The 142869-nt window shown below is 59.3% G+C and overlaps 3 protein-coding genes across 3 annotated transcripts in view; all 3 read left to right on the top strand.

The window, feature by feature from the left end:
* Positions 1-21386: 21386 nt before the first annotated feature.
* Positions 21387-82289, top strand: LOC101881896 (plectin). The gene is made up of 34 exons (XM_034061746.1): positions 21387-21483; positions 25148-25209; positions 25851-25940; positions 27772-27849; positions 28769-28861; positions 29116-29282; positions 29810-29925; positions 30490-30605; positions 35020-35139; positions 37015-37110; positions 37879-38006; positions 40063-40156; positions 41509-41663; positions 43285-43567; positions 45920-45997; positions 47029-47190; positions 48243-48347; positions 48860-48955; positions 49569-49694; positions 50545-50640; positions 50701-50757; positions 52231-52382; positions 54350-54476; positions 56143-56317; positions 58681-58838; positions 60546-60724; positions 62739-62877; positions 63541-63885; positions 64402-64485; positions 65005-65109; positions 66874-66972; positions 68681-72034; positions 74189-81676; positions 82084-82289. Exons 1-33 carry the CDS (start codon positions 21390-21392, stop codon positions 80486-80488), a joined length of 13629 nt encoding a protein of 4542 aa, XP_033917637.1. The 5' UTR covers positions 21387-21389; the 3' UTR covers positions 80489-81676; positions 82084-82289.
* A 6404-nt stretch (positions 82290-88693) lies between these two features.
* Positions 88694-119554, top strand: LOC115946035 (microtubule-actin cross-linking factor 1, isoforms 1/2/3/5-like). Its single transcript, XM_034068648.1, has 38 exons — positions 88694-89116; positions 89308-89475; positions 89878-90029; positions 90119-90275; positions 90372-90456; positions 91654-91865; positions 92304-92423; positions 92501-92608; positions 92982-93200; positions 93388-93396; positions 93706-93909; positions 93989-94220; positions 94776-95020; positions 95429-95551; positions 95639-95740; positions 97180-97281; positions 98536-98718; positions 99131-99286; positions 100013-100210; positions 102441-102569; positions 103216-103386; positions 104785-104940; positions 105681-105887; positions 107596-107715; positions 108751-108920; positions 109557-109716; positions 110580-110771; positions 111954-112079; positions 112803-112946; positions 114388-114576; positions 114749-114863; positions 115857-116014; positions 116687-116849; positions 117436-117590; positions 117665-117739; positions 117995-118112; positions 118219-118385; positions 118575-119554. Exons 1-38 carry the CDS (start codon positions 88694-88696, stop codon positions 119409-119411), a joined length of 6750 nt encoding a protein of 2249 aa, XP_033924539.1. The 3' UTR covers positions 119412-119554.
* A 12270-nt stretch (positions 119555-131824) lies between these two features.
* Positions 131825-142869, top strand: part of LOC117436041 (epiplakin) — a 12554-nt gene continuing 1509 nt past the window's right edge. Inside the window, exon 1 of the mRNA XM_034061721.1 lies at positions 131825-142869. This exon is cut by the window's right edge and continues 1509 nt beyond it. Within this exon, the coding sequence (XP_033917612.1) occupies positions 131854-142869 (11016 nt within the window). The 5' untranslated portion in view covers positions 131825-131853.

Raw genomic sequence — 142869 nt, 5'->3', positions numbered from 1 at the left:
TGGCTGAGCTGAGCTGAGCTGAGCTTGGCTGAACCGGAGCAGACGGAGCCGCATCCCATTGTACGGAGCGGTGTTGGAGCCGTCCGAGCCGTGAGTCCTGCGGGTGAACTGGGCTGGACTGGAGTGTACTGGGCTGTACTGGAGTGCACTGGGCTGTACTGGAGTGCACTGGGCTGCTCTGGGCTGGACTGGGCTGCATTGATTTGTGCCAAGCCGTGCCGAGCTGTGAGTCCTGTGGGTGCACTGGACTGTACTGGGCTGGACTGGACTGCACTGGGCTGTGCCGAACTGTGCCATCCATTGAGCCGTGAGACAGGTACCGTGAGCCATACGGGTGTACTGGGCTGGACCGGACTGCACTGGGCTGTGCCAAACCGTGCCACGCATTGAGCTGTGTGCCATACAGGTGCACTGGGCTGGACTGGACTGCACTGGTCTGGATTGGACTGCACTGGGCTGTACTGGGCTGTGTTGAACCGTGCCACGCATTGAGCTGTGTGGGTGCACTGGTCTGAACTGGACTGCACTGGTCTGAACTGGACTGTACTGGTCTGTACCAAACCGTGCCACACATTGACCCTTGTGCCGCATACCACGTACCACGTACCAGTACTGTGCCATACGGGTGCACTGGGCTGAACTGGACTGCAGTGGTCTGGACTGGACTGTACTGGGCTGTGCCAAACCGTACCACTCATTGACCCACGTACCAGGCACTGCGTGCCATACAGGTGTACTGGTCTGAACTGGACTGTACTGGTCTGAACTGGACTACACTGGTCTGAACTGGACTGCACTGGTCTGTACCAAACCGCACCACACATTGACCCTTGTACCACGTACCACATACCAGTACCGGTACCACCGCACAGTCGCAGTGATGCTGATACCCCAGGATCACCTCCGCTCCATCCTGGAGCTGTTGTTCCGTGACGGGGTCCTGGTGGCCAAGAAGGACCCTCGGCCGCGTCGGTGTCACCCGGAGCTACCGGCTGTACCCAACGTGGTTGTGGTGTCTGCCATGAGCTCCCTGCGCGTCCGCGGCCTCGTGCGTGAGACCTTCGCGTGGAGACACTTCTATTGGTACCTGACGGATGCTGGTGTCGAGTATCTGCGGCGGGTGTTGCGGCTGCCGAGCGCGGCTGTACCGCGGTCCATGCGGCGAGGGTACCGTGGTACTGACACCGGTGACACCAGAACCAGTACCAACACCAAAACCGGTGACACCAACACCAGCACCATCCCATGCTCCATGCGGCGAGGGTACCGCGGCACTGACACCGGTGACACCAGAACCGGTACCAACACCGGTGACACCAATACCAACACCAGCACCGTCTCATGCTCCATGCGGCAAGGGTACCGCGGCACTGACATCGGTGACACCAGAACCGGTACCAACACCAACACTGGCACCAGCAACAGGGTTCATACCACCAGCACCACTCGCCATGTGCCTGACACTGGTGACACCAACACCAGCACCGTCCCACGCTCGATGCAGCGCGGATACAGCAACACCAACACCAGCACCAACACCGGTACCAGCACCGGCACCAGCAGGGTTCGTACCACCGGCAACACCCGCTATGTGCCTGACAATGGTGACACCAACACCAGCACCAGCACTGGGAGGCTTCGTACTGCCGACAACACCCGCCACGTGCATGACACCAGTGACACCAGCAGAGACAAGGCCCGCGCCACCAGTGCCACCAGCCACGAGCTTGACACCAGTGACACCAGTGCCAACACCAGCACCAGTAAGGTCCATGCCACCAACCACAAGCTTGACGCCAGCGACACCAGTGCCAGTACTGGGACCAGTAAGGAACGTGCCGCCAGCACCGCAAGCCACGTGCTCGACACCAGTAACACCAGTGCCACCATTGCCACCATTGCCAGTACTGGTACCAGTAAGGCCCGTGCCACCAGCACCACAACCAGTAACACCAGTGCCACCAGTGCCACCAGTGCCGGTGCTGGTACCAGTAAGGCCCACGCCGCCATAGCTGCCAGCCACAAGCCTGATGCCAGCGACACCAGTGCCAGTACTGGGACCAGTAAGTCCCATGCTGCCAGCACCACAAGCCATGTGCCTGACACCGGTAACACCAGTGCCACCAGTGCCAGTATTGGTACCAGTAAGGCCCGTGCCACCAGCACCACAAGCCAAGTGCCCAACACCAGTAACACCAGTGCCACCAGTGCGGATACCAGCACAGCCCATGCTGCTACCACCACCCACCATGTGCCTGACACCAGTGCCACCAGTGCCAGTACTGGTACCACTAAGGAACGTGCCGCCAGCACCATGACCAGTAACACCAGTACCACCAGTGCCACCAGTGCCACCAGTACCACCAGTAACACCAGTACCACCAGTACCACCAGTGCCGGTCCCACCAGTGAGGAAGAGCCCGACCACTGCATGGAGTCCATCACCGTCCCCTCAGGCTCCCCCCAACCCACCCCAGCTCCAGGTACCACTGTACCCTATGGGGGGTAACCCCCCCCCGGGGTCCTGCCCCACAACTTGGGGGTCTCTTGGACCCCCCCATCCATGGGGGTGACTTATGGGGGGTTCAGGGACCCCCACATCAATGGGGTCCCCATGGCCATGTGGGGCGGGGGGGGTCGGTGCTGACTGTGCCTATTGGGGGGGGCTGTGCCTTGTGATGGTGTAGTGTTGGGGGGCTACAATGTGGGGGTCTGTGCTATGGGGGGGGTTGTGTCATTGGGGTCTGTGCTATTGGGGTGCTACAATGTGGGGGGGGGCTGTGTCATTGGTGACTGTTATTGGGGGTCTGTGCTGTTGGGGGGCTACAATGTGGGGGGGCTGTGCTATGGGGGGGGGTTGTGTCATCAATGACTGTACTATTGGGGGGCTACAGTGTGGGGGGGGCTGTGTCATTGGTGACTGTACTATTGGGGTGCTACAATGTGGGGGGACTGTGTCATCAATGACTGTACTATTGGGGAGCTACAATGTGGGGGTCAGTGCCATGGGGGGGTTGTGACATTGGGGTCTGTACTATGGGGGGCTACAATGTGGGGGGGCTGTACCATGGGGGGGCTGTGACATCAATGACTGTACTATTGGGGGGCTACAATATGGGGGGGCTGTACCCCCCCCATTCATCCCCTCCCCCATCTGCCCCATTCATTCCTCCCCCCCCATCCCCCCCCCTCCCCCCCCCCCGTCCATGACTCATCCCCTGCTCTAAGTTTCCATCGGCCGCTCCCAGCGCCGTGAGTCACACCCGGGGGGGGTGTGGGGCAGACCCACATCCCCCCACACCTCCCCCCCCCCCGTGGGGCAGACCCACATCCCCCCCCTTCCCCCCCCCCCCCCATCCGTGGGGCTGCCCCACACCCAACCCCCCTCCTGCAGGTGTGGGGCAGACCCACATCCCCTCCCCCCCCCTCCGTGGGGCTGCCCCATATCCCCTCCCCCTCCTCCGTGGGGCAGACCCACATCCCCCCCCCCCATCCTGCAGCTGTGGGGCAGACCCACATCCCCCCCCCCCATCCGTGGGGCTGCCCCACCCCCCCCCCCCCTTCCTGCTCCCCACACCCCACACGTCGGAGGGGTCCCCCCGAGCTCAGCCTCTGGGGGTGCTATGGGGCAGGGAGGTGCCCATGTGGCGTCGCCGTGGGGCTGGAGCGGGGGGGGGGAGGTGCCTATGGGCTGTGGGGGCCGGATGCTATGGGGCTGGGAGGTGCTTGTGGGGCGTCTCAATGGGGCTGGAGCTGTGGGGCTGGGAGGTGCCCGTATGTCGTCTCAATGGGGCTGGAGTCCCCCAGCCCCACGGGCACCTCCCAGCCCCATAGCACCCGGCCCCCCCCACTCCAGCCCCACAGCACGCGGACTCCCCCCCCCCGCTCCAGCCCCATTGAGACGCCCCACAAGCACCTCCCAGCCCCATAGCATCCCCCCCCCCTCCAGCCCCACATTGGTTCCGCTCCGGGTTTTCCTTCGCTCGGTTCTGTGTTAAATCCCGGTCTGGATCCGGACCCGACGGGGATGGGGTCGCCCCATAGACGGGACCGGAGGGGGGGGGGGGTCCCGTCGGGTCCGCAATAGGGTTAAAGGATCCGGTGTCCCATAGGGGGGTGCGAAGGTCCCGGATGCAGCTTTAAGTCCTCATTAACCCCCCCCCTTTAACCCCTCCGGTACCGTCGAACCCCCCCCCCCCCCCCCTCCCGTTTCACACCCCCCCCCGTTAACCCCTTTGGTACCGTCGAACGGGGGTCACCCCCCCCCCCTTTCCCCCCCCTTTTAACCCCTCCGGTACCGTCGACCCCCCCCTCCCCCCCCCCCCGTTTCACCCCCCCTCCTCCCTCCCCCCCCGTTAACCCCTCCGGTACCGTCTAACCCCCCCCCCCCCCCTCCCGTTTCACCCCCCCCCCCCGTTAACCCCTTTGGTACCGTCGAACGGGGGTGTTCCCCCCCCCTTCCCCCCATCTCCCCCCTCCCCCCCCCTTTAACCCCTTTGGTACCGTCGAACATGGGGTGTGTGTCCGTCCCTCCCCCCCCCCTTAACCCCTCCGTTACCATCTAACGGGGGTCCCCCCCCTTCCCCTCCCCCCATTTCACCCCCCCCGTTAACCCCTCCGTTACCGTCTCCCCCCCTCCCCTCCCCCCCCTCCCATATCATATTCTCTCTGACGGGCTCCGTTATTTATATCAGCCCCCGCCCCCCCCTCCCCCCTCCCCTCCCCCCCCGTCGGTTGTGCCTCGCTCCGCTGCCCGCACCCATGAAGGTCGTACCGGGTACGTGGGGGGGGGATGGGAACGGACGGGGGGGGGGGGATGGGATATGGTATGTACCGGTAATGGTATGAACCGGTAATGGGATGGGGGGGGTTGGGATATGGTATGTACCGGTAATGGTATGAACCGGTAATGGGATGGAATGGACGGGGGGGAATAGACGGGGGGGGTTGGGATATGGTATGAACCGGTAATGGGATGGAATGGACGGGGGGGAATGGACGGGGGGGGATGGGATATGGTATGAACCGGTAATGGTATGAACTGGTAATGGGATGGGGGGGGGGGTTGGATTATGGTGTGTACCGGTAATGGGATGGGGGTTTGGGATATGGTATGTACTGGTAATGGAATGGGGGGGGGGGGGTTGGGGTATGGTATGTACCGGTAATGGAATGGGGGGGGGGGGGTTGGGGTATGGTATGTACCGGTAATGGAATGGGGGGGGGGGGGGTTGGGGTATGGTATGTACCGGTAATGGTATGAACCGGTAATGGGATGAACCGGTAATGGGATGGGGGGGGGGTTGGTAACGGTGTTGCCGGTACCGGACGCAGGAGGTGTCCCAACCCCCCCCACGGAACGGGAGGGGTTAAGGGGCGGGGGGAGGGGCGTTGTGGTGTCCCTGCCCCCCAAGTGGAGCCTGTGCCCCATGGAGGACACGGGGACGTTGTTCCCGTCGCTGGTGGCCGTGGGTCACGCAGCGTCTCTGGCACTGGTTTGGTACTGGAGGCGCCGCAGTGGTACTGGGGACACTGGTGAGTCCGGTCCCATCGGGGCCGATGGCTCCGCCCACAACCGGGGGGGGCGCCCTCTATGGGGCAGGAGGGGGGGGGGGTGCAGGGGGGTTCGCGGTGGGGGGGGTGATGGTGTGATTGATGGTGTTGATGGTGTGGTTGAAGGTGTGGTTGATGGTGTGGGGAATGGTGTGGTTAATGGTGCAATGGTGCGGTTGACGGTGCAGTTGATAGTGAGGTTGATGGTGCAGGTGACAGTGCGGGTGAGGGTGTGGTTGATGGTGCGGTTGACAGTGCTTGTGACAGTGATGGTGATGGTGATGGTATGGGTGATGGTGCAATGGTGCGGTTGATGGTGAGGGTGATGGTGGCGTTGATGGTGCGGGTGACGGTGCGGGTGACAGTGTGGTTGACGGTGCAGTTGATGGTGCGGGTGATGGTGTGGTTGATGGTGCAATGGTGTGGTTGATGGTGCAGGTGATGGTTGATGGTGCGATTGACGGTGCGGTTGACGGTGTGGTTGATGGTGCGGGTGATGGTGCAGTTGATGGTGCAGTTGACAGTGCGGTTGACGGTGCCATGTGTGACTCCATACCCCCCCCAAACCGGCACCACCCCCTACAGCCCTCCATGACACACCCCCCCATGGCCCCCCCATATCCCCCCCATGGTTCCTCCCCCCCCCCCATTGCCCCACAGCAGCTGTTGTGACGGTGACAAATTCCAATGGGAACAGGGATCTGGTGACAGGAGGGGACATGGACACATCCCATAGGAGGCGCAGGGGATGTTGGGATGGGGCCTCAATGGGGCCTCAATGGGGCTCAGGGGGGGTCATAGGGGCAGGAACAGGCAGAGATGCAGTGGGGTCCAATGGGACCCCCACATTGGAGACACTGCAGCTGCGGCCATGGGTATTGATCCATATACATCATCCCTTATCCAGCATCCCTCCATCATCCCTTCATCATCCCCCAATCATCCCTCATCCAGCATCCCCCAATCATCCTCCTTTCATCCCTTCATCATCATCATCCCTTCATCATTCCTGCATCATCCCCCAATCACCTTCATCATCATCATCATCCCTTTCTCCATCCATCCTCATCTCTCTGTCATTCCTCTTCTCCTGCATCCATCCCTGCATCCATCCATCCATCCATCATCCCTGCATCCCTCATGCCTCCATCTCCCATTCATCATCCTTCCTTCATCCCTGCATCCATCCCTTCCTTCCTTCATACTTGTATCCATCCTTTCCTGCATCCCTCTCTTCATCATCCTCCTGCATCCATCCCTGCATCCGTCTGTCCATCCATCCATCCATCATCCCTCCATCCCCTATGCCTCCATCTCCCATTCATCATCCTTCCATCCATCCCTGCATCCATCCCTTCCTTCCTTCATCCCTCCATCATCCTCCAATCATCCCTTCATCATCATTCCTCATCCCTTCCTCCATCCATCATCATCTGTCATTCCTCCTCTCCTGCATCCATCCCTTCATTATCCCACCATCCATCCCTTCCTTCCTGCATCCATCCCTGCATCCCTCCCTCCATCCCCTCTAGTCTGTCCTCCCTCCCCTCCCACGGCCCCATCTGTGTCTGTCTCTCCCCTCAGGCACTTTCCAGGGCGTTGCCTGCGGCTTCCGGCATCGGGCACTGCCAGAAACCTGCCTGTACCCACAGCCAGCACACTGCCTGTACCTACAGCCTGTACCCACTGCCTGTACCCACTGCCTGTAATGTGCTGCCTGTACCCACAGCTTGTGATGTGCTGCCTGTACCCACAGCTTGTGATGTGCTGCCTGTACCCACAGCCTGTGATGTGCTGCCTGTACCCACAGCTTGTGATGTGCTGCCTGTACCCACTGCCTGTGATGTGCTGCCTGTACCCACAGCCTGTGATGTGCTGCCTGTACCCACTGCCTGTACCCAGAGCCTGTGATGTGCTGCCTGTACCCACAGCCTGTACCCGCTGCCTGTACCCTGCCAACACCCTGCCTGCACCCACTGCCAGCAGCCTACCTGTGATGTGCTGCCACCAGCCTGCCTGTCCCCACTGCTTGTACCTGCTGCCTGTCCCCGCTGCCTGTACCCACTGCCTGTACCCACAGCCTGTGATGTGCTGCCTGTACCGGCTGCCCACCACCCTGCCACCAGACCTGTCTGTACCCTGCCTGTCCCCCCGCCTGTACCCGCTGCCTGTACCCTGCCTGTCCCCACTGCCTGTACCTGTTGCCTGTATCCGCTGCCTGTACCCTATCCCTGTACCCACTGCCTGTACCCGCTGCCTGTCCCCGCTGCCTGTACCCACCGCCTGTACCTGCTGCCTGTACCTGCTGCCTCCATCCACTGCCTGTACCCGCTGCCTGTCCCGACTGCCTGTACTCTCTCCCTGCCCACACACACACGGTGTTGGCATCGCCGCCGTCCCTGGCACTGGCCCAGGCCGCGCCCAAGGGCACAACCAAGGTCACAGCTGCCGGAGACTGTCACCCGTGTTCGGCTGTACTGGGCCATGATGGGCTGTACTGGGCTGTACTGGGCTGTGTTGAGCCATGTTGGACCATGTTATGTCATGTTGGGCCATGTTGGGCTGTGTTAGGCTGTACTGGGCCATGTTGGACTGTACTGGGCCATGTTGGGCTGTACTGGGCCATGTTGGACTGTACTGGGCCATGTTGGGCTGTACTGGACCATGTTGGACTGTACTGGGCCATGTTGGGCTGTACTGGGCCATGTTGGGGTGTACTGGGCCATGATGGGCTGTACTGGGCCATGTTGGGCTGTGTTGGACTGTACTGGGCCATGTTGGGCTGTACTGGGCCATATTGGACTGTACTGGGCTATGTTGGGCTGTACTGGGCCATGTTGGGCTGTATTGGGCCATGTTGGACTGTACTGGGCCATGTTGGGCTGTGTTGGGCCATGTTGGGCTGTACTGGGCCATGTTGGGCTGTATTGGGCCATGTTAGGCTGTACTGGGCCATGTTGGGCTGTATTGGGCCATGTTAGGCTGTACTGGGCTATGTTGGACTGTACTGGGCTATGTTGGGCTGTACTGGGCCATGTTGGACTGTATTGGGCCATATTGGGGTTATTCCTGCCTGTACCATACCCCATTGATGGTGTGGGGCTGTGGCACTGGTGCTGCTGTGGTTCAGTGCCATTGTGGGTCTATGGTACTGGTGCTGCTGTGGTTCAGTGCCCAATGTGGGTCTATGGCACCGGTGCTGCTGTGGCTCCGGTCCCAGTGTGGGTCTATGGCACCGGTACCGCTGTGGTTCAGTGCCCATTGCTGGGGCTGTGGTTCCAGTCCCATTGTATGTCCATGGCACTGGTGCCAATGGTATTTGTCCCCCCCCATCCCCCCCCTTCCATCCGCCCCATTCAATGTTTCCACTGTGGTTATGGTTGAGTCACCACCAGAGCCGATGGGGCCACATTAGGGACTATGGCACAGCCGCCCCCCCCCCCCCCCCGGGGCTGCCCCATAGAGCCCTATGGGGGTCCTGGTGAGGGGGTGGGGGTGGGCAATGGGGCATGGACGTGGCATGACCATGGCATGAACCATAATGACCATAGCATGACCATTACATGCATAGCATGAACCATGGCATGAACCATGATGACCATGGCATGACCATAGCATGAACCATGATGACCATAGCATGACCATAGCATGACCATAGCATGACCATGGCATGAACCATGATGACCATGGCATGACCATAGCATGACCATGGCATGAACCATGATGAACATGGCATGACCATAGCATGACCATAGCATGACCATAGCATGACCATAGCATGACCATAGGATCCGTGCCGGTGCTGTGTGTGGTGCCGCGGTACTGGTGCCCCATAGATGCGTGTACTGGTCCCATATCTCTCTGTACTGGTGCTCCCTGCCCCCCCCCAGCTCCTTATCTATGGGGTGCAGCTGTGGGGCAGAGCCGAACAGTGCCACGTTGGGCCCAGCCCCCCACGCCCCAGTGTGTCCCAGTACAGACCAGTGTGTTCCAGTGTGCCCCAGTCTGTCCCAGTGTGTCCCAGTGTGTCCCAGTTGGGCTGCACCAGGGCTGGGTTTTGCCATGGGACCCTCCATGCCCAAGCACCCCCTGCACCCACATTGCTGCTGCCGGTGCCCTGTGCCAGGGGTGACCATGACCATGACCATGCATGTGCCATATCCATACCCATACCCATATCCATATCCATATCCATATCCATACCCATACCCATACCCATATCCATATCCATATCCATATCCATACCCATACCCATACCCATATCCATACCCATACCCATATCCATACCCATACCCATACCCATATCCATGCCCATTCTAATGCCATACCCTAACCATGCCTGTGCTATACCCATGTCCATGCTCATGCCATGACCATACCTGTGTCATACCCATGTCCATCCCATTCCCATCCCATGTCCATCCCGTGTCCATTCCCGTGTCCATCCCATGTCCATCCCATGTCCATCCCGTGTCCATCCCATGTCCATCCCATTCCCATCCCATTCCCATTCCCGTGTCCATTCCCATTCCCATCCCCATTCCCATCCCATGTCCATCCCATCCCCATCCCATGTCCATCCCATCCCATCCCATCCCATTCCCATCCCATCCCATTCCCATCCCATTCCCATGTCCATCCCGTGTCCATCCCATGTCCATCCCATGTCCATCCCATTCCCATCCCATGTCCATTCCCATGTCCATCCCATGTCCATCCCATGTCCATCCCATTCCCATCCCATGTCCATTCCCATGTCCATCCCATGTCCATCCCATGTCCATCCCGTGTCCATCCCATGTCCATCCCGTGTCCATCCCATGTCCATCCCATGTCCATCCCGTGTCCATCCCATGTCCATCCCATGTCCATCCCATTCCCATCCCATGTCCATTCCCATGTCCATCCCATGTCCATCCCATGTCCATCCCGTGTCCATCCCATGTCCATCCCGTGTCCATCCCATGTCCATCCCATGTCCATCCCGTGTCCATCCCATGTCCATCCCGTGTCCATCCCATGTCCATTCCCATGTCCATCCCATTCCCATCCCGTGTCCATCCCATGTCCATCCTGTGTCCATCCCATGTCCATCCCGTGTCCATCCCGTGTCCATCCCATGTCCATCCCATGTCCATCCCGTGCCCATCCCATGTCCATCCCATGTCCATCCCATGTCCATCCCATGTCCATCCCATGTCCATCCCGTGTCCATCCCGTGTCCATCCCGTGTCCATCCCATTCCCATCCCATTCCCATTCCCGTGTCCATTCCCATTCCCATCCCCATTCCCATCCCATGTCCATCCCATGTCCATCCCATGTCCATCCCATGTCCATCCCATGTCCATCCCGTGTCCATCCCATGTCCATCCCGTGTCCATCCCATGTCCATCCCGTGTCCATTCCATGTCCATCCCATGTCCATCCCGTGTCCATCCCATGTCCATCCCATGTCCATCCCGTGTCCATCCCGTGTCCATCCCATGTCCATCCCATTCCCATCCCATGTCCATCCCATGTCCATCCCATGTCCATTCCCGTGTCCATCCCATGTCCATCCCATGTCCATCCCATGTCCATCCCGTGTCCATCCCATGTCCATCCCATTCCCATCCCATGTCCATCCCGTGTCCATCCCGTGTCCATCCCGTGTCCATCCCATGTCCATCCCATGTCCATCCCGTGTCCATCCCGTGTCCATCCCATGTCCATCCCATGTCCATCCCGTGTCCATCCCATGTCCATCCCATGTCCATCCCATGTCCATCCCGTGTCCATCCCATGTCCATCCCATGTCCATCCCATTCCCATCCCATGTCCATCCCATGTCCATCCCATGTCCATTCCCGTGTCCATCCCATGTCCATCCCATGTCCATCCCATGTCCATCCCGTGTCCATCCCATGTCCATCCCATTCCCATCCCATGTCCATCCCGTGTCCATCCCGTGTCCATCCCGTGTCCATCCCATGTCCATCCCATGTCCATCCCGTGTCCATCCCATGTCCATCCCATGTCCATCCCATTCCCATCCCATGTCCATCCCATGTCCATCCCATGTCCATTCCCGTGTCCATCCCATGTCCATCCCATGTCCATCCCATGTCCATCCCGTGTCCATCCCATGTCCATCCCATTCCCATCCCGTGTCCATCCCATGTCCATCCCATTCCCATCCCATGTCCATCCCGTGTCCATCCCGTGTCCATCCCATGTCCATCCCATGTCCATCCCGTGTCCATCCCGTGTCCATCCCGTGTCCATTCCCGTGTCCATCCCATGTCCATCCCGTGTCCATCCCATGTCCATCCCGTGTCCATCCCCATCCCATCCCATTCCCATCCCATGTCCATCCCATGTCCATCCCATGTCCATCCCATTCCCATCCCATGTCCATCCCATGTCCATCCCATGTCCATCCCATGTCCATCCCATGTCCATCCCATCCCATCCCCATCCCATTCCCATCCCATGTCCATCCCATCCCGTCTCCGCTGTTCCGAACCCCCCTCTGTGCCCCCCCACTGGCCGGAGCGTGGGATGGGGCCGGGAATGGGGCCGGGATGGGGCCGGGATGTGGGGTGTGGGTTATGGCTCCGGACGCTCTGAGTCAGCGGCCACAGCCCCAATGCTGCAGTGATGGTTATGGGGCTGTGCTGTGGGGGCTGCTGCGGGGATGGAGGTGGGTGATGGGGATGGGGGGGGATATGGGGGGGATGGGTGATGGGGATGGGAGATGGGGGGGGGGATATGGGGGATGGGGGGGGGTCGGTGCCATGGGGGGGGTCGGGGCAGCCCCCGATGGCTGCTATGGGGGGTGCACGGGGGGTGGGCAGGAGGATGCAGGGGGTGAGGGGGGTCCTACACCAGCCCTATGGGGTGTAGGACATGGATGTACGGCCCTATGGGGTGCACAGTATGGGGTACTGGTGCACAGCATTGGGTACTGGTGCACAGCATCATTGGGTACTGGTGCACAGCATTGGGTACTGGTGCACAGCATCATTGGTACTGGTGCACAGCATCATTGGGTACTGGTGCACAGCATTGGGTACTGGTGCACAGCATCATTGGTACTGGTGCACAGCATTGGGTACTGGTGCACAGCATTGGGTACTGGTGCACAGCATCATTGGTACTGGTGCACAGCATCATTGGGTACTGGTGCACAGCATTGGGTACTGGTGCACAGCATCATTGGTACTGGTGCACAGCATTGGTACTGGTGCACAGCATCATTGGTACTGGTGTACAGCATTGGGTACTGGTGCACAGCATTGGGTACTGGTGCACAGCATTGGGTACTGGTGCACAGCATCATTGGTACTGGTGCACAGCATCATTGGTACTGGTGCACAGCATTGGGTACTGGTGCACAGCATCATTGGGTACTGGGTGCACAGCATCATTGGTACTGGTGCACAGCATCATTGGTACTGGTGCACAGCATCATTGGTACTGGTGCACAGCATTGGTACTGGTGCACAGCATCATTGGTACTGGTGCACAGCATCATTGGTACTGGTGCACAGCATCATTGGTACTGGTGCACAGCATTGGGTACTGGTGCACAGCATCATTGGGTACTGGTGCACAGCATCATTGGTACTGGTGCACAGCATCATTGGTACTGGTGCACAGCATCATTGGTACTGGTGCACAGCATTGGTACTGGTGCACAGCATCATTGGTACTGGTGCACAGCATTGGGTACTGGTGCACAGCATCATTGGTACTGGTGCACAGCATCATTGGGTACTGGTGCACAGCATCATTGGTACTGGTGCACAGCATTGGGTACTGGTGCACAGCATCATTGGTACTGGTGCACAGCATTGGGTACTGGTGCACAGCATCATTGGGTACTGGTGCACAGCATTGGGTACTGGTGCACAGCATCATTGGTACTGGTGCACAGCATCATTGGGTACTGGTGCACAGCATTGGGTACTGGTGCACAGCATCATTGGTACTGGTGCACAGCATTGGGTACTGGTGCACAGCATCATTGGGTACTGGTGCACAGCATCATTGGTACTGGTGCACAGCATCATTGGGTACTGGTGCACAGCATCATTGGTACTGGTGCACAGCATTGGGTACTGGTGCACAGCATCATTGGTACTGGTGCACAGCATCATTGGGTACTGGTGCACAGCATTGGGTACTGGTGTACAGCATCATTGGTACTGGTGCACAGCATCAGGTACTGGTGCACAGCATTGGGTACTGGTGCACAGCATCATTGGTACTGGTGCACAGCATTGGGTACTGGTGCACAGCATCATTGGTACTGGTGCACAGCATCAGGTACTGGTGCACAGCATTGGGTACTGGTGCACAGCATCATTGGTACTGGTGCACAGCATCATTGGTACTGGTGCACAGCATCATTGGTACTGGTGCACAGCATCATTGGTACTGGTGCACAGCATTGGGTACTGGTGCACAGCATCATTGGTACTGGTGCACAGCATCATTGAGTACTGGTGCACAGCATCATTGGGTACTGGTGCACAGCATCATTGGGTACTGGTGCACAGCATCATTGGTACTGGTGCACAGCATTGGGTACTGGTGCACAGCATTGGGTACTGGTGCACAGCATTGGGTACTGGTGCACAGCATCATTGGTACTGGTGCACAGCATCATTGGTACTGGTGCACAGCATTGGGTACTGGTGCACAGCATCATTGGTACTGGTGCACAGCATTGGGTACTGGTGCACAGCATCATTGGGTACTGGTGCACAGCATCATTGGGTACTGGTGCACAGCATCATTGGGTACTGGTGCACAGCATCATTGGTACTGGTGCACAGCATCATTGGTACTGGTGCACAGCATCATTGGTACTGGTGCACAGCATCATTGGTACTGGTGCACAGCATTGGGTACTGGTGCACAGCATCATTGGTACTGGTGCACAGCATCATTGGTACTGGTGCACAGCATCATTGGTACTGGTGCACAGCATTGGGTACTGGTGCACAGCATCATTGGTACTGGTGCACAGCATTGGGTACTGGTGCACAGCATCATTGGTACTGGTGCACAGCATCATTGGTACTGGTGCACAGCATTGGGTACTGGTGCACAGCATTGGGTACTGGTGCACAGCATTGGGTACTGGTGCACAGCATCATTGGGTACTGGTGCACAGCATCATTGGTACTGGTGCACAGCATCATTGGGTACTGGTGCACAGCATCATTGGTACTGGTGCACAGCATTGGGTACTGGTGCACAGCATCATTGGTACTGGTGCACAGCATCATTGGTACTGGTGCACAGCATCATTGGTACTGGTGCACAGCATCATTGGTACTGGTGCACAGCATCATTGGTACTGGTGCACAGCATCATTGGTACTGGTGCACAGCATTGGGTACTGGTGCACAGCATCATTGGTACTGGTGCACAGCATTGGGTACTGGTGCACAGCATCATTGGGTACTGGTGCACAGCATCATTGGGTACTGGTGCACAGCATCATTGGTACTGGTGCACAGCATCATTGGTACTGGTGCACAGCATCATTGGGTACTGGTGCACAGCATCATTGGTACTGGTGCACAGCATCATTGGGTACTGGTGCACAGCATCATTGGGTACTGGTGCACAGCATCATTGGTACTGGTGCACAGCATCATTGGTACTGGTGCACAGCATCATTGGTACTGGTGCACAGCATCATTGGTACTGGTGCACAGCATTGGGTACTGGTGCACAGCATTGGGTACTGGTGCACAGCATCATTGGGTACTGGTGCACAGCCCTATGGGGTGCGCAGCATTGGGGGTTCCGCGCATGCGCACACAGGGTCTATGGGGGGGGGGCTCCCCCCGGTCCCCCCTTCGGTGCCGTCCGTGGGGCGGTGGCAGAGGAGGGGGCGGGGCCAGCGTGGCCCCGCCCATCTCGCCTGGCCCCGCCCACTCCGCTTGGCCCCGCCCATCCCGGCCCCTCCCGTCCCGTCCCGTCGGAGCCGTTCTGCGCTCGGCAGCCCCATAGAGAGCAGCACTAGCCCCATAGAGAGCAGCACTAGCCCCATAGAGGGCAGCGGCAGCCCCATGGACGGCAGCACCTACCCCATAGAGGGCAGCGCCAGCCCCATGGACGGCAGCTCCACCCCTATGGACGGCAGCAGCAGCCCCAGCCCCATAGAGGGCAGGGGCAGCCCCATAGAGGGCAGCACCAACCCCATAGAGGGCAGCGCCAGCCCCATGGAGGGCAGCTCCACCCCTATGGACGGCAGCAGCAGCCCCAGCCCCATAGACGGCAGAACCAGCCCCATAGACGGCAGCGCCAGCACCAGCCCTATGGAGAGCAGCGCCAGCCCTATAGACGGCAGCTCCAGCCCCATGGAGAGCAGCACCAACCCCATAGACGGCAGCACCAACGCCATGGACGGCAGCGGCAGCCCCATAGACGGCGGCCCCATGGACGGCGGCACCAGCCCCATAGAGGGCAGCCCCACCCCCACCCCCATGTGGGGCAGCCCCATAGGGCTCAGCCCCTCCCCCCCCCCGCTATGGGGCAGCCCCGAACGACGGCGGCTCCTGAGCGCGAGGCTCTGCTGCACTGGTGCGAGGGGGGGGGGAGGGGCCTGGGGGGGAGGGGCCTCTGGGGGGGGGAGGGGCATGGGGGGATCCCCCGGGGGGGGAGGGGAGGGGCCTGAGGGGGATCCCCCGGCGGGGAGGGGGGGGGGGGAAGCGGGAGTGGGAGGGGCCACGCCCAACCCCGCGGAGGTCCCGCCCCCCCCCGGAGCTGGGCCGGGCCTGGGCTGGGCTGGGTTGAACTGGCTTAAACTGGGTTGAACTGGGCTGAGCCAAGCTTGAGTTGTGATGAGCTGGGTTAAACTAGAGTGAAGTGTGCTGGGCTGTGCTGAACTGGGCTGAGCTGGGCTGAGCTGGGTTGAACTGGGCTGGACTGAACTGGGTTAAACTGGGCTGAGCTGGGCTGAGCCAAGTTTAGTTGTGATGAACTGGGTTAAACTGGAGTGAAGTGTGCTGGGCTGAGCTGGGCTGAACTGGGATGAACTGGACTGAACTGGGTTGAACTGAGCTGAGCCAAGCTGAGCCAAGCTTGAATTGCAATGAACTGGGCTAAACTGGACTGAAGTGTGCTGAGCTGGGCTGAGCTGGGATTGAGATGAGCTGGGCTGGCCTGAACTGGGCTGAGCCAAGCTTGAGTTGTGATGAACTGGGCTAAACTGGACTGAACTGGGCTGGGCTGGGCTGAACTGGGATTGAGCTGAGCTGAGCTGGGTTGAACTGAACTGGGCTGAGCCAAGCTTGAGCTACAATGAGCTGGGCTAAACTGGAGTGAAGTGAGCTGAGCTGAACTGGGCTAAACTGAACTGGGCTGAGCTGGGCCAAGCTGGGCTGAGCCAAGCTTGAGTTGTGATGAACTAGGTTAAACTGGAGTGAAGTGAGCTGAGCTGAACTGGGATTGAGCTGAGCTGGGCTGAACTGAACTGGGATTGAGCTGAACTGAACTGGTCTGAACTGGGATTGAGCTGTGCTGGGCTGGGCTGAACTGCGCTGAACTGGGCTGAAATAAGCTTGAGTTACAATGAGCTGGGCTAAACTGGACTGAAGTGGGCTGAGCTGAGCTGAACTGGACTGAACTGGGCTGAGCTGAGCTGGGCTGAGCCAAACTTGAGTTGCGCTGAACTGGGCTAAACTGGACTGAACTGGGCTGAGCTGGGCTGAACTGGGTTGAACTGGGCTGAGCCAAGCTTGAGTTGTGATGAACTGGGCTAAACTGGACTGAAGTGAGCTGAGCTGAACTGGGCTGAACTGGGCTGAGCTGGACTGAACAGGGCTGAGCTGGGTTGAACTGGGTTGAACTGGACTGAACTGGGTTACACTGGGCTGAACTAGGTTGAACTGGGCTGAGCCAAGCTTGAGTTGCACTGAACTTGGCTAGACTGGACTGAACGGGGCTGAGCTGGGCTGTACTGAACTGGACTGAACTGGGATTGAACTGAGCTGAGCTGGGCTGGGCTGGGCTGAACTGAACTGAAGTGGGCTGAACTGGAATTGAGATGAACTGAGCTGGGCTGAGCTGGGATTGAGCTGAGCTGGGCTGAATTGAACTGGGATTGAGTTGAGCTGCGCTGAACTGGACTGAACTGGGCTAAACGGGGATTGAGGTGAGCTGGGCCGAACTGAACTGGGTTCAACTGGGATTGATCTGAGCTGAACTGGGCGGTAGCCAGGTGTTTGTCTGGTTCATGTGTCTGTACCTGTACACGTGTGTACCCATGTGTGTACCCATACATGTACTGGTGTGTGTGTGTGCAGTGCACATGTGTGTGTGTGTGTGTGTACCCATGTGTGTACCCATACATGTACTGGTGTGTGTGCAGTGTGTGTGTGTGTGTGTGTACCCATACACGTACTGTATGTGTGTGTGCAGTGTGTGTGTGTGTGTGTGTACCCATGTGTGTACCCATACATGTACTGGTGTGTGTGTGTGTGCAGTGTGTGTGTGTGTGTGTGTACCCCATACATGTACTGGTGTGTGTGTGTGTGCAGTGTGTGTGTGTGTGTGTGTACCCATACATGTACTGGTGTGTGTGTGTGCAGTGTGTGTGTGTACCCATGTGTGTACCCATACATGTACTGGTGTGTGTGTGTGCAGTGTGTGTGTGTACCCATGTGTGTACCCATACATGTACTGGTGTGTGTGTGTGTACCCATGTGTGTACCCATACATGTACTGGTGTGTGTGTGTGTGCAGTGTGTGTGTGTGTGTGTGTGTACCCATGTGTGTACCCATACATGTACTGGTGTGTGTGTGTGCAGTGTGTGTGTGTGTGTGTGTGTGTACCCATGTGTGTACCCATACATGTACTGGTATGTGTGTGTGCAGTGTGTGTGTGTGTGTGTGTGTGTACCCCATACATGTACTGGTGTGTGTGTGTACCCATGTGTGTACCCATACATGTACTGGTGTGTGTGTGTGCAGTGTGTGTGTGTGTGTACCCATGTGTGTACCCATGTGTGTACCCCATACATGTACTGGTGTGTGTGTGTGTGTACCCATGTGTGTACCCATACATGTACTGTATGTGTGTGTGTGTGTGTACCCATGTGTGTATCCATACATGTACTGGTGTGTGTGTGTGTGTGTGTGCAGTGTGTGTGTGTGTGTGTGTGTGTGTGTGTGTGTACCCATACATGTACTGTATGTGTGTGTGTGTGTGTGTACCCATGTGTGTACCCATACATGTACTGTATGTGTGTGTGTGTGTGTGTGTGTGTACCCATGTGTGTACCCATACATGTACTGGTGTGTGTGTGTGTGTGTGTACCCATGTGTGTACCCATGTGTGTACCCCATACATGTACTGGTATGTGTGTGTGTCAGCACACACGTGTACCCCACACACACGTGTGTGAGTGTCCGTGTGCTCCGGCAGCTGCAGAGCCTCCTGCCCATGGGGTTGGCTCCGTGCCGGTGGTGATGCTGGTGGTACCGGTGCTACCGGTGCTGCCAGTGCTGCCTGCACAGCAACCGGTGCCCATGGTGATGGTGGTGCCGCTGGTGCTGTTGGTGTTGCCGGTGCTACCGGTTCTCCCAGTGCCGCCGGTGCAACCGGTGCCGGTAGGTGCCTGTGGGTGCCAGTGATGCCGGTAGGTGCTGGTTGGTGCTGAGAGGATGCCGGTGGTGCTGGTGACTGCTGCTGTTGCCGGTGGGTGTCGGTGGGTGCTGAGGAGATGCCGGTGGTACTGGTGGGTGCTGGTGGGTGCTATGGTGATGCCGGTGGTGCCGGTGGTACCGGTGGTGCTGGTGGTACTGGTGGGTGCCGGTAGGTGCTATGGTGATGCCAGTGTGTGCTGGTGGTGCCGGTGGTGCCGGTGGGTGCTGAGAGGATGCCGGTGGTACCAGTGTGTGCCAGTGGGTGCTGAGGGGATGCTGGTAGGTGCTGGTGGTGCCAGTGGGTGCTGGTAGGTGCTGAGGGGATGCCAGTGGGTGCCGGTAGGTGCCGGTGGTGCTGTGGGTGCTCAGGCAATGCCGGTGGTGCTGGTAGTGCCAGTGGGTGCTATGGGGATACTGGTGGTGCCAGTGGGTGCCTGTGCCTGCCAGTAGGTGCTGAGGGGTTGCCAGTGGTGCCAGTGGTGCCGGTAGGTGCTATGGTGATGCTGGTGGGTGCTATGGGGATGTCGGTGGTACTGGTGGGTGCTGGTGGTGCCAGTGGGTGCTATGGGGATACTCGTGGTGCCGGTGGGTGCCTGTGCCTGCCGATAGGTGCTGAGGGGTTGCCGGTGGTGCCAGTGGTGCTGTGGGTGCTATGGTGATGCCGGTGGGTGCCGGTGTGTGCCGGTCGTGCTGGTGGGTGCTGAGGCGATGGCACTGGTGCCAGTGGATGCCGGTGGGTGCTGACGGGATACTGGTGTGTGCTGGTGGTACCGGTGTGTGCTATGGGGATGCCGGTGGTACCGGTAGGTGCCGGTGGTGCCGGTTGGTGCTATGGTGATACCGGTGTGTACTGGTCGTGCTAGTGGTGCTGCTGGGTGTTGGTGTGTGCTATGGGGATGCCGGTGGTACCGGTAGGTGACAGTGGTGCTGGTACCTGCTGAGGGGGTACCAGTGTGTGCTGGTCGTGCCGGTGGTGCTGGTGTGTGTTGGTTGGTGCCGGTAGGTGCTATGGGGATACTGGTGTGTGCAAGTGGTGCAGGTGGTGCTGGTGGGTTCTGGTGGTACTGGTGTGTGCTGGTGTGTTCTGGTCTTGCTGGTGTTGCTGTTGCCGGTTGCTGCCTTCACCATGAATCACACCCCAACAGTCCCGGTGTCCTCTGGACTCCGGGCAAAGTACAGGCAGCACCAGGTGTGGTACTGGGAGCTGTTGTAATGGGTGTCATGGGTGCTATGGGTGCTATGGATGCTATGGGTGCTATGGGTGCTATGGATGCTATGGGTGCTATGGGTGCTATGGATGCTATGGATGCTATGGGTGCTATGGGTTCTATGGATGCTATGGATGCTATGGGTGCTATGGGTGCTATGGGTTCTATGGATGCTATGGGTGCTATGGGTTCTATGGATGCTATGGATGCTATGGGTGCTATGGGTGCTATGGATGCTATGGGTGCTATGGATGCTATGGGTGCTATGGATGCTATGGGTGCTATGGGTGCTATGGGTGCTATGGATGCTATGGGTGCTATGGGTGCTATGGATGCTATGGGTGCTATGGATGCTATGGGTGCTATGGGTGCTATGGGTGCTATGGATGCTATGGGTGCTATGGGTGCTATGGATGCTATGGGTGCTATGGATGCTATGGGTCCCATGGGTGCTATGGGTCCCATGGGTGCTATGGGTCCCATGGGTGCTATGGATGCTATGGATGCTGTGGGTGCTATGGGTTCTATGGGTGCTGTGGGTGCTATGGGTGCTATGGGTCACCCCCCTATGATACCAGCACCTTTGGGGTCCTGCGGGACCCCCAACCGCTCTATAGGGCTCTGTGCCCCCTAAGTGTGGGTCAGGGGTCTCCTGAGCCCCACATATGTGCGCCCATTGATTCCTATGGAGCTATGGGGCAGGAAGGGGTTAAGGGGCGGATCCTATGGGGCGGAAGGGGGGGGGGGAGGGGGACCCGGCTCCTCCCTGGGGCCGCCCCATAGAGAGCCGCGAGTCGAGTTGGGTGTCAGCGGAGCCGCCGCCATGGCGCGATGGGGCCGCGATGTGGGGCAGGCTATGGGGCAGGCTATGGGGCAGGCTATGGGGCACGATGTGGGGCACGCTGTGGGGCCGGCTATGGGGCACACTAATGGGCACGCTATGGGGCACGATGTGGGGCACGCTAAGGGGCACGCTATGGGGCCGGCTATGGGGCAGGCTATGGGGCAGCGCTCGGGCTCCGAGGACAACCTGTATCTGGCCGTGCTGAGAGCGTCCGAAGGCAAGAAAGGTGCGAGACCCACAGCGATGTGGGGCGGAGGCTGCGGTGTGGGGCGCGGTGGGGCTGGTGTGGGGCGCGGTGGGGTTGGGGTGTGGGGCTGGAGGGGGTTGGGGTGTGGGGCTCTATGGGGTCGTGGTGTGGGGCGCTATGGGGTTGGTGTCTCCATGACCCACTGCAGACCCCCGCTATGGGGCGGTGTCCCCATGCAATGTATGACTCAGACCCCTGTTATGGGGTGGGGCAGTGTCTATAGGGCAGCCTATAGGGCAGACTCCATGTTGGGCGGTGTCTGTGGGACTGGTTATGGTGTGGTGCCTCTAGGGCAGGTTATGGGGCAGGTTATGGTGTGGTGTCTATAGGGCAGACTATGGGGCAGACTCTGTTCTGGGGTGGTGTCTATGGGGCAGACCCTGCACTGAGGCAGTGTCTATGGGGCAGTGTCTATAGGGCAGCCCATGGGGCACACCCTGTTCTGAGGTGGTGTCTATGGGGCAGACATGCCTGAGGCTGCATTTCCCTGTGCTGGCACCAGCCCCATCCCCGCCCCACTGGAGCCGCCGCCGGCTCTGCCCATACACATCCCATACCCATCCCATTGCCTGTACCCATCCCATTGCCTGTACCCATCCCATTGCCTGTGCCTGTCCCATTACCTGTGCCCATCCCATTACCTGTGCCCATCCCATTGCCTGTTCCCATCCCATTGCCTGTCCCTGTCCCATTGCCTGTACCCATCCCATTGCCTGTTCCCATCCCATTGCCTGTGCCTGTCCCATTGCCTGTGCCCATCCCATTACCTGTACCCATCCCATTGCCTGTGCCCATCCCATTGCCTGTGCCCATCCCATTGCCTGTACCCATCCCATTGCCTGTACCCATCCCTGCCCATACCCATCCCATTACCTGTACCCATCCCATTGCCTGTGCCTGCCCCATTACCTGTACCCATCCCATTGCCTGTGCCCATCCCATTACCTGTGCCCATCCCATTACCTGTGCCCATCCCATTGCCTGTGCCTGTCCCATTGCCTGTCCCTGCCCCATTGCCTGTACCCATCCCATTGCCTGTGCCCATCCCATTACCTGTGCCCATCCCATTGCCTGTGCCCATCCCATTGCCTGTACCCATCCCATTGCCTGTGCCCATCCCATTGCCTGTGCCCATCCCATTACCTGTGCCCATCCCATTGCCTGTACCTGTCCCATTGCCTGTACCCATTCCATTGCCTGTGCCCATCCCATTGCCTGTACCTATCCCATTGCCTGTCCCTGCCCCATTGCCTGTGCCCATCCCATTGCCTGTGCCCATCCCATTGCCTGTGCCCATCCCATTGCCTGTGTCCATCCCATTGCCTGTACCCATCCCATTGCCCATCCCATACCCTCAAGTGCCACATTCCTTTGCCGTGGGGCAAATCGTGGCATGTTTGGGCCCTATGGGCACAGCCATTGACTCATGGTTGTGGTTATGGGACCCCTCCTATGGGTACATGGGGCTGTGGTTATGGGACCCCCCTATGGGTACATGGGGCTGTGGTTATGGGACCCTCCCTATGGGTACATGGGGCTGTGGTTATGGGACCCCTCCTATGGGTACATGGGGCTGTGGTTATGGGACCCCCCTATGGGTACATACATGGGGCTGTGGTTATGGGACCCCTCCTATGGGTACATACATGGGGCTGTGGTTATGGGACCCTCCTATGGGTACATGGGGCTGTGGTTATGGGACCCCTCCTATGGGTACATGGGGCTGTGGTTATGGGACCCTCCCTATGGGTACATGGGGCTGTGGTTATGGGACCCCCCCTATGGGTACATGTGGCTGTGGTTATGGGACCCTCCTATGGGTACATACATGGGGCTGTGGTTACCATGTACCCCCCTATGGGTACATGCGGCTGTGCCTGTTCTGTGCCTGGAGCAACAACTTCCTTCCCCATGAGTCAGGCTGTGGGGTTGGCACTGTTGGTTCAGCTCTTCCTGTCGTGCCACTGACGGTGCCGCCCTGAGGGTGTGGTGGGTGTTGGTGAGGTGCCAGATGATGGTGCTGGATCATGGTGCTGTGCCAGTGTTGTGCCACAGTGCTGTGGTGCTGTACCATGGTGCTGGATCATGGTGCTGGGTCAGGATACCATAGTGCCATGCCATGGTGCTGTGCCGTGGTGCTGTGCTGTGGTGCTGGGTCAGGGTGTTGTACCACGGTGCTGTGCCAGGATGCCACAGTGTTGTACTGTGGTGCTGTGCTGTGTTGCTGCTCATGGTGCTGTGCCACAGTGCTGTGCTAGGATACCACAGTGCTGTGGTGCTGGATCACAGTGCCGTGCCATGGTGCTGTGCCAGGATTCCACAGTGCTGGGTCAGGTTGCCATAGTTCCATGCCAGAGTGCTGTGCTGTGGTGCTGGCTCCCAGTGCTGGGCCGTGGTACTCTGCCAGATGCCACAGTGTTGTACTGTGGTGCTGTGCTTGGGATGCTACAGTGCCATGCCGTGGTGCTGGGTCACGGTGCTGTGCCAGGATTCTACAGTGCCATGCCATGGTGCTGGATCAGGGTGTTGTGCTACGGTGCTGTGCCAGATGCCATAGTTCCATGCCATGCTGCTGTGCCACAATGCCACAGTGCTGTGGTGCTGGGTCAGGGTGTTGTGCTGCGGTGCTGTGCTGGATGCCATAGTGCTGTGCCATGGTGCTGGGTCAGGATGGCACAGAGCTGTGCTGTGGTGTTGGATCATGGTGTTGTGTTTGGTGCTTTGCCAGGATGGGCAAAGGGATTGGCACTGTTGGTTCAGTGCTTCCTGTTTGGCTGTGGTGGTGCCACCGATGGTGCTGCCCTGACAGGGTGTTGTGTGGTGGTACTGCTGAGGTGTTGTGATGTGGTGCTGGATGACGGTGCTGTGCTGTGGTGCTGGGTCAGGGTGTTGTGCTGCAGTGCTTTACCAGGATACCACAGTGCCCTGCCATGGTTCTGTGCCGGGATGCCACAGTGCTGTGGTGCTGGGTCAGGATACCACAGTGCCATGCTGTGGTGCTGGATGACGGTGTTGTGCCACAGTGCTGGGTCAGGGTGTTGTGCCATGGTGCTGTGCCGGACGCCATAGTTCCATGCCATGGTGCTGTGCCACAATGCCACAGTGCTGTGGTGCTGGGTCAGGGTGTTGTGCCATGGTGCTGTGCTGCAGTGCTTTGCCATGATGCCACAGTGCCATGCCACGGTGCTGTGCTGTGGTGCTGGATCACAGTGCTGTATCATGGTGCTGTGCTGGATGCCACAGTGCTGTGCTGCAATGCTTTACCAGGATACCACAGTGCTGTGGTGCTGGGTCAGGGTGTTGTGCCACAGTGCTGTGCCAGGATACCATAGTGCTGTACCATGGTGCTGGGTCAGGATACCACAGTGCCATGCTGTGGTGCTGGATCATGGTGCTGTGCCAGGATGCCACAGTGCTATGGTGCTGGGTCAGGATACCACAGTGTTGTGCCACAGTGCTGTGCTGGGATGACACAGTGTTGTGCTGTGGTGCTGGATCAGGGTGCTGTGCCACAGTGCCACAGTGCTGTCTCCCGGTGTTGTACCACAGTGTTACCGGTTGTACCACAATGTTACCGGTTGTACCACAGTGTTACCGGTTGTACCACAGTTTCCCCTCTCACCATCTCTCTCCCCTCTTACAGACGAACGGGATCGTGTCCAGAAGAAAACATTCACCAAATGGGTCAACAAACACCTCATTAAGGTACCGGTACCGCTGTAACGGGAGGGGGGGTCAGAGGTCATCAGTGCCGGAGGGGGGTCAGAGGTCACTGGTGCCGGGGGGGGGGGTACCGGTTTGGTGCCGGTACCGGTGTGGGTTGTGCCATGACTGTGTCTTTGTGCCTCTCCCCGCACAGCACCGGAGAACAGAGGTGGGTCCATGTGTATCACCATGTGTGCCACAGTGTCACCGTGTGTGTCACTGTGTATGTCACCATATGTGTCACTGTGTGTGTGTTACCATGTGTGTCACGTGTGTGTTACCATATGTGTCACCGTGTGTGTCACCGTATGTGCTGCGGTGTCACCGCGCTGCTCCTCACGCACACCCCACTCCCACACCGGCACAGCCGCAGTGCATGTGGCACAGTCACTGGCACTGGGATGGGGGTCAATGGGGGATGTGTGGGGCTGTTGGTGTCACCGGCACTGGCACCAGCACAGGGGGTTCAATGGGGCTGTGTGTGAACCGCGGTCACCGGCACCAGGATGGGCTTGGGGGGTGTTCAATGGGGTTGTTTGGGTCACCGGCACAGGGGGTTCAATGGGATGTGTGGTGCTGTGGTTGTCACCGCACCGGTGCCGTCGGTGCCGCGGTGACACCATCGCGGTTGTTGCCCACAGGCTCAGCGCCATGTCAATGACCTGTACGAGGACCTGCGCGATGGACACAACCTCATCTCCCTGCTCGAGGTGCTCTCGGGGGACAAACTGGTGAGTGCTGAGCCACAACCATCACCAGCATCACCAGCATCACCAGCATCACTGCCATAACTGCCATAGCAGCGCACACCGAGCCCATTGGCACCACCACACACCCATTGGCACCCCCCATATACCCATTGGCACCCCCCAACCATCGGCACCCACCATATACCCATTGGCACCCCCCAACCATTGGCACCACCGCAACCATTGACACCCACCATACACCCATTGGCACCCCCCAACCATCAGCACCACCGCAACCATCAGCACCACCGCAACCATCGGCACCCACCATATAGCCATTGGCACCCCCTAACCATCGGCACCCCCCAACCATCGGCAACCACCATACACCCATTGTCACCCCCCAACCATTGACACCCCCCAACCATTGACACCCGCCAACCATTGACACCCACCATACACCCATTGGCACCAACCATTCACCCATTGCCACCCCCCAACCATTGGCACACCGTATTCAACCATTGGCACCCACCATACACCCATTGGCACCCCCCAACCATTGGCACCCCCCAACCATCGGCACCCACCATACACCCATTGTCACCCCCTATTCAACCATTGTCACCCCCCAACCATTGGCACCCCCCAACCATTGGCACCCACCATACACCCATTGTCACCCCACAACCATTGTCACCCCCCACATCTGCCCCCCACCCCCGCTTGGCACTGCCGGCACCGCGGCTCTAATGTGGGGCCCTCTCTTTGCTTTGGTGCCTCCCTGACCCCCCCCCCCCCCATGGGCTTTGCCACCTGCCCCACGGCTCTATGGGGCAGCCGCGGGAGCGCGACCTCGTCCGGAGCTTGCGGTTGGTGAGTGGTGGCACCAAATGGCACCAAATACACCGCATGGCACCAAATGGGACCAAATGGGACCAAATGGCACCGCGTGTCTGGTGATGTTGCCATAATACCAGTTCCAATGCATGTCCAGTGCTGGTGTCACCAGGAGGTGCCAGCATGGTTGCCATAGGGATGATGTTACCATGGGGTGGTTGCTATGGGGATGGTGTTGTCATGGGTTTCCCTCGTGCCCCATAGCAATGGGTCAGAGCAGACCCTGGTGCATTGGGGGGGTTGGGGGTCCCGGTGTATCCGGTGCTGGTGTCACCAGGAGGTGCCGGATGGTTGCCATGGGGACGGTGTTACCATGGGGACGGTGTTACCATGGGGACGGTGTTACCATGGGGTGGTTGCCATGGGGATGGTGTTACCATGGGGTGGTTGCCATGGGGATGGTGTTACCATGGGGATGGTGTTATCATGGGTTGGTTGCTATGGGGATGGTGTTACCATGGGGTGGTTGCCATGGGGATGGTGTTACCATGGGGTGGTGGCCATGGGGATGGTGTTAGCATGGGGATGGTGTTACCATGGGGTGATTGCTATGGGGATGGTTTTACTGTGGGTTTCCCTGGTGCCCCATAGCCATGGGTCAGAGCAGACCACAGTGGGGTTGGGGGTCTGCAGTGTATGCGGTACTGGTGTTGCTGGGGCTCCATCCCAATGGGCACAGTGTGCGGTGCTACCGCGGTGCTGAGGAAGCACCGGATCCGGTGCCTGTGCCCATTGTCCGGTTGAGCCACACTTCCTGTGGGAGCCATGGGGCTGGGTTGGGGGTTTCCTGTCTCCGGCAGTGCTGTGGTTGTACTGGTGCTGCGATTGTACCGGTACCGCAGTTGTACTGGTGCCACGATGGTGCTGGTGCCGCGGTTGTACTGGTGCTGCGGTTGTACCAGTGCCGCGGTTGTACCGGTACCGCGGTTGTACTGGTGCCGGTACCACCGCACTCATTGCCATATCCCCACAGCCGCGCGAGAAGGGTCGGATGCGTTTCCATAAGCTCCAGAACGTGCAGATTGCCCTGAACTACCTGAAGCACCGTCAGGTGAGGGGGTTTGGTGACACCGGAACCAACCAGTACCATCGCAGTGTCACCGTAACCGTGTGTGTGTTGTAGGTGTCACTGTAACCGTGTGTGTGTTGTAGGTGTCACTGTAACCATGTGTGTTGTAGGTGTCACCGTAACCGTGTGTGTGTTGTAGGTGTCACTGTAACCGTGTGTGTTGTAGGTGTCACCGTAACCGTGTGTGTGTTGTAGGTGTCACCGTAACCGTGTGTGTGTTGTAGGTGTCACCGTAACCGTGTGTGTGTTGTAGGTGTCACCGTAACCGTGTGTGTGTGTGTTGTAGGTGTCACCGTAACCGTGTGTGTTGTAGGTGTCACCGTAACCGTGTGTGTGTGTTGTAGGTGTCACCATAACCCTGTGTGTGTTGTAGGTGTCACCGTAACCGTGTGTGTTGTAGGTGTCACCGTAACCATGTGTATGTTGTAGGTGTCACCGTAACCATGTGTGTGTTGTAGGTGTCACTGTAACCGTGTGTGTGTTGTAGGTGTCACCGTAACCGTGTGTGTGTGTTGTAGGTGTCACTGTAACCATGTGTGTGTTGTAGGTGTCACCGTAACCGTGTGTGTGTGTTGTAGGTGTCACCGTAACCGTGTGTGTGTGTTGTAGGTGTCACTGTAACCATGTGTGTGTTGTAGGTGTCACCGTAACCGTGTGTGTGTGTTGTAGGTGTCACCGTAACCGTGTGTGTGTTGTAGGTGTCACCGTAACCGTGTGTGTGTTGTAGGTGTCACCGTAACCGTGTGTGTGGTGTAGGTGTCACCGTAACCATGTGTGTGTTGTAGGTGTCACCGTAACCGTGTGTGTGTTGTAGGTGTCACCGTAACCGTGTGTGTGTTGTAGGTGTCACCGTAACCGTGTGTGTGTTGTAGGTGTCACCGTAACCGTGTGTGTGTTGTAGGTGAAGCTGGTGAACATCCGCAACGATGACATTGCCGACGGGAACCCCAAACTCACACTGGGGCTCATATGGACCATCATCCTCCACTTCCAGGTGGGGCTATGGGGCTATGGGGCAGGGATGGGGTTGCCATGGGGTGGTTGCCATGGGGATGGTGTTACCATGGGGTGGTTGCCATGGGGATGGTGTTACCATGGGACGGTTACCATGGGGATGGTGTTACCATGGGGTGGTTACCATGGGGATGTTGTTACCATGGGATGGTTACCATGGGATGGTTGCCACGGGGACGGTGTTACCATGGGATGGTTACCATGGCACCGGCTGTAACCGCGGCACCGCCGCAGATCTCGGACATCCAGGTCCTGGGTCAGTCGGAGGACATGACCGCGAAGGAGAAGCTGTTGCTGTGGTCCCAGCACATGGTCCAGGGGTACCCGGGGCTGCGGTGCGAGAACTTCACCGCCAGTTGGCGCGATGGACGCCTGTTCAACGCCATCATCCACCGGCACAAGTACGTGGTACTGGTGCCGGCACCGGCATGGCCATGGCATCCATACCCTCTTCTGGTCCCCATCCCCATCCCATCCCATCCCCATCCCCAACCCATCACCATCATCCACTGGCACAAGTGGGTGTTGCTGGCACCGAGTGTGGCACAACCGCGGCATCCACATCCTCCCCTATATCCTCTTGTCCCTATTACCATTCTATGTCTATCCCCATCCCCTTTCCATCCCCAACCCATCGCCATCATCCACCGGCAAAAGTGGGTGTTGCCGGTACCGGCACCAGCATGGGCATGGCTATGGCATATACATCCTCCTCTGGTCCCTATTCCCATTCCATGTCTATCCCCATCCCCATCCCATCCCCATCACCATCCCAGTGTCCTTGTGCCATTGTCCTGTACCATTGTCCCTGTACCATTGTCTCTGTGTCATTGTCCCTGTGCCATTGTCCTGGTGTTGGTTCCGGTGTTGTTCCCGGTACCAGTATTGGTTCCGGTGTTGGTTCCGGTGTTGACCCCATCTCCCATAGGCCGATGCTGATTGACATGAGCCGCGTCTACAACCAGAGCAACCTGGAGAACCTGGAACAGGCGTTTTCCATTGCCGAGCGCGACCTGGGGGTGACGCGGTTGTTGGACCCCGAAGGTGCCGTGGGGCAGACCCATAACCTGAGCCCCATATCCCCCCTGCCCCACACCCTATAACCTGTGCCCCACACCCCATAACCTGCCCCACACCCCATAACCTGCCCCACACCCCATAACCTGCCCCACACCCCATAACCTGCCCCACATCCCCCCCTGCCCCACACCCCATAACCTGCACCCCACATATCCCCCTGCCCCACACCCCATAACCTGTGCCCCACATCCCATAACCTGTGCCCCACATCCCCCCTGCCCCACATCCCATAACCTGCCCCACATCCCCCCCCTGTGCCCCACATCCCCCCCCTGCCCCACATCCCTCCCGTGCCCCACATCCCCCCCTGCCCCACATCCCCCCCTGCCCCACATCCCCCCCTGCCCCACATCCCCCCCCTGCCCCACATCTCCCCCTGCCCCACATCCCATAACCTGCCCCACATCCCCCCTCCTGCCCCACATCCCCCCATTGCCCCACATCTCCCCCTGCCCCATATCCCCCCCCTGCCCCACATCCCCCCCTGCCCCACATCCTGCCCCACATCTCCCCTGTTGCTGTCCCCAGATGTGGATGTGCCGCAGCCGGATGAAAAGTCCATTATCACGTATGTGTCATCTCTCTATGATGCGATGCCACAAGTGCCACAAGTGCCGCAGGTGCCGGATGGGGCCATGGCCGAGGTCAGTGTGTGACCCACATCCCACATCCCATATCCCATATCCCATATCCCACATCCCACATCCCACATCCCATATCCCATATCCCATATCCCACATCCCACATCCCACATCCCATATCCCATATCCCATATCCCATATCCCACATCCCATATCCCATATCCCATATCCCACATCCCACATCCCACATCCCACATCCCATATCCCACATCCCACATCCCACATCCCATATCCCACATCCCACATCCCATATCCCATATCCCATATCCCATATCCCATATCCCACATCCCATATCCCATATCCCACATCCCACATCCCACATCCCATATCCCACATCCCACATCCCATATCCCATATCCCACATCCCACATCCCACATCCCATATCCCACATCCCACATCCCACATCCCATATCCCACATCCCACATCCCATATCCCACATCCCATATCCCATATCCCATATCCCATATCCCACATCCCACATCCCATATCCCACATCCCACATCCCACATCCCACATCCCATATCCCATATCCCATATCCCATATCCCATATCCCATATCCCATATCCCACATCCCATATCCCATATCCCACATCCCACATCCCACATCCCATATCCCATATCCCATATCCCATATCCCACATCCCATATCCCATATCCCACATCCCACATCCCACATCCCATATCCCACATCCCACATCCCATATCCCATATCCCACATCCCACATCCCACATCCCATATCCCACATCCCACATCCCACATCCCATATCCCACATCCCACATCCCACATCCCACATCCCATATCCCATATCCCATATCCCATATCCCATATCCCATATCCCACATCCCATATCCCATATCCCACATCCCACATCCCACATCCCACATCCCATATCCCATATCCCATATCCCACATCCCATATCCCATATCCCACATCCCACATCCCATATCCCATATCCCATATCCCACATCCCACATCCCACATCCCATATCCCATATCCCATATCCCACATCCCATATCCCATATCCCACATCCCACATCCCACATCCCATATCCCATATCCCATATCCCATATCCCACATCCCATATCCCACATCCCACATCCCATATCCCATATCCCATATCCCATATCCCATATCCCATATCCCACATCCCATATCCCATATCCCACATCCCACATCCCACATCCCATATCCCACATCCCATATCCCATATCCCACATCCCACATCCCACATCCCATATCCCACATCCCATATCCCATATCCCATATCCCACATCCCACATCCCACATCCCACATCCCACATCCCACATCCCACATCCCATATCCCATATCCCACATCCCACATCCCATATCCCACATCCCATATCCCACATCCCACATCCCACATCCCACATCCCACATCCCATATCCCATATCCCATATCCCACATCCCACATCCCACATCCCATATCCCACATCCCACATCCCACATCCCACATCCCACATCCCATATCCCATATCCCATATCCCACATCCCACATCCCACATCCCACATCCCACATCCCATATCCCATATCCCATATCCCATATCCCATATCCCACATCCCATATCCCACATCCCACATCCCATATCCCATATCCCATATCCCACATCCCACATCCCACATCCCATATCCCACATCCCATATCCCCATATCCCATATCCCATATCCCATATCCCATATCCCACATCCCATATCCCACATCCCACATCCCATATCCCATATCCCACATCCAATATCCCATATCCCATATCCCATATCCCATATCCCACATCCCACATCCCATATCCCATATCCCATATCCCACATCCCACATCCCATATCCCACATCCCATATCCCACATCCCACATCCCACATCCCACATCCCACATCCCACATCCCACATCCCATATCCCATATCCCATATCCCACATCCCACATCCCATATCCCATATCCCACATCCCACATCCCACATCCCATATCCCACATCCCACATCCCACATCCCACATCCCATATCCCATATCCCATATCCCATATCCCATATCCCACATCCCACATCCCATATCCCACATCCCACATCCCATATCCCACATCCCATATCCCACATCCCATATCCCACATCCCACATCCCACATCCCATATCCCATATCCCATATCCCATATCCCACATCCCATATCCCACATCCCATATCCCATATCCCATATCCCATATCCCATATCCCATATCCCACATCCCCATATCCCATATCCCATATCCCACATCCCATATCCCATATCCCACATCCCATATCCCACATCCCATATCCCATATCCCATATCCCACATCCCCATATCCCATATCCCATATCCCATATCCCACATCCCATATCCCATATCCCATATCCCATATCCCATATCCCATATCCCATATCCCACATCCCTCATCCCACATCCCATATCCCATATCCCATATCCCACATCCCATATCCCACATCCCACATCCCATATCCCATATCCCATATCCCACATCCCACATCCCATATCCCACATCCCATATCCCCATATCCCATATCCCACATCCCACATCCCATATCCCATATCCCATATCCCATATCCCATATCCCACATCCCTCATCCCACATCCCATATCCCATATCCCATATCCCACATCCCATATCCCACATCCCACATCCCATATCCCATATCCCATATCCCACATCCCATATCCCACATCCCACATCCCACATCCCACATCCCACATCCCATATCCCATATCCCATATCCCACATCCCATATCCCATATCCCATATCCCACATCCCATATCCCACATCCCACATCCCACATCCCATATCCCATATCCCATATCCCATATCCCACATCCCACATCCCATATCCCATATCCCACATCCCACATCCCACATCCCACATCCCATATCCCATATCCCATATCCCACATCCCATATCCCATATCCCATATCCCATATCCCACATCCCACATCCCATATCCCATATCCCACATCCCACATCCCACATCCCACATCCCATATCCCATATCCCATATCCCACATCCCATATCCCATATCCCATATCCCCATATCCCATATCCCACATCCCATATCCCATATCCCACATCCCATATCCCCATATCCCATATCCCATATCCCATATCCCATATCCCACATCCCATATCCCACATCCCACATCCCACATCCCACATCCCACATCCCATATCCCATATCCCATATCCCACATCCCATATCCCATATCCCATATCCCATATCCCACATCCCACATCCCATATCCCATATCCCATATCCCATATCCCCATATCCCACATCCCATATCCCATATCCCATATCCCATATCCCACATCCCACATCCCACATCCCACATCCCATATCCCATATCCCATATCCCATATCCCACATCCCACATCCCACATCCCATATCCCATATCCCCATATCCCATATCCCATATCCCATATCCCATATCCCATATCCCACATCCCATATCCCATATCCCATATCCCATATCCCACATCCCACATCCCACATCCCATATCCCATATCCCACATCCCATATCCCATATCCCACATCCCACATCCCATATCCCATATCCCATATCCCATATCCCATATCCCACATCCCACATCCCACATCCCACATCCCACATCCCACATCCCATATCCCATATCCCACATCCCATATCCCACATCCCACATCCCATATCCCACATCCCACATCCCACATCCCATATCCCACATCCCATATCCCACATCCCACATCCCACATCCCATATCCCATATCCCACATCCCATATCCCATATCCCACATCCCACATCCCATATCCCACATCCCACATCCCACATCCCACATCCCACATCCCACATCCCACATCCCACATCCCACATCCCACATCCCACATCCCATATCCCATATCCCATATCCCATATCCCACATCCCACATCCCATATCCCATATCCCATATCCCACATCCCATATCCCACATCCCACATCCCACATCCCACATCCCACATCCCACATCCCACATCCCACATCCCACATCCCATATCCCATATCCCATATCCCATATCCCACATCCCATATCCCATATCCCATATCCCACATCCCACATCCCACATCCCACATCCCACATCCCACATCCCACATCCCACATCCCATATCCCATATCCCATATCCCATATCCCATATCCCACATCCCATATCCCATATCCCATATCCCATATCCCATATCCCACATCCCACATCCCACATCCCACATCCCACATCCCACATCCCACATCCCACATCCCATATCCCATATCCCATATCCCATATCCCACATCCCATATCCCCTATACCCCATATCCCATACCCCATATGTCCCATATACCCCATATACCCCATATCCCCCCTATCCCCCATAGGACCTGTCCGTCCGCTGGCAGCTGTACTATGAGCTGGTGTCGTCTCTGCTGCTCTGGATGCGCCACAAGAGCCTCGGGTTCGAGGAGCGGAGCCTGCCGGGAGGGTATGAGGAGGTGGAGGTGAGGCCATGACCCCATGACCCCCATGACCCCTCATGGGGAGGTCAGACCAGCACCAAACTGGCACCAAACCAGTGCTAAACCAGTGTCAAACAAGCACTAAACCAGCACCAAACCGGCACCAAACCAGTGCCAAACCAGTGCTAAACCAGTGCTAAACCGGTGCCAAACTGGCACAAATCCAGCACCAAACCAGTGCCAAACCAGTACCAAACCAGTGCCAAACCAGCACCAAATCAGCACTAAACCAGCACCGGCAGCATCCGCACTGGTGCCGTGTGTGGAGCCCATTGCCTCCATGTGTTTGGTATTGCCATGGATGCCAGTGCATTGGCACAGTACTGGTACTGGGCTGTGTTGGGCTGTACTGGGCTGTGCTGGGCTGTACTGGCTGTACTGGGCTGTACTGGGCTGTGTGTGGCTGTGTTGGGCTGTACTGGGCTGTACTGGGCTGTACTGGGCTGTGTGTGGCTGTGTTGGGCTGTACTGGTCTGTACTGGGCTGTGTTTGGCTGTACTGGTCTGTACTGGGCTGTGTTTGGCTGTACTGGTCTGTACTGGGCTGTGTTTGGCTGTGTTGGGCTGTGTGTGGCTGTACTGGGCTGTACTGGGCTGTACTGGGCTGTACTGGGCTGTGTTGGGCTGTACTGGGCTGTACTGGGCTGTGTTGGGCTGTACTGGGCTGTACTGGTCTGTGTTTGGCTGTACTGGGCTGTGTGTGGCTGTACTGGTCTGTACTGGTCTGTACTGGCTGTACTGGGCTGTACTGGGCTGTACTGGTCTGTGTGTGGCTGTACTGGGCTGTACTGGGCAGTACTGGTCTGTACTGGGCTGTGTGTGGCTGTATTGGTGCCAGAGCTGTGGCTGTGCCAACACATGCGGCTGTTGAGTCACAGCCTCAATGAGTCACCGGCACCATCCGGTGCTTCCTGCCTCCCCAGTGCCGGGGGTGCCAGGGGGGGTGTTGGTGCTACGGTTGTCAATGCTGGTGCCATCAATGGTGTCAATGGTGCCGGTACTGGTGCTAATGCTGGTACTGGTGTTGGTGCTGGTGCCGGTGCCATCAATGGTGTTGGTGCCATCAATGGTGCCGGTGCCATTGGGTGTCAATGGTGTTGGTGCTGGTGCCATTGGGTGTCAATGGTGTCAGTGCCAGGGGGTGTCAATGGTGCTGGTACTGGTGCTAATGCTGGTATTGGTACTGGTACTGGTGCTGGTGCCAGGGGGTGTCAATGGTGCCGGTGCCATCAATGGTGTCAATGGTGTTGGTGCCATTAATGGTGCCATCAATGGTGCTGGTACCATCGATGGTGTCAATGGTGTTGGTACTGGTGCTAATGCTGGTACCGGTACTGGTACTGGTGCCAGTGCCATTGGGTGTCAATGGTGCTGGTACCGGTACTGGTGTTGGTGCCATCAATGGTGTCAATGGTACCGGTGCCATCAATGGTGTTGGTACCATCAATGGTGTCAATGGTGCTGGTGCCATTGTGTGTTGGTACTGGTGCTAATGCTGGTACTGGTGCTGGTGCCATCAATGGTGCCAGTGCCAGTGCCATTGGGTGTCAATTGTGTCGGTGCTGGTGCCATTGGGCGTCAATTGTGTCGGTGCCAGGGGGTGTCACTGGTGCTGGTGCCATCAATGGTGCCGGTGCCATCAGTGGTGTCAATGGTGCCGGTACTGGTGCTGATGCTGTTACCGGTACTGGTGTCAATGGTTCCGGTGCCATCAATGGTGCTGGTACCATCAATGGTGTTAATGGTGCCAATGGTGCCGGTGCCATTGGGTGTCAATGGTGTTGGTACTGGTGCTGATGCTGTTACCGGTACTGGTGTCAATGGTTCCGGTGTCCCTCACACCCTCCCCCATTGTCAGCTCCTCTGGCGTCAGTTCCTGCGGTTCAAGGAGTCTGAGCTCCCGGCCAAGGAGGCTGATAAGAACAGATCCAAAGTCATGTTCCAGTCTATGGAGGTCAGTGGGGCACAGACACCATAGGGGCCTATGGGGCTATGGGGCCTATGGGGTCTATGGGGTCTATGGGGCTATGGGGCCTATGGGGGCTATGGGGTCTATGGGGCTATGGGGGCTATGGGGCTATGGGGTCTGTGGGGTCTATGGGATCTATGGGTCTATGGGGTCTATGGGGGCTATGGGGCTATGGGGTCTGTGGGGTCTATGGGATCTATGGGGTCTGTGGGGTCTATGGGGTCTATGGGGTCTATGGGGTCTATGGGGGCTATGGGGGCTATGGGGTCTATGGGGTCTATGGGGTCTATGGGGCTATGGAGTCTGTGGGGGCTATGGGGTTTATGGGGCTATGGGGTCTATGGGGCTATGGGGTCTATGGGGTCTATGGGGCTATGGGGTCTATGGGGCTATGGGGTCTATGGGGTCTATGGGGCTATGGGGTCTATAGGGTCTATGGGGTCTGTGGGGTCTATGGGGTCTGTGGGGTCTATGGGGTCTATGGGGCTATGGGGTCTATAGGGTCTATGGGGTCTGTGGGGTCTGTGGGGTCTATGGGGCTATGGGGGCTATGGGGTCTGTGGGGTCTGTGGGGTCTATGGGGCTATGGGGTCTATGGGGCCTGTGGAGTCTGTGGGTCTATGGGGTCTATGGGGTCTGTGGGGTCTATGGGGCGCTGGGGTGGGGGGGGGCCCATAAGTGGTGTGGGGCACAGGGGTGTGTGTACCACACTCGCTATGGGGCAGCCCCATTGACGCTATGGGTCCGGTACAGGCCGCGGTACATGCTGGTCAGCTGACTGTGCCCCCCGGGTACCACCCCATGGATGTGGAGCAGGAATGGGCAGCTCTGAACACAGCAGTGATGGAGAGAGAGAAGAGGCTGAGGATGGAGTGTGAGAGGTGAGGGTGTGGGGATGGTACAACCGGTAATGGGGTAACCGGTTAATGGTACAGCTGGTCATGGGGTAACCGGATAATGGTACAACCGGTGATGGTACAACCGGATAATGGTACAACTGGTGATGGTACAGCCAGTGATGGTACAACCGGTAATGGTACAACCGGTTAATGGGGTAACCGGATAATGGGGTAATGGGGCAATGGTACAACTGGTAATGGTACAACCGGTAATGGGGTAATGGGGTAACTGGATAATGGGGTAACCGGATAATGGTACAACCAGTAATGGTACAACTGGTTAATGGGGTAACCGGATAATGGGGTAACTGGATAATGGTACAACTGGAGAATGGGGTAACTGGATAATGGTACAACCGGGTAATGGGGTAACCGGATAATGGCATAACCAGATAATGGCATAATGGGATAATGGTACAACCGGATAATGGGGTAACTGGGTAATGTGATAACCGGATAATGGGGTAATCGGATAATGAGGTAACCGGATAATGGGATAATGGGATGTGCCGCGGTGGCAGTGATGGTGTCAACCGTGATGGCAGCGGGAGGGTGGTGTGCGCTGGAGCGGTGATGGGGGGTGATGGGATGCGGTGATGGTGATGGGGGGTGTTGGGATGCACCAGAGTGGTGTTGGGGGATACTGGGATGCACTGGGGCGGTACTGGGGGATACTGGGATCCACTGGAGCGGTGTTGGGGGATACTGGGATGCACTGGGGTGGTACTGGTGCATACTGGGATGCTCTGGGGTGGTACTGGGGGATACTGGGGTGGTGCTGGGGGATACTGGGGTGGTACTGGGGGATACTGGGATGCTCTGGGGTGGTGCTGGGTCATACTGGGATGCTCTGGGGTGGTGCTGGGGGATACTGGGATGCACTGGGGTGGTACTGGGGTATGCTGGGATGAACTGGGGTGGTGCTGGTGGATACTGGGATGCACTGGGGCGGTGCTGGGGGATACTGGGATGCACTGGGGCGGTGCTGGGGGATACTGGGGTGGTTCTGGGGGATACTGGGGTGGTACTGGTTGATACTGGGATGCTGTGGGGTGGTGCTGGGTCATACTGGGATGCACTGGGGTGGTACTGGGGCATACTGGGATGCACTGGGGTGGTACTGGGATGCTCTGGGGTGGTACTGGGAGGTACTGGGATGCTCTGTGGTGGTGCTGGGATGTGCCAGGGCAGTGGTTGTGGATACTGGAATGCTCTTGGGCGGTGGCACTGGTGGAACTGGGCCAGACCCCAGTGAGTCACTGGTGCCGGGAAGCAGACGTGGCCGTTTGAAAGGGGGGGGCCGGAGCCTATGGGGTGAGGGATGGGGAATGGGATGGGATCGGGATGGGAATGGTTGGGGGGCAGGAATGGGAGGGGGATATGGGGCAGGAATGGGGATGGGATATGGGGCAGGAATGGGGAGGGGGATATGGGGCAGGAATGGGGATGGGATATGGGGCAGGAATGGGATATGGGGCAGGAATGGGATATGGGGCAGGAATGGGGAGGGGATATGGGGCAGGAGGAAGGTTATGGGATGGGATGCAGGATGCAGAGGGGGATGGGAATGGGATATGGGGGGATGGGAATGGGAGGGGTTGGGAGCAGGATGGAGACAGGAAGTGTGACTGGGATGGAAAGTGGGATGTGGATGGGGATAGGGGGGACGAGGGGGGAGCAATGGGGCCACTCATCCAGGTACTGCTGCATGTGGGGCAGGATCTATGGGTCAGGATCTGTGGGTCAGGATCTGTGGGGCAGGATCAGTGGGTCTGGATCAGTGGGTCTGGATCAGTGGGTCAGGATGTGTGGGTCAGGATCTATGGGTCAGGATCTATGGGTCAGGATCAGTGGGTCAGGATCTATGGGTCAGCCCCACACTGACCCTGCCCCACACTGACCCTGCCCCACATGACCCTGCCCCTCATGACCCTGCCCCACTGACCCTGCCCCACATGACCCTGCCCCACATGACCCTGCCCCACACTGACCCTGCCCCACATGACCCTGCCCCACATGACCCTGCCCCACACCTCAGGCTGGAGCGGCTCCAGAGTGTGGTCACGAAGCTGCAGATGGAGTCAGGTCTGTGTGAGGAGCAGCTCAATGGGGCAGATGCTCTTCTGCAGTCGGTGAGTGACCCACATGGGACATCCCACATCCCACATCCCATATCCCACATCCCCATATCCCATATCCCATATCCCATATCCCATATCCCATATCCCATATCCCACATCCCATATCCCATATCCCATATCCCACATCCCACATCCCCATATCCCATATCCCATATCCCATATCCCATATCCCACATCCCATATCCCATATCCCATATCCCATATCCCATATCCCACATCCCATATCCCATATCCCATATCCCATATCCCATATCCCATATCCCACATCCCACATCCCCATATCCCATATCCCATATCCCACATCCCACATCCCATATCCCATATCCCATATCCCATATCCCACATCCCATATCCCATATCCCATATCCCATATCCCACATCCCACATCCCCATATCCCATATCCCATATCCCATATCCCATATCCCATATCCCACATCCCACATCCCATATCCCATATCCCATATCCCATATCCCATATCCCACATCCCACATCCCCATATCCCATATCCCATATCCCCATATCCCATATCCCATATCCCATATCCCATATCCCATATCCCATATCCCATATCCCACATCCCACATCCCACATCCCACATCCCATATCCCACATCCCATATCCCACATCCCATATCCCATATCCCATATCCCATATCCCATATCCCCACATCCCATATCCCATATCCCATATCCCATATCCCATATCCCATATCCCACATCCCACATCCCACATCCCACATCCCCATATCCCATATCCCATATCCCATATCCCATATCCCCATATCCCATATCCCATATCCCATATCCCATATCCCCATATCCCATATCCCCATATCCCATATCCCATATCCCATATCCCATATCCCACATCCCACATCCCACATCCCACATCCCACATCCCACATCCCATATCCCATATCCCATATCCCATATCCCATATCCCCATATCCCATATCCCACATCCCATATCCCACATCCCACATCCCACATCCCACATCCCACATCCCATATCCCATATCCCATATCCCACATCCCACATCCCATATCCCATATCCCATATCCCACATCCCACATCCCACATCCCATATCCCATATCCCACATCCCATATCCCATATCCCATATCCCACATCCCACATCCCATATCCCATATCCCATATCCCACATCCCATATCCCATATCCCATATCCCACATCCCACATCCCACATCCCACATCCCACATCCCATATCCCACATCCCACATCCCACATCCCACATCCCATATCCCCATATCCCACATCCCACATCCCATATCCCCATATCCCATCCCCATATCCCACACCCCACATCCTACACCCCGACAGGAGCTGCGGCTGTTGGAGGGGGGTAGGGACCCCCAGAAGGTGTTGGAGGTTGAACGGGACCTGGACAAGGCTGATGGGATGATCCGGACACTGTTTGGGGACGTTCAATGTCTCAAGGACGGGAGACACCCGCAGGGGGAGCAGATGTACCGCAGGTACCGGAACACTGTACATGGCATGGGGTGTACCACAACACCATATACATACCATAGGGTGTACCATAACACCATATACATACTGCAGGGGGAGCAGATGTACCGCAGGTACCGGAACCAACACTGTACATGGTATGGGGTGTACCATAACACCATATACATACCACAGGGGAGCAGATGTACCGCAGGTACCGGAACCAACACCGTGTCCATGCCATAGGGTGTAACATAACACTGTACATCCCATAGGGTGTACCATAACACTGTACATGTCATAGGGTGTACAATAACACTGGACATGGCATGGGGTGTACCAGAACACTGTATATGGTATAGGGTGTACTATAACACTGTACATGGCATAGGGTGTACCATAACACCATATACATACCGCAGGTACCGGAACACTGTACATCCCATCGGTGTACCATAACCATATCCATACCGCAGCTACCATAACACTGTACATGGTATAGGGTGTACATAACACTGTACATGGTATAGGGTGTACCATAACCATATCCATACCGCAGCTACCATAACACTGTACATGGTATAGGGTGTACATAACACTGTACATGGTATAGGGTGTACCATAACCATATCCATACCGCAGCTACCATAACACTGTACATGGTATAGGGTGTACATAACACTGTACATGGTATAGGGTGTACCATAACCATATCCATACCGCAGCTACCATAACACTGTACATGGTATAGGGTGTACCATAACACTTTACATGGTATAGGGTGTACCATAACACTGTACATGGTATAGGGTGTACCATAACACTGTACATGGCATAGGGTGTACCATAACACTTTACATGGTATAGGGTGTACCATAACAGTGTACATGGCACAGAGTGTACCATAACACTGTACATGCCATAGGGTGTACCATAACACTGTACATGGTATAGGGTGTACCATAACACTGTACATGGCACAGTGTGTACCATAACACCATCTCCATGCCATAGGGTGTACCATAACACCATCTCCATGCCATAGGGTGTACCATAACACCATCTCCATGCCATAGGGTGTACCATAACAGCATCCCATAGGGTGTACCATAACACCATCTCCATCCCATAGGGTGTACCATAACACCATCTCCATCCCATAGGGTGTACCATAACACCATCTCCATGCCATAGGGTGTACCATAACACCCTATCCCTACCACAGGGTGTACCATAACACCATATCCATGCCATAGGGTGTACCATAACACCATCTCCATCCCATAGGGTGTACCATAACACCATCTCCATGCCATAGGGTGTACCATAACACCATCTCCATCCCATAGGGTGTACCATAACACCATCTCCATGCCATAGGGTGTACCATAACACCATCTCCATCCCATAGGGTGTACCATAACACCATCCCATAGGGTGTACCATAACACCATCTCCATGCCATAGGGTGTACCATAACACCATCTCCATGCCATAGGGTGTACCATAACACCATCTCCATCCCATAGGGTGTACCATAACACCATCTCCATGCCATAGGGTGTACCATAACACCATCCCATAGGGTGTACCATAACACCATCTCCATGCCATAGGGTGTACCATAACACCATGTCCATGCCATAGGGTGTACCGGCTCCACGAGCGGTTGGTCTCCATCCGCACCGAGTACAACCTGCGCCTCAAGTCGGGTGTACCTGCTCCGGTTGTGACCGCGGCACCATCGGACCCAGCGCTCCGGTACCTGCAGGAGCTGCGGGACTGGGTGAGCGACAATCGGCGCCGGGTGACAACAGCCGGATGGGGCATGGACCAACCATCAATCGAGGCTCTGATTGGCTCTCACCGCGGCATCGACCGCGACATCCGAGACTTCGGGGCCAAAGTGCAGAGAGCAAGAGGGGATGAGGTCAGTGCTATGGGGGACATATGGGTGCTCTATGGGTGCTATGGGTGACATATGGGTGACACATGGGTGATATATGGGGGACATATGGGTGCTATGGGTGCTATGGGTGACATAATGGCTGCTATATGGGTGCTATGGGGGACATATGGGTGCTGTATGGGTGACATGTGGGTGACATATGGGTGCTATATGGGTGCTATGGGTGACATAATGGCTGCTATATGGGTGCTATGGGTGACATATGGGTGCTGTATGGGTGACATGTGGGTGACATATGGGTGCTATATGGGTGCTATGGGTGACATAATGGCTGCTATATGGGTGCTATGGGTGACATATGGGTGCTGTATGGGTGACATATGGGTGCTGTATGGGTGACATGTGGGTGACATATGGGTGCTATATGGGTGCTATGGGTGACATAATGGCTGCTATATGGGTGCTATGGGGGACATATGGGTGCTATGGGTGACATATGGGTGACATATGGGTGACATATGTGTGACATGTGGGTGACATATGGGTGCTATATGGGTGCTCTATGGGTGCTCTATGGGTGCCCTATGGGTGCCCTATGGGTACTCTATGGGTGCCCTATGGATGCTCTATGGGTGCCCTATGGGTGCTCTATGGGTGCCCTATGGGTGCCCTATGGGTACTCTATGGGTGCCCTATGGGTACTCTATGGGTGCCCTATGGATGCTCTATGGGTGCTCTATGGGTGCCCTATGGGTGCTCTATGGGTGCCCTATGGGTGCTCTATGGGTGACATATGGGTGCTCTGTGGGTGCTCTATGGGTGCCCTATGGGTGCCCTGTGGGTGCTCTATGGGTGGTCTATGGGTGCCCTATGGGTGCCCTATGGGTGCTCTATGGGTGCTCTATGGGTGCTCTATGGGTGCCCTATGGGTGTCCTATGGGTGCTCTATGGTGCTCTATGGGTGCTCTATGGGTGCTCTATGGTGCTCTATGGGTGCTCTATGGGTGTCCTATGGGTGCCCTATGGGTGCCCTATGGGTGCTCTATGGGTGCCCTATGGGTGCTCTATGGGTGCTCTATGGGTGCCCTATGGGTGCCCTATGGGTGCCCTATGGGTGCTCTATGGGTGCTCTATGGGTGCTCTATGGGTTCTATGGGTGCTCTATGGGTGTCCTATGGGTGCCCTATGGGTGCCCTATGGGTGCTCTATGGGTGCTCTATGGGTGCTCTATGGGTTCTATGGGTGCTCTATGGGTGTCCTATGGGTGCCCTATGGGTGCCCTATGGGTGCTCTATGGGTTCTATGGGTGCTCTATGGGTGTCCTATGGGTGCCCTATGGGTGCTCTATGGGTGCTCTATGGGTGTCCTATGGGTGCCCTATGGGTGCCCTATGGGTGCCCTATGGGTGCTCTATGGGTGCTCTATGGGTGTCCTATGGGTGCTCTATGGGTGCTCTATGGGTGCTCTATGGGTGCTCTATGGGTGCCCTATGGGTGCTCTATGGGTGTCCTATGGGTGCCCTATGGGTGCCCTATGGGTGCCCTATGGGTGCTCTATGGGTGCTCTATGGGTGACATATGGGTGCTCTATGGGTGCTCTGTGGGTGCTCTATGGGTGCTCTATGGGTGACATATGGGTGCTCTATGGGTGCTCTGTGGGTGCTCTATGGGTGCTCTATGGGTGCTCTATGGGTGCTCTGTGGGTGCTCTGTGGGTGCTCTATGGGTGCTCTATGGGTGTTCTATGGGTGCTCTATGGGTGCTCTATGGGTGCTCTATGGGTGCTCTATGGGTGCTCTGTGGGTGCCCTATGGGTGCTCTATGGGTGCTCTATGGGTGCTCTATGGGTGCTCTATGGGTGCTCTGTGGGTGCCCTATGGGTGCTCTATGGGTGCTCTATGGGTGCTCTATGGATGCTCTATGGGTGCTCTATAGGTGCCCTATGGGTGCTCTATGGGTGCTCTATGGGTGCTCTATGGGTGCTCTATGGGTGCTCTATGGGTGCCCTATGGGTGCTCTATGGGTGCCCTATGGGTGCCCTATGGGTGCTCTATGGGTGCTCTATGGGTGCCCTATGGGTGCTCTATGGGTGCCCTATGGGTGCCCTATGGGTGTCCTATGGGTGCCCTATGGGTGCTCTATGGGTGCTCTATGGGTGCCCTATGGGTGCTCTATGGGTGCCCTATGGGTGCCCTATGGGTGTCCTATGGGTGCCCTATGGGTGCTCTATGGGTGCTCTATGGGTGCTCTATGGATGCTCTATGGGTGCTCTATGGGTGCCCTATGGATGCTCTATGGGTGCTCTATGGGTGCTCTATGGGTGCTCTATGGGTGCTCTATGGGTGCTGCTCTCAGACCCCATTTCCCCCCCACAGGCTCAGCTGCCCCAGAGCTCCCGTGGGGCCTATAGGGAGATCCTGAAGCAACTGGAGCAGGAGTATGGGGAGTTAGTGGTGAGATGTGGGGACAGGGATGGGGAGTGTGGGGCAGAGGGATCTATGGGTCAGGATCTGTGGGTCACACAGATCTATGGGTCAGTATCTCTGGGTCAGGATCAGTGGGTCAGAGGTATCAGTGGGTCAGTATGTCTGTGTCAGTCTCTGTGTGTCTGTGGGTCAGTATCAGTGGGTCAGGATCTATGTGTCACACAGATCTATGGGTCAGAGGTATCTATGGGTCAGGATCAGTGGGTCAGGATCTATGGGTCACATGGATCTCTGGGTCAGAGGTATCTATGGGTCAGACGCTGCCGCTATGGGGCACATGGATCTATGGGTCACACAGATGTGTGGGTCAGAGGTATCAGTGGGTCAGGGTCAGTGGGTCAGTATCTATGGGTCAGTATCTATGGGTCAGGATCAGTGGGTCAGAGGTATCTATGGGTCAGACGCTGCCGCTATGGGGCACACGGATCTATGGGTCACACAGATGTGTGGGTCAGAGGTATCTATGGGTCAGTATCTATGGGTCAGGGTCTATGGGTCAGTATCAGTGGGTCAGGATCAGTGGGTCACACAGATCTATGGGTCAGTATCTATGGGTCAGGATCTGTGGGTCACATGGTGCTATGGGTCACACAGATCTATGGGTCACAGGGATCTATGGGTCAGTATCTGTATGTCTGTGTCAGTCTCTCTGTGTGTGTGTCTGTGGGTCAGGATCTATGGGACACACAGATCTATGGGTCAGAGGTATCTCTGGGTCAGTGTCTATGGGTCAGTATCTCTGGGTCAGACGCTGCCACTATGGGGCACACGGATGTGTGGGTCTGACTGATCTCTGGGTCAGTATCTATGGGTCACAGGGATCTATGGGTCAGAGGTATCTATGTGTCTGTGTCAGTCTCTCTCTGTGTGTGTGTCTGTGGGTCAGGATCAATGGGTCAGGATCAATGGGTCAGGATCAGTGGGTCACACAGATCTATGGGTCAGTATCTATGGGTCAGAGGTTATCTATGGGTCAGTGTCTGTGTCTCTGCCCCCAGGACCTGTCCCGTGAGCGGTTGTGTCTCCTGGAGTCCCTCTGGGGGTTGGTGTCTGAGGTGTCCTCGGAGCTGCTCTGGCTGCAGAGGAGGCAGGAGGAGGAAGTGACCTTTGACTGGAGCCAGCGAGGACCTGACCTGGGGGCCAAGCAGGAGCAGTACTCGGTGAGGGGGGAGGGGAGACACAGACCCACATGTGTGGGTCAGTATCACATGTGTGACCCACATGTGTGGGGCAGAGACCTACATGTGTGGGTCACAGCACTGCATGTGTGGGGCAGCATCAATGTGTGTGTGGGGCAGAGACCCTGACCTGGGGGCCAAGCAGGAGCAGTACTCGGTGAGGGGGGGAGAGAGACCTGCAGGTGTGGGGCTGAGACCCATATGTGTGGGGCAGCATCACTGTGTGTGTGGGGTGCAGCAGACCCATATGTGTGGGTGCAGCAGCCCTCTGCTGACATGTAAATACATGTGTGCATGCACAGACATGTGAACATGCACACATGTGTTCACACATGTACACACATGTACAGACATACACACATGTACACACATACACACGTGTACACACATATACACATGTACACACACATGTACACATGTAGACACATGTACACATATGTTCACACATGTTCACATGTACACACATGTACAAATGTATTAACACATGTACACACATATACACACAAGTTCACACCTGTACACACCTGTACACACATGTACACACATACACACACATGTACACACATGTACATACACACACGTGCACACATGTGCTCACATGTACACACATACACACACGTACACACTTGTACACATATGTACACACGTACACACACATAGACACATGCACACACACAAACACACATGTGCTCACATGTACATACCTGTTCACACGTGTTCACACATGACCACAGGCGCTGATGCAGGAGCTGGAGCTCCGCGAGAGGCACATTCAGCAGCTGCAGAACCAGGGACAGGAACATACACACACATGTACACACATGTACACACACATACATGTACACACATGTTCATACATGTTCACACATGTTCCATGGCCGCAGGCGCTGATGCAGGAGCTGGAGCTCCGTGAGAGGCACATTCAGCAGCTGCAGAACCAGGGACAGGAACATACACACACATGTACACACATGTACACACGTGTTCACACACACACACGTACATACATGTTCACACATGTTCCATGACCACAGGCGCTGATGCAGGAGCTGGAGCTCCGCGAGAAGCACATTCAGCAGCTGCAGAACCAAGGACAGGAACTGATGAGACAGAAACATCCGGCTCAGGACACCATTGAGGTAATGGGGACACGTGTGACATACATGTACATGTGTATGACACGTGTGTCATAGCATGTACATGTGTGTGACATGTGTGTTGTAACCATGTACATGTGTGTGACACGCGTGTTATAACATGTACATGTATGACCCATGTGACATAACCATGTCCATGTGTGTGACAGGTGTGTTATAACATGTACATGTGTCTGTGACACGTGTGTCATACATGTACATGTATGAGCCATGTCCTATAACAATGTACATGTGTGTGACACATGTGTTATAACATGTACATGTGTGTGACATGTGTGACATAACCATGTACATGTCTGACCCATGTCCCCCACACATGTACATGTTGTTCCATGTCCCACGCACATGTACATGTCTGATCTCTGTACATGTATGACCTGTGTACATGTATGACACATGTCCCTGTATGTTCCATGTCCATGTATGTTCTATGTCCATGTATGACACATGTACATGTATGTGACCCATGTCCATGTATGTTCCATGTCCCTCAGTCCTTCCTTGCTGCTCTTCGCACCCAATGGACTTGGCTGCTCCAGTTGTGCTGCTGTGTCGAGACCCATCTGAGGGAGAACGGAGCCTATCACCTGGTATGGGACCCACTCACTGACCCACAACCCACTGACCCATAGCACCATTGACCCCCATTGACTGCCCCATAGCCCCAGTGACCCCCCAGTGACTGCCCCATTGGCCCCAGTGACTGCCCCATTGCCCCCCCATTGACTGACCCATAGCCGCCATTGACTGCCCCATATCCTATAGCCCACCATTGACTGCCCCATTGCACCCCATTGACTGCCCCATTGGCCCCATAGCCCCCCATTGACTGCCCCATAGCCCCACAAGTGACTGCCCCATAGCCCCAGTGACCCCCATTGACTGCCCCATAGCCCCCCATTGACTGACCCATTGCACCCCATTGATTGCCCCATAGGCCCCATTGACTGCCCCATAGACCCCATTAACTGCCCCATTGGCCTTAATGACCCCCATTGACTGCCCCATTGACCCCCATTGACTGCCCCATAGACCCCCATTGACTGCCCCATAGCCCCATTGACTGCCCTATAGCCCCCCATTGACTGCCCCATTGATCCCCATTGATCCCCATTGACTGCCCCATAGCCCCATAGCCCCATTGACTGCCCCATTGGCCTTAATGACCCCCATTGACAGCCCCATTGATCCCATTGTCCCCAGTTCTTCAAGGAGGTGAATGAGCTTCAGCAGCAGCTTCGGGACCTGAGGGAACTTATGGGGCAGAAGCTCAAGTGTGACCTAGAGCAAAGCCCTGATCATGTGGAGGACGTCCTACAGCACAGCAACGTGAGCCCCTGCCCCATAGATCCCTATGGGGGCCCCATAGATCCCTATGGGCACCCCATAGATCCCTATGGGCACCCCTCCTACAGCACAGCAATGTGAGCCCCTGCCCCATAGATCCCTATGGGCGCCCCATAGATCCCTATGGGCACCCCCTCCTACAGCACAGCAACGTGAGCCCCTGCCCCATAGATCCCTATGGGCGCCCCATAGATCCCTATGGGCACCCCCTCCTACAGCACAGCAACGTGAGCCCCTGCCCCATAGATCCCTATCTATGGGGCAGCCCCACACAATCTATGGGTCAGCCCCACACTATCTATGGGGCAGCCCCACAGAATCTATGGGGCAGCCCCACACTATCTATGGGGTAACCCCACACTATCTATGGGGCAGCCTCACACTATCTATGGGGCATCCCCACATTGTCTATGGGGCAGCCCCACACAATCTATGGGGCAGCCCCACACTCTCCATGGGGTGACCCACACTATCTATGGGGTAACCCCACACTCTCTATGGGGCAGCCCCACACAATCTATGGGTCAGCCCCACACTATCTATGGGTCAGCCCCACACTATCTATGGGGCAGCCCCACACAATCTATGGGTCAGCCCCACACTATCCATGGGGCAGCCCCACACAATCCATGGGGTAACCTGCACTATCCATGGAGCAGCCCCACACAATCTATGGGGCAGCCCCACACTCTCTATGGGGCAGCCCCACACAATCTATGGGTCAGCCCCACACTCTCTATGGGGCAGCCCCACACAATCTATGGGGCAGCCCCACACTCTCTATGGGGCAGCCCCACACTCCCCATGGGCTGACCCACCCTCTGCCCCACAGGAGCTGCAGGAGCAGCTGCAGGATGTGGGGCAGCAGATCCAGGCTCTCTCCTCTCGCGCCAATACCATAGTGCAGCTGAAGCCGCGCGCAGCTGGGGCTGCCCTATGGGACCCACAGCGAGACCCACAGCGGGACCCACAGCGAGACCCACAGCAGGACCCACAGCGAGACCCACTGCGGCTGCGGGCAGTGTGTGACTACAGGCAGCTGCAGGTGCTATGGGGATATGGGGTATATGGGGCTATGGGGCAGTATGGGGCTATGGGGGATATGGGGCTATGGGGGATATGGGGCTATGGGGGATATATGGGGCTATGGGGGGTATATGGGGCTATGGGGCAGTATGGGGCTATGGGGGGTATATGGGGCTATGGGGGGTATATGGGGCTATGGGGGGTATATGGGGCTATGGGGGGTATATGGGGCTATGGGGGGTATATGGGGATATGGGGCTATGGGGGGTATATGGGGCTATGGGGGTATATGGGGCTATGGAGGGATATGGGGTTATGGGGGATATGGGGCTATGGGGGATGAGGGGCTATGGGGGGTATATGGGGCTATGGGGGATATGGGGCTATGGGGGATGAGGGGCTATGGGGGGTATATGGGGCTATGGGGCAGTATGGGGCTATGGGGGGTATATGGGGCTATGGGGGTATATGGGGCTATGGGGGGTATATGGGGCTATGGGGTCTAGGGGGCTATGGGGGATATATGGGGCTATGGGGGGTATATGGGGCTATGGGGGTATATGGGGCTATGGGGGGTATGGGGCTATGGGGGGTATGGGGCTATGGGGGTATATGGGGCTATGGGGTATATGGGGTATATGGGGCTATGGGGGTATGGGGCTATGGGGGGTATATGGGGGTATGGGGGTATATGGGGCTATGGGGGGTATGGGGCTATGGGGCTTATATGGGGGTATGGGGCTATGGGGCTTATATGGGGCTATGGGGGGTATATGGGGCTATGGGGGGTATATGGGGCTATGGGGTATATGGGGTATATGGGGCTATGGGGGTATATGGGGCTATGGGGGTATATGGGGCTATGGGTTATGGGGCTATGGGGGGTATATGGGGCTATGGGGGTATATGGGGCTATGGGTTATGGGGCTATGGGGGGTATATGGGGCTATGGGGTATATGGGGCTATGGGGTATATGGGGCTATGGGGGCTATGGGGCTATGGGGGGTATGGGGCTATGGGGGGTATATGGGGCTATGGGGCTATGGGGGGTATATGGGGCTATGGGGGGTATATGGGGCTATGGGGGTATATGGGGCTATGGGGGCTATGGGGCTATGGGGCTATGGGGGATATGGGGCTATGGGGTATATGGGGCTATGGGGGGTATGGGGCTATGGGGGGTATATGGGGCTATGGGGTGTATATGGGGCTATGTGGTATATGGGGCTATGGGGTACATGGGGCTATGGGCCTATGGGGCTATGGGGGGATATGGGGCTATGGGGGGTATATGGGGCTATGTGGGTATATGGGGCTATGGGGTACATGGGGCTATGGGCCTATGGGGCTATGGGGGGATATGGGGCTATGGGGGGTATATGGGGCTATGGGGGTATATGGGGCTATGGGGTATATGGGGCTATGGGGTATATGGGGTCTATGGGGCTATGTGGGGTATGTGCTGACCCCCCTACGCCCTCTGCCCCACAGGTCACTCTGCTCAAGCAGGACACTTGTACTCTGCTCAGCAAGTCTCAGCCCCACAAGTGGAAGGTTCTGATCAATGGGGCAGAGGCCGAAGTCCCCAGTGTCTGTTTCACCATCCTGCCCCCCAACCCCGAGGCCCTGGAGGCCGTCAGGAGGTGAGACCCATAGCGACACTGCCCCATAGCTGCCCCATAGCAAACACTGCCCCATAGCACTGCCCCATAGCACTACCCCATAGAACACACACTGCCCCATAGCACCCCCAACCCCATAGCACCACTAGCCCCATAGCTGCCCCATAGCACCCTCAGCCCCATAGCTGCCCCATAGCACCCCCAGCCCCATAGCACCCCCAGCCCCATAGCACCCTCAGCCCCATAGCTGCCCCATAGCACCCCCAGCCCCATAGCTCCCCCAGCCCCTTAGCACTCCCAGCCCCATAGCAGCCCCAGCCCCATGGCACCCCAGCCCCATAGCTGCCCCATAGCAGCCGCATAACTGCCCCATAGCTGCCCCATAGCATCCCCATAGCATCCCCATAGCAGCCCCATAGCATCCCCATAGCATCCCCATAGCAGCCCCATAGCATCCCCATAGCATCCCTATAGCAGCCCCATAGCAGCCCCATAGCATCCCCATAGCAGCCCCATAGCATCCCCATAGCATCCCCATAGCAGCCCCATAGCATCCCCATAGCATCCCCATAGCAGCCCCATAGCATCCCCATAGCTGCCCCACAGCTGCCCCATAGCTGCCCCATAGCTCCCCCATAGCAGCCCCATAGCATCCCCATAGCAGCCCCACAGCTGCCCCATAGCTGCCCCATAGCATCCCCATAGCAGCCCCATAGCAGCCCCATAGCATCCCCATAGCAGCCCCACAGCAGCCCCACAGCTGCCCCATAGCATCCCCATAGCTGCCCCATAGCATCCCCATAGCAGCCCCACACCTGCCCCATAGCATCCCCATAGCTGCCCCATAGCATCCCCATAGCTGCCCCATAGCTGCCCCATAGCATCCCCATAGCAGCCCCATAGCTGCCCCATAGCATCCCCATAGCTGCCCCACAGCAGCCCCACAGCTGCCCCATAGCAGCCCCATAGCATCCCCATAGCAGCCCCACAGCAGCCCCACAGCTGCCCCATAGCATCCCCATAGCTGCCCCATAGCATCCCCATAGCAGCCCCACACCTGCCCCATAGCATCCCCATAGCATCCCCATAGCATCCCCATAGCTGCCCCATAGCATCCCCATAGCTGCCCCATAGCTGCCCCATAGCATCCCCATAGCTGCCCCATAGCATCCCCATAGCTGCCCCATAGCTGCCCCATAGCATCCCCATAGCATCCCCATAGCTGCCCCATAGCATCCCCATAGCATCCCCATAGCTGCCCCATAGCATCCCCATAGCTGCCCCATAGCTGCCCCATAGCAGCCCCATAGCATCCCCATAGCAGCCCCATAGCATCCCCATAGCTGCCCCATAGCATCCCCATAGCATCCCCATAGCAGCCCCATAGCATCCCCATAGCATCCCCAAAGCTGCCCCATAGCATCCCCATAGCATCCCCATAGCATCCCCATAGCATCCCCATAGCAGCCCCATAGCATCCCCATAGCATCCCCATAGCATCCCCATAGCTGCCCCATAGCATCCCCATAGCATCCCCATAGCATCCCCATAGCTGCCCCATAGCTGCCCCATAGCATCCCCATAGCAGCCCCATAGCATCCCCATAGCTGCCCCATAGCATCCCCATAGCATCCCCATAGCTGCCCCATAGCATCCCCATAGCTGCCCCATAGCTGCCCCATAGCAGCCCCATAGCATCCCCATAGCAGCCCCATAGCATCCCCATAGCAGCCCCATAGCATCCCCATAGCTGCCCCATAGCATCCCCATAGCATCCCCATAGCAGCCCCATAGCATCCCCATAGCATCCCCAAAGCTGCCCCATAGCATCCCCATAGCATCCCCATAGCATCCCCATAGCATCCCCATAGCTGCCCCATAGCTGCCCCATAGCTGCCCCATAGCTGCCCCATAGCTGCCCCATAGCTGCCCCATAGCTGCCCCATAGCATCCCCACACCTGCCCCATAGCCCCTGTGTGTGTGTCAGGTTGGCCGCAGAGCACCAGGACCTGCAGCAGCTCTGGCACCGGCAGCACCAGGAGCTCAGGAGCCTCCAGGTCTGGCACAGCCTGAACCAGAGCATGGAGCAGATCCTGGCCTGGAGCCCGGACACGGTGAGTGCCTGAACCAGCTCACACTGAACACCAGTATATACCAGTACAGACCAGTACAGACCAGTACATACCAGTACAGACCAGTACAGACCAGTACAGACCAGTACAGACCAGTACACACCAGTACAGACCAGTACATACCAGTACAGACCAGTACAGACCTGTACAGACCAGTACAGACCAGTACAGACCAGTATATACCAGTACAGACCAGTACAGACCAGTACAGACCAGTACAGACCAGTACACACACACACTGCACACAGTGTGTACCAGTGCATGCCAGTACATACCAGTACAGACCAGTACATACCAGTACAGACCAGTACACACACACTGCACACAGGGTGTACCAGTACAGACCAGTACAGACCAGTACAGACCGGTACAGACCAGTACAGACCAGTACATACCAGTACAGACCAGTACAGACCAGTACAGACCAGTACAGACCAGTACACACACACTGCACACAGTGTGTACCAGTACAGACCAGTACAGACCAGTACACACACACTGCACACAGTGTGTACCAGTACAGACCAGTACAGACCAGTGCGTCCCAGTACATACCAGTATATCCCAGTACATCCCAGTACATACCGGTACATCCCAGTGCATCCCAGTACATCCCAGTGCATCCCAGTACATACCAGTACATACCAGTACACACACACTGCATCCCAGTACAGACACACTGCATCCCAGTGCACACACACTGCACACACTGCACCCAGTGCATCCCAGTACATCCCAGTGCGTCCCAGTACATACTAGTACACCCACACTGTATCTCAGTGTATCCCAGTACATCCCAGTGCATCCCAGTACATCCCAGTACACCCACACTGTATCCCAGTGTATCCCAGTATATCCCAGTCTATCCCAGTACACTGTATGTCCCAGTTCCAGCCCCAGCAGTGCCACCAGCAGCTCCAGTTCACCCACACTGTATCCCAGTATATCCCAGTATATCCCAGTCTATCCCAGTTTATCCCAGTCTATCCCAGTATATCCCAGTGTATCCCAGTCTATCCCAGTACACTCTGTCTCCCAGTTCCAGCCCCAGCAGTGCCACCAGCAGCTCCAGCTCTCCCACACTGTATCCCAGTATATCCCAGTATATCCCAGTCTATCCCAGTACACTGTATGTCCCAGTTCCAGCCTCACCAGTGCCACCAGCAGCTCCAGCTCTCCCACACTGTATCCCAGTCTATCCCAGTCTATCCCAGTCTATCCCAGTACACTCACACTGTATCCCAGTCTATCCCAGTGTATCCCAGTCTATCCCAGTCTATCCCAGTATATCCCAGTACTCTGTGTGTCCCCCAGTTCCAGCCTCACCAGTGCCACCAGCAGCTCCAGCTCTCCCACACTGTATCCCAGTGTATCCCAGTGTATCCCAGTATATCCCAGTATATCCCAGTCTATCCCAGTCTATCCCAGTATATCCCAGTCTATCCCAGTATATCCCAGTATATCCCAGTATATCCCAGTCTATCCCAGTATATCCCAGTGTATCCCAGTCTATCCCAGTATATCCCAGTCTATCCCAGTACACTGTATGTCCCAGTTCCAGCCCCAGCAGTGCCACCAGCAGCTCCAGCTCTCCCACACTGTATCCCAGTCTATCCCAGTCTATCCCAGTACACTCTGTATGTCCCAGTTCCAGCCTCACCAGTGCCACCAGCAGCTCCAGCTCTCCCAGCATCAGCTCCAGACCTTCCTCCAGTTGAGCCTCAACAGCCAAAGCTTCAGCCCAGACCAGAGGCTCCGGATGCGGCTCCAGTTCCAGGCCTGTGCCCAGCACCATGAGCGCCTGCGCAGCGGGAGGGAGGCAGGTGCGTGGAACAGCCATGGGGGGGGGGGGGGGGGGGAGGCAGGTGCGTGGAACAGCCGGGGGGGGTGTGGGAACAGCCATAGGGATGTGGGGGGGGGGGGTGGGAACAGCCATAGGGATACAGATGGGGGGGGTGTGGGAACAGCCATAAGGATGGGGGGGGAGGGAGGCAGGTGGGTGGAACAGCCATAGGGATGTGGGGGGGGGGAGGGAGAGAGGTGGGAACAGCCATGGGGATGTGGGGGGGGGGATGTGGGAACAGCCATGGGGATACAGAGGGGGGGGAGGGAGGTGGGTGGAACAGCCATGGGGATACGGGGGGGGGGGGGGGGAGGCAGGTGGGTGGAACAGCCGGGAGGGGGGGGGGGGGGTGTGGGAACAGCCATAGGGATGGGGGGGGGAGGGAGAGAGGTGGGAACAGCCATGGGGATGTGGGGGGGGGGGGGGGAGGCAGGTGGGTGGAACAGCAATGGGGATGAGGGGGGGGGGGAGAGAGGTGGGAACAGCCATAGGGATGTGGGGGGGTGATGCATCCATAGGGATGGGAATGGGGGGGGGATAATGACCCATCCCTATGGATGTGAATGGGACATCCCTGACCCATCCCTATGGATGTGAATGGGACATCCCTGACCCATCCCTATGGATGTGAATGGGACATCCCTGACCCATCCCTATGGATGTGAATGGGACCCCCCTGACCCATCCCTATGGATGTGAATGGGACCCCCCTGACCCATCCCTATGGATGTGAATGGGACCCCCCTGACCCATCCCTATGGATGTCAATGGGACCCCCCTGACCCATCCCTATGGATGTCAATGGGACCCCCCTGCCCCATCCCTATGGATGTCAATGGGACCCCCCTGACCCATCCCTATGGATGTCAATGGGACCCCCCTGACCCATCCCTATGGCTACAATAGGACCCCCCTGCCCCATCCCTATGGACACAATAGGACCCCCTGACCCATCCCTATGGATACAATGGGACCCCCCTGACCCATCCCTATGGATGTCAATGGGACCCCCCCTGACCCATCCCTATGGATGTGAATGGGACCCCCCTGACCCATCCCTATGGATACAATGGGACCCCCCTGACCCATCCCTATGGATGTGAATGGGACCCCCCTGCCCCATCCCTATGGATGTGAATGGGACATCCCTGACCCATCCCTATGGATACAATAGGACCCCCCTGCCCCATCCCTATGGCTACAATAGGACCCCCCTGACCCATCCCTATGGCTACAATAGGACCCCCCTGCCCCATCCCTATGGACACAATGGGACCCTCCTGACCCATCCCTATGGATGTGAATGGGACATCCCTGACCCATCCCTATGGATGTGAATGGGACATCCCTGACCCATCCCTATGGATGTGAATGGAGGGGGATGGTGCTGATCCATCCATAGGGATGGGGATGGGGGGGGGGGATGTGGGGGAGGTGGGGAGGGAGGGGGTGATGCATCCATAGGGATGGGATATGGAACCGAATCCATAGGGATGGGGATGGGGGGGTGGTGCTGACCCATCCCTATGGATGTGAATGGGAACAGAGTGGGACACTCCTGACCCATCCATAGGGATGTGGGGAATGGGGGGGGATGGATATGGGATGGGAATAGGGAAGGAGGGGGTGATGCATCCATAGGGGTGGGATATGGAACCGAATCCATAGGGATGGGGGATGGATATGGGATGGGAATAGGGAAGGAGAGGGTGATGCATCCATAGGGATACAGAGGGGGATGGAGAGAGGTGGGATATGAAACCATCCATAGGGATGGGATATGGAACCGGATCCATGGGGATGGGGATGGGGATGGGGGGGGGGGATGCATCCATAGGGATGGGATATGACACTGAATCCATAGGGATGGGGATGGGGGAATGGATATGGGGGGGATGGGGAAGGAGGGGGTGATGCATCCATAGGGATACAGAGGGGGATGGGGCTGATCCATCCCTATGGATGTGAATGGGACCCTCCTGACCCATCCCTATGGATGGGAACAGTGGGATGGTGATGACCCATCCATAGGGATGGGGATGGGGGGGATGGATATGGGATGGGAATAGGGAGGGAGGGGGATGACCCATCCCTATAGATGTGAATGGAGGGGGATGATGACCCATCCCTATGGATGTGGGGAATGGGGGGGCATGGATATGGGGGGGGAATGGGGAAGGAGGGGGTGATGCATCAATAGGGATACAGAGGGGGATGATGCTGACCCATCCCTATGGATACAATGGGAATGCAATGGGACATCCCTCACCCATCCCTATGGATACAATGGGTCCCCCCTGACCCCCCCCATGTATGTCAATGGGTCCCCCCCTGTGTCCCCAGGCGAGCAGGATGAGTCCCGTTGCCAGCAGCTCCTGTCCCAGCTGCAGGAGCTGAGCAGGGACCTGGACCAGTTTGAGACCAGCACCAACCAGAGCCTGAGGCTGCCAATGGAGCAGGAGCCTGAGGCTGAGTGTGAGCAGCGCATCTCACAGCTGCAGGTGAGGGGGGGGGGGATAGGGGTCTATAGGGGAGACATAGGGGGGTATGGGGTACACATAGGGGTGTATATGGGGTGGGCATGGGGGGGGCATGGGGGGTATGGGGGACATAGGGGGGTATGGGGTAACCATAGGGGTGTATATGGGGTGGGCATGGGGGGGACATAGGGGGTATGGGGGCACATAGGGGTGTATGTGGGGATCGGGTGTGGGGCTGGGGGGGGGGCCACATAGGGGTGTATGGGGGTAACCATAGGGGTGTATGGGGTACACAAAGGGGTGTATGGGGGACCCATAGGGGTGTATGTGGGGCTGGGGGTGTGGGGGGGAGTAACCATAGGGGTGTATGGGGTACCCATAGGGGTGTATGCGGCACACATAGGGGTGTATGGGGGACCCATAGGGGTGTATGGGGGGCACATAGGGGTGTATGGGGCACACATAGGGGTGTATGGGGTACACATAGGGGTGTATGGGGCACACATAGGGGTGTATGGGGGACACATAAGGGTGTATGGGGCACACATAGGGGTGTATGGGGGACACATAGGGGTGTATGGGGGCACATAGGGGTGTATGGGGTACACATAGGGGTATATGGGGTACACATAGGGGTGTATGGGGGACACATAGGGGTGTATGGGGTACACATAGGGGTGTATGGGGCACACATAGGGGGGTATGGGGTACACATAGGGGTGTATGGGTGACATAGGGGGGTATGGGGCACCCATAGGGGTGTATGGGGGACACATAGGGGTGTATGGGGGACACATAGGGGTGTATGGGGTAACCATAGGGGTGTATGGGGCACACATAGGGGTGTATGGGGGACACATAGGGGTGTATGGGGGACACATAGGGGTGTATGGGGTACACATAGGGGTGTATGGGGGACACATAGGGGTGTATGGGGTACACATAGGGGTGTATGGGGCACACATAGGGGTGTATGGGGGACACATAGGGGTGTATGGGGCACCCATAGCAGTGTATGGGGCACCCATAGCAGTGTATGGGCACCCATAGCAGTGCTCAGCACCCATAGGGGTGTATGGGCACCAGTATCAGCCCCACACCCTGCCCCTCTGCCCCACAGCAAACCCATATGGAGCAGTGTATGGGGCACCCATAGCAGTGCTCAGCACCCATAGGGGTGTATGGGGCAGGATCAGTGCCCCACACCCTGCCCCTCTGCCCCACAGCAAACCCATAAGCAGCTGGATGGGGCACCCATAGGGGTGTATGGGGCACCCATAGCAGTGTATGGGGCACCCATAGGGGTGTATGGGCACCAGTGTCTGCCCCACACCCTGCCCCTCTGCCCCACAGCAAACCCATAAGCAGCTGGATGGGACACCCATAGCAGTGTATGGGGCACCCATATCAGTGTATGGGGCACCCATAGCAGTGTATGGGGCACCCATATCAGTGTATGGGGCACCCATAGCAGTGTATGGGGCACCCATAGCAGTGTATGGGACACCCATAGCAGTGTATGGGGCACCCATAGCAGTGTATGGGGCACCCATAGCAGTGCTCAGCACCCATAGGGGTGTATGGGGTACACATAGCAGTGTATTGGGCACCCATAGCAGTGTATGGGGTACACATAGCAGTGTATGGGGCACCCATAGCAGTGCTCAGCACCCATAGGGGTGTATGGGCACCAGTATCAGCCCCACACCCTGCCCCTGTGCCCCACAGCAAACCCATAAGCAGCTGGATGGGCTCCGGCAGCGCTTGGCACTGGTGGTGGATGAGGCTCAGCCAGTGCTGGCACTGGAGCAGTCACCAGTATCTGCACCAGTACTGAGGAGCCAACTGGAGCTGACCCAGCAGCGCATGGAGCAGGTCCTGAGCCTCTCCAGTATCTACATGGAGAAGTGAGTCTGGGACTGGGGATACTGGGATGGGATGGGCTGGACTGGGATGGGCTGAACTGGGATGGGATGGACTGAACTGGGATGGGATGGACTGAACTGGGATGGGGATGGACTGAACTGGGATGGGATGGGCTGAACTGGGATGGGATGGACTGAACTGGGATGGGGATGGACTGAACTGGGATGGGATGGACTGAACTGGGATGGACTGAACTGGGATGGGATGGACTGAACTGGGATGGGATGGACTGAACTGGGATGGACTGAACTGGGATGGGATGGACTGAACTGGGATGGGATGGACTGAACTGGGAAGGGATGGGCTGAACTGGGATGGACTGAACTGGGATGGGATGGACTGGGATGGGGATGGACTGAACTGGGATGGGATGGACTGAACTGGGATGGGATGGGCTGAACTGGGATGGGATGGACTGAACTGGGATGGGATGGACTGAACTGGGATGGGGATGGAGCAGGTCCTGAGCCTCTCCAGTATCTACATGGAGAAGTGAGTGTGGCACTGGGGATACTGGGATGGGATGGACTGGGATGGGATGGACTGAACTGGGATGGGATGGGCTGAACTGGGATGGGATGAACTGGGATGGGGATGGACTGAACTGGGATGGGGATGGAGCAGGTCCTGAGCCTCTCCAGTATCTACATGGAGAAGTGAGTCTGGGACTGGGGATACTGGGATGGGATGGACTGAACTGGGATGGGATGGACTGAACTGGGATGGGATGGACTGAACTGGGATGGGGATGGACTGAACTGGGATGGGGATGGAGCAGGTCCTGAGCCTCTCCAGTATCTACATGGAGAAGTGAGTCTGGGACTGGGGATACTGGGATGGGATGGACTGGGATGGGATGGACTGAACTGGGATGGGATGGACTGAACTGGGATGGGATGGGCTGAACTGGGATGGGGATACAGGGATGCAGGGATGGGGATACAGGGATAGGGATACAGGGATGAGGATACAGGGATAGGGATGCAGGGATGGGGATACAGGGATAGGGATACAGGGATAGAGATGCAGGGATAGGGATGCAGGGATAGGGATACAGGGATGGGGATACAGGGATAGGGATGCAGGGATAGGGATACAGGGATGGAGATGCAGGGATGGGGATGCAGGGATGGGGATACAGGGATAGGGATACAGGGATGGGGATGCAGGGATAGGGATGCAGGGATGGGGATACAGGGATGGGGATACAGGGATGGGGATACAGGGATAGGGATACAGGGATAGAGATGCAGGGATGGGGATACAGGGATGGGGATACAGGGATAGGGATACAGGGATGGGGATGCAGGGATAGGGATGCAGGGATGGGGATGCAGGGATGGGGATACAGGGATGGGGATACAGGGATGGGGATACAGGGATAGGGATACAGGGATGGGGATACAGGGATGGGGATACAGGGATAGGGATACAGGGATGGGGATACAGGGATGGGGATACAGGGATAGGGATACAGGGATAGGGATGCAGGGATAGGGATACAGGGATAGGGATGGGGATACAGGGATGGGGATGCAGGGATGGGGATGCAGGGATGGGGATGCAGGGATGGGGATGCAGGGATAGGGATACAGGGATGCAGGGATAGGGATGCAGGGATGGGGATACAGGGATGGGGATACAGGGATGGGGATGCAGGGATAGGGATGCAGGGATAGGGATGCAGGGATGGGGATACAGGGATAGGGATGCAGGGATGGGGATACAGGGATAGGGATGCAGGGATAGGGATACAGGGATAGGGATGCAGGGATAGGGATGCAGGGATAGGGATGCAGGGATAGGGATACAGGGATAGGGATGCAGGGATGTGGATTCAGAGCATCCTCTCCATGGGAATGGGTCCATGTCCTGGCCTGGGTTGGATCTGGATGAGCTTTGAGGTCCCATCCAACCCAACCCATATCATGGTTCTATGGTTGGTGCCAATCTGGTGCCTCCCTCACATCCTATGGTCCGACCCCATCCCCATAGACTGAAGACCCTGCAGCTGGTGGTTCATGGCACCCATAGAGCCGAGCAGCTGATCCAGGTGTATGAGCAGCAGCTCAAGGATGTGCAGGTGGTGCCATCGGAGCTGCCGGCGCTGGAGGCTACACAGGCGGAACTGCAGGTACCGGTGACGGCAACACCGCGGGGGGGGTGTGACGTGAACTGGTGCCTATGGCACCATGGTGGGTGTGTGGTATGAACTGGTGTTGGTAACACCACAGGGGGGGTGTGACATGAACCAGTGATGGCAACACCATGATGGGTGTGTGACATGAACTGGTGTTGGCATCACCACGGTGGGTGTGTGACATGAACCGGTGCTGATGGTGGGTGTGTGGTATGAACTGGTGTTGGCAACACTGCGGTGGGTGTGTGACATGAACTGGTGTTGGCAACACCATGGAGGGTGTGTGGTATGAACTGGTGCTGATGGCACCACAGTGGGGTTATGGTATGAACTGGTGCCGGCAGCACCACGGTGCTGGTGTTATGGTACATCCCAGTGCTGATGGTGCTGCTCCATGTGCTGGCAGCACCGCGGTGGGTGTATGGCATGAACCGGTGCCGGCAGCACCATAGTGGGTGTTATGGCACATCCTGGTGCTGATGGCATCACCATAGTGGGTTATGGTATGAACCAGTGCTGATGGTGCTGCTCCATGTGCCGGCAGCACCATGGTTGTGTTATGGCACATCCCGGTGCTGACGGCACCATGGTGGGTGTATGGCACTGCTGGTGTTATGGCACATCCCGGTGCTGATGGTTCTGCTCCATGTCCCCCAGCGCCTGCAGGCAGAGGCCGAGAGCCACCAACCCCTATTCACCAGCCTGGAGTCCGACCTCGGCAAAGCCAAAGACGCCAGTGAGCGGATGCTTGAGGGGCAGGCGGAGCTGGAGCGGCAGCGGCTGCGGGCGCGGCAGGTGCTGGAGCGCTGGCGCTGGCTCCTGGCACAGGCTGAGCTCCGGCACCGGGACCTGCAGCAGCTGAGCCTGCGGCTCCGGCGCTACCGCGACAGCTGCGCCCGGATGCGGCTCTGGCTGCAGGAGGCCAGGAACAGGCAGGAGGAGATCCAGGAGCTGCCGGTTGGGGAGGTCACTGCAGCCAGGGAGGTGCTGAGGAGGGAGAAGGTAAGGGGGGGGTGGGGTGGGGGTGCCAGATTGTGGTGATGGTGCTGCCAGATCATATGGGGCTGGTGATGCTGGATCCTATGGGGCTGGTGGTACCAGATCCTATGGGGCTGGTGGTGCCGGATCATATGGGGCTGGTGATGCTGGATCATATGGGGCTGGTGGTACCAGATCCTATGGGGCTGGTGGTGCCGGATCATATGGGGCTGGTGATGCCAGATCATATGGGGCTGGCGCTGCAGGATCCTATGGGGCTGGTGATGTCAGATCATATGGGGCTGGTGCTGCTGGATCCTATGGGGCTGGTGATGCCAGATCATATGGGGCTGGCGCTGCAGGATCCTATGGGGCTGGTGCTGCCGGATCCTATGGGGCTGGTGGTGCTGGATCCTATGGGGCTGGTGATGCCAGATCATATGGGGCTGGCGCTGCAGGATCCTATGGGGCTGGTGCTGCCGGATCCTATGGGGCTGGTGTTGCCAGATCATATGGGGCTCATCCCGGTTTGTGCCATAGGAGCTGCTGGAGGAATGCGAGCGCCACAAGGAGCAGGTTGATGAGTGCCAGCTCCATGCCAAGCAGTACATTGATGCCATAAAGGTGTGGGGGGGGGATGGGCTATGGGGGCAGATGTGGGTCCTGGGGGGCAGATGTGGGTCCTGGGGGGTAGATGTGGGTCCTGCAATGGGGCAGATGTGGGTCCTGGGGGGTAGATGTGGGTCCTGCAATGGGGCAGATGTGGGTCCTGGGGGGCAGATGTGGGTCCTGGGGGGCAGATGTGGGTCCTGCAATGGGGCAGATGTGGGTCCTGGGGGCAGATGTGGGTCCTGGGGGGCAGATGTGGGTCCTGGGGGCAGATGTGGGTCCTGGGGGGGCAGATGTGGGTCCTGCAATGGGGCAGATGTGGGTCCTGGGGGGCAGATGTGGGTCCTGGGGGGGGATGGGGCTATGGGGGCAGATGTGGGTCCTGCAATGGGGCAGTTGTGGGTCCTGCAATGGGGCAGATGTGGGTCCTGGGGGGGCAGATGTGGGTCCTGCAATGGGGCAGATGTGGGTCCTGGGGGGCAGATGTGGGTCCTGCAATGGGGCACAGATCAATGGGACCTGTATCCTATGCAGGACTATGAGCTGCAGCTCGTGAGCTTCCAGGCGCAGGTGGAGCCTTTGGCATCACCGGCCAAGAAAGCCAAAGTGCAGTCGGCTTCTGACAGCGTCATCCAGGAGGTGAGGGGAGACTGAGCCTAAACCTGAGCCTAAACCTGAGCCTAAAGCTGAGCCTAAACCTGAGCCTGAGCCTAACCCTAAACCTGAGCCTGAGCCTAAACCTGAGGCTAAACTTGAGCCTGAGACTAAACCTGACCCTGAGCCTAAACCTGACCCTGAGTCTAAACCTGACCCTGACTCTAACCCTGACCCTGAGCCTAAACCTGACTCTAAACCTGACCCTAAATCTATTGACCCCATTCCTAATGGCATCTTCTGGGAGGTGAGAGAATATTACCCCCATGATGAGCATGACAGTGACCCTATACTAAACCTAATCCTAATCTAACAGTTATCTAACCCTTATCTAACACTAACCCTAACCTTAAACATAACCTTAATCTTAACACAAACCCAACCCAACCCTGATCCTAAACCTAACCCATAGAACCATTAGGGTTGGAAAGGACCTTAAGATCATCCAGTTCCACCCTCTGCCATAGGCAGGGACAGCCCACACTAAACCATGGTACCCAGGGCTCAGTCCAGCCTGGCCTTGAAGGAACCCATAACCATAATGATCTCAAGCTCAAGCTTAACCCTAAAGCCACAGCCGTTTCAAAAGGTGGTGGTATAGGCCTGGCCCAAGCACTGCTGGTGTGCCGCGGGGTGCCATGGTGTGCCATGGTGTGCTATGGTGTGCTATGGTGTGCTATGGTGTGCTATGGTGTGCTGTGGTGTGCTGTGGTGTGCTATGGTGTGCCGTGGTGTGCCGTGGTGTGCTATGGTGTGCTATGGTGTGCCATGGTGTGCCGTGGTGTGCTATGGTGTACCATGGTGTGCTATGGTGTGCCATGGTGTGCCATGGTGTGCTATGGTGTGCTATGGTGTGCTATGGTGTGTTATGGTGTGCCATAGTGTACCATAGTGTACCATAGTGTACCATAGTGTGCCATAGTGTACCATAGTGTGCCATAGTGAGCCATAGTGAGCCATAGTGTGCCATAGTGTGCCATAGTGTGCCATAGTGTGCCATAGTGTGCCATAGTGTACCATAGTGTACCATAGTGTGCCATAGTGTGCCATAGTGTCCCATAGTGTGCCATAGTGTACCATAGTGTACCATGGTGTGCCATAGTGTGCCATGGTGTGCCATAGTGTGCCATAGTGTGCCATAGTGTGCCATAGTGTGCCATGCTGTGCCATAGTGTGCCATAGTGTACCATAGTGTGCCATAGTGTGCCATAGTGTACCATAGTGTGCCATAGTGTGCCATAGTGTACCATAGTGTGCCACAGTGTGCCATAGTGTGCCATGGTGTGCCACAGTGTGCCACAGTGTGCCATAGTGTGCCATAGTGTACCATAGTGTGCCATAGTGTGCCATAGTGTGCCATGGTGTGCCATGCTGTGCCATAGTGTGCCATAGTGTACCATAGTGTGCCATAGTGTGCCATAGTGTGCCACAATGTGCCATAGTGTACCATAGTGTACCATAGTGTACCATAGTGTGCCACAATGTGCCATAGTGTACCATAGTGTACCATAGTGTGCCATAGTGTACCATAGTGTGCCATAGTGTACCATAGTGTGCCATAGTGTGCCATAGTGTGCCATAGTGTACCATAGTGTACCATAGTGTACCATAGTGTGCCATAGTGTGCCATAGTGTGCCATAGTGTACCATAGTGTACCATAGTGTACCATAGTGTACCATAGTGTACCATAGTGTGCCATAGTGTACCATAGTGTGCCACAATGTGCCATGTACCCTCCTCTCCTGCAGTACGTGGACCTGCGCACTCAGTACAGTGAACTCACCACCCTCACCAGCCAGTACATCCGGTTCATCACCGACAGCCTGCGGCGCATGGAGCACGAGGAGGTAGGATCCTGGCGGTGACCACATCCCACCAGTGACCAAACTGGGGCTGCTGGTGGGAGGCGGCTGCTGCCATCACTGACACTGCTGTGGGCCTAACCCTGATGCACCCGTGATGGTGGTACCAAGATGCCTGGTGATGGTGGCACCGCGGTGACCATTATGGTGGGACCATGATGCCCATTATGGTGGGACCATGATGCCCATCTCTGGTGTCACCATGATGCCCATCTCTGGTGGCACCATGATGCCCATTATGGTGGGACCATGATGCCCATCTCTGGTGGGTCCATGATGCCCATCTCTGGTGGGACCATGATGCCCATTATGGTGGGACCATGATGCCCATCTCTGGTGGGACCATGATGCCCATCTCTGGTGGCACCATGATGCCCATTATGGTGGGACCATGATGCCCATCTCTGGTGGCACCGGTGGTAGGAGGCACTTCCCATATGCACAGTGCAGGCTCATGGCTGTGGGTTGCCGGCACCGCGGTTCTGCTTTGGTGACCTAAGTCTTGGTTTGTGCCTCCAAGTGGAGATGCTTTACTGGTGCTTTGCCATGGGGGTGTTGGTGGTGGGGAGTAATGGAGGGTGTAATAAGGTCCATGGTGCTCACCCCAAGCATGTCCCATTGCTGCTCCTCACCCTCCTCTGCCTCCGTTCCTCTCCCGGTGCCATCCTGAGGGATGTGGCTCATATGGCACAATGGGTTCTGCTCACTGGCATGTGCCTGGTATGGGGTATGCGCCGTCCTCCCTATGGTGCATGTGGCTTGAGGCTCTATGGCATGGCCACCGAAGGGCCTCAGGTTGGTGTGTGGTGTGTGGAGGCGAGGCCGGAGCTTGTGCTGCTCTACACATCATTTAGGCTTTCCTATTGGCTCCTTCCTCCCACCTCCCTCCATCCCACTCATCCTCATGCTCCATCCCATTCATCCTCATGCTCCATCCCACTCATCCTCATGCTGGTGTGTGGAGGCGAGGCCAGAGCTTGGGCTGCTCACCGCGGTGTTGAGGCTTTCATGGTGGCTCCTTCCTCCCATCTGCTCCCTTCATCCCACTCATCCGGATGCTCCATCCCACTCATGCTCCATCCCCCTCATCCTCATGCTGGTGTGTGGAGGCGAGGCCGGAGCTTGGGCTGCTCTCCACATCATTGAGGCTTTCCCATTGGCTCCTTCCTCCCATCTCCCTCCATCCTCATCCTCATGCTCCATCCCATTCATCCGGATGCTCCATCCCATTCATCCGGATGCTCCATCCCATTCATCTGGATGCTCCATCCCATTCATCCGGATGCTCCATCCCATTCATCCGGATGCTCCATCCCTATGTAGTTGGTGGCTTTTGGCGCTGTTGCCTCCGTTGCGGTGACCCCAATGAGTGCCGGAGGCTCTTGGTTGGCTCTGGCTATGGTGGCTCCATCGCTTTGCTCGCGCTGTTGCTGTTCCTGTCTATGGTGCCTGAGGCTGTGCTGCCGCTGCCGTCCCGGCTGTGTTCTCCGGTGCCACACGTCTCCTGTTGCCGGCGTCACCGCATCCGGTCCCATCCCAGTCCCATCCCGGTCCCATCCCAGTCCCATCCCGGTCCCATCCCAGTCCCATCCCAGTCCCATCCCAGTCCCATCCCAGTCCCATCCCAGTCCCATCCCAGTCCCATCCGGTTGTGATCTCTCTTTCTCCCCTCTCTGTTCCCTGCCCCCCTCAGAAAGCAGCCGAGAAGCTGAAGGAGGAGGAGAGGAAACGTTTGGCAGAGGTGGAGGCTGAGCTGGAGAGGCAGCGGCAGCTGGCAGAGGCTCACGCCAAAGCCAAGGCGCAGGCGGAGGCCGAGGCGCAGGAGCTGCAGAGCCGCATGCGGGAGGAGGTGTCGAGGCGCGAGGCTGTGGCCGTGGACGCGGAGCAGCAGAAGCAGAACATCCACCAGGAGCTGCTGCAGCTGCGCCAGAACTCGGACCTCCAAATGGAGGCCAAGGAGAAGCTGATCGAGGAGGCCGAGTCCAACCGCAGGAAGGTGGAGGAGGAGATCCGGCTGATCCGGCGGCAGCTGGAGGGCACCGAGCGGCAGCGCCGGGAGGCCGAGGCCGAGCTGGGGGAGCTGCGGGCGCGCGCCGAGGAGGCCGAGCGGCAGCGGAGGCAGGCGCAGGACGAGGCCGAGCGCCTGCGGAGGCAGGTGAAGGAGGAGAGGCAGCGGAAGCGCGAGGCCGAGGAGGAGCTGGCGCGGAAGGTGTGCGCCGAGCGCGAGGCCGCGCGCCAGAAGCAGGAGGCGAGGACGGCGCTGGAGGCGCTGAGGCTGCAGGCGGAGGAGGCCGAGCGGAGGCTGCGCGAGGCCGAGGCCGAGAAGGAGAGGCAGATCCTGGTGGCGCAGGAGGCGGCTCAGCGCAGCGCCGAGGCCACCGCGGTGGAGCAGACGGCGGCGCTGGAGCTGTCGCTGCGCCGCGAACACGGAGCCGTGGAGCAGCTGCGGGAGGAGGCAGAGAGGCTGACGCGGAGGCAGCGCGAGGCCGAGGACGCGCGGGAGGAGGCGGAGAAGGAGCTGGAGCGATGGAGGCAGAAGGCGAACGAGGCCCTGAGGCTGCGGCTGCAGGCGGAGGAGGTGGCGCAGCAGAAGGCGCTGGCGCAGGAGGAGGCCGAGAGGCAGAAGGAGGACGCGGAACGTGAGGCTCGGAAGTGCGCCAAGGCCGAGCAGGAGGCTCTGAGGCAGAAGGAGGCTGCCGAGGACGAGCTGCAGAGGCAGCGGCAGCTGGCGGAGGACACGGCCCAGCAGAAGCTGTCGGCGGAGCAGGAGCTGATCCGGCTGAAGGCCGATATGGACAACGCGGAGCAGCAGAGGCTGCTGCTGGAGGAGGAGCAGACGCGGCTCAAGGAGGAGGTGAGCGAGGCCATCGGGAAGAGGAAGGAGGTGGAGGAGGAGTTGGCCAAGATGAGGGCGGAGATGGAGGTGCTGCTGCAGAGTAAGGCTCGAGCCGAGGAGGAGTCGAGGTCCAGCAGCGAGAAGTCCAAGCAGAGGCTGGAGGCCGAGGCCGAGAAGCTGCGGGAGCTGGCGGAGGAGGCGGCGAGGCTGCGGGCGCTGTCCGAGGAGGCCAAGCGGCAGCGGCAGCTGGCGGAGGACGAGGCCGCGCGGCAGCGAGGCGAGGCCGAGCGCATCCTCAAGGAGAAGCTGGCGGCCATCAACGAGGCCTCGAGGCTGAAGGCGGAGGCGGAGATGGCTCTGAAGGAGAAGGAGGCCGAGAACGAGCGGCTGCGGCGGCTGGCGGAGGATGAGATGTACCAACGGAGGCTGCTGGAGGAGGCGGCAGAGCAGCACAAACAGGACATCGAGGAGAGGATCGAGCAGCTCAAGCGCAGCTCCGAGAGTGAACTGGAGAGGCAGAAGGCGCTGGTGGAGGACACGCGGAGGCAGCGGCGGCAGGTGGAGGATGAGATCCGCGCGCTCAAGGCCGGGTTTGAACGAGCCTCCGCCGGTAAGGCCGAGCTGGAGCGGGAGCTGAGCCGCATCCGAGGCGAGGCCGAGGAGGCTCAACGCAGCCGCGAGCAGGCGCAGAGGGAGGCCGAGCGGCAGCGGGCGCTGGCGCTGCAGGAGGAAGGCCGGAGGCGCGAGGCCGAGGACAAGCTGCAGGACATGGTGGCCGCGGAGGAGGAGGCCGCGCGGCAGCGGCGCCTGGCGCTGGAGGAGGTGGAGAGGCTCCGAGCCGCGGTGGAGGACGCGCGGAGGCAGAAGGAGGCGGCAGAGAGGGAGGCCGAGCGGCAGCTGCGGCTGGCGCGGGAGGCGGCACAGAAGCGAGTCGAGGCTGAGGACATGGCGCGCGAGGCCGCGGCGCAGGAGCAGGAGCGGCAGCAGGAGAGGCAGCAGGAGCAGAGCCTGGCGGAGAGGCTGCGGCTCGAGGCCGAGCGCGCGCGCCGGGCGGCAGAGGAGGCCGAGCAGGAGCGAGGCCGCGCCGAGAGGGACGCGGCTCTGTCGAGGCAGCGCGTGGAGGAGGCCGAGAGGCTGAAGCTGCGCGCCGAGGAGGAGGCCGCGGCAGCCGCCAGGGCGCAGGAGGAGGCCGAGGCTCTGCGCAAGGAGGCCGAGGTGGAGGCCGCGCGGCGCGCCAGGGCCGAGGAGGCCGCGCTGAGGCACAAGGAAGTCGCTGATGCTGAGATGGAGAAGCACAAGAAGTTCGCGGAGCAGACGCTGAGGCAGAAGGCTCAGGTGGAGAAGGAACTGACCTCGGTGAGGCTGAGGCTGGACGAGACCGACCGGCAGAAGGACATCCTGGAGGAGGAGCTGCAGAGGCTGAAGGAGGAGGCCGGTGAGGCCGCGCGGCAGAAGGCGCTGGTGGAGGAGGAGCTGCTCAAGGTGCGGGTGCAGCTGGAGGAGCTGGTGAGGCTCAAGAGCCGCATCGAGGAGGAGAACAAGGCTCTGATCCTCAAGGACAAGGACAACACCCAGAAGCTGCTGGCGGAGGAGGCCGAGAAGATGAGGCTGGTGGCCGAGGAGGTGGCGAGGCTGAGCGTGGAGGCTCAGGAGGCCGCGCGCATGCGGCAGCTGGCCGAGGATGACCTGGCGCAACAACGGGCGCTGGCCGAGAGGATGCTGAAGGAGAAGATGCAGGCGGTGCAGGAGGCCTCGAGGCTCAAGGCTGAGGCTGAGATGCTGCAGAAGCAGAAGGAGCTGGCGCAGGAAAGAGCCAAGCGGCTGCAGGAGGACAAGGAGCAGATGCAGCAGAGATTGGCCGAGGAGACCGAAGGCTTCCAGAGGACTCTAGAGGCCGAGCGCAGGAGGCAGATGGAGATGGTGGCCGAGGCCGAGAGCCTCAAAGTGCACGTGGCCGAGATGAGTCTGGCTCAAGCCAAGGCTGAGGACGAGGCCAAGAGGTTCAAGAAGCAGGTGGAGGAGATCAGTGAGCGGCTGCACCAAACCGAGCTGGCCACGCAGGAGAAGATGGTTCTGGTGCAGAGCCTGGAGACCCAGAGGCTCCGGAGCGACCAGGACGCCGAGAGGCTGCGTTGTGCCATAGCCGACCTGGAGCAGGAGAAGGAGAGGCTGAAGGAGGAGGCGAAGGAGCTGCAGCGGAAGGCAGAGGAGGTATTGAGGGATGGGTTCACTTAGTGTTGGTGGCGCCGGGTCCTGGTCACCGTCACCATAACCACTGTGGTGTGGTGGAGATCACCATAACCAGATCACCATAACCACTGTGGTGTGATCACCATAACCACTGTGGTGTGGTAGAGATCACCATAATCACTGTGGTGTGGTAGAGATCACCATAACCACTGTGGTGTGATCACCATAACCACTGTGGTGTGATAGAGATCAGAGATCACCATAACCACTGTGGTGTGGTAGAGATCACCATAACCAGATCACCATAACCACTGTGGTGTGATCACCATAACCACTGTGGTGTGGCAGAGATCACCATAACCACTGTGGTGTGGCAGAGATCACCATAACCACTGTGGTGTGGCAGAGATCACCATAACCACTATGGTGTGATCACCATAACCACTGTGGTGTGGCACAGCCATGGGGCTGGTCCATGCCATGAGCCTCCTCCCGTGTCCATAGCGCAGCCATTGGGTGCATGTGGGGCAGGACCCACAGCATGTGGGTCAGGGGGTGCTTGGAGCCGGCACTGATGCAGTGGGGTCAGGGCAGGACCTTCACCCCCCTGCATGCTCCTGTTATGGGGGTGACCCCAATACCTTTATGGGCTCCTGTGTTCGTCCTCCATTGATCTCTGTGCACAGCTCCTACCTTGGTACCCGACCCCATAGAACCCACAGGCCCATGGGGTGGTTGGAAGGGACCTTAAAGCTCCATCCCTTAATGGGCAGGGACACCTTCCCCTGGAGCAGCTGCCCCAAGCCCCATCCTGGCCTTGGGCACTGCAGGGATGGGGCAGCCACAGCTTCTCCATTCAACCTATTCCAGTGTCCAACCACCCTCATGGTGAAGAACCTTCCCCAAGATCCATCCAATCCATCCCTCTTCCAATTGGAGCCATTTCCCTCATCCCATCCCTGCATCCCTCATCCCATCCCTCATCCCTCATCCCTCATCCCTCATCCCATCCCTCATCCCTCATCCCATCCCTGCATCCTCATCCCATCCCCACATCCCTCATCCCATCCCTCATCCCTCATCCCAAACCCCTCTCCAGGTCCCTTCAGCCCCTTTATTCACTGGAGCTGCTCTGGGGTCTCCCCTTCTCCTCCCCAGGCTGCCCCATCCCATCTCCCATCCTGGCTCTATGGGATCTGCCCCATCCCTGCATCATCCCTGTGGCCTCATCCGGTCTCACTCCACATCCCTCTTGTATTGGGGTCCCAGACCCAAACCTCAGTGTCCATCCCTGCTGGTCCTGCCCCATGTTTGCTGCAGCCTCCTCAGTTCCCATTCACCCCATCCCTGCAATGGGGCCCATGGGGTTGGGTGATGCCATAGCCCTGTGCTGCCACGGTGCATGTCCCCCTCACCACACCCTTGGCACTATATGGTGCCATATAACCGCTCACACCACCACCACGGTACCATATAACCGCTCACACCACCGCCATGGTACAACCGCTCACACCACCACCATGGTACCATGTAACCGCTCACACCACCATGGTACCATGTAACCGCTCACACCACCACCATGGTACCATGTAACCGCTCACACCACCACCACGGTACCATGTAACCGCTCACACCACCACCACGGTACCATGTAACCGCTCACACCACCACCATGGTACAACCGCTCACACCACCACCATGGTACCATGTAACCGCTCACACCACCACCACAGTACCATGTAACTGGTCACACCACCACCACGGTACCATATAACAGCTCACACCACCACCACGGTACCATGTAACCGCTCACACCACCACCATGGTACAACCGCTCACACCACCACGGTACCATGTAACCACTCACACCACCACCACGGTACCATGTAACCGCTCACACCACCACCACGGTACCATGTAACCGCTCACACCACCACCATGTACCATGTAACCACTCACACCACCACGGTACCATGTAACCGCTCACACCACCACCACGGTGCCATGTAACCGCTCACACCACCACCATGGTACAACCGCTCACACCACCACCATGTACCATGTAACCGCTCACACCACCACCATGGTACAACCGCTCACACCACCACCATGTACCATGTAACCGGTCACACCACCACGGTACCATGTAACCGGCCTCTCCTGTCTCCATTGCAGATGCATGTGGCGCAACAGGCGCAGCTCCAACAGGAGACGCAGCTCCTGCAGCATCAGTTCCTGACCGAGAAGGATGAGTTGATGCAGAAGGAGAAGCTGATAGAGGAGGAGAAGCTGAAGCTGGAGAAGCTCTTCAGGGAGGAGGTGGCCAAAGCCGAGAGCCTGAAGCTGGAGCAGGAGCAGCAGCAGAAGGAGATGGAGCAGGAGAGGCTGCACCTGAAGGCTCTGCTGGATGAGGCCATGAGGCAGCAGAGGGAGGCCGAGGACAACGTGAGGCACAAGCAGGAGGAGCTGCAGCAGCTGCAGAGGCAGCGGCAGCACCAGGAGAAGCTTCTGGAAGAGGAGAACCGGAGGCTGCGCGACCGCTTGGAGCAGATGCAGGAGGAGTATAAAGCAGCTTTGGCACAGACACGAGAGATCATGATCCAGACGGATGATGTGCCCATAGAGGCTGTGGTTGCTGTGGCACAACCGCACGTCCACGGTGTGCCCAACGGCAAGGACGTGGTGGATGCCATAGAGCACAATGGTGAGCCCGAGTTGGCCTTCGATGGCATCCGGCAGAAGGTGCCTGCAGGGAAGCTGGTGGATGCCGGAGTCCTGAGCCCGGAGAGCCTGGAGCAGCTGGTGAAGGGTCTGGTGAGTGTGGCAGAGCTGGCACAGAGGGATGAGCTCCGGCGCTACCTGCGCGGCCACAGCAGCATCGCCGGCTTGGTCATCAAACCCACCAATGAGAGGATGAGCATCTATGAGGCCATGAAGCAGAAGATGCTGAGTCCGAGCTTGGCACTGGTGCTACTGGAGGCTCAAGCAGCCTCCGGGTTCATCATGGACCCGGTGAGGAACATGAGGCTGTCGGTGAGTGAGGCCGTACGAGAGGGAATCATTGGCCCTGAGCTGCACCATAAGATGCTGGCGGCCGAGAGAGCTGTAACCGGATACAAGGACCCCTACACCGGCGACCGCATCTCCCTGTTCCAGGCCATGCAGAAGGGGCTGATTGACAAGGACCACGGCATCCGGTTGTTGGAGGCTCAGATCGCCACCGGCGGCATCATCGACCCCATCAACAGTCACCGCATCCCCATTGAGGTTGCCTATGAGCGCGGGTACCTCGATGAGGAGATGAACCGGATCCTGTCCGACCCCAATGATGACACCAAGGGCTTCATTGACCCCAACACACAGGAGAACCTGACCTACACCCAGCTCATGGGTCGGTGTGTGACCGACCCCGAGACCGGCCTCTGCCTCCTGCCCCTCACTGACCAGGCAACCAAAGCCTCAGAGATGCTCTACACCGAGCAGGAAGCCAAAGACGTGTTCAAGAAGGCCACGGTGACCCCACCGGTTGGCACCTTCCAAGGCAGGACAGTGACCATCTGGGAGATCATCAACTCGGAACACTTCACCGAGGACCAGAGACGGGACCTGATCCACCAGTACCGCACCGGGAGGATCACGGTGGAGAAGATCATCAGGATCATCATCACGGTTGTGGAGGAAGGCGAGAGGAAGACTCAGATGTGCTTCGATGGCCTCCGGGCGCCGGTACCGGCCGCGGAGCTGCTGGAGAGCAAAGTCATCACCAAAGACATCTACAATGAGCTGCAGAAGGGCAAGAAGACGGTGAAGGATGTGGTGGAGATGGAGCCCGTGCGGCAGTACCTGAAGGGAACCGGTGTCATTGCCGGGGTGTTGGTGGAGTCAACCGGACAGAAGTTCACCTTCTATGATGCCCTGAAGAGGAACCTGTTGAAGCCGGAGGTGGCCGTGGCCATGCTGGAGGCACAGGCAGCAACCGGCTACATCATAGACCCGGTGAGGAACACCCTGTTCTCGGTGGATGAGGCAGTGAAGGCTGAGGTGGTGGGACCGGAGCTGCACCAGAAGCTGTTGTCGGCAGAGAAGGCAGTCACCGGATACAAGGACCCCTACACGGGTCAGACGGTTTCCCTGTTCCAGGCGCTGAAGAAAGGCCTCATTCCCGGTGACACCGGCGTGCGGTTGTTGGATGTACAGCTCTCCACCGGCGGTATCATCGACCCCGTCCACAGCCATCGGCTGCCGCTCGACGTCGCCTACAAACGGGGGTACTTTGAGCCGGAGATGAACGAGGCCATGGCCGAGCTCCGCGATGAGGCCAAGGGTTTCTATTGCCCCAACACCCAGGAACACCTCAGCTACAGCCAGATGCAGAAGAGCTGTCGCCGCGACAAGCAGACCGGGTTGTACCTGCTGCCGCTGTCTGATGCAGCCATTCAGGCGCAGCAGGAGGAGGTGTACTCAGACAGCCAGGCCAAGGAGTGCTTCACCAAGACAACCGTGGAGGTGCCGGTGGGCACCATGAAGGGCCAGACCATGACCATATGGGAGCTGATCCACTCGGAGTACTTCACCGAGGAGCACAGGCGGGAGCTGCTCCGGCAGTACAAGACCGGTAAGGTGACCATAGAGAAGATCATCAAGATCATCATCACCATCATCGAGGAGGCCGAGGCCAAGAAGCAGGAGAGGCTGACGTTCAGTGGGCTCCGCGCTCCTGTTCCGGCCGGTGAGCTGGTGGAGTCCAACATCCTCACCAAAACCCAGTACCAACAACTGAAGGAGGGCAAGAAGACGGTGAAGGACTTCTCGGACACGGAGGCAGTGAGAAGGTTCCTGCATGGCAGCGACTGTATTGCTGGTGTCTATGTGGAGGCCACCAAGGAGAAGCTCAACCTCTATGAGGCCATGAAGAGGAACCTGCTGCAGCGCGGTACAGCCGTGGTCCTCCTGGAGGCACAGGCGGCCACCGGCTTCCTCATCGATGCCGTCAAGAACCGTAAGCTCTATGTCAATGAGGCCGTCAAGGCTGGTGTGGTGGGACCGGAGCTGCACGAGAAGCTGTTGTCAGCCGAGAAGGCTGTAACCGGATACAAGGACCCCTATTCAGGCAACACCATCTCCCTGTTCCAGGCCATGCAGAAGGGGCTCATTGCCAAGGCTCACGGCGTCCGACTGTTGGAGGCTCAGATCGCCACCGGCGGCATCATCGACCCCGTGCACAGCCACCGCCTGCCCATTGAGGTCGCCTACAAGCGCGGGTACCTCGATGAGGAGATGAACCGGACCCTGTCCGACCCCAATGATGACACCAAAGGCTTCATTGACCCCAATACACAGGAGAACCTGACCTACACGCAGCTGAAGGAGAAGTGCATCGAGGACCCTGAGACCGGCCTCTACCTCCTGCCGCTGCGGGAGGCAGAGAGGCCGGCGGTGGTGGAGGCCACTCAGGTGTACACCGAGGCCGAGACGAGGAAGGTGTTCGAGGAGACGCAGGTGGACATCCCTGTGGGCAGCCGAGCGGGTTCATCCATGTCCCTATGGGAGATCATGCAGTCGGACCTGCTGCCCGAGGAGCAGCGGAGGCAGCTGATGGAGGAGTTCAGGTCCGGCCGCGTGTCCAAGGAGAGGATGATCATCATCATCATCGAGATCATCGAGAAGACTGAGATCATCAGGCAGCAGAACCTGACGTCCTATGACCACATCCGACGCCGAATCACAGCCGAGGAGCTCTACGAGGCCAAGATCATCACCCAGGACATCTACAACCTGCTCAAGGAGGGATCCAAGAGCTTCCGCGAGCTCCTGGAGGTGGAGACCGTCTGGAAGTACCTGTATGGGTCGGGTTGTGTGGCCGGGATCTACCTCCCGTCCTCCAAGCAGAAGCTCAGCATCTACCAGGCGCTGAAGAAGGGTTTGATCAGCTCCGAGGTGGCAAGATCCCTCCTGGAGGCTCAGGCTGCAACCGGCTTCATGATAGACCCCATAAAGAACGAGATGCTGACCGTGGATGAGGCCGTCAGGAAAGGGGTCGTGGGGCCGGAGATCCACGACCGGCTCCTGTCAGCCGAGAGGGCTGTAACCGGATACAGAGACCCCTACAGCGAGCAGAAGATCTCCATCTTCCAGGCCATGAAGAAGGAGCTCATCCCCAGCGAGGAGGCTCTCAAGCTCCTGGATGCTCAGATCGCCACCGGTGGTGTCATTGACCCACACTTGGGCTTCCATATACCCCTGGATGTGGCAATTCAACGCGGCCTCATCACCAGGGACACCTATGACATGATGTCCGAGCCCAGTGAGGTTCGCAGCTTCCTGGACCCCAGCACAGAGGACAGGCTGAGCTACAGGCAGCTGCTGAAGAGGTGTCACCGCGACGAGGGCACCGGAGTCCTGCTGCTGCCGCTGGGTGACGCACCGAACCTCACCTTCCGCGGCCTCCGCAAGCAGATCACGGTGGAGGAGCTGGTGAGGTCGCAGGTGATGGACGAGGCCACCGCGCGGCGGCTGCGCGACGGCCTCGCCTCCGTCGAGGAGGTCACCCAGCACCTGAAGAAGTTCCTGGAAGGCACCAGCTGCATTGCCGGCGTCCTCGTGGACTCCACCAAGGAGAGGCTCTCGGTGTACCAGGCCATGAAGAAAGGCATCATCCGTCCCGGCACCGCCTTCGAGCTCCTGGAGGCTCAAGCAGCCACCGGCTACGTCATTGACCCCATCAAGGGGCTGAAGCTGACGGTGGAGGAGGCCGTGCGCATGGGCATCGTGGGGCCCGAGTTCAAGGACAAGCTGCTGTCTGCCGAGAGAGCCGTCACCGGATACCGCGACCCCTACACCGGGAAGCTCATCTCCCTGTTCCAGGCCATGAAGAAGGGGCTGATCCTCAAGGACCACGGAATCCGCCTGTTGGAGGCTCAGATCGCCACCGGCGGCATCATTGACCCCGAGGAGAGTCACCGTCTGCCCGTGGAGGTGGCCTACAAGAGGGGTCTGTTTGACGAGGAGATGAATGAGATCCTGTCCGACCCCAGTGATGACACCAAAGGTTTCTTCGACCCCAACACGGAGGAGAACCTGACTTACCTACAGCTCATGGATCGGTGTGTGACCGACCCTGAGACCGGCCTCTGCCTCCTGCCCCTCAAGGAGAAGAAGAGGGAGAGGAAGACGTCGTCCAAGTCGTCCGTCCGCAAGCGCAGGGTGGTCATCGTGGACCCCGAGACGGGCAAGGAGATGTCAGTGTATGAGGCTTACCGCAAGGGGCTCATTGACCACCAGACCTACCTGGAGCTGTCGGAGCAGGAGTGTGAATGGGAGGAGATCACCACATCCTCCTCCGATGGTGTGGTCAAGTCCATGATCATCGACCGGCGCTCGGGGCGTCAGTATGACATCGATGACGCCATCGGCAAGGGGCTGATCGACCAGTCGGCGCTGGACCAGTACCGCGCCGGCACACTCTCCATCACCGAGTTCGCCGATATGCTCTCCGGTAACATGAGCGGCTTCCGCTCGCGGTCATCCTCCGTGGGCTCCTCCTCCTCCTATGGCGTCAGCCCCACACCGGTGAGGACACCGGTAACCATGTGGACAGACCCCACCGAAGAGACGGGGCCGGTTGCCGGCATCCTGGACACCGACACCCTGGAGAAGGTGTCCATCACCGAAGCCATGCGCCGCAACCTGGTGGACAACATCACCGGGCAGCGGCTGCTGGAGGCTCAGGCCTGCACCGGCGGCATCATCGACCCCGTCACCGGCGACAAGTGCACCGTGGCCGACGCCGTCACCAAGGGCCTGGTGGACAAGATCATGGTTGACCGCATCAACCTGGCGCAAAAGGCGTTTTACGGCTTCGAGGACCCGCGCACCAAGACCAAGATGTCGGCGGCTCAGGCGCTCAAGAAGGGTTGGCTCTATTATGAGGCCGGGCAGAGGTTCCTGGAGGTTCAGTACCTGACCGGAGGCCTGATCGAGCCGGATGCCGCCGGGCGCGTGTCGCTGGATGTGGCGCTGCAGAAGGGAACCATTGACGCCCGTACGGCACAGAAGCTCCGCGACGTCAACACCTACTCCAAGTACCTCACCTGCCCCAAGACCAAGCTCAAGATCTCCTACAAGGATGCCATGGACAGGAGTATGGTGGAGGACGGCACCGGTTTGCGCCTGTTGGAGGCCTCCTCCCAGTCCAGCAAAGGGTATTACAGCCCTTACAACGTCAGCAGCGCCGGCTCCGCGTCCGGCTCCCGCACCGGATCCCGCACCGGATCCCGCTCCGGCTCCCGGCGCGGCAGCTTCGACGCCACCGGATCCGGCTTCTCCATGACCTTCTCTTCCTCCTCATACTCCTCCTCGAGCTTCGGGCGCAGATACACTGTGGGTGCCACAGAGGCTGCGGTTTGGTGCTGTGGGATGGATGCCGGCACCGAGCACACCGCGGTGCACCGGCTGCCACCACCGCGCGTGGCCTGAGCCACCGGCCCCTGCGTGAGGAACCTGCTGCCGCTCGCTCCGCATGTGGCAAAGCTGCTGCTGCTCCATAGGACTGATCTGCTGTTACTGGTTGAATGTGGTGATGACCTTGCCGAAGCCTTAACCAAAACTAACCCGGTGTGGTCCAGGGGGTGTGTGTGTTGAAAGGGGAATCAGCCGGCGCATGGCTGCAAACAGGCGACTCAACATAGGAAAACCCATAGGAAAACACATAGGAAACCACCAGAAAACCACCAGGAAACTACCAGGAAACCCATAGGAAAACACCAGAAAACCCATAGGAAAACACCAGGAAAACACCAGGAAAACACCAGAAAACCACCAAGAAACCAGGAAAACTGTTTCTATCTTTTGGATCTAACCACTTAGAGACTCTTTTATAACTAACTCGCTGCTTCATCCTGCTCCCCAAGGAGGAGACGACCCTATAGCCACGGCTGTGCTGGCGCAAGGAGGAGGTCACTGCCAGCACCATGCACCTGACACCAAACAAGCACCGGAGCCAATGCTCTGCCATAGCCCCAGCATGACCGCGGCACCACCGTAAGTGCCACAGCACCAGTGGTCCCAGTATGCTCCAGTGCTTCACCCGCCAGGACCCGCCGCCTCCGCCAGCCTATGGCCACCGCTTCGGCTCCGGCACCGCAACCGGTTCCAATGGGAGCTGCCGCCGCCGCCGCCTGCTGCCCGTGTATATGGGATGTGCTTCATGCAATGATGCTAATGCAGCTTTAATGAGTTACCAAGGACTTAAGAAGGACTTAGCAAGGAATTACTAACCAGGAATGAGTTGGCATCTGCCAGAGCCGGTGCCGGACTCGGTGATGCCAAACTCAACCCGGCTCCATGCGCGGTTCATGCACCGCGTCACCCTCACCGCGGGGGTTCATTGAGGGGTGTGGAGGCCATAGGACCCCACAACATGGGGGGTGGTGGTCACCACCGCGCTCCGTGTTGGGGATGCCGCGGTCCTGTTACCCTGGTGGCGGTTACCGGTGCCGGTGCCGCGGTAACAGCCTCTCTCTCCGGCAGACGTCTGTCCCCACTGGGGTCATTGTGGCACCGCTGGGAGAGCTCCTCACATGGGTCTCTGGTGTCGGCAACACACGGACGGGCTCGAGGGGACGTTGGGATGCGGTGACGGCTCCGCCGCGCTCACCGGCACAGGTAACACTGACGTCTGTGGTTGTTGTCTATGGGGCTGTTGGTGCTGTGGGGTTGGTGCTGGGGCTTCAGCCGGTGCCGCGCTCCATGTGTACCTACACCGCGACATCCGCGGTTGTTCCCTCTATGGGGCTGTTGGTGCTATGGGGTTGGTGCTGGGGCTTCAGCCGGTGCCGCGCTCCATGTGTACCTACACCGCGGTGACTGCGGTTGTTCTCTATGGAGCTGTTCGTTGGTGCTGGGGCTTCAGCCGGTGCCGCGCTCCATGTGTACCTACACCGCGACGTCCGCGGCTGTCGGTGTCCTCCGGGCTCTGCCATGGGCACCGCTCGGCACAGGCTGGCACTGCCGGTGTGGGCTCAGGCTCCATCCCATTGTCTCATCCCATCTCTCTGTTCGCTCTGTTGTAGTGTGCGGATGTTCATCCCAACCCCCTCACCGGAGCCCCAGAGCCGGCACCAGGCTGAGGACACCGGGAGCGGTGCTGGTGCTGCCGGGGCACCTCTGCCGGCCCCGGTGATGCCATTACCACTTCTCCTCCTTCCGCTGCTCCCATTGCCACGTGTCTGTCCTTCCTCCGCATCCCTTATTAACATGATGATGATGATGATGATGATGACTCTCATTGTGTGTTTTGCTTCCGCGGGTGTTGCCGGTGGTTGTGCCGCCCATTGGGGTCCTGGCACTGCCATATGGGGCAGTAAAGGGTGTTCCAACCAGCGGCACCTCCATGTGCTCTGGTCAACCCAGTGCTGCTCTGGTGACACTGGTGCTGGTTGGGGGTGTCCGGATGCTCTTTGGGCTGTGGGATGCAGTGGGTTGTGGTGCAGCATTGTGGGGTTGGGGCAGTGCTGGATGTGGGGGTAGATGGGGAGATGGATGTGGGTTGGATGTGGGGCTGGATAAGGGGCTGGATGTGGGGCTGGATGCAGTTCTGGATGCAGTGTTGGATGTGAGGTTGGATGTGGGGTTGGATGTGGGGCTGGATGTGGGGTTGGATGTGGGGCTGGATGTGGGGTTGGATGTGGGGTTGGATGTGGTGCTGGATGTGGGGTTGGATGTGGGGTTGGATGTGGGGCTGGATGTGAGGTTGGATGTGGGGCTGGATGTGGGGCTGGATGCAGGGATGGATGCAGTGATGGATGTGGGGTTGGATGTGGGGCTGGATATGAGGTTGGATGTGGGGCTGGATATGAGGTTGGATGTGGGGCTGGATGTGGGGCTGGATGTGGGGTTGGATGTGGGGCTGGATGTGGGGTTGGATGTGGGGCTGGATATGAGGTTGGATGTGGGGCTGGATATGAGGTTGGATGTGGGGCTGGATGTGGGGCTGGATGCAGACAGTGGGTGGGGTCTGTAGTGCCTATAGGGGATCTCAGGTTGGGTCCCACAAAGGCTGTTCCTGGACCCAGACTTCCCAAACACTGACCCCCCCAAACCCTCCCCACATCCCTGGCACCCCGAGTACCTGCTGTGCTTTGGGGTCAGCTCCTGCCCCACTGAGGCTCCTGCACCATCCATGGGGAGCTCTGCCCCACACATCCCTCACCCTGAGCTGCACTGACCTTTGGGTCCCTGTCCATGCACCTCCTGTGCCACCCCCATCACCCTCTGCTCTATGGGGTGTCCGACCCCAAAGCAGAGCCCCATAGACGGCAGTGTCCGGCTGTGGGGCAGCACCAGAGGGACATGGAGATGATGGGGAGAGGCAATGGTGATGCTGGGATCACTGGTGCAGCTCTGGAGCCAGGAGCTGGAGGAGCTTTAGGGTCCCTTCCAACCCAAACCAGACTGGGGTTCTATGCAGTGTATAGGGGTGACAGCCCCATTGCATCCTATGGGGGGGACACTGTGTCTATGTGGGGTTCAGGGTGTGAGGTGCAGGGTGTGAGGTTCAGGGTGTGAGGTGCAGGGTGTGGGGTTCAGGTTATGGGGTCCAGGGTGTGGGGTTCAGGGTGTGGGGTTCAGGGTATAGGGTTCAGGGTATGGGGTTCAGGTTATGGGGTTCAGGGTGTGGGGTTCAGGTTATGGGGTTCAGGGTATGGGGTTCAGGGTGTGAGGTTCAGGTTATGGGGTTCAGGATATGGGGTTCAGGTTATGGGGTTCAGGTTATGGGGTTCAGGGTGTGGGGTTCAGGGTATGGGGTGCAGGGTATGGGGTTCAGGGTGTGAGGTTCAGGTTATGGGGTTCAGGGTATGGGGTTCAGGGTGTGAGGTGCATGTTATGGGGTTCAGGGTGTGGGGTTCAGGTTATGGGGTTCAGGTTATGGGGTTCAGGGTGTGGGGTTCAGGGTATGGGGTGCAGGGTATGGGGTTCAGGGTGTGAGGTTCAGGTTATGGGGTTCAGGTTATGGGGTTCAGGGTATGGGGTTCAGGGTATGGGGTTCAGGGTATGGGGTTCAGGTTATGGGGTTCAGGTTATGGGGTTCAGGGCATGGGGTTCAGGGTATGGGGTGCAGGGTGTGAGGTTCAGGGTATGGGGTTCAGGTTATGGGGTGCAGGGTGTGGGGTTCAGGGTATGGGGTTCAGGGTATGGGGTGCAGGGTGTGAGGTTCAGGTTATGGGGTTCAGGGTATGGGGTGCAGGGTGTGCATCGCAGGTCACCCATCCTTGCTCCAGTCCTGTGCTCAGCATCACCACCACAACCATCACCACCACCATCAGCTCCATGGCACCACCTCACACCATGTTCACCCCCTGTTCCCGGTGCCCTCCCAGCAGCACCCGCGTTACTGTGTCCATGGGGAGCATCCGTCATCCTCCTCTTGGTTGTGCCGGTACTGCTGTTGTCTGATGGTCACATCCTGTCACCGTCACCATCAGTGCCCTGTGGTGTGTCCATGGGGATCATCCTTCACCCTCCTCTTGGTTGTGCCGGTACCACCGCGGTCTGATGGTCACATCCTGTCACCGTCACCATGTGCCCTATGGTGTGTCCATGGGGAGCATCCTTCATCCTGCTGTTGCCTGTGCCGGTACCACTGTGGTCTGATGGTCACATCCTGTCACCGTCACCATGTGCCCTATGGTGTGTCCATGGGGAGCATCCTTCATCCTGCTGTTGCCTGTGCCAGTACCGCTGTTGTCTGATGGTCATGGCACAACCCGACACCGTCACCATGTGCCCTATGGCAGGTCCATGGCATGGGCCTGGTGTCCCCATGGCCCCACATGTGCTTTCCCTCAGCCCCACAGCTCTGCTGAGGCCACCGGACCCACAGGAGCCACCATTGAGGGGTCAGCACCGGATGGGGAGCCCACGGTGAGGTAATGGCACAGCCGCAGTGGGGTCAGTGGGGTCAGGGTGTGTATGGGGCACTGCAGGTGTGGGGCACGGTGGGGAACAGCCATGGGGTGAGAGGAGATGTGTGGGAGCAGCCCCATAGACCCATCACAGCCCCACTGCAGCCCCATAGCCCCACTGCAGCCCCACTGCAGCCCCATAGCCCCACTGCAGCCCCATCACAGACTCATAGCCCCACTGCAGCCCCATAGCCACATCACAGCCCCACTGCAGCCCCATAGACCCACTGCAGCCCCACTGCAGCCCCATAGCCCCATCACAGCCCCACTGCAGCCCTATAGCCCCACCACAGCCCCACTGCAGCCCCATAGCCCTACTGCAGCCCCATAGCCCCATCACAGCCCCATCACAGCCCCACTGCAGCCCCATAGCCCCATCACAGCCCCACTGCAGCCCCATAGCCCTACTGCAGCCCCATAGCCCCATCACAGCCCCACTGCAGCCCCATAGCCCCATCACAGCCCCACTGCAGCCCCATAGCCCCACCACAGACTCACAGCCCCACTGCAGCCCCATAGCCCTACTGCAGCCGCACTGCAGCCCCATAGCCTCTTCACAGCCCCACTGCAGCCCCATAGCCCCATCACAGACTCACAGCCCCACTGCAGCCCCATAGCCCCATAGCCCCACTGCAGCCCCATAGCCCTACTGCAGCCGCACTGCAGCCCCATAGCCTCTTCACAGCCCCACTGCAGCCCCATAGCCCCATCACAGCCCCACTGCAGCCCCATAGCCCCACTGCAGCCCCATAGCCCCATCACAGCCCCACTGCAGCCCCATAGCCCCATCACAGACTCACAGCCCCACTGCAGCCCCATAGCCCCACTGCAGCCCCATAGCCCCATCACAGACTCACAGCCCCACAGCAGCCCCATAGCCCCACTGCAGCCCCACTGCAGCCCCATAGCCACATCACAGCCCCACTGCAGCCCCATAGCCCCACTGCAGCCCCATAGCCCCATCACAGACTCACAGCCCCACAGCAGCCCCATAGCCCCATCACAGACTCACAGCCCCACTGCAGCCCCATAGACCCACTGCAGCCCCATAGCCCCACCACAGCCCCACTGCAGCCCCATAGCCCCATCACAGACTCACAGCCCCACTGCAGCCCCATAGACCCACTGCAGCCCCATAGCCCCACCACAGCCCCACTGCAGCCCCATAGACCCACAGCAGCCCCACTGCAGCCCCATAGCCCCACTGCAGCCCCACTGCAGCCCCATAGCCACATCACAGCCCCACTGCAGCCCCATAGCCCCACTGCAGCCCCACTGCAGCCCCATAGCCACATCACAGCCCCACTGCAGCCCCACTGCAGCCCCATAGCCCTGGTGTCCCCATTGTCACCGTGTCCCTGCAGTGCGCGGCTGCAGGTGCAGCACCAGCTACAGGCGCTGCGGCACTGGTTGGATGCACTGGAGCAGCAGCTGCCGGCACTGCAGGTATGGCAATGGGGGACACTGGCATGGACAACTGGGGACAGGTCAGTATGGTGCTGGTGGTACTGGTGACATGATCCTGCTGGTGACATGGTGCTGGTGGTGACATGGTACTGCTGGTGACATGGAGCTGCTGGTGACATGGTGCTGGTGGTGACATGGTGCTGGTGGTACTGGTGACATGGTGCTGGTGGTGATGTGGTGCTGCTGGTGACATGGTACTGCTGGTGACATGTTGCTGCTGGTGACATGGTACTGCTGGTGACATGGTACTGCTGGTGACATGGTACTGCTGGTGACATGGTGCTGCTGGTGACATGGTACTGCTATTGACATGGTGCTGCTGGTGACATGGTACTGCTATTGACATGGTGCTGCTGGTGACATGGTGCTGCTGGTGACATGGTGCTGCTGGTGACATGGAGCTGCTGGTGACATGGTGCTGGTGGTGACATGGTGCTGGTGGTGACATGGTGCTGGTGGTACTGGTGACATGGTGCTGGTGGTGACGTGGTACTGCTGGTGACATGGTCATTGATGGTGACATGGTGCTGTGATGATGCTGGGATGATGCTGTTCTGTGTTGATGCTGTTCTGTTTGATGTTGTTCTCTCCCTGTTGTCTCTGCTGTTGTGTCAATGGTGTCTCCGGTTCATTACCGGTCTCAGTCACCTCTGCTCCGGTTCAGCCCCAGTGTGTCCCCGTGTGGCTCCGCCGGTGGGGGCGGGGTTAAGGAGGATGTGGGCGTGGCCTGTGTGGGGTGGGAGGGGCGGCGCCGGTTGTGGGCGTGGCCTGGGTGGGGCGATGGGCGTGGCCTGCTGTGGGCGGGGCCGTCGGTGCTGGCTGAGCCCCGGGGGTTTCCCCGGTAACGGCTCCGGCTCGCGGGGGGGGGGGGAGGGGCTGGGGTCGGGGGGGGGGGAGGGGCGGGGTCAGGGGGCAGCGCCGGTACCGGAGCCTCCCGGGGGCCCCTCCCCCCGCGCCAGGGAACAAAGGCGGATCCGCCCCTCCCCCCACCCCCCCCCCCACCCCCCTCCGGTACCGGAGACCCCCCCGGAGACCCCCCGAGCACCGGAGCTGTGGTGAGTGAGGGGGGAGGGGCCGAGGGGAGAGAGCGGACGGGGGGGGGGGGGGGGGGAGGGGATGGGGCTGGATGTGGGGTTGGATGTGGGGCTGGATGTGGAGCTGGATGTGGGGTTGGATGTGGGGTTGGATGTGGGGTTGGATGTGGGGTTGGATGCAGTGATGGATGTGGGGCTGGATGTGAGGTTGGATGTGGGGTTGGATGTGGGGCTGGATGTGGGGTTGGATGTGGGGCTGGATGTGGGTTGGATGTGGGGCTGGATGTGGGGCTGGATGTGGGGCTGGATGTGGGGCTGGATGTGGGGCTGGATGTGGGGTTGGATGTGGGGTTGGATGTGGGTTGGATGTGGGGTTGGATGTGGGGTTGGATGTGAGGTTGGATGTGAGGTTGGATGTGGGGCTGGATGTGGGGCTGGATGTGGGGCTGGATGTGGGGTTGGATGTGAGGTTGGATGTGAGGTTGGATGTGGGGCTGGATGTGGGGCTGGATGTGGGGCTGGATGTGAGGTTGGATGTGAGGTTGGATGTGGGTTGGATGTGGGGCTGGATGTGGGGCTGGATGTGGGGTTGGATGTGGGGTTGGATGTGGGGCTGGATGTGGGGCTGGATGTGGGGTTGGATGTGGGTTGGATGTGGGGCTGGATGTGGGGTTGGATGTGAGGTGGATGTGGGGCTGGATGTGGGGCTGGATGTGGGTTGGATGTGGGGCTGGATGTGGGGTTGGATGTGGGGTGGATGTGGGGCTGGATGTGGGGCTGGATGTGGGGCTGGATGTGGGGCTGGATGTGGGGCTGGATGTGGGGTTGGATGTGGGGTTGGATGTGGGGCTGGATGTGGGGTTGGATGCAGTGATGGATGTGGGGCTGGATGTGGGACTGCATGCGGCATGGGTCCATCCCGGTGCACACATGTGGGGTACCCATCCCACTGCCCCCATCCCCTGCTCCATCTCTGCATCCTCCGTTCAGCCTCTGGCCCCACATCCTCAGCCCCACACCCTCCACGTGCCCCACAGCAGCAGTGGCTGTGATGAGGCTCCACTCTAACCCATGGGCACAAGCTGGCACCAACCGGGAGCCTCTGCCTGGTGCTGGTGCCGTCGGTGTCACCTTGTGCATTGAGTGGCACTGATGGCATCAGACCCTGGTTCGGTGCCGGTGACCCCTGTGCCTGGCACTGCGGTGGCTCCGGTAACATGTATCCTTATGGCTCCTTGCAGGCTGGAGCTGCTGCCGGTGCCATGGGGAACTCGGTGACCAGGCCTGGCTGCCTGGGCCACAGGCGCCGGCGCTCGGCGGTGCCGGACGCGGTACCGGACGCGGTGCCGGACGCGGTGCCCAACGGCTGGAGTGTGGCACCCGGTGCCACCGGGAGCCTGAAGCACAGTGTGGTACCGGTACCGGTGCCGAACGGCAGCACCGCGAGTGTGCTGGTGCCGGCTGTGCCATGGACACCCCCCGCACACTGTGGCACATGGGGTTGGACACCCGGCACCCGGCGGGAGGTGACGGAGGTGACGGAGGTGACCGAGACCATCGTCACCGAGATCGTGGAGGTGACGCAGTATCCGGGCGCCGAGGCCGCGCTCACCGGCACCGGCACCGCAGATGCCATAGAGGTGACCGCGGGCAGGGATGGTTGTCACCGGCAGCACCACGATGGGACCCTCGGCCATTGGCTCACGTGGTTGCGGTGCAGGGACCGGTGGTGCCATAGGATGGGTCCAGCCCTGGCGCCGGCTGTGCCTTCATCCGCTGAGGATGAGTGTGGCTGTGCCGGGACTGAGGGCTCAGCCCCATGTCCCCACAGGTGGTGCCGGAGGAGCCGGTGTTGCCGGTGCTGGTGTCGGTGGATCGGGGGCAGGACACACCAGAGGCACTGCTGGAATGGGTGGTTGACATGGAGGAGCTGGTGGGTAACCAGAGGCCACCATCGGCTGAGGCCAAGGTGGTGAAGGCACAACTGGAGGAGCAGAAGGTGAGGAGATGGCACAGCCACAGTGTCCATGGCACTGTGGTGTGTGTGGCTGTACCTGCAGTGTGTCCATGGCACTGTGGTGTGTGTGGCTGTACCTGCAGTGTGTCCATGGCACTGTGGTGTGTGTGGCTGTACCTGCAGTGTGTCCATGGCACTGTGGTGTGTGTGGCTGTACCTGCAGTGTGTCCATGGCACTGTGGTGTGTGTGGCTGTACCTGCAGTGTGTCCATGGCACTGTGGTGTGTGTGGCACAGCTGCAGTGTGTCCATGGCACTGTGGTGTGTGTGGCACAGCTGCAGTGTGTCCATGGCACTGTGGTGTGTGTGGCTGTACCTGCAGTGTGTCCATGGTGCTGTGGTGTGTGTGGCTGTGGTTGTATCACCATATCCTGCCGTGTTGTAGCTGCTGCAGCGGTTGTTGGAGGAGCGGCGGCCGCGCATGGAACTGGTGCTGCAGGATGGATCCGGTGCCCTGGCACATGGCACCGGTACCGGCACCGGCACCAACACCCTCAGCCAGAGGTGGGAGTCTCTGGTGCAGGAGGCAGGAGCCAGGTGGGTTTGGTTGGGCTGCGATGGTTGCCCCGGTGCATTAGTGCCATGGTGGCACCATCCCCATCCATGGCTAACACTGGTCCCACCAGATCCAAGCAGCTGGAGCAGATCCTACCGGCAGCTCTGAGCTTCCAGGAAGCTGCCGATTCCTTCCAGGACTGGTTGGGAGCCGCGGAGAGGAGGTTGGCACAGCTCTGGCACAGCGATGGCTGCGGCAACATGCAGGACGCCCATCGGCAAAGCCAGGTGGGGGGGACGGGTGTGGTGTGGGTGCAGCACCCATGGGTGCTGTGGGGTGTGAGCTGGCACCGGTGCTGCTGCGGTGACCGCATTGTGCCATAGGAGCTGTGCCAGGAGGTCAGTGCACGGCTGGGGGAGCTGGATGGTGCTTTGGCAAGTGGGCAGCAGGTCCTGGCTATGGTCACAGGTGAGTGGGGATGGGCACTGGGTCTGCTGGGGTCTGTTGGCACTGATGGTGGTGGTTCCGCTGCTGATGGTGGCACCGCTGCTGATGGTGGTGGCACCACTGCTGATGGTGGTACCGCTGTTGATGGTGGCACCGCTGTTGATGGTGGCACCACTGCTGATGGTGGCACCACTGCTGATGGTGGTACCACTGCTGATGGTGGTGGTACCGCTGCTGATGGTGGTACCGCTGTTGATGGTGGTGGTACCACTGCTGATGGTGGTGGTACCACTGCTGATGGTGGCACTGCTGCTGATGGTGACACCACTGCTGATGGTGGTGGCACCACTGTTGATGGTGACACCACTGCTGATGGTGGTACTGCTGTTGATGGTGGCACCACTGCTGATGGTGACACCACTGCTGATGGTGGTGGCACCACTGTTGATGGTGACACCACTGCTGATGGTGGTGGCACCACTGCTGATGGTGGTACCGCTGTTGATGGTGGTACCACTGTTGATGGTGGTGGTACCACTGCTGATGGTGGTACCGCTGTTGATGGTGGCACCACTGCTGATGATGGTGGCACCACTGCTGATGGTGGTGGCACCGCTGTTGATGGTGGTGGCACCGCTGTTGATGGTGGCACCGCTGTTGATGTTGGTGGCACCACCACTGCTGATGGTGGTACCGCTGTTGATGGTGGTACCGCTGCTGATGGTGGTGGCACCACTGCTGATGGTGGCACCACTGCTGATGGTGGCACCGCTGTTGATGGTGGTGGTGACACCACCACTGCTGATGGTGGCACCACTGCTGATGGTGGTACCGCTGTTGATGGTGGTACCACTGTTGATGGTGGTGGTACCACTGCTGATGGTGGTACCGCTGTTGATGGTGGCACCACTGCTGATGATGGTGGCACCACTGCTGATGGTGGTGGCACCGCTGTTGATGGTGGTGGCACCGCTGTTGATGGTGGCACCGCTGTTGATGTTGGTGGCACCACCACTGCTGATGGTGGTACTGCTGTTGATGGTGGTACCGCTGTTGATGGTGGTACCGCTGCTGATGGTGGTACCGCTGCTGATGGTGGTGGCACCACTGCTGATGGTGGCACCACTGCTGATGGTGGCACCGCTGTTGATGGTGGTGGTGACACCACCACTGCTGATGGTGGTACCACTGTTGATGGTGACTGCGGTTGTGCCGCAGGGGAGGAGGCACAGGCGGTGCAGGACAAGCTGGAGTCACTGCGCACGCGGTACCTGACCGTGTGCCGGAGCAGCACCGATGCCACACAGCGACTGGGGCAGACACTGGAGGCCTCATCCCGCATGGACATGGTGCAGGATGAGCTGCTGCTGTGGCTGAGCCGCATGGAGCAGGAGCCGGACGGTGGTGATGGTGCCGAGCAAGGAGAGAAGGTGCCGGATGTGGTGGGGGCTCCGTGCCGCAGTGGGGTGGTAGTGGTGATGGTGGTGATGGTGGTGATGGTGTCACTGTGCCACAGTGTGACTGATGGTGGTGATGGTGTCACTGTGCCACAGTGGTCACAGTGTGACTGATGGTGGTGATGGTGTCACTGTGCCACAGTGGTCACAGTGTGACTGATGGTGGTGATGGTGTCTCTGTGCCACAGTGGGGTGGGTGGTCACAGTGTGACTGATGGTGGTGATGGTGTCCCTGTGCCACAGTGTGTGGCTGCTCCCAGTGTAACTGATGGTGGTGATGGTGTCCCTGTGCCACAGTGGGTGGGTGGGCACAGTTTGACTGATGGTGGTGATGGTGTCCCTGTGCCACAGTAGGGTGGGCACGGTGGTCACAGTGTGACTGATGGTGGTGATGGTGTCCTTGTGCCACAGCTGGAGCAGCTCCTGGAGGCACAGTTGGGCTCCATAACCACACTCGCCGCACTCATGGAGCCGCCGGCGCCGGTGCCTCTCGATGCCGCGGTGCTGCGTGTGCAGCTCAATGAGCACAAGGTGGGTCTGCACCAAAGCACTGCCTACAACCCCTGCCCATGGCACCGGCACCAATACAACCACCGCATGTCCTGCAGCTGCTGTCAGCCGAGGTCCTGCACCGCCGCGCGCTGGTGGAGCGACTGTTGCATGTCACCGAACCGCTGCTGTGCCGCATCCCGGAGCCGCTGCGGCAGTGCCTGCAGGTGAGTGGTGCCGGTGGTGCCAGGAGGATGCGGTGGTGGTGCCATTGTGTGCCCTGTGCCGTGTGTGTGTGTGTCACTGTGCCCTGTGCCATGAGTGTGTCCGCAGCCGTCAGCGCAGGCGCTGCAGGAGCGCATGGAGCAGCTGTGGCAGCGCCTGTGGTTGAGCTGTGCCGCGGTGCCAGGGAGGATGTGATGGTGATGCCATTGCAATGCCCTGTGCCATGTGTGTGTCTGCAGCCATCAGCACAGGCGCTGCAGGAGCGCATGGAGCAGCTATGGCAGTGCTGTGGTTGAGTGGTGCCGCGGTGCCGGTGAGGATGTGATGGTGATGCCATTGCAATGCCCATGCCATGTGCCATGCATGTGCTTGCAGCCATCAGCACAGGCTCTGCAGGAGCGCATGGAGCAGCTATGGCAGAGCTGTGGTGCCCGTGGTGAGCGGCTGGAGCAGGCACAGCTGCTGTTGGCACAGTTCACCGAGGCACAGGAGGAGCTGCAGCCCTGGCTGCAGGAGGCACAGGCGGCCGCAATGCGGCTGACACCCAACACCATTGACTGCAATGGGTTCAAGGAGCAGCAGCAGATGCTGCAGGTGAGGAGGTGATGGGCATGGGGTGGTGATGGCAATGGGGCAATGGGAGTGCTGGTGAGGAGCAGCTGCAGCTGCAGGTGAGGTGGTGATGGGCATGGGGCAGTGATGGCAATGGGGCAATGGGAGTACTGGTGAGGAGCTGTGGTGAGCATGGGGTGGTGATGGCAATGGAAGTGCTGGTGAGGAGCTGCTGCAGGTGGGGTGGTGGTGATGGGTATGGGGTGGTGATGGCAATGGGGCAATGGGAGTGCTGGTGAGGAGCTGTGGTGGGCATGGGATGGTGATGGCAATGAGGCAATGGGAGTACTGGTGACGTGGTGATGGGCATGGGATGGTGATGGCAATGGGAGTGCTGGTGAGGAGCTGCTGCAGGTGAGGTGGTGATGGGTGTGGGGCTGTGATGGCAATGGGGCAATGGCAGTGCTGGTGAGGAGCTGTGGTGAGCATGGGACAGTGATGGCAGTGGCAGTGCCATTGTCAGCCCTGGCAATGCCCTGTGCCGCAGACCCTGCGCGAGGCCCTGGCCGAGCACCGTCCGCTGCTGGGGAAGCTGCAGCGCGTTGTGGCACAGCTGCAGGAGCTGAGCCCGGAGCCGGCGGCTCCGTTCCGGCAGCGCTATGGTGATGCCGAGGAGCTGTACAACCGCATCCGGCAGTGCCTGTGCCGCGCGGCCGCGCTGCTCGAGGATGCTCTGCCGCGGTACAGCCAGGTACGGAGCTGCGCCGGTGCCGGTACCATAGGGGCACACACACTGCTCACCATAGCAGTGACCGGTGCTGTGCCCGCAGCTGTCGGAGCGCATGGATGTGCTGCAGCAGGGCCTGCAGCGGCTGCAGCGCCGCCTGCATTGCCAGCCTGGCACACGGGGGGATGTGGTGCAGCTGCGGGAGCAGCTCCAGGACAACGCGTTGGCGCTGGCGGAGCTGGAGCAGCTCAGCGCTGGCCTGGCCACGGTGCAGGCACAGGCACAGGAGCTGCTGGGCAGTGTGAGCGATGCCGGCGGTGGTGCCGCGGCTGAAGGTGTGTATGTGATGTGGGGTGGAGAGGGGTCCTTGTGCCGGGGGCAGGATACCGGTGCTGGGGCAGGGTTGTAGGTGACCTACAACCCCCTGTTGGGTTGTGGTTGGATTGTGGTTGGGTTGTGGTTGGGTTGTGGTTGGGTTGTAGTTGGGTTGTGGTTGGGTTGTGGTTGGGTTGTGGTGCTAGTCCTGGTGCAGGATCCCGGTGTTGCTGCAGGATCCCAGTCCCAGTGTGGGGTGGTAGTACAGGGTGTGATGTGCTGGTGCGAGGTGCTGGGGCAGGGTTGTAGGTCACAGTGTGGGGTCCCAGGGTGGGGTTGCAGGGTCTCAGTGCTGCTGTGGGGTTGTGGTGTGTGGTGCTAGTCCTGGTGCAGGGTCCTGGTGCAGGGTTGTATGTGACCTACAACCCCCTGTTGGGTTGCTGCTGTTGGGTTGCGGTTGGGTTGTGGTTGGGTTGTGGTTAGGTTGTGGTTGGGTTGTGGTGCTGGTCCTGGTGCAGGTCCTGGTGCCGGTGCCAGTCCGAGCCACAGTACTGGTGCTGCCCCTGTCCCCGCAGTGCTACAGGAGAGGCCAATGCAGCTACAGGCGCAGTGGGTGTCCCTGCAGCAGCAGTGCCAGGAGCGGCAGCGGTGGCTGCAGGAGGTGTTGCCGCTGGCAGAGCGGTTCTGGCAGGGCCTGGCTGAGCTGGCAGCGGCTCTGAGTGACACCCAACATGTGCTGCTGGCACTGGAGGATGGTGCTGGTGACACCGAGGACACCCCTGAGCCTGATGCCATCCGTGCGCGGCTGCGATCCATGCAGGTATGGGCAGTGCCGCAGTGTGGGCACAAGTGCAGCCATGTAGTGTGGGTAGCACCATGGCACAGGCAACGCCAGCAGTGCCGTGACACTGGCAGTGCCGCCACATGGCACTGGCAGTACTCCTATGGCACTGGCAGTACTGCCTATGGCACTGGCAGTACTGCCTATGGCACTGGCAGTGCTGCCTATGACATCAGCGGTGCTGCCTATGGCACCAGTGGTGCTGCCCATGGCACTGGCAGTACTGCCTATGGCACCAGTGGTGCGGCCCATGGCACTTGCAGTACTGCCTATGGCACCAGTGGTGCTGCCCATGGCACCAGTGGTGCTGCCCATGGCACCGGCAGTACTGCCTATGGCACCATCGGTGCTGCCCATGGCACAGCTCCTCCCCCTGTGGCACTGCAGGCGCTGCGGGAGGATCTGGACGCGCTGCAGGTGGAGCTGGACACACTCGGCAGTGTTGGTGTGGATCTGGCAGCCGCATGTGGTGACACCGGCAAACCTGACGTCACCAGGAGCATGGACGATGTGAGTGTGTGGTTGTACCGGGAGCCCCGTGTGGTGTCACCAATACACCCCCGTCCATGAGTGCTGACAACCACCCAACACCCGCAGCTCTACCGCTCATGGCACAGCCTCAGCCAGGCCTGGAGCCGGCGCTTCGGCCGCCTGGAGGAGCAGCTCCAAACCGCGGTCACACACCAGGACACCGAGCAGGTGGGACCCAAACCGGGTGTGCCATGGGGTGTGCCATGGGGTGACCCTGTGCCGGGTGTGCCCATGGGGTGACCCTGCACCAGGTGTGGGGTGTGCCATGGGGTGTGCCATGCACCGGGTGTGCCATGGGCTGACCCTGTGCCGGCTGTGCCATGGGGTGACCCTGCACCGGGTGTGGGTCTGGGGTGTCCCTGCCCATGGTTTGTGTGCATGGGGTGGGCAGTGGATCAGGTGGTGTGGGGCAGCAGGGGTGTGGGGCAGGCTGGGGTATTGCCTCATGATGCTGCTTTGCCTGTGGGGCCTATGGGGCAGGATGTGATGGTGCAGTGGGGTGGGCTGTGGGGTACAGGTGATGGTGCAGTGGGGTGTGCTGTGGGGTACATGGTGATGGTGCAGTGGGGTACAGGTGATGGTGCAGTGGGGTACATGGTGATGGTGCAGTGGGGTACAGGTGATGGTGCAGTGGGGTGGGCTGTGGGGTACAGGTGATGGTGCAGTGGGGTGAGCTGTGGGGTACAGGGTGATGGTGCAGTGGGGTACATGGTGATGGTGCAGTGGGGTACATGGTGATGGTGCAGTGGGGTACAGGTGATGGTGCAGTGGGGTGGGCTGTGGGGTACATGGTGATGGTGCAGTGGGGTGTGCTGTGGGGTACAGGTGATGGTGCAGTGGGGTGGGCTGTGGGGTACAGGTGATGGTGCAGTGGGGTGGGCTGTGGGGCACAGGGTGATGGTGCAATGGGGTGTGCTGTGGGGCACAGGGTGATGGTGCAGTGGGGTACATGGTGATGGTGCAGTGGGGTGTGCTGTGGGGTACAGGTGATGGTGCAGTGGGGTGGGCTGTGGGGTACAGGTGATGGTGCAGTGGGGTGTGCTGTGGGGTACATGGTGATGGTGCAGTGGGGTGTGCTGTGGGGTACATGGTGATGGTGCAGTGGGGTGGGCTGTGGGGTACATGGTGATGGTGCAGTGGGGTGGGCTGTGGGGTACAGGTGATGGTGCAGTGGGGTGTGCTGTGGGGTACATGGTGATGGTGCAGTGGGGTGGGTTGTGGGGCACAGGTGATGGTGCAGTGGGTTGGGCTGTGGGGTACATGGTGCAGTGGGGTGGGCTGTGGGGCACAGGGTGATGGTGCAGTGGGGTGGGCTGTGGGGTACAGGTGATGGTGCAGTGGGGTACATGGTGATGGTGCAGTGGGGTGTGCTGTGGGGCACAGGTGATGGTGCAGTGGGGTGGGCTGTGGGGTACATGGTGATGGTGCTGTGGGGTACAGGTGATAGTGCAGTGGGGTGTGCTGTGGGGCACAGGTGATGGTGCAGTGGGGTGGGCTGTGGGGTACAGGTGATGGTGCCATGGCCGCGCTGTGGTGACACCGTGTGGGGTGCGGATGGGGACATGAATGGGTCCTGCCCCACATGTCACCCCCATCCTCGGCCTCAGCGTCTCTGTGGGTGGTTGGATGCGGCCGAACTGCGTCTGGCAGAGGAGTTCCTCATTGGTGGGGATCTGGTGGTGCTGCAGCGGCAGCTGATGGAGCTCAAGGTGTGTACCGGCCCCGGCTGTGCCATACGGTGCCATAGTGTGTCATAGTGTGCCATAGTGTGTCATACTGTGTCATACTGTGCCATACTGTGCAATACAGTGTCATACTGTGTCATACTGTGTCGTACTGTGTCATACTGTGTCATACTGTGCCATAGTGTGTCATACTGTGCCATACTGTGTCATACTGTGCCATACTGTAGCATACTGTGCCATACTGTGTCATACTGTGTCGTACTGTGTCATACTGTGTCATACTGTGCCATACTGTGCCATACTGTGTCATACTGTGTCATACTGTGTCATACTGTGCCATACTGTAGCATACTGTGTCATACTGTGTCATACTGTGTCATACTGTGTCATACTGTGCCGTACTGTGCCATACTGTGTCATACTGTGTCATACTGTGTCATACTGTGTCGTACTGTGTCGTACTGTGTCGTACTGTGTCATACTGTGTCATACTGTGTCATACTGTGTCATACTGTGCCATACTGTGTCATACTGTACCATACTGTGTCATACGGTGTCATACTGTGCCATACTGTGTCATACTGTGCCATACTGTGTCATACGGTGTCATACTGTGCCATACTGTGTCATACTGTGTCATACTGTGCCATACTGTGTCATACTGTGTCATACTGTGTCATACTGTACCATACTGTGTCATACTGTACCATACTGTGTCGTACTGTGTCGTACTGTGCCATACTGTGCCATACTGTGCCATACTGTGTCATACTGTGTCATACTGTGCCATACTGTGTCATACTGTGCCATACTGTGTCATACTGTGCCATACTGTGTCATCCTGTGCCATACTGTGTCATACTGTGTCATACTGTGCCATACTGTGTCATACTGTGTCATACTGTGTCATACTGTACCATACTGTGTCATACTGTACCATACTGTGTCGTACTGTGTCGTACTGTGCCATACTGTGCCATACTGTGCCATACTGTGTCATACTGTGTCATACTGTGTCATACTGTGTCGTACTGTGCCATACTGTGTCATACTGTGTCATACTGTGTCATACTGTGTCATACTGTGCCATACTGTGTCATACTGTGCCATACTGTGTCATCCTGTGCCATACTGTGTCATACTGTGTCATACTGTGCCATACTGTGTCATACTGTGTCATACTGTGCCATACCGTGTGCCCTGTGCCAAACCATACTCGGCTCTGCCCTCTGGTGCCGCGGCACAGCCGGTGCCAGCCCTGCCCCATCTCCACCTCAGGAGTTCAAGAAGGAGCTGTACCAGTGCCGGGTGGATGTGGAGACTCTGCGGCAGCACCGGCACCAGCACCAGCACCAGCACCAGCCTGGCACAGGGGTCATGGCCAATGGGGACCCCCCGGCTGTGGTTCCTGACTTCCGGCAGCGCTGGGACCGTCTGGAGGAGGAGATCGGCAGCCGGCAGGTACCGGGCACAGTATCCACCATATGGATGGATAGCACCATACCCGTGCTGTGGGTGCTGTGCGGTGCCAGGGAACCGGGTGGGTGCCATGCGGTGGGTGCCATGCGGTGGGTGTCATGCGGTGGGTGCCATGCGGTGGGTGTCATGCGGTGGGTGCCATGCGGTGGGTGCCATGCGGTGGGTGCCATGCGGTGGGTGTCATGCGGTGGGTGCCATGCGGTGGGTGCCATGCAGTGGGTGCCATGCAGTGGGTGTCATGCAGTGGGTGCAGTGGGTACCATGCAGTGGGTGCCATGCGGTGGGTGCCATGCGGTGGGTGCAGTGCAGTGGGTGCCATGCGGTGGGTGCCATGCAGTGGGTGCAGTGGGTGCCATGCAGTGAGCTCCCAGTCACACCCCCATTCCCGTCCCAGCACGAACTGGAGTCTGCACTGTTGGGACTGGGGCAGTTCCAGCACCAGCTGCAGGAGCTGCTGCTCTGGTTGTCGCGCACATCCGAGACCCTGCAGTGCCCATTGGTGCTGCGGCCGGACCTGCAGAGCTGCGAGGTGGAGCTGGCCAAGCACACGGTGAGCAGGGGTATGGTACAGCCGGAACACCGGGATGGGGGGTATGGTACAGCCGGAACACCGGGATGGGGGGTATGGTACAGCCGGAACACCGGGATGGGGGGTATGGTACAGCCGGAACACTGCGGGGAGGGCTGCGGTACCGGCGCAGGGATGGGGGGTATGGTACAGCCGGAACACCACGGTGAGGGCTGTGGTACCGGCGCAGGGATGGGGGGTATGGTACAGCCGGAACACCGCGGTGAGGGCCGCGGTACCGGCGCACGGATGGGGGGTATGGTACAGCCGGAACACCGGGATGGGGGGTATGGTACAGCCGGAACACCGCGGTGAGGGCTGCGGTACCGGTGCTGGGATGGGGGGTATGGTACAGCCGGAACACCGCGGTGAGGGCTGTGGTACCGGCGCAGGGATGGGGGGTATGGTACAGCCGGAACACCGCGGTGAGGGCTGCGGTACCGGCACAGGGATGGGGGGTATGGTACAGCCGGAACACCGCAGTGAGGGCTGCGGTACCGGCACAGGGATGGGGGGTATGGTACAGCCAGAACACCGCGGTGAGGGCTGTGGTACCGGCACAGGGATGGGGGGTATGGTACAGCCAGAACACCGCGGTGAGGGCTGCGGTACCGGCGCAGGGATGGGGGGTATGGTACAGCCGGAACACCGCGGGGAGGGCTGTGGCACCGGCGCTGGTGCCGGCTGTGACCGCGGTGCCCATGGCAGGTGCTGCGGAACGATGTCCTGTGCCACGAGCTGACGGTACAGGCGGTGAATGAGGCGGCTCAGGGGCTGCTGCTCTGCAGTGTGGGGCACAGTGAGCAGGGGCTGCGGCACCGGCTGCACCAGCTCAACCAGAGCTGGGAACTGGTGCGGGGTGAGACCGAGACCAGGCAGCTGCAGCTGGAGAACAACCTCAGCCAGGTACTGGGTCTGCCTGTCATGGTGATGCTGTACTGGTGCTGCTGGTCCCAGTGCTGTGTGTGCTGGTGCTGTGTGTGCTGGTGTTGGTGGTACTGGTGCTGCTGTACTGGTGCTGTGTGTGCTGGTGCTGTGTGTGCTGGTGCTGCGTGTGCTGGTGCTGCTGGTCCTGGTGCTGTGTGTGCTGGTGCTGCTGTACTGGTGCTGCTGTACTGGTGCTGTGTGTGCTGGTGCTGTGTGTGCTGGTGCTGTGTGTGCTGGTGCTGCTGGTCCTGGTGCTGTGTGTGCTGGTGCTGCTGTACTGGTGCTGTGTGTACTGGTGCTGCTGTACTGGTGCTGCTGTACTGGTGCTGTGTGTGCTGGTGCTGTGTGTGCTGGTGCTGTGTGTACTGGTGCTGTGTGTGCTGGTGCTGCTGTACTGGTGCTGCTGTACTGGTGCTGTGTGTGCTGGTGCTGCTGTACTGGTGCTGTGTGTACTGGTGCTGTGTGTGCTGGTGCTGCTGTACTGGTGCTGCTGTACTGGTGCTGTGTGTGCTGGTGCTGCTGTACTGGTGCTGTGTGTGCTGGTGCTGCTGGTCCTGGTGCTGTGTGTGCTGGTGCTGTTGTACTGGTGCTGTGTGTACTGGTGCTGTGTGTGCTGGTGCTGCTGTACTGGTGCTGCTGTACTGGTGCTGCTGTACTGGTGCTGTGTGTGCTGGTGCTGCTGTACTGGTGCTGTGTGTACTGGTGCTGTGTGTGCTGGTGCTGTGTGTGCTGGTGCTGCTGTACTGGTGCTGCTGTACTGGTGCTGTGTGTCCTGGTGCTGCTGTACTGGTGCTGTGTGTGCTGGTGCTGCTGTACTGGTGCTGTGTGTACTGGTGCTGTGTGTGCTGGTGCTGCTGTACTGGTGCTGCTGTACTGGTGCTGTGTGTGCTGGTGCTGTGTGTACTGGTGCTGTGTGTGCTGGTGCTGCTGTACTGGTGCTGTGTGTGCTGGTGCTGCTGGTCCTGGTGCTGTGTGTGCTGGTGCTGTTGTACTGGTGCTGTGTGTACTGGTGCTGTGTGTGCTGGTGCTGCTGTACTGGTGCTGCTGTACTGGTGCTGTGTGTACTGGTGCTGCTGTACTGGTGCTGCTGTACTGGTGCTGTGTGTACTGGTGCTGTGTGTACTGGTGCTGCTGTACTGGTGCTGTGTGTGCTGGTGCTGCTGTACTGGTGCTGTGGGTTCTGGTGCTGCTGTACTGGTGCTGCTGTACTGGTGCTGTGTGTACTGGTGCTGCTGTACTGGTGCTGCTGTACTGGTGCTGTGTGTACTGGTGCTGTGTGTACTGGTGCTGTGTGTGCTGGTGCTGCTGTACTGGTGCTGCTGTACTGGTGCTGCTGTACTGGTGCTGTGTGTACTGGTGCTGTGTGTGCTGGTGCTGCTGTACTGGTGCTGTGTGTGCTGGTGCTGCTGTACTGGTGCTGTGTGTACTGGTGCTGTGTGTGCTGGTGCTGCTGTACTGGTGCTGTGTGTGCTGGTGCTGCTGTACTGGTGCTGTGTGTGCTGGTGCTGCTGGTCCCAGTGCTGTGTGTGCTGGTGCTGTTGTGCTGGTGCTGTTGTACTTGTGCTGTGTGTACTGGTGCTGTGTGTACTGGTGCTGTGTGTGCTGGTGCTGCTGTACTGGTGCTGCTGGTGCCAGCGCTGTGTGTGCTGGTGCTGCTGTACTGGTGTTGCTGGTCCTGGTGCTGCTGTACTGGTGCTGCTGTACTGGTGCTGCTGTACTGGTGCTGTGTGTGCTGGTGCTGCTGTACTGGTGCTGCTGGTCCCAGTGCTGTGTGTGCTGGTGCTGCTGTACTGGTGCTGTGTGTACTGGTGCTGCTGTACTGGTGCTGTGTGTGCTGGTGCTGTTGTACTGGTGCTGCTGGTATCGGCACTGTGTGTCCTGGTGCTGCTGTACTGGTGCTGCTGGTACTGGTGCTGTGTGTGCTGGTGCTGGTGTACTGGTGCTGCTGGTATCGGCACTGTGGCCCCATGCTGGTGCTGCCGGTGCCGGTGCTGCCAGTGCTGCCTGTGCTGGTGCTGCCAGTGCCAGTGCTGCTGGTGCTGGTGCTGCTGGTGCCGGTTCTGGTGCTGCCGGTCCCGGTGCTGCCAGTGCTGCCTGTGCTGGTGCTGCCAGTGCTGCTGCTGCCGGTGCTGCCGGTGCTGGTGCTGCTGGTGCCGGTGCTGGTGCTGGTGCTGGTGCTGCCGTGGTGCTGACCCCATCCCTTTGTCAGGTGCAGGACCTCACTCTGGAGCTCACGGAGCTGCTGCAGTGGCTGGAGCAGGTGGAGCTGCAGCTCTTCTTCTCCAAGCCAGCCTGGGGTAACCCGGACAGCACCAAAGAGATGCTCATGGTGCATCTGGTGAGCACCGGGGCTGCCATGGGGGGGCCTGGGGGGGGTCTGGGTTTCCCATGGCACTGAGGGTCCAGGACCCATCTCTGCCATCTACCCCTTGCAGAGCAGGCAGAGACCTCCTGTGTCCCCAGCGACACTGGGATGCAGTGGGAACATCCTTACCCCCATCCCTATGACACTATTCATGTATCCATCCCAGTCCATACATCCACACCCCTGTGTTGGTCCCTATGCCCATTCCAGTGTCCATCCCTGTCCCCATTCCCATCACTTTCCCCATGTCCCCATCCCTATGACACTATCCATGTATCCATCCTAGTCCATACATCCACATCCCTGTGTTGGTCCCTATGCCCATCCCTGTCCCCATCTCCATCCCTGTCCCCATGTCCCCATCCCTATGACACTATCCCAGTCCCTATCTCCCCATCCACATCCCTGTGTTGGTCCCTATGCCCATCACTGTCCCCATCCCATCCCTGTCCCCATCCCAGTCCCCATGTCCCCATCCCTGTCCCCATCCCCATCCCCATCCCAGTCCCCATGTCCCCATCCCATCCCCATCCCAGTCCCCATGTCCCCATCCCATCCCCATCCCCATCCCCATCCCAGTCCCCATCCCAGTATGACTGTTGCTGCTGTGTCCCCGCAGGAGCTGTGCAGGGAGCTGGACTCCAAGCAGGACACCTACAGCAGCCTGCGGGAGCGGCTGCAGCGGCTGCTGGGCCCCACAGGTGTGGGGCAGACCTGCAGCACAGAGCATGGGATGAGGATGCTGCAGACCAAGTGGGAGAGCGTCCGAGCCGAGGCACAGGAGAGGAAGGTGAGGGGGGAGGGATGGGATGGGGATGGGATGGGATGGGATGGGATGGGGATGGGATGGGATGGGATGGGGATGGGATGGGGATGGGATGGGATGGGATGGGATGGGGATGGGATGGGGATGGGATGGGGATGGGATGGGGATGGATGGGGATGGGATGGGGATGGGATGGGGATGGGATGGGATGGGATGGGATGGGGATGGGGATGGGATGGGATGGGGATGGGGATGGGATGGGATGGGGATGGGGATGGGATGGGATGGGGATGGGATGGGATGGGATGGGATGGGATGGGGATGGGATGGGATGGGATGGGATGGGATGGGGATGGGATGGGATGGGGATGGGATGGGGATGGGATGGGGATGGGATGGGATGGGATGGGATGGGGATGGGATGGGATGGGGATGGGATGGGATGGGATGGGGATGGGATGGGATGGGATGGGGATGGGATGGGGATGGGATGGGGATGGGATGGGGATGGGATGGGATGGGATGGGATGGGGATGGGATGGGATGGGGATGGGATGGGATGGGATGGGGATGGGATGGGATGGGATGGGGATGGGATGGGATGGGATGGGGATGGGATGGGATGGGGATGGGATGGGATGGGATGGGATGGGGATGGGATGGGGATGGGATGGGATGGGGATGGGATGGGATGGGATGGGGATGGGATGGGATGGGATGGGATGGGGATGGGATGGGGATGGGATGGGGATGGGATGGGATGGGATGGGATGGGATGGGGATGGGATGGGATGGGGATGGGATGGGATGGGATGGGATGGGATGGGGATGGGATGGGATGGGAGTGATGCACTGGGAGTGATGCACTGGGAGTGATGCACTGGGAGTGATGCACTGGGAGTGATGCAGTGGGAGGGATGCACTGGGAGTGATGCACTGGGAGGGATGCACTGGGAGTGATGCAGTGGGAGGGATGCACTGGGAATGATGCAGTGGGAGTGATGCACTGGGAGGGATGCACTGGGAGTGATGCACTGGGAGTGATGCACTGGGAGTGATGCAGTGGGAGGGATGCACTGGGAGGGATGCACTGGGAGGGATGCAGTGGGAGTGATGCAGTGGGAGTGATGCACTGGGAGTGATGCACTGGGAGTGATGCAGTGGGAGGGATGCAGTGGGAGGGATGCACTGGGAGGGATGCACTGGGAGGGATGCAGTGGGAGGGATGCACTGGGAGTGATGCAGTGGGAGTGATGCACTGGGAGGGATGCACTGGGAGGGATGCACTGGGAGGGATGCAGTGGGAGGGATGCACTGGGAGGGATGCACTGTGGATGTGGATGGCAGTGATGCAGTGTGGATGCGGCTGTAGCTGCGGCTGTTGCCGTCACCCGTCCCCTCCATCCCCATGTGCACCCACAGGACAGCCTCACCGAGGGGGTAACCGTCAGCACCGAGTTCCATGGCACCGTTCAGGAGCTGCTGCGCTGGGTGTCCCATGCAGAGGAGCAGCTTGGGGACCCCTCACCCCCCAGTGTCATCCTGGACACCGTCACCATGCAGCTGCAGGAGCACAAGGCAAGAACCGGGATGGTGCTGGTGCTGGTGTTGGTGCTGGTGCTGGTGTTGGTGCTGGTGTTGGTGCTGGTGCTGGTGCTGGTGTTGGTGTTGGTGCTGGTGTTGGTGCTGGTGTTGGTGCTGGTGTTGGTGCTGGTGTTGGTGCTGGTGTTGGTGTTGGTGCTGGTGTTGGTGCTGGTGTTGGTGCTGGTGTTGGTTCTGGTGCTGGTGTTGGTGCTGGTGTTGGTGTTGGTGCTGGTGTTGGTGCTGGTGTTGGTGCTGGTGTTGGTGTTGGTGCTGGTGTTGGTGCTGGTGCTGGTGTTGGTGCTGGTGTTGGTGCTGGTGTTGGTGCTGGTGTTGGTTCTGGTGCTGGTGTTGGTGCTGGTGCTGGTGTTGGTGCTGGTGCTGGTGTTGGTGCTGGTGCTGGTTCTGGTGCTGGTGTTGGTGCTGGTGTTGGTGCTGGTGTTGGTGCTGGTGCTGGTGTTGGTGCTGGTGTTGGTGCTGGTGCTGGTGCTGGTGTTGGTGCTGGTGTTGGTGCTGGTGCTGGTGCTGGTGTTGGTGCTGGTGTTGGTGCTGGTGCTGGTGTTGGTGCTGGTGCTGGTGTTGGTGCTGGTGCTGGTGCTGGTTCTGGTGCTGGTGTTGGTGCTGGTGTTGGTGCTGGTGTTGGTTCTGGTGCTGGTGTTGGTGCTGGTGCTGGTGCTGTGGTAGCACCAGGGATACATCCAGCTCCGGCTCCGGCTGATCTGCCCCTGTCCATGCAGGTGCTGGTGAAGGAGGCCAGTGCCCATGGTGAGAAGCTGTCGGCGCTGGAGGCTGTAGCCAACAGGCTGAGGGACTACAGCCGGAAGCAGGATGGGGCCGTGATCCAGAGCCTGGTGCTGGGGGCCAGGGAGCGCATGGGGAAGGTGATGCAGCGGATGGCAGAGCGCGGGCAGGCGCTGGAGCAGGCCAGGAAGCGCTGCAAGCAGGTATGGGGCTGGTACTGGTACCAGTGTGAGCTGTGGGGCTGGGATGGGTCAGGATCAGTGGGTCTGGGATGGGTCAGGATCAGTGGGTCTGGGATGGGGCAGGATCAGTGGGTCTGGGATGGGTCAGGATCAGTGGGTCTGGGATGGGGGCAGGATCAGTGGGTCTGGGATGGGGGCAGGATCAGTGGGTCTGGGATGGGGTCAGGATCAGTGGGTCTGGGATGGGGCAGGATCAGTGGGTCTGGGATGGGGCAGGATCAGTGGGTCTGGGATGGGGCAGGATCAGTGGGTCTGGGATGGGGCAGGAGCTGTGGGTCTGGGATGGGGTCAGGAGCTGTGGGTCTGGGATGGGGCAGGAGCTGTGGGTCTGGGATGGGGCAGGAGCTGTGGGTCTGGGATGGGGTCAGGATCAGTGGGTCTGGGATGGGGCAGGATCAGTGGGTATGGGATGGGGTCAGGATCAGTGGGTCTGGGATGGGTACAGGAGCTGTGGGTCTGGGATGGGATCAGGAGCTGTGGGTCTGGGATGGGGGCAGGATCAGTGGGTCTGGGATGGGGCAGGATCAGTGGGTCTGGGATGGGGTCAGGATCAGTGGGTCTGGGATGGGGCAGGAGCTGTGGGTCTGGGATGGGTACAGGAGCTGTGGGTCTGGGATGGGGCAGGATCAGTGGGTCTGGGATGGGTACAGGAGCTGTGGGTCTGGGATGGGGCAGGAGCTGTGGGTCTGGGATGGGTACAGGAGCTGTGGGTCTGGGATGGGGCAGGATCAGTGGGTCTGGGATGGGATCAGGATCAGTGGGTCTGGGATGGGGCAGGATCAGTGGGTCTGGGATGGGGCAGGAGCTGTGGGTCTGGGATGGGGCAGGATCAGTGGGTCTGGGATGGGGCAGGATCAGTGGGTCTGGGATGGGGCAGGATCAGTGGGTCTGGGATGGGGCAGGAGCTGTGGGTCTGGGATGGGGCAGGAGCTGTGGGTCTGGGATGGGGCAGGATCAGTGGGTCTGGGATGGGGCAGGATCAGTGGGTCTGGGATGGGATCAGGATCAGTGGGTCTGGGATGGGAGCAGGAGCTGTGGGTCTGGGATGGGGTCAGGATCAGTGGGTCTGGGATGGGGCAGGATCAGTGGGTCTGGGATGGGAGCAGGAGCTGTGGGTCTGGGATGGGGTCAGGAGCTGTGGGTCTGGGATGGGGGCAGGAGCTGTGGGTCTGGGATGGGGTCAGGAGCTGTGGGTCTGGGATGGGAGCAGGAGCTGTGGGTCTGGGATGGGGGCAGGATCAGTGGGTCTGGGATGGGAGCAGGAGCTGTGGGTCTGGGATGGGAGCAGGAGCTGTGGGTCTGGGATGGGGTCAGCCCCAGTGTGAGCTGTGGGTCTGGGATGGGGCAGGAGCTGTGGGTCTGGGATGGGAGCAGGAGCTGTGGGTCTGGGATGGGGCAGGATCAGTGGGTCTGGGATGGGGCAGGATCATTGTGAGCTGTGGGTCTGGGATGGGTCAGGATCAGTGGGTCTGGGATGGGTCAGGATCAGTGGGTCTGGGATGGGGTCAGGAGCTGTGGGTCTGGGATGGGGCAGGAGCTGTGGGTCTGGGATGGGGTCAGGAGCTGTGGGTCTGGGATGGGGCAGGAACTGTGGGTCTGGGATGGGGGCAGTCCCAGTGTATCCCAGTCTATGGGGTCAGGTTCCCACCATCCCATCCCTGTGCCCCAGTTCACTGAGTCCCGGCAGCTGCTCCTGGACTGGATGGCAGAGGCTGAGCAGAGCCTGGAGCTGCCCTCGGACACCAGCACCAGTCAGGAGGAGCTCAAGTCCCAGCTGGCTGAGCACAAGGTGGGAGTGTACTGGGGATACTGGTTCCTGTGTACTGGGGATACTGGTTCCTATGGGGCTCTGTGTACTGGGGATACTGGTTCCTGTGGGGTTCTGTGTACTGGGGATACTGGTTTCTATGGGGCTCTGTGTACTGGGGATACTGGTTCCTGTGGGGTGTGCATTGGGTTCTGTGTACTGGGGATACTGGTTCCTATGGGGCTCTGTGTACTGGGGGTACTGGTTCCTGTGGGGTGTGCATTGGGTTCTGTGTACTGGGGATACTGGTTCCTGTGGGGCTCTGTGGGGTGGGGGTACTGGTTCCTGTGGGTGTGCATGGGGCTCTGTGGGGTGGGGGGGCCTGGGATGAGGAGCATCAGCACCACAGGGTGCCCTGCAGCACTTGGGGTGGAAGGAGTGTCCCCATGCCCATGTGCCCATCCCCATTTCCCATGTCCCATCTCCCATGTCCGTGTGCCCATCTCCCATGTCCCCATGCCCATGTACTCATCCCATATCCCATGTCCCCGTGCCCATGTGCCCATCCCCATTTCCCATGTCCCTGTGCCCATGTACCCATCTCCCATGTGCCCGTACCCATGTCCCATCTCCCATGTACCCATGTTCCCATCCCATCTCCCATGTCCCTGTGCCCATGTCCCCATCTCCCATCTCCCATGTCCCATCTCCCATGTCCCATGCCCATGTCCCCATCCCATCTCCCATGTGCCCATGTGCCCATCCCATCTCCCATGTACCCATCCCATCCCCCATCTCCAATGTCCCTGTGCCCATGTACCCATCCCATATCCCATGTACCCATCCCATATATCCCTGTGGCCATATACCCATCCCATCTCCCATGTCCCTGTGCCCATGTACACATCCTACCCTCCATGTCCCCATGTCCCTGTGCCCATCCCATCTCTCATGTCCCATCTCCCATGTCCCTTTGCCCATGTACCCATCCCATATGTCCCCATCCCATGTACCCATCCCATCTCCCATCTCCCATCTCCCATCTCCCATCTCCCATCCCCCATGTCCCCTGTGCAGGCGTTCCAGAAGGTTCTGCGCTGCAAGCGGCCGGTGCTGGAGGCCACACTGCGCAGTGGGCGAGCGCTGAGGGAGGAGGCTCAGCTGGAGCAGGACATGGAGCTGATGGAGGAGCTGCTCAGGGACCTCAAGGACAGATGGGATCTGCTGTGTAACCACAGTGCGGAGAGGTGGGAGGGGATGGGATGGGATGGGATGGGATAAGGTGTGACTTTATGGGATGGCACTGGATGTAGTGGGATGACAATGAGGATGGGGATGAAGGTGGAGATGTGATGGTTGTAGGGACAGAGACGGCATTGGGGATGGGATAAGGTGAGATGGGATCAAATGGGGTGTCCCCTGCATCCCATATGGCTCCAGGTAAAGGCCTGGCCTCACCATTCCTCCCTGGGCATCCAACTCCTGGCTTTGACCCCTATCCCAGCACCATAGTGCTGGGTCCCATGTGCATCCATTCCTTCCCCATGGTACCAGCTCTGGTTCTGCAGCATCACCTGCCCCATGTACCAGCTCTGGTGCTGCAGCATCACCTGCCCCATGGTACCAGCTCTGGTGCTGCAGCATCACCTGCCCCATGTACCAGCTCTGGTGCTGCAGCATCACCTGCCCCATGTACCAGCTCTGGTGCTGCAGCATCACCTGCCCCATGGTACCAGCTCTGGTGCTGCAGCATCACCTGCCCCATGGTACCAGCTCTGGTGCTGCTCCATCACCTGCCCCATGTACCAGCTCTGGCGCTCACCATCACCTGCCCCATGGTACCAGCTCCGGTACTCACCATCACCTGCCCCATCGCCCCACAGGCAGCACCAGTTGGAGGAGCGGCTGTTGCTGTCAGGGAAGTTCTCGGAGGCCCTTCAGGCTCTCCTGGATTGGTTGTACCGAGCTGAGCCACAGCTGAGCGAGGATGTGCCTGTTGGTGGTGACCGAGACCTGGTCAGTGACCTGATGGACAAGCACAAGGTTGGTGTCCTGTCCCCATCACTGTCCCCATCCCTGTCCCTATAACCTCCCCATTGTGATCCCATCCCTTGTGGTGCTCACTGCTGCAGTGGTACCTGTGCTGCAGTGGTGTCTGTGCTGCGGTGGTGTCTGTGCTGCAGTGGTGCCTGTGTCAGTGCTGCGGGTGTTGCAGTGGTACAGGTGTTGCAGTGCTTTAGCTGTTGCAGTGCTGTAGCTGTTGCAGTGCTGCAGGTGTTGCAGTGCTGCAGGTGTTGCAGTGCTGTAGCTGTTGCAGTGCTGCAGCTGTTGCAGTGCTGCAGGTGTTGCAGTGCTGCAGGTGTTGCAGTGATGCAGGTGTTGCAGTGCTGCAGGTGTTGCAGTGCTGTAGCTGTTGCAGTGCTGCAGCTGTTGCAGTGCTGCAGGTGTTGCAGTGCTGCAGGTGTTGCAGTGCTGCAGCTGTTGCAGTGCTGCAGCTGTTGCAGTGCTGCAGGTGTTGCAGTGCTGCAGGTGTTGCAGTGATGCAGGTGTTGCAGTGCTGCAGCTGTTGCAGTGCTGTAGCTGTTGCAGTGCTGCAGCTGTTGCAGTGCTCTAACTGTTGCAGTGCTGCAGGTGTTGCAGTGCTGCAGCTGTTGCACTGCTGTAGCTGTTGCAGTGCTGCAGGTGTTGCAGTGCTGTAGCTGTTGCAGTGCTGCAGGTGTTGCAGTGCTGTAGCTGTTGCAGTGCTGCAGGTGTTGCAGTGCTGTAGCTGTTCCAGTGCTGCAGGTGTTGCAGTGATACAGGTGTTGCAGTGGTGTCAGTGTTGCACTGCTGCAGGTGCTGCAGTGGTGTCAGTGCTGCAGTGCTACAGTCTCATACATCCCTCCCATTGTCTCTGTCCCCTCCAGGCCTTCCAGAAGGAGCTTGGCAAACGCGCTGGGTGTGTTCGGGCCCTGACGCGCTCGGTTCGGGATCCGGCACATGGGGACTCCCTGTGGCTGCGGCGGCAGCTGGAGGAGCTCAGCCAGCGCTGGGACCTGGTCTGCCGACTGTCCCTGGGCCGGCAGGCGCGGCTGGAGGCGGCGCTGCGGCAGGTGATGGTAGGGGGTATGGGGATGGATGGGGATGTATGGGGTGTATGGGGTGTATGGGGGTGTATGGGACACAGCTGCATGGGGCTGCATGCGGCAGGTGATGGCAGCGGGTGTATGGGGATGTATGGGGATGTATGGGGCAGGGCTGCATGGGGCTGCATGGGGCTGCATGGGGCAGGGCTGCATGGGGCTGTATGAGGCTGCATGGGGCTGCATGGGGCAGGGCTGCATGGGGCTGTATGGGGCTGCATGGGGCAGGGCTCTATGGGGCTGCATGGGGCAGGGCTGCATGGGGCTGTGTAGTGTGCCTGGCTGATGGGTGGTCATGTGCTGCTTTGGTGCCTGGGCTCTATGTGTACCTGTGCTGTGGGTGTTGCATGGGGTGCCCATATCCCCGTGCCCATGTGCCCATCCCATCTCCCATGCTCTGTGTGTGGTGTCTGGCTCTGCACATGGTTGTGCCGCAGGCTGCTGTGTGTGGCCCTGCAGCTCTGTGTGTGGCTGTGCCACAAGCTGCCATGCCCACGTACCGCGCTGGGTGCTGCAGGTGCCAGGGGAAGGTGTTGTGTGCTGGTGCTCCAGGGGGGGTCCTGGTGGGGCTGTGGTGTCAACCATGGTCCTGGTGGGGCTGTGGTGTCACCATGTGGAGGTCCTGGTGTGGTTGTGGTGTCACCATGGACAGGTCCTGGTGGGGCTGTGGTGTCACCCCATGGTCCTGGTGGGGCTGTGGTGTCACCATGGGGGGGTCCTGGTGGGGCTGTGGTGTCACCCCATGGCAAACACCATCCCCTGTCCTGCTGCAGACGGCAGCCAGGCTGGTGGCAGCTCCGGGCACTGGTGCTGCCATAAGTCACACGTGCCGGGTGCCGGAGCAGCCACAGGCTCTGGTTGGGGGTCTGTAGGGTTAGTCTATGGGGCTGTGGTTGGGGGTCTGTAGGGTTAGTCTATGGGGCTGTGGTTGGGGGTCTGTAGGGTCAGTCTATGGGGCTGTGGGTCTGTAGGGTTAGTCTATGGGGCTGTGGTTGGGGGTCTGTAGGGTCAGTCCATGGGGCTGTGGTTGGGGGTCTGTAGGGTTAGTCTATGGGGCTGTGGGTCTGTAGGGTTAGTCTATGGGGCTGTGGGTCTGCAGGGTCAGTCTATGGGGCTGTGCCCACACATGGGGCTGAGCAGGTCCCATGTCCACTGCAGGCTGAGGAGTTCCATGTCCTGGTGCAGTCGTTCCTGCGGCGCCTGGGGCAGGGGGAGCAGAGCCTCAAGTATGGGGCAATACCTGAGGAGGAGGCAGATGTGGGGCAGAGCCGGGACCTGCTCCAGGTTAGTGCATCCGGGTCTGGTGCATCCTGGTGCTGGGGTCACATTGCAGCCGGATATGGGGTGTCCTGGGGTGGGGGTCCCATGCACCCACACACGGGTTTGGGGTGCCATGGGGTGGGGGTCCCATGCACCCACACAGGGGTTTGGGGTGCCATGGATGGGGGTCCCATGCACCCACACATGGGTTTGGGGTGCCATGGAGTGGGGGTCCCATGCACCCACACAGGGGTTTGGGGTGCCATGGATGGGGGTCCCATGCACACACACACAGGTTTGGGGTGCCATGGATGGGGGTCCCATGCACCCACACAGGGGTTTGGGGTGCCATGGGGTGGGGGTTGGGGTCCCATGCACCCACACACGGGTTTGGGGTGCCATGGGGTTGGGGTCCCATGCACCCACACACGGGTTTGGGGTGCCATGAAGGGGGGGTCCCATGTACCCACACACGGGTTTGGGGTGCCATGGGGTTGGGGTCCCATGCAACCACACACGGGTTTGGGTGCCATGGGGTTGGGGTCCCATGCACCCACACACAGGTTTGGGGTCCCATGGGGGAGGTTGGGGTCCATGCACCCACACCCATGGTGGTGACACAGTGCCATGGGTGCAGTGGGTGCTCCTATGGTGCACCCTAACACTAACCTAACCCTAACCCTAACCCTAAACTAACCCTAACCTAACCCTAACCCTAACCCTAACCTAAGCCTGGTGCACCCGCAGGAGCTGCTGCAGTCGCTGCAGTGCCAGCAGCTGGAGCTGGAGTGCATCATGTCCCTGGGGGAGGAGATCCTGTCCTGCTGCCATCCCGATGCCATCGTCACCATCCGCTCCTGGCTCACCGTGGCCAAGAGCCGGTTCCAGGAGGTGAGATGGGAGCCAGGGCCAGGGGTGGTCAATGGGGATGGTGCCATGTGCCAGGGGAGGTCATGGATGTGCCAGGGATGGAGACAGGGGATGAAGCTGTTCCCTGTGAGGGTGCTGAGGCGCTGGCACAGGGTGCCCAGAGAAGCTGTGGCTGCCCCATCCCTGGCAGTGCTCAAGGCCAGGTTGGACTCATCCTGCTCCAGTGGAAGGTGTTGGGTTTGGGGCTGAGGAGCTTTAAGGTCACCCCAACCCAAACCCCTCCATGGTTCCATCATCTCCTGGTCTGGACATTGGCCACATCCATCTCCTCCTGCCCTCTGAGCTGTGGCACATGTGGCTTCCACCATCACCGCGGCCTCCATGGTCCTGCTGATGGTGGGGGCTCATTCCCATGGTTGCCCCTAGCCCAGGCAGGGATCCGAGTCCAGGATCCCCATCCCAGAGGGTTCCCACATGGAGGCTGTGCCGGATGGGTCAGACTGGTTGTGCCGGTACCTGCCTGATCCCTGCCTGCTCCAGAGGGGAGGTCAGAGATACTGGGATCTGATCTGGAGCCGCTGCAGGTCCTGCAGACAGGACATGGCACAGCCACACCGGTAGCACCAGTTCACAGTGGTACAGACACTGGTAGCACCAGTTCACAGCAGTACAGACACCGGTAGCACCACTTCACAGCAGTACAGACACTGGTGCTGGCACGTGCCACAGGCACGGACCCAGGACCGGAGCTCCATGCACCTGCCCCATAGCCATGGGGGCTGCTGGTGGGGGTCCCTGCCCCATGTCAGGGCTGGGAGCCCCCATGGTGCTGCCCCATATCCCTGCCCCATGGCCATGGGTTCTGCTGGCTGCAGGTCCCTGTGCCTGCCCCATGGCAGGAGGGCACCATACGGGGCTGTTCTCAGTGATGCCATGACCCTGTGTGCCCGGCTGCAGTCACCATGTGTGCAGCCCATGCTGTGCCGCAGGTGCAGCCATAGCCCCCATGGTGTATACAGCCATACAGCCCATACTGTGCCGCAGGTGCAGCCATAGCCCTGGTGTATGCAGCCATACAGCCCATGCTGTGCCGCAGGTGCAGCCATAGCCCCCATGGTGTATACAGCCATACAGCCCATACTGTGCCGCAGGTGCAGCCATAGCCCCGGTGTATACAGCCATACAGCCCATGCTGTGCCACAGGTACAGCCATAGCCCCGGTGTATACAGCCATACAGCCCATGCTGTGCCACAGGTACAGCCATAGCCCCCATGGTGTATACATCCATACAGCCCATACTGTGCCGCAGGTACAACCACAACCCCCATGGTGTATGCAGCCATACAGCCCATGCTGTGCCGCAGGTACAGCCATAGCCCCCAGTGTGTACACCCATACAGCCCATACTGTACCGCAGGTACAGCCATAGCCCCGGTGTATACAGCCCATACTGTGCCGCAGGTGCAGCACTGGGCGCAGCAGCAGGAACAGCGGCTGCAGGCTCAAGCATCACGGTTGGCAGCCGAGCGGGAGGATGCAGAGCAGCTCCTGGAGTGGATGGCGGCGGCCGAGGAGGCTCTGGCGCTGCAGGACATGGAGCCTCTGCCGCAGGACATGGAGCCGCTGCGGGAGCTCAGTGCACAGCATGAGGTAAGGGGCTTGGTGTGATGTGTGTGTGCCATAACCTGTATCAGTGCCAGTGAGGCTGCAGCCATGCATGGAGCTGTGTGTGTGCCATCACCTGCACCAACACCAGCGGGTGCTGCAACCATGCATGCTGTGTGTGTGCCATCACCTGCATCAACACCATTGCTCTCCCCAGGTCTTCATGGAGGAGCTGAACCACAAGCAGCCGGACGTGGAGAGGGTGACCAAGAGCTGCAAGCAGAAGCTGCCCACGGAGCTGGGCCCACAGGTTGCGCGCCGGCTGACAACACGTAAGGACCCTGTGTACCGCATGGCACTGACTGCGGTACCGGCTGTGTGTCATGGTGTATGTACCGGCTGTGTGTCATGGTGTATGTACCGGCTGTGTGTCATGGTGTGTGTACCGGCTGTGTGTCATGGTGTGTGTACCGGCTGTGTGTCATGGTGTATGTACCGGCTGTGTGTCATGGTGTATGTACCTGCTGTGTGTCATGGTGTGTGTGCCGGCTGTGTGTCATGGTGTATGTACCGGCTGTGTGTCATGGTGTGTGTACCGGCTGTGTGTCATGGTGTGTGTACCGGCTGTGTGTCATGGTGTGTGTACCGGCTGTGTGTCATGGTGTGTGTACCGGCTGTGTGTCATGGTGTATGTACCGGTTGTGTGTCATGGTGTGTGTGCCACCTGTGTGTGCTGGCTGTGTGTGCCGCCTGTGTGTCATGGTGTATGTACCGGCTGTGTGTCATGGTGTATGTACTGGCTGTGTGTCATGGTGTATGTACCGGCTGTGTGTCATGGTGTATGTACCAGCTGTGTGTCATGGTGTATGTACCGGCTGTGTGTCATGGTGTGTGTACCGGCTGTGTGTCATGGTGTATGGACCGGCTGTGTGTCATGGTGTGTGTGCCGGCTGTGTGTCATGGTGTGTGTGCCGGCTATGTGTCATGGTGTATGTACCGGCTGTGTGTCATGGTGTATGTACCGGCTGTGTGTCATGGTGTATGTACCGGCTGTGTCATGGTGTATGTACCGGCTGTGTGTCATGGTGTATGTACCGGCTGTGTCATGGTGTATGTACCGGCTGTGTGTCATGGTGTATGTACCGGCTGTGTGTCATGGTGTATGTACCAGCTGTGTGTCATGGTGTGTGTGCCGGCTGTGTGTCATGGTGTATGTACCAGCTGTGTGTCATGGTGTATGTACCAGCTGTGTGTCATGGTGTGTGTGCCGGCTGTGTGTCATGGTGTATGTACCAGCTGTGTGTCATGGTGTGTGTTGGCTGCAGGGCACCGCAGCACCGGGAAGGCACCGGCGGAGCTGCCTGGAGCACTGGAGCCCCAGAGCCCACTCACAGCACAGGTTCTGCAGCGATGGCAGCAGCTCTGGCTCCTGGCACTGGACAGGCAGTACCGGATAGAGACGGCCATGCAGCGTCTGCGGGAGGTATGGTGGGTGCTGAGCATGGGGTGGTGCAGGGGGGATGCACTGGGTGCTGCATGGGCACTGGGTGCACTGGGTGCTGCATGGGCACAGCAATGCACTGGGTGCTGCATGGGCACTGGGTGCACTGGGTGCTGCATGGGCACTGGGTGCACTGGCTGCTGCATGGGGAGGACAATGCACTGGCTGCTGCATGGGCTCTGGGTGCTGCATGGGCACTGGGTGCACTGGTTGCTATATGGGCACTGGGTGCATTGGGTGCTGCATGGGCACTGGGTGCTGCATGGGCACTGGGTGCACTGGTTGCTCTATGGGCACTGGGTGCACTGGGTGCTGCATGGGCACTGGGTGCACTGGGTGCTGCATGGGCACTGGGTGCATTGGGTGCTGCATGGGCACAGCAATGCACTGGGTGCTGCATGGGCACTGGGTGCACTGGGTGCTCTATGGGCACTGGGTGCACTGGATGCTGCATGGGCACTGGGTGCTCTATGGGCACTAGGTGCACTGGTTGCTCTATGGGCACTGGGTGCACTGGGTGCTGCATGGGCACTGGGTGCTGCATGGGCACTGGGTGCACTGGGTGCTCTATGGGCACTGGGTGCACTGGGTGCTCTATGGGCACTGGGTGCACTGGGTGCTCTATGGTCTCATTCCCATCTGTGCCCCTCGGAGCTGGAGGACTTGGCTCACTTTGACTTCGGGCTCTGGCGCAAACGCTACATGCACTGGATTGGGCAGATGAAGTCTCGAGTCCTTGACGTGTTCAGGGGCATCGACCGCGACCAGGACGGACGCATCAGCCAGAGGGAGTTCATCGACAGCGTCCTCGCCTCCAGTGAGAGCATAGGGAGCCTATGGGATACACTCGGACACACTGGGAGCAGTGGGGCTGTGCTGGTGGGGATGGGGATGGATGGGGTCTGCCTGTGGGATCCAGCCCAGGCTGCAGGGAACGTGGAGAGGGGCTTGGGACAATGGCAGATACAGATGGGATGAGGATAACAGCTTCTGTGTGGAAGATGGAACAGTCCCTTGAGGGTGGGAACAGTCCCATGAGGGTGGGAACAGTCCCATGAGGGTGGGAACAGTCCCATGAGGGTTGGAACAGTCCCATGATGGTGGTGGAACAGTCCCATGAGGATGGTGGAACAGTCCCATGTGGGTGGGAACAGTCCCATGAGGGTGATGGAACAGGTCGGATGGAGAAGCTGTGGCTGCCCCATCCCTGGCAGTGCTCAAGGCTGAACAGGGTTTGGAGCATCCTGCTCCATGATGGGTGTCCCTGCCCATGTCAGTGCATTGGAACTGGATGAGGTGTTAAGGTCCCTTCAAACCAAACCATTCCATGACCCCCTCTTTGGTGGCCATGGTTCAGCGCCGGCACCATCCCCCTCGGCACAATGAGTCCCATTCCCACCCAGAGTTCCCCACCAACGTCCTGGAGATGAAAGCTGTCGCCAGCATCTTTGACATGAACGGCGACGGCTTCATTGACTACTGTGAGTTCGTCAGTGCCCTACACCCCAACCGGGACCTGTTGCGCCGCGGTGCCGACGCCGACCAGATCCAGGATGAGGTGCGGCTGTAGCCAGGATGGGGCATCCCATAGGCAGGGTCCTTTGGGGTCTGACCCTCATGCTCACCCTACAGGTGAACCGGCAAGTGGCTCAGTGCAACTGTGCCAAGCGGTTCCAGGTGGAGCAGATCAGTGCCAATAGGTACAGGGTAAGTGTTGGCTGTGCCGCAGTACTGGTGCATGGCCTTCACTATGCCGGGTACTGCAGCTCCATGCACCACTGTGTCTGCACATCCCCATGTCCTATGGGCCCCGTGGTGCTCTGTGCTGCTCAATGGGATGGATAGGACCCAATGCCTTGGTGATGGGCACAGCTGGTTGCTGGCACTGCTCCGGCACCGCCGGCACCCAGCCTGGCAAACCCATTGACCCCTCCTGCCTTACCCCCCATGGTGTCACCACAGTTTGGTGAGTCCCAGCAGCTGCGGATGGTGCGCATCCTGCGCAGCACCCTCATGGTGCGGGTCGGTGGTGGTTGGATCGCGCTCGATGAGTTCCTGGTGAAGAACGACCCCTGCAGAGGTGGGGATGGGCACTGCCCACACCCTGGTACCCATACCCAGTGCCGGGGGGCACTGCGGTGGGATGCGGCCCCATTCCCACCCCATAACTGCCTCCATCACCGCAGTGAAGGGAAGGACCAACCTGAAGATCAATGAGAAGTACCTGAGCGCGGAGGCCTTCGGAGGCAGCACATCCTCACCCTCATCCAAAGCCCTGTCCCCAACCCGCTCCGGCTCCAGCCTCAGCCTCTACAGCAGTGCCTCTGCCCCCTGCAGCCCCATGGCCAGGAAGGTGAGAGCTGCAGGACCCCCCGGCCTCACCCCCGGTGCCTCCTGGCCTCACCCACGGTGTCCCCCAGCCTCACCCCCGGTGCTCCCCGGCCTCACCCCTGGTGCCTCCTGGCCTCACCCCCAGTGCCCCCCGGCCTCAAACCTGGTGCCTCCCGGCCCCATAGCGAGCGCTGCCCCTCTGTGCTTGCAGTCGGTGCAGCGCAGGACACGCTCTGGTGACCGGTGCCCTCGTGCCCGTGGCTGCCTCCTGCCTGATGCAGCTGAGCTGCAGCTACCCTCGGCTGAGCCGAGGCTGGCTGCAGCACCGGGAGGTGAGGCTGCAGCACCAGGAGGTGAGGCTGCGGCACTGGGAGGTGAGGCTGCGGCACCGGGAGGTGAGGCTGCAGCACCAGGAGGTGAGGCTGTGGCAGCAGGAGGTGAGGCTGCGGCACCGGGAGGTGAGGCTGCGGCAGTGGCAAGTGAGGCTGCAGCACCGGGAGGTGAGGCTGCTGCAGCGGCGGGTGAGGCTGCAACACTGGCAGGGGAGGCCACAGCACTGGGAGGCGAGGCTGCAGCAGCAGCAAGTGAGGCCGCAGCACTGGCACATGAGGCTGCAGCACCAGCGGGTGATGCCGCAGCACCGACAGGCGAGGCCGCAGCACTGGGAGGTGAGGCTGCAGCACCGGCAGGCGAGGCTGAAGCACTGGCACGTGAGGCTGCAGCACCAGCGGGTGAGGCTGCAGCACCTGGAGATGAGGCTGCAGCACCTGGAGATGAGGCCACAGCACTGGGAGGCGAGGCCGCAGCACCGGCAGGTGAGGCTGCAGCACCGGCAGATGAGGCCACAGCACCAGGAGGTGAGGCCGCATCGCTGCAGGCCCCCACTGCTGCTCTGGATGTTGCTGCAAGCTGCACCCAGCTGCACCCAGGGCAGCCGCAGCATGTGGGGCAGGCCGTGGGTCTGGCAGCACCGTGCAGCTCCAGCCCCTCTGTGCCCATAGAGCAACCCGAGGGGTCCCCCCCACAGCGGTGCAGCCCCTGCCGCTGACCCCCTGCACCAGCACCCTCGGCCTGCCCCACTCAGGACCCTTCTGTCCGCTCCAGGATAGCGGAGCTGCAGCCATGTGCCCATAGGTCTGACCCACACTGCTGTGGTGTGTGTGCGACCCCCTGCCCCACAGCAACCCCTGCCCCACAACTACCCCCTGCCCCACAGCAACCCCCTGCCCCACAGCACCCCCGTGCCTCACAGCACCCCCTGGTCCAGCTGCTGCAGCCCCTGCCCCACTGCACCCCAGTGATGAGCTCTGAGCACCCACTGCAGCTGCAGTATTGGGGGCAGTGGGGCTGGGGCAGCCCAGACACCACCGTGATGGGCTCTACCCCTCGGGGTGGCTACCGGTGCCACTGGTGCTGGGTTAGGGGTCCCCCCCAGTGCTATTGGTGCTGGGTTAGGGGTCCCCCCAGTGCCGTCAGTGCTGGGTTAGGGGTCCCCCCAGTGCCGTCAGTGCTGGGTTAGGGGTCCCCCCAGTGCCATCAGCGCTGGGTTAGGGGTCCCCCCAGTGCCGTCAGTGCTGGGCTAGGGGTCCCCCCATTGCCATCAGTGCTGGGTTAGGGGTCCCCCCATTGCCATCAGCGCTGGGTTAGGGGTCCCCCCAGTGCCATCGGTGCTGGGTTAGGGGTCCCCCGAGTGCCATCAGTGCTGGGTTAGGGGTCCCCCCATTGCCATCAGTGCTGGGTTAGGGGTCCCCCCAGTGCCATCAGTGCTGGGTTAGGGGTCCCCCCAGTGCCATCAGTGCTGGGTTAGGGTTCCCCCCATTGCCATCAGTGCTGGGTTAGGGGTCCCCCCATTGCCATCAGCGCTGGGTTAGGGGTCCCCCCATTGCCATCAGTGCTGGGTTAGGGGTCCCCCCATTGCCATCAGTGCTGGGTTAGGGGTCCCCCCTGTGCCATCAGCGCTGGGTATAGGGTCCCCCCATCCCACTGCCCACATCCCAGTGGGCCATGGCTGGTCTCGGTGCCTTCACTGGTGGCACAACTCTGGTACTGGTGCTAACCCGTTCCCTGTCGGTACCTGCACTGGGGCTCTGGCTGCAGCCATCCCAATCCCAATGGGGCTGGGGCTGCCGGGGGGTCCTGCACCCACACCCCCCGGCACAGGTCCCGGCCCCATTGCCGCATGCTGCCCCCTAACCGAAGAGCAGTAGAGCTGAATGTAACCCTGGCTGGGGCTGCCCCACCAGCACCAATAAACGGTAGATGGTTTTCTATGGGTCCCAGTGGTTGTGGGTCTGTGTGTCCATCCCTGGCCCTATGGCACATTGCGGGTGTGGTGTGACACCGGCACCGGTGCCAGGCGCTGTGGTGCTGCCAGCGGGCACTGTGCCGGTTCCAGCTCCAAACTGGGATGCATCACTGGCATTCCTATGGGAGCACACACCCAGAGCGGCTCCAGCGGCTCCATGTCCTGAGTGCTGCTCCATAGGCTCCCATTATGGAGCCTGCTCCAGGATGGACCAAAAAGGGTCCATACATGAGCCCTTTATGTCCCATTGTCACCTGGTAAGGACCAGAGCACACACACAGGGTTCAGCCCCACACACACACAGGGTTCAGCCCCACACACACAGGGGTTCAGCCCCACACACACACACAGAGGGTTCAGCCCCACACACACACACAGGGTTCAGCCCCACACACACACACAGGGTTCAGCCCCACACACACACACAGGGTTCAGCCCCACACACACACACAGGGTTCAGCCCCACACACACACACAGGGTTCAGCCCCACACACACACACAGGGTTCAGCCCCACACACACACACAGGGTTCAGCCCCACACACACACACAGGGTTCAGCCCCACACACACACACAGGGTTCAGCCCCACACACACACAGGGTTCAGCCCCACACACACAGAGGGTTCAGCCCCACACACACACACAGGGTTCAGCCCCACACACACACAGAGGGTTCAGCCCCACACACACACACACACACAGGGTTCAGCCCCACACACACACACAGAGGGTTCAGCCCCACACACACACAGGGTTCAGCCCCACACACACACAGGGTTCAGCCCCACACACACACACAGGGTTCAGCCCCACACACACACACAGGGTTCAGCCCCACACACACACACAGGGTTCAGCCCCACACACACACACAGGGTTCAGCCCCACACACACACACAGGGTTCAGCCCCACACACACACACAGGGTTCAGCCCCACACACACACACAGGGTTCAGCCCCACACACACACAGGGTTCAGCCCCACACACACAGAGGGTTCAGCCCCACACACACACACAGGGTTCAGCCCCACACACACACAGAGGGTTCAGCCCCACACACACACACACACACAGGGTTCAGCCCCACACACACACACAGAGGGTTCAGCCCCACACACACACAGGGTTCAGCCCCACACACACACAGGGTTCAGCCCCACACACACACACAGGGTTCAGCCCCACACACACACACAGGGTTCAGCCCCACACACACACACAGAGGGTTCAGCCCCACACACACACACAGGGTTCAGCCCCACACACACACAGGGTTCAGCCCCACACACACACACAGGGTTCAGCCCCACACACACACACACGGGGTTCAGCCCCACACACACACACAGAGGGTTCAGCCCCACACACACACAGGGTTCAGCCCCACACACACACACAGGGTTCAGCCCCACACACACACACAGGGTTCAGCCCCACACACACACACAGGGTTCAGCCCCACACACACAGGGTTCAGCCCCACACACACACAGGGTTCAGCCCCACACACACACAGGGTTCAGCCCCACACACACACACAGGGTTCAGCCCCACACACACACACACAGGGTTCAGCCCCACACACACACAGGGTTCAGCCCCACACACACACACAGGGTTCAGCCCCACACACACACACACAGGGTTCAGCCCCACACACACACACAGGGTTCAGCCCCACACACACACACAGAGGGTTCAGCCCCACACACAGGGGGTTCAGCCCCACACACACACACAGGGTTCAGCCCCACACACACACACAGGGTTCAGCCCCACACACACACACAGGGTTCAGCCCCACACACACACACAGAGGGTTCAGCCCCACACACACACACAGAGGGTTCAGCCCCACACACACACACACAGGGTTCAGCCCCACACACACACAGGGTTCAGCCCCACACACACACAGGGTTCAGCCCCACACACACACACAGAGGGTTCAGCCCCACACACACACACAGAGGGTTCAGCCCCACACACACACACAGAGGGTTCAGCCCCACACACACACACACACACACAGAGAGTTCAGCCCCACACACACACACACACACACAGGGTTCAGCCCCACACACACACACAGGGTTCAGCCCCACACACACACACAGGGTTCAGCCCCACACACGGGGGGTTCTGGCTGCAGACACCTCTGTGCTGCTGTGACACCTCACACAGCTCACGTGTACGGGTGTTCCAACACCCAGAACTGGGGCACAGACCCAGTGCCTCATCCCACCTCATCCTGCAGCCGTGCCCCATCCCTGCCCCATCCCTGCCCCATCTATCTGCCCCATCCCACCTGCCCCATCCCATCTGCCCCATCCCATCTGCCCCATCCCTGCCCCATCCCATCTGCCCCATCCCAGCTGCCCCCAGCACAGGACCAGGCAAGAGGACCCAGCACTGCAGGGGATCCCATGAACACCCTGGTGCCCTCATGGCTGTGGGTGGGCAGCACATGGGGATGGGGCAGCAGCACCAGAGGGATGTGGAGCTGTGGGAACAAGTCCGGATGAGGCCATGGGGATGCTGTGAGGGCTGGAGCAGCTATGCTCTGGAGCCAGGCTGAGAGAGCTGGGCTGGGGCAGCCTGGGGAAGAGAAGGCTCCTGAAGGGGAGACCTGAGAGCAGCTCCAGTGCCTAAAGGGGCTGCAGGAAACCTGGAGAGGGGCTTGGGACAAGGGATGTAGGGACAGGCCAAGGGGAATGGCTTGAACCTGCCCAAGAGAGGGGAGACTGAGCTGAGCTCTGAGGCAGAAGCTGTTCCCTGTGAGGGTGCTGAGGCGCTGGCACAGGGTGCCCAGAGCAGCTGTGGCTGCCCCATCCCTGGCAGTGCTCATGTTGGACACAGGGGCTTGGAGCAGCTGCTCCAGGGGAAGGGGTCCCTGCCCTGGCAGGGGTTGGAGCTGGAGGAGCTTTGAGGTCCCTTCCAGCCCAAACCACTCCATGACTCCCTATTTCCATAACCCAAGCCAGTTCTGTGCCATGCCATGCTATGCTATGCTGTGCCATGCTGTGTGTGCCTTGCTATGCTGCCAGCTTGCCAGGCCAGACCCACGCCTGGATTCCGGCACCCGTCCAGACAACACACTCCCACACCCGTCAACAGCTCCAGGCAATGCTCATCCACATCCATTCATCACCATATCACCTTGGTGCTGGTGCTCCACATCCATCCCTTCCTACCTGTATCATGGTGCTGGAGCTGTGCATCCACATCCATTCATCACCATATCACCCTTGGTGCTCCACATCCATCCCATCCTACCTGTATCAGTGCTGGAGCTGCTCATCCACATCCATTCATCACCATATCACCCTTGGTGCTGGTGCTCCACGTCCATCCCATCCTACCTGTACCACTGATGGTGCTGGAGCTGTGAATCCACATCCATTCATCACCATATCACCCTTGGTGCTGGTGCTCCATGTCCATCCCTTCCTACCTGTGTCACTGTGCTGGAGCTGTGCATCCACATCCATTCATCACCATATCACCTTGGTGCTGGTGCTCCACATCCATCCCATCCTACCTGTATCACAGTGCTGGAGCTGTGCATCCACATCCATTCATCACCATATCACCTTGGTGCTGGTGCTCCACATCCATCCCATCCTAACCATATCACAGTGCTGGAGCTGTGCACCCACATCCATTCATCACCATATCACCTTGGTGCTGGAGCTCCACATCCATCCCATCCTACCTGTATCACAGTGCTGGAGCTGTGCATCCACATCCATTCATCACCATATCACCCTTGGTGCTGGTGCTCCACATCCATCCCTTCCTACCTGTATCATGGTGCTGGGGCTGTGCACCCACATCCATTCATCACCATATCACCCACAGTGCTGCTGGTGTGACCCCTGCAGCACCCAGTGCTCCCAATCATGATGTGCGGTGCCCATGGCACTGTTGGAACCCCCATGGCACTGTTGGAACCCCCATGGCACTGTTGGATCCACCATGGCACTGTTGGAACCCCCATGGCACTGTTGGAACCCCCATGGTACTGTTGGAACCCCCATGGCACTGTTGGAACCCCCATGGTACTGTTGGAACCCCCCCAGTCCCCATGGCTCTGTTGGAACCCCCATGGCACTGTTGGAACCCCCCCTGTCCCCATGGCACTGTTGGAACCCCAATGGCACTGTTGGAACCCCCATGGCACTGTTGGAACCCCCATAGCACTGTTGGAACCCCCATGACACTGTTGGATCCCCCATGGCACCGTTGGAACACCCATGGCACTGTTGGAACCCCCCCAGTCCCCATGGCACTGTTGGAACCCCCATTGGCACTGTTGGAACCCCCCCAGTCCCCATGGCACTGTTGGAACCCCCATGGCACTGTTGGAACCCCCCCAGTCCCCATGGCTCTGTTGGAACCCCCATAGCACTGTTGTTGGAACCCCCATGGCACAAGGGGAAGGATGCTCAGGTGCAGCAGGCGCTGGGTGTGGGGCTGGGTGTGGGGTCTGGGCAGAGGGTGTGGGGCTGGTGACGGAGGCAGGGCCAGGGTGTTGGGATGACTCAGGTGGCAACGGGGCCGTTTGGGCATGTTTGGGGTAATTTAGGCTGTGGGGATGTGGGTGATACTGGGGTGGGGAGTGGGGAAGGGTCCCCCCCACTGCACCCACTGCTGGGGTGGGGAGCAGGGAAGGGTCCCCCCCAACTGCACCCACTGCTGGGGTGGGGAGCAGGGAAGGGTCCCCCCCAACTGCATCAGATGCTGGGGGGGGGAGCAGGGAAGGGACCCCCCCAACTGCACCCACTGCTGTGTAGGGGGTCAGGCCCCAGTGCTGCAGCCCCAGGTCCAGTTCAACAGCCCCAGTGCAAACCGGCCATGCCATAAGCTGGGGTGGGCATGGGGGAGAGGAACCGGGTGGGACAGGGTGTAGGGACACTGCTGGGTGATGGGATGCCCATGATGGTGATGGGTGATGGGAAGGATGAGGTGCTTGTGGTGAGCAAGGGGGATCAGTGGCTGGAGCATCTCCCATATAGAACCAGGCTGAGGGTATTGGGGCTGTTCAGCCTGGAAAGCAGAAACCCTAATGGAGACCTCTGAACAGCTTCCAGTGTCTGAAGGGGGTACAGGGATGCTGGGGAGGGACTGTTCATTAGGGACTGTAGGGATAGGACAAGTGATGGGTTCAAACTGATGCTCAGGCTGCATATAGGGAACATGTTATTCCCTATGAGGGTGCTGAGGCACAGGGTGCCCAGAGCAGCTGTGGCTGCCCCATCCCTGGCAGTGCTCAGGTTGGACACAGGGGCTTGGAGCAGCTGCTCCAGGGGAAGGTGTTGGGGTTGGGACTGGAGGAGCTTTAAGGTCCTTTCAACCCCAAACATCCCATGATCCTATCACAGCAGCCCCATTGGTGTCTCCTTCCCTTGCCCCCCTCACAGTGTCTCTGCCCAAGCACTTGGTTGCCAGGACATGGTCACCTCCTGCACCGGAGCTGTTATGGGGCAGTGAACCCGTGTCCATCACCTTGCATTGGTTGTGCCCCCCATGGCCCAGCACAGGGAGGGCTGTAATGGGATGCTGCATACAGGGGGACCCTGCACATGGGGACCGGGGACCCTGCACATGGGGACCGGGGACCCTGCACATGGGGACCGGGCACCCCGGGAGGGTGGGGAGGGCCCCAGTGTTACCGATGGGGCTGGGCCCGTGTGTCATCCCCGGGGCGGGGAAGGGTGAGGTTTAAACGGGCTGCGGTCGGGGCAGGAAGCTGCGGTGGAACAACGGGGCTGTGGGTACCGGTGGGAGAGGTGAGGCCTCCGGTGGGCACCGGTTGTGAGAGCCTGTCCTGTGAGCACCGGCTGTGAGAGCCTGTCCGGTGGGCACCGGTTGTGAGAGCCTGTCCTGTGGGCACCGGCTGTGAGAGCCTGTCCTGTGAGCACCGGTTGTGAGAGCCTGTCCGGTGGGCACCGGTTGTGAGAGCCTGTCCGGTTAGCACCGGTTGTGAGAGCCCCTCCGGTGGACACCGGTTGTGAGAGCCCGACCGGTGGGCACCGAGGGCACGGAGGACAGGTCCTGGTTGCCAGCGGCTGTGCCAGCACCGCAGCAGACGAGGCGGATCTCAGGTATGTGAGGAATGTGGTGTGGCTGCACCCGCTGCCTGCAGTGTGGTGTGGGGTGGGACGTGGGATATGGGGTAACACCGCACGGTGCTGTGGTGTGCTGGGGATGGAGGGTGGTCTGAAGCCTCAGCATGAGCCAGGGGAAGGGGCAGGCACTGGGCAGCACAGGCTGGGGCTGGCAGCACCATTCCATGCTTCCCAGTGCTGTGGGATGGACCCAGGGAGCAGCCGCAGCAGCAGCAGTCACTAACGGCCTCATTGGTGGGATGTGGGCACTTGTGTCCCATCCATGGCAGCTGTGCAGGCAGCACTGCTCAGGGCAGGGACCCCCAAGTGCCCCCTCTGCCCTCTGCATCCCTGTCATCCTTCAGGTGCTGCCTGTTCTTCAGGTGCTGCCTGTTCTTCAGGTGCTGCCTGTTCCTCAGGTGCTGCCTGTTCTTCAGGTGCTCCTGTTGTTCCCCCCTTCACCCCATCCCACCAGAGCCCCCCAAGTGCTCTGTCTGCCCTCTCCATCCCTGTCAGCCTTCAGGTGCTGCCTGTTCTTCAGGTGCTGTCCCATCTCCTGTTGTTCCCCCCTTCACCCCATCCCACCAGACCCCCCTTCCCATCCCTCCCAGCTCTCACCCTAACCCCAGCCCCTTCCCCAGCCGATGCCTCCTCCAGCACTCCCGTTCTCAGACCGTGACCTCCAGCCCACCAGTAAACCCAGTCCCTTCTCCCAGCGCTTCCCCATTGCCCCGGCAGCCAGTGCTGCACTGGGAGTGTGCAGGTTATCCCATGCAGCCAGAGCTGCACTGGGAGTGCACACGTGTAGGGTCATCCCATGCAGCCAGAGATGCAACAACGTCCATGGCACTGGGTGCACATGGAAGGGGCTCCACAGTGACCTGGAGACAGTGCCCAGAGCAGCTGTGGCTGCCCCATCCCTGGCAGTGCTCAGGGTTGGACACAGGGGCTTGGAGCAGCTGCTCCAGGGGAAGGGGTCCCTGCCCTGGCAGGGGTTGGGACTGGAGGAGCTCCAGGTCCTTCCCATCCAAACCTGTCCGTGATTTACGGTCGGTAACTGGCGCAGGCTGAGCTGAGTGGGACGGGGCAGGGGGAGCACCGGAGAATCCGGTTCGCAGGCAGGAGCCCCACCCCCCGCCCGGCCCCCCCCCCCCAGCCCCCCCCCCGCCCCGCGGGCGATGACGTGAACTTTCCATGGAGCTGACGCGTGGGGAAAGCAGCCGAGCCCTTCCCTGCCCGCGGCACCGGGATCCCTGCCCGCACCTGCGCACGGCACCGGGATCCCTGCCTGTACCTGCGCACGGCACCGGGATCCCTGCCTGTACCTGCGCACGGCACCGGGATCCCTGCCCGCACCTGCGCACGGCACCGGGATCCCTGCCTGTACCTGCGCACGGCACCGGGATCCCTGCCCGCACCTGCGCACGGCACCGGGATCCCTGCCCGTACCTGCGCACGGCACCGGGATCCCTGCCTGCACCTGCGCACGGCACCGGGATCCCTGCCTGTACCTGCGCACGGCACCGGGATCCCTGCCTGCACCTGCGCACGGCACCGGGATCCCTGCCTGTACCTGCGCACGGCACCGGGATCCCTGCCTGCACCTGCGCACGGCACCGGGATCCCTGCCTGTACCTGCGCACGGCACCGAGATCCCTGCCCGCACCTGCGCACGGCACCGGGATCCTGCCTGTACCTGCGCACGGCACCGGGATCCCTGCCTGTACCTGCGCACGGCACCGGGATCCTGCCTGTACCTGCGCACGGCACCGGGATCCCTGCCTGTACCTGCGCACGGCACCGGGATCCCTGCCTGTACCTGCGCACGGCACCGGGATCCCTGCCCGCACCTGCGCACGGTACCGGGATCCCTGCCCGTACCTGCGCACGGCACCGGGATCCCTGCCTGTACCTGTGCACGGCACCGAGATCCCTGCCTGCACAGTGCTGCCAACGGCACTGAGCTCCCTGCCCGCACCTGCGCTGCCCGCACACCGAGCTCCCTGCCTCCGTGGTCCTGCTGCGGCCCCACAAAGCCCCGACGGTAACGGGGCTGCCGCAGCTCTGTGGGAGCCATGACCCAAACCCCCTCCGAGCCCTGGTGTTGGTGCTGGTTCGGGAACGGGGCACGTGTGGATCCGCCTTGGGGTCTGCAGTGACTGCAGCCACTTGGTGCTGCCACAGCCTGTGCCAGGCTGGGGGCTGGAGGAGAGCAGGCTGCGTGGAGACCTCAGAGCAGCTTCCAGTATCTGAAGGGGCCTATAGGGATGCTGGGGCAGGACTAATCATTAGGGACTGCAGTGACAGGACAAGGGGTAATGGGTTGAAACTTAAGCAGCAGAGGTTTAGATTGGATATAAGGAAGAGATTCTTTCCTGTGAGGGTGCTGAGGCACTGGAATGGGCTGCCCAGGGAGGTTGTGAATGCTCCATCCCTGGCAGTGTTCAAGGCCAGGCTGGACGAAGCCTTGGGTGATATGGGTTAGTGTGAGGTGTCCCTGCCCATGGCAGGGGTTGGAACTGGATGATCTTAAGGTCCTTTCCAACCTGAACTATTCTATGATTCTATGACCCAGCTCCTCCCAGAACAGCATCTTCTGAGGCCCCTAACCCAGGGGAAGGGCTCTGCCATCCCCCATGTGTGTCCTTGTGTGTGGCGCAGGCTCAGGGCTGCCAGCACTGAGTAAGATATGGAGGGTGCATGTACCTGGTGTAAGGTATTCACCTGGTGTAAGATACGCACCTGGTGTAAGATATGCACCGGGTGTAAGATACACACCTGATGTAAGATATGCACCCGGTGTAGGGTATGCACCTGGTGTAAGGTATGCACCTGGTGTAAGGTGTGCAGGGACACAGCTCCCAGCCTGTGGAACAGGATCCTCGCCCTCCAGCCCCACACCAGGCAGACCCCCGGACCCTGGCTCTCCTCCCCACACACACCCGGCTCCGGGAGGCCCATCCCAGGGGCAGCACCAGCACGTCCAGTCCCGTCCCATCCCGTCCCACACCACATCCACACATCCACACCTGGCGTCAGCCGCAGCCCCGAACCTGCCAACACAAACAGGGTTGTCTGGGCAGATCCCAGCACTGACATCACCCTTGGACGGGGTGGGAGGGGTGGGACAGGGTGGGGAGGGGTGGGAGGGGTGGGTAAAGGGTGGGACAAGGGGGAACAGCTGTGAAATAGCTGAGGGTGGATTTAATGAGACGCTGAGAGCTGGGCTGGGGCAGCCTGGACAAGAGAAGGCTCCTGAAGGGGAGAGCTGAGAGCAGCTCCAGTGCCTAAAGGGGCTGCAGGAAACCTGGAGAGGGGCTTGGGCCAAGGGATGTAGGGACAGGCCAAGGGGAATGGCTTGAACCTGCCAGAGGGGAGACTGAGCTGAGCTCTGAGGCAGAAGCTGTTCCCTGTGAGGGTGCTGAGGCGCTGGCACAGGGTGCCCAGAGAAGCTGTGGCTGCCCCATCCCTGGCAGTGCTCAAGGCCAGGTTGGACACAGGGGCTTGGAGCAGCTGCTCCAGTGGAAGGGGTCCCTGCCCTGGCAGGGGTTGGAGCTGGAGGAGCTGTAAGGTCCCTTCCAGCACAAACCAGTCTGGGATAGATGGAGCCTGTTGGCACCGTTCCCTGGCATCCAGCCTGGAGCACTGCGGAGACAGAGGAGCCCTTGTGAGCAGACGTTGTTGGCACAGCCCAAGGGACATGGGACAAGCTGGAGTGAACACAGTGCATGTACTGGGACAGTCCTGCTCCGGCTGTGTCCATGCGGCTGTGTCCATAGGTGCCCATGGGCAGCACCGTGACCTGCACAGCCTCAGGTGCTGCAGCCCTTGATGCTGTGGCTCTGTAGGGTCAATCCAGCCCTGACATTGCTCACCCTGGTGCCAGGCATCTGCAGTGATGGACTATGGAGCCATCTCTGCTCCTGCACCCATTCTGCTCCCTCCTCAGCCCTACTCCAGCCCCAGAGCAGGTCTGACTGTAGTTCCTGAGCATGGACCTGCTGGCACAGGGCTGTGCACAATGAGTCTCCTCTCCTACACCCACAGCCCTGTGGATGGGCTCTGTGGGCTCTGCACAGCCTGTACTGGCCACAACCATCCTCAGACCTCTGGTGCCCACAGCCTGTCTCATTCTCCCTCCGGCACCATGGTCTGATTGTACAATGGGTGTACTGGGGTTGTTCCCAGTGCAGACAGCAGCTCTTCAGCCCTGCTGCAGCAGCCAGGTCTGGGTGTGCTCCACATGGGATGTGCTGCACCCTCCTGCTGGAGTCTCTCCATCACCTTGTGAATGAGGCAGGAGGGCAAACACCCTCCTGCAGCAAAGAGCCTCCAGGGATGCTCCTGGTGCTCTATGGCTGCATCCCCTTCCCCAGCCCTGCTCAGCGTAGGATCCTGGAGAGGTTTGGGTTGGGGTGACCTTAAAGCTCCTCCAGCTCCAACCCCTTCCCCTGGAGCAGCTGCTCCAAGCCCCTGTGTCCAACCTGGCCTTGAGCACTGCCAGGGATGGGGCAGCCACAGCTTCTCTGGGCACCTGTGCCAGTGTTTTACCAACCTCATTGTACATAATTCCTTCCTCACATCCAGCCTGAAACTCCCTCTTTTAGTGTAAACCCATCTCCCCTTGTCCTGCCATAAGATGCTCTGCTAAAGTCTCTCCCCATCTCTCTTATGGGCCTCTTTAAGTCCTGAGAGGCTGCTCTGTCTCCCCAGAGCCTTCTCCTCTCCAGCTGAACAAGCTCAGCTCTATCTGCTGTTCCTCACAGAGGTGCTCCAGCCCTAACATGTTTGTGTGACCCTTCTCTGGGCCCTCTCCACCAGGTCCATGTCTTTCCTGTGGTGAGGACTCCGGAGCTGGAGGCGAGGCCGCAGGTGGGGGGTTCAGGGACAAGCGCGTGGCCCTGGGCAAGCTCAGCCTGTGGCTCTCATGTCCTCCTGATGGGAGGAGTTTCTTCTCCTTTTCCCTATGCTGTATTAGGTGTGAAGTCAATGGCAAAGCTGATTTCTCACTGAGCTGTCCCATTATCTTGGCAGAGCTTTGCCAGCAGCGGGAGCAGATCAGAGTGAGGATGGAGACCAAACCTGCAGTGAACGGCCATGCAGCCCCCATGTCTCCCCAGGAGGACACCCCAGGAGCCAACCACTGGTGCCAGGATGTGCTGGAGAACAAGGGGACCAAACTGATGGGGATGGATGGTCCCATTGAGCGCTCAGCCACAGCCGGCAGCATTGCTGGAGTGTATGTGGAGGCTTCCAAGAGGATGATGGGGTTTTATGATGCCACCAGGGAGCACCTCCTGAGTCTGGACTCGGCTCTGTGCCTCCTGGAGGCCCAGGCAGCCACAGGCTTCCTGGCTGACCTGGTGAAGAACAAGTGGGTGCCTGTGGCAGAGGCTGTGCAGAGGGGGCTGGTGGGGCTGGAGCTCAAGGACAAGCTGCTCTCTGCAGAGAGAGCTGCTACCGGCTTTGTGGACCCCTACACGGAAGAGAAGATCCCTCTGTTCCAGGCGATGCAGAAGGAGCTGGTGGGGAGGGATCGAGGCATCCGCCTGCTCCAGGCCCAGATGGCCACCGGTGGCGTCATTGACCCCAGCACCGGCCACCGGCTCCCGGCAGATGTGGCTTGTGAGAGAGGATACTTAGATGAAGAGATGAACCAGCTCCTCTCTGATCCAAGCAATGAGGATGGCAAAGGTTTCCTCCACCCCAGCACCATGGAGAGGGTCACATACATGGAGCTGATGCGGAGCTGTGTCATTGAGCCGGGCTCAGGCTTCCTCCTCTTGCCCCTGCAGATGACATTCACAGGGCTGGGAGGGCAGGTGAGCAGCAGGGACCTGCTGGACTTGGGCATCATCAGCTCCGACACCTTCCGAGCTCTGGAGGAAGGAAGAGTCTCTGCCCAGGAGGTGGCAGAGACTGACTCAGTTGAGCGGTTCCTACATGGGACAAGGACTGTGGCTGGTGTTGTTCTGCCTTCGGGTGAGCAGAAGAGCCTTTACCAGGCTCTGAGGGAGCATCTCCTCATGCCTGGCACTGCCCTGATGCTGCTGCAGGTCCAGGCCTCCACCAGCAGCCTGGCAGACCCCATCCAGAACAGAAGCTACCCTGTGGATGAGGCTGTTAGAGTCGGGCTCGTTGGCCCTGAGCTCCATGAGAAGCTGTCTTCAGCCGAGAAGACCATCACAGGCTACAGGGACCCCTGCACTGGAGAACTGCTCTCTCTGTTCCAAGCCATCAGGAAGGGCTTTGTTGCCAGGGATCATGGTCTCTGCCTTCTGGAGGCTCAGGTAGCCACTGGTGGGGTAATTGCTCCGGGAAGACACCTCCGTGTCCCCATGGAGACAGCCTGCAAGTGGGGGTACCTGGACGAGCCCACGAGGCAGCTCCTCTGCACTCCTACCAATGACATGAGGAGGTTCTTGGACCCCATCTCCAAGGAGAAGATGACCTACACGGAGCTGCTCAAGTGCTGTGTGACTGACCCCAGCTCTGGGCTCCTGCTGCTGCCCCTCGGAGGGGACAGCAGAGAGGAGCTCAATGGAACCCACCTCTTCTTTGACCACAGGACACAGGCAGCTCTGGAAAGCACACGGGTACCTGTTGCTTGGGGCAAATACAAGGGGAAGTCCATGTCTCTATGGAAGCTTCTCTTCTCAGACTACATCCCGAGCGAGCAGAGAGCTGCTCTGTCCCAGCAGTACCTTACAGGAACACTGTCCATGGACGAGCTGAGTCAGGCTGTCAGTGCCACCATTGAGGAGATGGCTTCCCATGCTAACATCACCTTTGAGGGACTGCGGGACCGGGTGACTGCTGACCAGCTCCTGAGCTCGGAGATCATCAACCAGGATTTGTTTAAGAGACTCAAGGAGGGGGAAACGTTGGCCAAAGAGGTCACCAGCATGGACACGGTCAGGAAGTACCTGCAAGGAACAGGCAGCATCGGTGGTCTCCTGCTTCCTGACTCCCAGGAGAAGATCAGCATCTACCAGGCGAAGCGGAAGGGGCTTCTGAGGCCAGGAACGTCCCTGATCCTCCTGGAGGCTCAGGCTGCCACAGGGTTCATCATTGACCCGGCTGCCAACAGGAAGTACTCCGTGGATGAGGCTCTTCGAGCGGGTGTCATCGGCCCTGATGTCTATGACAAGCTTCTGGCTGCAGAGAAATCAGTCACCGGCTACAGAGATCCCTACTCAGGGGACACCATCTCCCTGTTCCAGGCCATGCAGAAGGAGCTCATTGTCAGGGAACACGGCATCCGCCTGTTGGAGGCTCAGATCGCCACCGGTGGTATCATCGACCCCGTCAACAGCCACCGCATCCCCGTTGAGGTCGCCTACAAACGTGGGTACTTCGACAAGAAGATGAACCTGATCCTGTCGGACCCCAGCGATGACACCAAAGGCTTCTTCGACCCCAACACCCACGAGAACCTCACCTACCTGCAGCTGAAGGAGAAGTGCATCACGGAGCCGTCCACGGGGCTCTGCCTGTTGCCCCTGAACAGCAGAAGGCGTCAGTTCGTGGATGGAGCCACCAGAGAGGTGTTCAGGAGCTCCTGGATGCCTGTCAGGTTCGGGCGGTTGCGGGGAGCGAAGGTGTCCGTGTGGGACCTGCTCAACTCCGAGTACTTCAGCGAGGGGAAGCGCAGGGAGGTCTTCACCCATTACCAGCTGAGGAAGATCAGCCTGGAGCAAATCCGGGCGATGCTGGAGGAGGAAATGAAGAGATGGGCACCCATCAAGTTCCCGGCCATGAGGGGCAGTGTCAGCGCCTACCACCTGATGGAGACGGGTGTCATTGACAGAGCCCTGTTTGAGAGGCTGCTGGAGGGAGCTGTGAAGCCAGAGGATGTCCTGCACATGGACTCTGTCAGGAAGTACCTCTATGGCTCTGGCAGCATTGGGGGCATCGTTCTCCAGCCGTCAAACCAGAGGATAAGCATTTACGAGGCCATGAAGCAGAACATCATGTTACCTGGAATGGCCCTTCCGCTGCTGGAGGCTCAGGCTGCCACAGGCTTCATCATCGACCCAGTCAACAACCAGAAGCTCTGTGTGGATGATGCCATCAAGGAGGGAGTCATTGGACCAGAGATCCATGAGAAGCTGCAGCATGTGGAAGGGGCTGTCACCGGCTACAAGGATCCTTTCACAGGCAAGAAGATTCCCCTCTTCCAGGCAATGAAGAAAGGGCTGATCGCGGACAAACAGGCCATGCAGTTGATGGAGGTGCAGATGGCTACAGGAGGCATCATTGACCCAACCTGTGGCCACTACATCCCCATTGAGTCCGCCCAGAAACGAGGGTGCCTGGATGAGGACACGAGCAAGGCTCTTCTGAAGCCCAGTGATGACAACAGAGCCTTCTGCATCCCAGACAGCAAAGAGGCCATGAGCTATGCGGAGCTCATCAAGCGCTGCCAGAAGGACGAGGTCTCCGGCTTCCACTTGCTGCCTGTGGCACAGGCAGCTGCTCCTGCCCGCAGTGATGGAGAGATCCAGCGCATCCTTAAGGAAACCATGGTGACGGAGAGAGGGGTCTCCCTATGGGAGCTCATCCACTCCGGGTATTTCACTGAGGAGCAGAGGAGGGACCTTGTGGAGAGGTTCAGGTCCGAGGGGATCTCACTGCAGGAGCTGGTTGCTCTGGTGCTGAGGTTGGTTGAGGAGATGGAGATGAAGGCTCGTACCCAGATCAGCTTGGAGGGGCTGCGGGGCAGGGTCCCGGCCGTGTGGCTGTTGGATGCCGGCATCATTACAAAGAAGACGTTTGAAGAGCTGGCCCAGGGCATACGGACTCCTGAGGAGGTGGCTGCGATGGAGGGTGTGAGGAGTTACCTGCAGGGCACAGGCAGCATCGCTGGGGTGTTCATACAGGCATCCAAAAGGAAGATGAGCTTTTATGATGCCATGAAGAACCATCTCCTCCTGCCTGGGGCTGCGCTGAGGCTGCTGGAAGCTCAGGCAGCCACAGGGTATCTGAGTGACCCAGCAACGAACCAGAGGCTGAGTGTGAGGGATGCAGTGAGAGCTGCTGTGGTGGGTGAGGAGCTCACTGAGAAGCTCCTCCTGGCCGAGCGGGCAGTGACCGGATACACAGACCCCTACACTGGGAACTCCATCTCCCTGTGCCAAGCGCTCCGGAAGGAGCTGGTTCCTCTGGGAGAGGCTGTTCCCTTGGTGCAGGCTCAGTTGGCCACCGGAGGGGTCATTGATCCCATTCACCACCTCCACCTTCCGCTCCAGGCCGCATACAGGTATGGTTTCTATGATGAGGACCTCAACCAGACCCTGTCCCAGCCGGATGACAGCACCAAAGTCTTCTTTGACCCCAACACAAAGGAGAACGTGACCTACCAGCAGCTGAAGGACAGATGCTTCCAGGAGCCCGAGTCAGGTCTCTGGCTCCTTCCCCTGTCCGAAAACGCCATGTTCTGTGTGGATGAACAGACCATGGAGGTGCTGAAGTCTGTGACCGTCTGTGTCAACATAGGGCGCTTCAAAGGACAGACGGTGTCAGTCTGGGACCTCCTCAACTCTGAATACCTCTCAGACAGCAAAAGGAGAGAGCTGGTGCAGAGGTACAAAGAGGAGAACACTGAAGTGCTGCATGAAATCATAGCGATTGTCACCACGATCATCAAAGAGACAGAGACACAAGGGAAGAAGTTTGCATTCAAGGGCCTGCGGAAAAGGGTTTCTGCCAGTGACCTCTTCCAGTCCCAACTGATAGACAAGAAAACCCTCGATGAGCTCAACCAGGGGAAGAAAACAGTCAAAGAGGTGACTGAAATGGACTCTGTCCGCAGGTACCTGGAGGGCAGCAACTTCATAGCAGGGGTCCTCATACAGCCAAGCAATGTGAAGATGAGCATCTACCAGGCCATGAGGAAGGGCATCCTGAGGCCAGGGACAGCCCTGGTGCTGCTGGAGGCTCAGGCTGCCACCGGCTACATCATTGACCCGGAGAAGAACCAGAAGCTGTCGGTGGAGGAAGCGTTTGCTGCAGGTCTCATTGGAGGGGAGGTGTTTGACAAGCTGCTCTGTGCAGAACGAGCCGTCACCGGCTACACCGACCCCTACACCAAAGCCCCAATGTCCCTGTTTGAAGCCATGAACCAAGGGCTGATCGTGAAGAGCCACGGCATCCGGTTGTTGGAGGCTCAGATCGCCACCGGTGGCATCATTGACCCCATCAACAGCCACCGCATCCCAGTTGAGGTTGCCTACAAACGTGGGTACTTCAACCAGGAGATGAACCAGATCCTGTCGGACCCCAGCGATGACACCAAGGGCTTCTTCGACCCCAACACCCATGAGAACCTCACCTACATGCAGCTGCTGGAGAGGTGTGTCCAGGATCCAGAGACTGGGCTGTACATGCTACAGGTTGTACAGGAGGGAGGGAGGTACTTGTACATTGATGAGCTTACGAAGCAGGACTTGCGCTCAAAGCCTCTGAACATCAAAGTTGGGAAGTTTAAGGACCAGACAGTTTCCATCTGGGACATTCTCTGCTCCCATTACATCTCCGAGCAGAGAAGGAAGGAGCTGGTGATGCAGTACAAGTGCAAGACCCTAACACTGGAGGGTCTTACAGCCCTTCTCTTGAGAGTCATTGAGGACACAGAGCAAAGAGCAGGAGCCCTGAAGGTGAAAGGACTCTGGGGGGATGTGTCGATATCAGAACTGTTTGACTCTGAGATCATTGACAAGAAGACTCTGGAGCAGCTCCAGGATGGAAGTCTCACACTTACCAACCTCACCAACAGGGACACCATCAGGAGGTACTTAGAGGGCACTGGATGCATTGCTGGGGTTGTACTCCCATCGAGGAAAGAGAAGATGAGCATCTACCAGGCCCTGAAGAAGGGTCTGCTGACAGAGCAGTGTGCTCTGGGGCTGCTGGAGGCACAGGCTGCCACTGGTTTCCTCATTGACCCACTGGGAAACAAGAGGCTCTCTGTGGACGAGGCCATCTCATCTGGACTGGTGGGGAGCAGCTTCCAGAGGCAGCTGCTGTCAGCAGAGAGAGCTGTGACGGGATACACAGATCCCCAGACAGGAAAGACAATGTCCCTGTTTCAGGCCATAAAGCAGAAGGTAACACCCAAGGACCATGGCATCCATCTGCTCGAGGCCCAGATTGCCACCGGCGGCATCATTGACCCCATGCACAACCACCGCCTGCCCTTGGAGGTGGCCTACAGGCGCGGACACCTGGATGAGGACATGTTCCTCTTGCTGTCTGATGCTGACCATGGTACCAAAGGGTTTATAGACCCAAACACTCATGAGAAGATCAGTTACAGTCAACTCCTGCAGAGGTGTTCCAAGGACAGAGAAACCGGCTGGTACCTGCTGCAGGTCATGGAGAAGGATGATGACTATTTCTACATTGACAAGCAAACAAAAGCAGCTCTGTTGTCTACAGAGGTGCAAGTGCCTGTTGGGAAATACAAAGGACAAGTGTTGTCACTATGGGAACTTCTCTGCTCTGAGTACATCACAGAGGAGAAGAGGAAAGAACTGGTGAAAAAATACAAAGAGGAATCTCATCACATCATCCAAGGGATCATTGAAACCATACTAACCATCATTAAAGAGAAGGAGGAAGGCAGAAGGGATGTGTGGTTCCAAGGACTCAGACAACAGATCACAGCATCAGAGCTGCTCAGAGCACAGATAATTACAGAGGAAACGATGGAAAAGCTCCAGAAAGGAAGAGAAACAGCAGAAGAAATATCTCAGATGGACAGTGTGAGACAATACCTGGAAGGCACCGGCTGCATTGCCGGCATCCTGGTGCCATCCAAAGCTGACCCCGGTAAGATGGAGAAGATGAGCATCTACCAGGCCATGTGGAAGGGCATCCTGAGGCAGGGCACGGCCCTGGTGCTGCTGGAGGCACAGGCGGCCACCGGCTTTGTCATTGACCCAGTCAACAACAAGAAGATGTCAGTGGATGAAGCTGTGTCCTCAGGGCTGGTAGGGAGTGAACTGCACAAGAAGCTTCTGTCTGCAGAGAGATCCGTGACAGGTTACACCGACCCCTGCACGGGACAGAAGCTCTCCCTGTTCCAGGCGCTGCAGAAGGAGCTCATCGTCAAGGACCACGGCATCCGGTTGTTGGAGGCTCAGATCGCCACCGGCGGCATCATCGACCCCGTGCACAGCCACCGCCTGCCCGTGGAGGTGGCCTATGAGCGCGGGTACCTCGATGAGGAGATGAACCGGATCCTGTCGGACCCCAGCGATGACACCAAGGGCTTCTTCGACCCCAACACAGAGGAGAACCTCACCTACATGCAGCTCCTGCGCCGCTGCCTGCCCGACCCGGACACGGGGCTGCTGATGCTCCATGTGATGGACAAGGGCTCTGTGGTCCATCAGCTCAGTAAAGATGCTCGGCAAGCCCTGCAGGGCACCCGCACCACAGTCAGCGTGGGGCTGTTCCAGGGGCAGAGCGTCACCCTCTGGGAGCTGCTGTTCTCCCGGTACGTGCCCGATCACCGGCGCCAGGAGCTGCTGCGCCGGTACCAGGATGGGAGCGTCAGCGTCTCGGAGCTGAGCACCCTGCTCAGCACCATCATCAGTGAGGCTGAGCAGCAGGAGGCTCCGGCGCCGCTGCCCACCCCCAACGGCGAGGCCGTGAGCTCATGGCAGCAGCTGGAGCTGGAGCTGGAGCGGTCCCTGCGGTGCCGCAGCGCGGAGGTCCCGGCCGGCAGCTTCCGCGGCACGAAGGTGTCCCTGTGGGAGCTGCTGTTCTCCCGGTACGTGAGCGAGGCCAAGAGGCAGGAGCTGCTGGGGCTGCTGCGCGCCGGGAGCCTGGCGCTGGACCAGCTGGCAGCGGCGCTGGTGGCGCTGGTGCGGGAGGCGCTGGAGCTTGGCAGCGCCGTGAAGTTCACCGGGCTGCGGAGGCAGGTGAGCGCCGCGGACCTGGCGGACTCGGGCATCCTGGACAAGGAGACGCTGGCCGAGCTGGTGCAGGGCACCAAGACCGTGGCGGAGGTGACGGAGATGGCCTCGGTCAAGCGCTACCTGGACGGCACCGGCTGCATCGCCGGCGTCCTGGTGCCCTCCAAAGCAGACCCCGGCAAGCTGGAGAAGATGAGCATCTACCAGGCCATGTGGAAGGGCATCCTGAGGCAGGGCACGGCCCTGGTGCTGCTGGAGGCACAGGCGGCCACCGGCTTTGTCATTGACCCCGTCAACAACCAGAAGCTGTCAGTGGATGAAGCTGTGTCCTCGGGGCTGGTAGGGAGTGAACTGCAGGAGAAGCTGCTGTCGGCCGAGCGCGCGGTGACCGGATACACCGATCCCTACACCGGTGAGCGCATCTCCCTGTTCCAGGCGCTGCAGAAGGAGCTCATCGTCAAGGACCACGGCATCCGGTTGTTGGAGGCTCAGATCGCCACCGGCGGCATCATCGACCCCGTGCACAGCCACCGCCTGCCCGTGGAGGTGGCCTATGAGCGCGGGTACTTCAATGAGGAGATGAACCGGATCCTGTCGGACCCCAGCGATGACACCAAGGGCTTCTTCGACCCCAACACCCACGAGAACCTCACCTACATGCAGCTCAAGGATCGGTGTGTGCCCGACCCGGACACGGGGCTACTGATGCTCCATGTGATGGACAAGGGCTCTGTGGTCCATCAGCTCAGTAAAGATGCTCGGCAAGCCCTGCAGGGCACCCGCACCACAGTCAGCGTGGGGCTGTTCCAGGGGCAGAGCATCACCCTCTGGGAGCTGCTGTTCTCCCGGTATGTGCCGGATCACCGGCGCCAGGAGCTGCTGCGCCGGTACCAGGATGGGAGCGTCAGCGTCTCGGAGCTGAGCACCCTGCTCAGCACCATCATCAGTGAGGCTGAGCAGCAGGAGGCTCCGGCGCCGCTGCCCACCCACAACGGCGAGGCCGTGAGCTCATGGCAGCAGCAGGAGCTGGAGCTGGAGCGGTCCCTGCGGTGCCGCAGCGCGGAGGTCCCAGCCGGCAGCTTCCGCGGCACGAAGGTGTCCCTGTGGGAGCTGCTGTTCTCCCGGTACGTGAGCGAGGCCAAGAGGCAGGAGCTGCTGGGGCTGCTGCGCGCCGGGAGCCTGGCGCTGGACCAGCTGGCAGCGGCGCTGGTGGCGCTGGTGCGGGAGGCGCTGGAGCTTGGCAGCGCCGTGAAGTTCACCGGGCTCCGGAGGCAGGTGAGCGCCACGGACCTGGCGGACTCGGGCATCCTGGACAAGGAGACGCTGGCGGAGCTGGTGCAGGGCACCAAGACCGTGGCGGAGGTGACGGAGATGGCCTCGGTCAAGCGCTACCTGGACGGCACCGGCTGCATCGCCGGCGTGTTGGTGCCCTCCAAAGCTGAGCCCGGCAAGCTGGAGAAGATGAGCATCTACCAGGCCATGTGGAAGGGCATCCTGAGGCAGGGCACGGCCCTGGTGCTGCTGGAGGCACAGGCGGCCACCGGCTTTGTCATTGACCCCGTCAACAACCAGAAGCTGTCGGTGGATGAAGCTGTGTCCTCGGGGCTGGTAGGGAGTGAACTGCAGGAGAAGCTGCTGTCGGCCGAGCGCGCGGTGACCGGATACACTGATCCCTACACCGGTGAGCGCATCTCCCTGTTCCAGGCGCTGCAGAAGGAGCTCATCGTCAAGGACCACGGCATCCGGTTGTTGGAGGCTCAGATCGCCACCGGCGGCATCATCGACCCCGTGCACAGCCACCGCCTGCCCGTGGAGGTGGCCTATGAGCGCGGGTACTTCAATGAGGAGATGAACCGGATCCTGTCGGACCCCAGCGATGACACCAAGGGCTTCTTCGACCCCAACACCCACGAGAACCTCACCTACATGCAGCTCAAGGATCGGTGTGTGCCCGACCCGGACACGGGGCTGCTGATGCTGCAGCTGATGGACAAGGGCTCTGTGGTCCATCAGCTCAGTAAAGATGCTCGGCAAGCCCTGCAGGGCACCCGCACCACACTCAGCGTGGGGCTGTTCCAGGGGCAGAGCATCACCCTCTGGGAGCTGCTGTTCTCCCGGTACGTGCCGGATCACCGGCGCCAGGAGCTGCTGCGCCGGTACCAGGATGGGAGCGTCAGCGTCTCGGAGCTGAGCACCCTGCTCAGCACCATCATCAGTGAGGCTGAGCAGCAGGAGGCTCCGGCGCCGCTGCCCACCCCCAACGGCGAGGCCGTGAGCTCATGGCAGCAGCAGGAGCTGGAGCTGGAGCTGGAGCTGGAGCGGTCCCTGCGGTGCCGCAGCGCGGAGGTCCCGGCCGGCAGCTTCCGCGGCACGAAGGTGTCCCTGTGGGAGCTGCTGTTCTCCCGGTACGTGAGCGAGGCCAAGAGGCAGGAGCTGCTGGGGCTGCTGCGCGCCGGGAGCCTGGCGCTGGACCAGCTGGCAGCGGCGCTGGTGGCGCTGGTGCGGGAGGCGCTGGAGCTTGGCAGCGCCGTGAAGTTCACCGGGCTGCGGAGGCAGGTGAGCGCCGCGGACCTGGCGCACTCGGGCATCCTGGACAAGGAGACGCTGGCGGAGCTGGTGCAGGGCACCAAGACCGTGGCGGAGGTGACGGAGATGGCCTCGGTCAAGCGCTACCTGGACGGCACCGGCTGCATCGCCGGCGTGTTGGTGCCCTCCAAAGCAGACCCCGGCAAGCTGGAGAAGATGAACATCTACCAGGCCATGTGGAAGGGCATCCTGAGGCAGGGCACGGCCCTGGTGCTGCTGGAGGCACAGGCGGCCACCGGCTTTGTCATTGACCCAGTCAACAACCAGAAGCTGTCAGTGGATGAAGCTGTGTCCTCGGGGCTGGTGGGCAGTGAACTGCACGAGAAGCTGCTGTCGGCCGAGCGCGCGGTGACCGGATACACCGATCCCTACACCGGTGAGCGCATCTCCCTGTTCCAGGCGCTGCAGAAGGAGCTCATCGTCAAGGACCACGGCATCCGGTTGTTGGAGGCTCAGATCGCCACCGGCGGCATCATCGACCCCGTGCACAGCCACCGCCTGCCCGTGGAGGTGGCCTATGAGCGCGGGTACTTCAATGAGGAGATGAACCGGATCCTGTCGGACCCCAGCGATGAC

The sequence above is a fragment of the Melopsittacus undulatus genome, chromosome 1 (assembly GCF_012275295.1).
Source record: "Melopsittacus undulatus isolate bMelUnd1 chromosome 1, bMelUnd1.mat.Z, whole genome shotgun sequence".
NCBI classification, from domain to species: domain Eukaryota; kingdom Metazoa; phylum Chordata; class Aves; order Psittaciformes; family Psittaculidae; genus Melopsittacus; species Melopsittacus undulatus.
The sequence above is the reverse complement of the archived record's forward strand: the minus strand, read 5'-3'. Positions and strand labels throughout refer to the sequence as shown.

Excerpts from the sequence above, each read along its gene's own strand:
- LOC101881896 (XM_034061746.1), top strand. The coding sequence starts at position 21,390 with ATGGGGCCGGCTATGGGGCAGGCTATGGGGCAGCGCTCGGGCTCCGAG. Across the intron at positions 21,484-25,147 it reads AGCGTCCGAAGGCAAGAAAG|ACGAACGGGATCGTGTCCAG; the intron begins GTGCGAGACCCA and ends CCCCTCTTACAG. Across the intron at positions 62,878-63,540 it reads CTACACAGGCGGAACTGCAG|CGCCTGCAGGCAGAGGCCGA; the intron begins GTACCGGTGACG and ends CATGTCCCCCAG.
- LOC115946035 (XM_034068648.1), top strand. The coding sequence starts at position 88,694 with ATGTATCCTTATGGCTCCTTGCAGGCTGGAGCTGCTGCCGGTGCCATG. Across the intron at positions 92,424-92,500 it reads TGCAGCTCAATGAGCACAAG|CTGCTGTCAGCCGAGGTCCT; the intron begins GTGGGTCTGCAC and ends CATGTCCTGCAG. Across the intron at positions 95,021-95,428 it reads CGCGGCTGCGATCCATGCAG|GCGCTGCGGGAGGATCTGGA; the intron begins GTATGGGCAGTG and ends GTGGCACTGCAG.